This window comes from Callionymus lyra, chromosome 19 (genome assembly GCF_982586985.1).
Source record: "Callionymus lyra chromosome 19, fCalLyr1.hap1.1, whole genome shotgun sequence".
Lineage (NCBI taxonomy): Eukaryota > Metazoa > Chordata > Actinopteri > Syngnathiformes > Callionymidae > Callionymus > Callionymus lyra.
Window position 1 is genome coordinate 13,860,428 of NC_141836.1, and position 137,674 is coordinate 13,998,101.

At 38.7% G+C, this 137,674-nt stretch overlaps 1 long non-coding RNA gene across 1 annotated transcript; it reads left to right on the forward strand.

Annotated features, from left to right (window-relative positions):
* Positions 1 to 18,420: 18,420 nt before the first annotated feature.
* Positions 18,421 to 93,428, forward strand: LOC148059618 (uncharacterized). The gene is made up of 3 exons (XR_015709437.1): positions 18,421 to 18,835; positions 19,418 to 19,529; positions 93,405 to 93,428. It is a non-coding gene; the product is annotated as an uncharacterized LOC148059618 (long non-coding RNA).
* Positions 93,429 to 137,674: the final 44,246 nt, after the last annotated feature.

Genomic DNA, 137,674 nt, shown 5'->3' on the forward strand with positions numbered 1-137,674 from the left:
CATTCATTGTAGCGCTTAATCCCTTTATGGGAGTCACAGGGTGGCTGGGCGAGAGGCGGGGGACACCCTGGACAGGACGCCAGTCAGTCTGAGTGCACACTAAGACACTTATATTTTGGACTGTGGGAGGAAACTGGAGTAAACCCAGACGACACAGGTAGAACATGCAAACAAGCGAACCAGCAACCTTCTAACTCTGTGTATTAAATTGAGAAAAGCTGGATGAGGGAAACCCTCTGATAAAAGCTTGTTTTAATGATTAAAGAAAAACTCGCTGGATCCCCTCGAGCAGGTTTTTTTTTTCCAGAGATTTGGCGCCGGCGTTGCAAAGGCCCATTCACCTTTTGTTTTTGTTTGAGTTTCCGAAATAGTCGAAAGGACCTTAGCCCGGGGATCTTCAAGTACGTGCTGGTGAATTGGGTGTTAAGAGCTTGGAAATAAAAACTTGGAGGAAGTCTGTGCCGAAGATAAAAAATAGTAACATGACTTGAAATAAATCCAAACGGTGGACCATGTGGGGATGAAACGGTGTGAGGCTCTGAAGTGGAAAAAAAAGGAAGTTGGACCAAAAGTATGTATCAACACAGGTTGATCCAAAGTCTTTAAAGGGTTAGTTTCAAATTTTACCCTCACCCTCATGTAGAGTTATAGACAAAAAAATGTTAGTTCATTTTAATGAATCGACTGGAGCTCAGTTGTCTTCATATTCATCTTCGTCCAGTAAGACAAATTTAAAAAACAATCCAAATACCTCCAAAACGTCCAATAGCTACATCTGTAACGTCCCTCTTGTATTGAAGACTCCACAAGAGGAATTTTTCTGGAAAAAAAAACACATTTTTGTTAATTTTTTCTATATTTTAAGCTTGTTTTTACTGGGCTATCAGCTAAATCTTGCGCATGCGCACATTTGCAATGTGTTTCAATGAGGACACTGCTTAATATATAGTCTTATTTTATTTTTTCAGATCAATTCATAGATGGACGATACAGATGAGCAGTATGGAGGTATTTGGATGTTTTTAAGTTTGTCTTCATGGATGAAAACAAGTGAGCTGCAGTCGCTACGTTAAAAAGAACAAACATTTTTGTCTATAACTCTTAAAAGGAACAGATTACTCTGAAAATAACCCCAACTCTTGACATGAGGGTGAGTAGAAAATGAGTCAAATTTCGGCGGAACTATCACTGGATCAGCTTCCATGAGACTAAAAGCCAAAATACTTCCACCCTCTTCTTGTCTAGGACATGAAAAAATGAACTTTTTCGATTTTGTGTTAGTTAAAATGGGTGTCAGTTTTCAAATTACTAGTCAAGTTGTATTCATCTTCGTTGAAAAAGACAAATTTAAAAAACGTCCAAATACCTCCATAATGCTCGTTTGTAACGTCCAAAAAAACCCAACATTTTTATAGTTTTTCCTATATTTAAAGCTTGTCTTTAGCAGAAGATCCAGGGATATCAGCGTAAATCTTGCGCATGCACACATTGCAATGTGTTTCAATGAGGAAACTGCTTAATATGTAGTTTTATTTTATTTTTTCAGATCAATTCCTCATGTCGAGGCTTCAATAGAAGAAGGATATTACAGACGAGCAGTATGGAGGTATTTGGATGTTTTTAAGTTTGTCTTTTTGGACGAAAACAACTGAGCTCCAGTCGCTACGTTTAAAAGAACATACATTTTTGTCTATAACTCTAAAAAGGAACAGATTACTCTGAAAATAACCCCAACTCTTGACATAAGGGTTAGTAGAAAATGAGTCAAATTTCGGCGGAACTATCACTGGATCAGCTTCCATGAGACTAAAAGCCAAAATACTTCCACCCTCTTCTTGTCTAGGCCACGAAAAAATAAACTTTTTCGATTTTGTGTTAGTTAAAACGGGTGTCAGTTTTCAAATTACTAGTCAAGTTCATCTTTTCTTGATGCTATATGACCATCAGACGCATGCAAACATAGATAATCGTACATATCTCCAGCCCACTGGTGTTGTGACTCCCCATGAGGTCAGTGACAAAAGACTCAAATCATGAGTCACGTTGTGAAAATACATACTGGTAACATCTGGTCATCGCAGAACAACATCGGGTGACTCAGTGCAATGCACATTTTGTACACGGCCTCATCGGAAACATGGAAGAACGTGGAATATCAAATCTGTTCATGAATAAATATGACACTCCATTCTTCAATCTCCTTATCAAAGTTGCCCAGAGCGAGGTGAAAACGGAACGGCGCCGATTATTGGAACTTGTGCCCACTCTCTTGCGGCAGATGTCTGGATGATGATAGAGCAACTAGGGAAGGGACGGCGTACCTGTTTGGAGACGATAAATATGGAACTTGTTCTCCCTCATTACTATGCTTCGAAAACCTTTTGTTTTGATGAACTAATGCAACAGTAAGAGACGACAATTGAGATACTGTGTTACAATTATAAACATGTATTTTTAAGACACTATCACTTTGTTACACTGTGACCTACTTTCCTCTAAGCAACACAACCTGCATCATCTTGTCGTGATGTAAGTAAGTGATTATTATTTGTAGAACGCCTTTTTTTGGACCAGGATCACAAAGTGCATTTTAAATACATACTTTAAAAGGTCAAGACCAATGGAGATAAACGCAACATCCCTAAGAATGTTAAGAACAAAAACCTGCACAAATGAAAAGGTCTTAGGATGTCGCAACACTACACCAATTCCAGAAAACAATGGCAGGAATGTCAGCGAAAGACTTCTACAGTAGCTTCCAAATAAAACATTAGATTGTTACCAGTAAAAAAAAAAAGCCCTTTAATGATCATTAATTTATTCTACCACATAAACACTTATCGGGGCCAACGGAGGGCTGATCCCAGCTACTCGGGGCAAGAGGTTTTGACTCCCTGAACAGGTCGCCAGCCTGTTACAGGACATACAAGTAGTAACAACTGCAGTAAATATCGAGCCCTCCCAAGGTAAACTAAAATAACCACTACGTTATATATAATATATATATTTAACCTATCACCATAGTAACACAAATTAACTAACCAAAACTTTGGGCATGAACATGTTGACAAAATCTTCAAACATTACCTCGTGTGAAGCTTTTTGCTCACATAGTAAAAACACAAACTTGGAAACACTTTAAAATAACTATCCGTTTATAGATGACTAGTTTATAGATCATGAGTTATCTGTTAATTGTTGAGTTATTAATGACTTGACAGTGTGTATTTTTCATTATAAATCATATACAGATAGTGTACAGATCATTAATAAACTGTTAGTTAATATGTGACTTGTTAACTGTATGTTAAAGATTTATAACTATGATAAATAAACTAGTAATAGATCATGGACGAGCTATCAGTAATTTACTTACTAATGGCTTCTTCTTACTAATGATTATCTTATTGTAATTGTAAAGTTGCAATTATAACTTATTTTCTATCATTTAATAAATAAGGAACTTACACTTTACAGATCAGTAGTAAACAGTTTGTTAACCATCTACTAATACCAATTATAAAAAGGATAGTCATATTAATTTGAGAGAACATACCAGATTGTTATATTCTAAAGTGTTATAATAAATGTTTATGTAGAAAACAAGGACATTTTAAGGTACTATAATACTCTATATTTTACTGTGACAATGTTTCTTTCACTCTTACTGTCAAGAGACCGTGTCAGTGGATCTGCATTCACCGCGAGTACTTAACTACTTTGTTCGACCAGCAGCAGCAGATGGTCTTGACGCAGAAAAGCGAAGAAAGTCCCCAGATATCTACGACAAGCCGCAGTATTGATTGTGGGAGGAGGAATGTTTCTTCCCAGTTGTGCTTGAATATCTTTTAGTTTTTAAACGGTGGAAACTGGAAAAGCTTTAAACGGTTTCATCCTTTCTGTTTAAACTGAGCAGCCGACTTTGCTGCTCTCCTGTTTCTTTCGTCTTTAAACTAATAAACGTGGGATTCATTAAAGCGAGCCAGCACTTCCACAGAGAGAGAGAGAGAGACATCCTCTCTTATTGCGGGAGTGGGATTAAATGCTGGTTTAGTTTCTGTTCCTTTCATTTACCAGGGGATTGCTCGGTGTGTTTACTTGAATTCCCACGTATTACCGCTAACTAAACATCTTCCCGTTGTTCCGTGACGTGGTGTTCGCAAGTGGAATTCTGAAACGAATGTTTATGTGCCAGGAAACCTTCCCTGGGATGATGACAAAGAGCACAAGCGTTGGCACATGTGGATGGACTCCAGCGAGACACGCACTTAAGTGTGTAAATTTATGTTAATTCAAACAGGGATTTAAATCATGAACACTGAGGTGACAAATGCTCTGTTATGGATGTGCTTCATGAAGCCAGCTTTGATCTGAAAAGCATATCGTAAAAGTTGACGGGAACATCAAATAATTAAACTTTTGTCAAGTAAAAAAGGGTGAAGAGGAGAATGCGGGCAGGGTACAGTGAAGTGACTGTAATAGAAATAAGTACATAATAAAGACAAAGGTGACGCAAAATATTTACTCCTTCCACTTTGACCTTCAGGTACATTCATCTACTCGCACCTAGAAACTTCGTTCAACTTTAAAAACACTTTTGTCTTCTTACTACCTCTAATACTACTACTTTACTACTTATTCTACTACTATTGATTCTACTTCTAGTACTACTTCTACTTATTCTACTACTATTGATTCTACTTCTAGTACTACTTCTACTACTTATTCTACTACTATTGATTCTACTTCTAGTACTACTTCTACTTCTACTACTTATTCTACTTCTACTAATGTTTCTACTACTCCTTCAACTCCCATTTCTACTACTTATTCTTCTTCTTCTACTACTACTACTATTTCTACTTCATCGACTACTTCTTCTTCTACTACTAATTATTTTACTACTTCTACTATTTTTACATCCACTATTTCTACTGATACTACTAATTCTTCTACTACTTATTCTCCTTCTAATAATGACTCTACTACTTTTACTACTTATAATACTTCTACTACTACTTATTCTACTTCTACTACTACTTGTACTACTTATTCTACTTCTATTACTACTTCTACTACTTATTCTCCTTCTACTAATAACTCTACTACTTTTACTACTTATAATACTTCTACTACTTCTACTAATAACTCTAACCCATTCACTTGAATGGGAAGAATCTTCAACTCATGTTTGAACTCCTTCCACTTTGACCTTCAGGTACATTCATCTGCTCACACCTGGAAGTCTATTGTTGGAGGATAAAAATTGTAATGTAAATTTAAGGGTCAAAATTGTATTGAATCCAAAGATCCGGATTTTCGGACATAAATACTGGTGTCAATTTTGATTCCAAAAAGCTGGTTTCAAAAAATATATAGTTGTTCTTCCTGTAATGAAAAAAAAATAGGATAATTTAATTTTTAGGAGTTAATTTCTCTTTTCCGTTAAGTTAGCATTGACCCTTTTAGATTGTTGCAAAAATATTCAGACAAAACAAAACAAACAAAAAAGCGAATTTTAAAATAAAACGCAAATAAGTTATTTTGCGTTCAATATAATAAGTACACTCCACTCATATGCACTTATAATCTCAAACGAAGATCACACACACACACATACAATTTAAGTTCAACAGTAACATTCACATTCAGTCCATAGCAAAACATTTTAATTAATAATTCAAAAATGGTTAAACAAAACTTTGCTGTTGATATGGCAACCGATTTTGAAACCAATTGACATTCTTTTTTTTCTGACTTCATTTTTAATAATGCATGTTTTTATATGCAGGCAATCTCTGGTGACATTTAGAGTTACCTTTACCATTAATAAAGTAGTGAAGAATCAAATATTTATCAGCGAAAGCCAGTCAGTGTTGTTGCACGTGAAGCCATTAAACATATTCCAAAAGCTCATGAACGTAAAAGAACCAAAATGAAAATATAACACATTTTCTTTGGTGAAAATAAGAGGAAAAGCTGCTTCCATTTGATGATGAAAGAATATTTAATACACCCAAACGAGAAGTAATAATTAAAGAGGGAAAGAAAAATCTATTCATCAGAATAATTTATTCCCAGGTAAACACGGGTCACAGCGGCAGGAGTATAACAAATGTTTTCTTATTGATTTACCGAATGAATACGAGCTAACCTGCAGCTAAGGTCGGTTTGAACTGTGAAAACTTATTTTCCCCCCAATATCTGATCAGTTTCATTCTCTCAGACTGTCTGCAATGAAGGATTTAACATCAACAATCGGCTACGGATTGATTTAAAAAGCTCTGCTAATTACTTTTAAAGCACTGAATGATTTGGCTCAGAGCTATATCTGATCATTCACCCACGAGGGAGAAGTTCTTTTGGTTCCAAATTGCCGATTGTGCCCTGAATTCGAATCGCTGTGTCAGTTGGTAAAGAAAATACTTCTTATTATTCCTTCCCGTGAGTCAGAGTGGCTTCGCTCACTGACACCAGCTGGGTTAACATCTCCTTCCACTGACACCTCGGACCTGAATTCCGCTTGAGTTCCAGGTTAAGCACACCAGAGTGACACCATTATGACCTTCTCTTCACAGGGTCTGTCTGCTCCGAGGCTAATTTGTGACGAGACAAGGGGGGCTCTTTTTTTTTACTTCATTTTTTATTTAGCATGTAGAGCTATGAATACATGTGATTATTTAATATTACACTTGTTCAAATCTCCAGCAAATGGAGCTGGTGATCTTTATAATTTGCTGATGAAGCTTCATTGGACTCATTTTAAGGTACTTGATGGCTTTTTACAACCATTTTTAATAAAGCACTACAAAAATTTTTAAACACAAGAGCACCTTCTCGTGAGCTTTGAAAACGAAGACGCTGCTTTCAAGGGCAACTAATGGGTTCATTTAAGTGTCTCTTAAATAGATGTTGGACTCTATTGTATCATCGGTATGTGAGTTTGTACAAAACTCTCTTTTCATTGAAATATTTACATTGGAAAATGTTCCAATTTTCTTTTTCTTTCGTTTCTCTGGAGATGAAAAACGTGTATAACCACAACCACTCTGCTGTGATTGGGTTTGTCACCGTGCGTCATCAATCCAGGAAGTCTCCAGCTCCAAGTGACTCATTGTATAAACAAAGCGGGGTGTGATTACAGCTGATTGGAGTAGGAGTGGAGACCATTATGTCCTAATGTGCTCTCGTAACCTCTCGTTTGCTGAGATTTCAGACGGGGGAGAACTTTATAAAGTAATAAGTTCAAAACTTGTTCTTGATGAAGGACTTACTCCATCTTTGAGAGGAAGATTTCAACATTTGAAACATGTGAAAAACTCAACTCAACTCTTTAAAAACAACAGCAGTTGATACAAAGTGCTATACAAGAACATAGAAGTGTCACTAAAATAGAACAGTTAAAAACACTAAGATAATACCATCACCAAATAAAACGAGGAAAAAGGCACCAAAAACAGATACTGGGTGTCATGCTGTGTTAAAAGCCAGGGAGTAAAAGTGTATTTTAAGACAAGATTTTAAAAAATCAGGAGAATTCTCTTTCAAGGAGCTTTAACAGCCAATTTCTACTAATCGCACCAATTTTTCGGGAGCCTTCCACAGTTATTTAAAAGACAATGATCTGGGCACGTTAAGTTTAACTTAGCAATATGTTTGAAAATATGAATAAATAATAAATCTTATCAAAAAGAGCAAATAAATGCAATCAAATTTTGAGTGAATCTTCATTGGCTCTTCAGCAATGTCATCTCAATGTGGTCATTTTCACACAATAAATGATAACACAACAAAATGACAGCTAAGAGTAATACAATCATTTCAATGATCATGGGTATCATTTTTGAAAATAAATGATCTCATGAAAATGTGGTTCAAATGAGAAATGTGAGTGAATGTTCATGCTTAGGGTCGTATCTCAAGGAGACTAAAAATTGCTCTCACCAGGGGAGTCGTCTCCTGGCAAGGTGACAATTCGCACGGAAGTCGAAAACTACAAAGACGACATCTAAGTGAAGTCGCAGCGACTTCTCTGCGAATTGGTTGTCACCTTGCCAGGAGACGTCTCCAAGCGTCTCACAAAATTCAAACATTGCTTGACAAGCAATGTTTGAATTTTTCTTGGTCTCAAGAAGGTCAATCTCAGATATGAACCTCTGGTCAAGGACTAAGTAAGTATCCTTGACGACTGAATTGAGACTGAAGACTGAATTCTGTCCGAGACTTAAAAACATCTCCAACTAGTCTCCAAAAAAATGGAACATGTTTGAATTCCCTGAAACTCCCTGGCATTAATGGAAACGATGGGTCTGGCTTTATTTATATGTACAACATCATTGAAAAATCTTATTGTTATTTTAATGTTATTTACAGTACTTAAAAACAAGTTTTAAAAAATCAGTTTGAAATAGACAAAATGGGAAAAGGTTTATGGAAGTTTTTGTTGGAGAGCTGAGAAAGAAGATTTGAAATATGACTAGAGACAAATAGAAACTTCAACACAAGTTTAGGATTTTTTTCAAGTTGTGTATATAATGGACAAAAGAAGTGATGACTCATATTGCCAAAGGTTGCAAATAAAAAATGAGCTTTACCTGAGAAGTAATGTGGCCTTGCTCTGACTCTCTAACCGACCTCCGTCAGGTCTGCAAAGTTCTCCCTTAATTTTAAGGGTGAACGGAGGGCAGAGACATATTTGAACTTTTATTATCCTTTAGTTTGTTTGTACTCTATTATATTTCTGTGAATTTCAAACCAACATCTTTCATTTACTCGCAGATAAAACGGATTCGGTGCGACTGTATCGGCTGAAAACACACTAGGGTTGTTTTTAAAAATGACCTAGTTCAAGGTCAGGGACGTAAAGATGGACAGAAGAAAGTGGTGCCGCGATTAAGACACCCAGAAGAGATTCCAGCCTGAAAGTCTTCCAGATGAGATCTGCTACTACAAGGCAGCAGGAAGATACAATCTCCGAGGAGAAATGACTGAAGTTAGGAGAGTCGGGCTCCCCTGTAAGGCTGGAAGAAATATGAAACTGAGAACTGACGCAAAGATCAAGTGGACGGGGGTGGGGGGGGAACTAAAAGTGCAAATTATAGGTTTTTAAAGATGAATTCTGGAACACTTAGACAGGTACTTGATGTGTTAATAAGACATGCATGTAAGATGTTAATTACTATGTTTCTGAAACGCTTACTGTTATGCATTGGTAAGCAGGAATCCAAAACAAAATGTATTTTAAAGAATATATTTCTGTTTATCGTAGTCAGAGAAATATATGGTGGTCTTTTAGAGACACTCAAATTGCAAAAACAAAAGCATAAGAGCGTGAAGCAGAAACAGGGCATGAAAAGGCTTGTTGCTGAGTGGACGAATTACAAGATGATGTTTTGACAGGTGGAAAATGATGATGCAAACGTTATTTTAAACATCGCCGAGTCAGACTGCAAAGCACTTCCAAAGCAGGGATAAGGAATTTGATGCAAATATAGTTTGTCAAATTGACCAAATCTTAAACTTTATTCATACCATCATCCAAGAAATGTGTGAATCAAGTTGTTTTTATTGCTGCTGGAAGGTTTAACTCTATCGTCAATTCTTTAAATTAATGTTTGATTCTATTTTTTGTTGCGATATCTTCTAAGGTGTTCCTCATCCTATGTAGTTCCTCATCCTATGTAGTATCTTCAGTGTCCAGTAGTGGCTGCTGGTCTTTAAAGGAAGGGAAGTTCGTTTTTGGCTTGCATCATAAAATGTTGACGTATACTTCAATTCTTTCAAAAGCAGTATTGGACTTGAAGAAGAAATATATTTTAGTAACAACCTAATGTTTTATTTAAATCCAATATTTCCTTTCAGCTAATATATTCTTTTTCGTTGCCAATGTAAACTGGCACTATTTCTAAACACATAAAGTTCAGACCTCAGTCTCCTCAAGAACACCAGCAGCTACAATCTCCTAAAACACCAGCGAAAAATGCAAGATTTGTAGCTATTTGTTGCAAGAAAAACTTGAAAAATGTTTCCCTGATTCACTCATGTTGCTTTCAATCAAAAGGCGATTCTACCTTAGACAGATTATCCAATCGGGGCCAATGTTAGGGCCAGCCAAGGAATTCGCTATTCTCCATAGACCCTGGAGACGCTCGGCCCAAATTTAGTCAATAAAATGTACATTTGACCACTTATTTATTCACATTTTACGGCAGTCTTAGGGAAGACACCACTGTCCCACTTGATGGTAAAGGGTGACTTAGAAATAATCTTTCATCTAACCTTTAAAAGCATGATCTTAATCTGACAATACAATGACAGGAAGTTTATTTTCCTCTTTTCAATATCGTCTTAAACATGGTTTGAAGGACTTTCGCCAGCTTAAAATCCTCTGCTTGCTGTTGCAATTGTACCTTTTTTTTTTTCCATCTTTAATTTCGCCACCAATTTCTTGACACCATTCCAGTGAGATAGTGCCTCGGCAGCCGAAGAAGCACTGTCCATATAATTAACTCCAGATTCATTATTCACGAGGTAACAAGGCTTCTTATCTGTGTGGAGTTAAAACAATTGTTCCACTTACATTGCGCACACAAGCTTACCTTTAAAGATGATTCCAATTAAAACAATGTTCTGTCCAAGAGGATGTTCCAGAGATGGTTGTGTATCGGTGCTTACACGCAAACAGGATGCGGCGTAATGCAACAATCATGCTGATTCATTCCGATTCTATCCATGGGTGAAATTGCTTTTTCATATACGTGGTTTTTGAAAAATGACTTGTGACGGTGGAAGTCATTTGACTTTGAAAGTGTATTTTTTTTTTTTGATAATGTGCTGCTTGATGGAGTGTCTCCAAGCCCAAATTCTGGTGAAATGTATTTCTTTTATATTTTTCATTAGTGTGCGACATCAATGTGATGAGTCAAGATCTTTCCCCCCGAAGTGCACTCGGTCAGAGACACCTGCGCCCCACTATATGGAATAGAAGTGCAATGAAGCCTTTCTTCCACTGCCCGTCAAGTAAGTACAATACCTAAATGCTCTCCCCCGTGAGGGCTTGGATTGGAAACCATATGTGGGGAAACTTGAACAAAAATGGATTACATTTCTATTTCTTCAGCTGGAATGAAGGATAACTGTAGTATACATTTTTTTTAAGCTGATCAATCCTTCTTGGTTGGCGGAAAGCTGGAAGCAATGGGCGAGGGACCCCCGTGACACCGGCACAGAGACTGCCAATCAAGCAAAAATAAACCATTAACCTCTCCTTCTGGGCTGTGGGAGGAAAGTGGAAAGCCATGCCATTCCAGGGTTGCCTCGAGCCGGGCTTGACCCGAGAATCCTCTCGCCATGAACTCAAGGGAAGAAAGTTTGAATTTGACACGGGTGGGGAAAACAACTTGGACCTTTTTTTTGTTCCACACAAACACATGAAAATACAACAAAACAACACCTTAAATATTTTCTTGTATTCAACATTGTTATTGTTCAGCCTCTATAGCTATAAACCCCCCGAAGTAGTAGTGGCTGGTCCATAGAGGGCGCTTGGGTGCTGCCCCCCCCACCAACCTACATGTGTTTTTTTATTTATCTAACTATTTTATTATTAGTTATTTGTTTTAAATTTGAAAATAATAACATGTGTATCTCTGGTCGCTTCTTTAAAGAGCCCATCAGTGACATTTACATTTCTGTAAATCTGACATTCTCTGGATATAATTTTGGGGCGCCTGAAAAAGTGACCCTGATAGTTGAAATACATACTAGCTTGGAAAGTGCAACATTTAGGTGGATGCGAAGTTTCGACGATTCCATACCGCTTTTAACATTTTAACATTCATTTTCTTTTTCATTTTTCTTTTTCTTTAAGATTTGTATTATTCTTTTTTTTTTTAATGGTGTAGGAAGTATCTCTGATGTTCGGGGTACAGAGGAGATGTTGTTAATAGTTTCCTTTAGTGTTGTTTGGGTTTAATCTGTATGATGTAAGTCACAGTATAATTTATTTATATTTGTATCTGATAAAGGAGTATAATTAACATAATTATTCATCATTAGCTTTAAAAGTGTTGATTTCAACATAAAGTTAAGTTTAGATTACTACTTTTGACTGATCTTTTAAGGGTACAGAGGCAAGGAAATTCACTGGAAAAGAGCCCACCTTGAAGTATCCTCCACCTCAACTTGTCTCTTTCCTTTTTAAGATCCTTACTATTTTAATTCCGAAGCTCTTAAACTGACAATCATGTTGATTTCCTGAAATATGTTTTTTGTACGCCCTCCCTATTAACATTGATGGTTGTACATGCGTACACTACCTCATGCATTGTCCGTCTAGGTCAGGGGTCACCAACGTGGTACCCACACTACCAAAGGATTACCCCTTGTGCCCGTTCAAAAATAAGTTGGATTATGTTTGATTTTGTGTTTCCTTTCTTGTTGATTAGTCTATTAGAGTAACGTAAACACATCAGCCATATAGTGTAAATGCATATTAAGTGTGTACAAAACTGATGGTGTAGCTTGCAGTAGAAAAAACGTTGGTGACCCCTGATCTACAGTACTAGCCCTGGTGTCCCAACGCAACACTAAACCCCTGGTTGAACTTGCAGTATTAACTAATTAACTACTAAACACTTCGTAGTATATCTGGAATGAGCATTCTCTTGGTGAGTCGTAGGTATAAACACCCTAGACACACCGTGGGGTCATTTTTAACTATGTTTTTGTAAGAGGTTACTGAATCACCCACCGGCAGACCACACAAGCGTGATGGAGACATACAGCGAAAAGATACAGAGTAGGTGTACTTGGCTAGTAGAGCCAGGCCTGTTAATTTAGGACGTAAAAGGTCAAGCTGGGAATCCCATTTTTAGAACCTGCTGGGATTTCTGTCAAGGCGATCTGGACAGATTCAATTTAACTCCTGAGTGCTTCTGACGACCAGAGGCCCACATTCAGCCCCATAAGTCTGCCTTATTTAAAGGAGATTGGGGACTTGTTCACAAGGAATAGTTTAATAATTTAGTCCGGCCTTAAACTAATCTAATTTCGGGCGAGCAGATGGTATTTATACTGAGAAAATGCTTGGATAATTTAATGGAATACTTTACTCACTACTCTGCGGGAGCTTAACTGTTGACTGAAAGAGACATGGAGGAAATCACTTAACCAAATCACATGGATTTAGGTTTCAACGAGTCTTTCAGATGATGTCATGCAGCAGGAGTAATAGCCCGTGTGCAACAGCTGGGATATCTATCAGAACACTCACCAAAGCCCATTTTGTGTCACTCAAAAAAACATTTTGGAGGAAAATGAATTAATAAAACAACATCTTTGTCGTCATCTCAAGATGGACTTTAGATGTAGAATTCAAGCACCTCATAGTCTCAGGGGTGTGTCCCAAATTGTGCACTCACACTTAATATTTTGAGTGTGTCCCAATTATCAGTGTGCGAAAATGTATTGCGCAATGATCTCTCAAATGGCCAGAAAATTGAGTGTGGATCGATGGACACTTTCCACTCTTAACGGCCGCCATCTCAGTGACATAGATGACGCTAAATGGAAGCTTCGTCACTGGCGACGCGTCTTCGGAGCAGATACCGGCGTAAATGTCTCCAGAAAACACTAATTTTACCACAAAACAACACAACAACAGTAATAACACATTTAAACGCAACTTAATAATTTGTTTCAATTGGCAAAAAGTACTGTCAAGTGTCGGCGATAGGGTTCCAACATCTGGTTGCAATCCGCGTTAAAAATGAGTAGAAGAAGAAGCTGTCAGGTCATTTCCAGTAAGTGTGTAGCGGTGTAGGTACAATTTCGGTCCCCCTTACAATAATGGTCCCCCCACTTCCTACGTGATGATGTCACATGCTGCATATGCGAACGTCTCTTAAAAATAGTTTTTATGGGTTAGAGAAACGTCAACAGAACGTTAACATGATACTTTTTACCACACATAAATCATTTATATTGACAAAAAGACGATCTTCGTCAAACTAATCACTTTCCGTTCTTTCATTTCGGAAGTGGGGGGACCGATATTGTTGGGGGGACCGATATTGTACCTACAGCGGCAGTGTTTGATTTGTGACAGTTCTACCATTTGAAGATTTGCACACCTGGACAAGTACGTACACTGTCTTAAAGTGCACTTTAAACAAGTGCACTTGAAGATGTGCGCAATTTCAGACGTAGTTTTTATCTTTTGTTTTCAACAGTGACCCCCTTTCGTTAAATAATGATAATAAATATATGTACATATTCTTTCTTATGGTAATAAATACAGATGAGACGACTCTTTAAGCAATGCAAATAGTGGATCAGATTTCTGGTCATTCAAGTGGTGAGACTGGAAAACATGCCACAGAACTGTTTTTCTAACAACAGAGCGAGCATGGGAGAAGAGAAGTGATGGCAGGGAGGCAGTTGGCTTGTGATTTTAAACAGGCATGTCCCTCCATCTCTGATCAAAGCATCCCATCAGCCTTGGGGGCATCTCTACCCTGCACTAGCTAATACAAATTTAAAATTCCTTGGAATATTTTCTCCGTGTCGAGTCTCATAGCTCTCACGTATGGGCTTTTTATAGGGCAAAGCATACGGATCTTATTTGCTGCGAATGAAAGCGTTGGTTCATGTACACTCTTGCAAAAAATAAATGCATATTCCAGTGAGCTGGATGTTTCGGTTTAGATTTATGAGTAATAATTAGAAATAAATCATTCTTTATTAAAAAAATACTTTTGCCAGTTTGAAAACAATGCTTTAGTGAATCAGAATAACAAGTTATATTGGATCTTCTCGTAGACAAGAGCCATATGGATGTCGGATCAAAATGAATGCTCAACAAAAATAATTAAATTGATAAACTGTTGATTTAGCTAGGATTTTTAAATGAAATTAAGTAATTTATAGATTGAAATAAATAATAAAAAATATATATTTTTTGGGTAAAATACAATATATATTAAGTCATTACATCCATTTAATATATTTATATTATATTTTATTACATTAAAAGGATTAGTTCACCCAAAATTCTAATTTCGGGTAGGGATTATTTTCAGATTAATCCGTTCCTTTTTGGAGTTGTAGGCAAAAACGTATGTTAATTTTAACGTAGTGAGTGGCTAATCTTCTTATTTGTCCAAAAAGACAAACTTAAAAACATCCAAATACTGATACGAGACTATAGTCTAAGACCATTTTTGGCGGAAGCATAAAGGCTAACATGCTAAACAAACAAGTAGTACTGTGTCCTAGATCGTGCACTTCTGCACTTACACTTAATATTTTGAGTTCACAGGCACGTCCCAATGAGCAGTGTGCGAAAATGTAGTGCGCAATGAGCACTAATGTCTCGAGGAAAAAACTAATTTTTATCAAAAAAGAACACAACAACAATAATAACAAACCTTTGTTGACGACTTGGCGCTGTCGACTACAACTGAGGTCCAGTTGCTACATTAAAATGAACATACATTTTTATCTATAACTCTTCAAAGGAAAAGTTTAGAAAAGTAAGTTTCGCTAGCTACCTGAGGCCAGTCCACTCTTCACCCATTCACTCTTTAAACGCCGTAAATTAACTTCTGCATATTTTTGGACTTTGTGTGTAAGTCCTTGAAGCCAAGCCAATTTTTTAATTACTATAATTGTATTAACCATAAATTCATAAGGTGAAACTTTTACATTCTTACTATACAACTCGTACCTTCAAAAGATTTGAGCTTCACTCATATCAGCCAAAATTAAACATTACATTTACTAATGCAGCTGTCGTTGGACAGGGTTACACATGAACTGAAGGAATAGAGTTGTATATATGTGCAGTTGCATGAATAATGGAAACAAACCCAACGTCACCCTTGATTTCTACACGCCTTCCTTCCTATTGGTCCTCATTTTAATCAGTATGGTTTCATAATAAACTGAATTTATACACTAAAAATCACAAGTATCTCAAGCCCTGGCAGTTGAGCTTTGAGCCAGATCAGAGGCAGAACAAAAAGCAATCACATTCAGAGCGGACTGAGTTTGACATTGGAACCACAAACTCATTCCAACATGGCTCATTACTGGCCAGGACGGTAATACGATCCCTGAGCGGAGCTCTGCATAATCACTTATCCAGAGCTTGGCACATTATGGAAGATCTGTTTCTTCACTTTCATGTATTTATTCAAGAAAGTGCTCATTGCTGGAACCGTACATTCCGGGAGTTAATATTAGTTTCTCCACCGCAATCATAAATATTGCTCACAAATGAATCACATATTTTTTCCATAGACGCCGTCTTTAGATAAGAGGCTACAACATGTAATCACTGCTGCGAATCAGACGTTTTTTAGTTTGTTTAGCTTTGCACAATTCTATTCAGTGGAGTATGAAGTCATGTCTTTTTACAAAGGTCACAATAGTCAACTGAGGTTAAGGTTTACTGAATAAACACAAATATAAACTAGTTGAGGAGGATTAGATGGACTAACGCACAGCATACTGTGATTTATATTTAAGATTTAAGCATAAGTTTTCCTAAAAAAGACAAAAGTAAAAAGGGACCAGGCTGTTTTTTCCATCGAATGATACCCCCAAAAATATTTAACAATACAGTACATCCCTAATTATGGTATCCTTAAGCAAAACCTCATCATTACGCAACAAAGAAAATTGTTCACCTAAGAGATACAACTCTATTAATGTTATCCTTTTTATTTTTATTATTTATTTTCAACACCCTTTAATAGACAAGATGCAATACATTAGTGACAACAGTTTTTATTTAATGTTTTATATTTTGAATTCACAGGGTTTGGATTGTTAATTGGAATTATATTTCCATTAGTGTATTTTTAAACAACTCAATCTCGGCTGTTCATTTGTTTTTTCTATGCATATTTTGAGAGACAAATTTTCTCATTTAACGTTAATGAATTGATTCAAATGATTAACATCACATTACATATTCAAACTTTATTCTGTTTTTTAGCAAACTTTCCAGTGATACCAACTTTTTTAAAATTGTGCTAATATTAAGCAATTATTTTGAACTTTGGATTTAACAAAAAAGGTCATTGAATCCTATTGACTATTGAAGGCGGTTGAACAGAAATTAATTCATTTTCACCAGTTTTAATAATCCATAACTTTCTTAATATTTATCAGAGGAGAATTGTACTTATATCACTGGAATTGTCTTCACAAGACACATAATACTGGTTATATATAAATCAATCAATCTATAATATTCTACGCACATACCTACCGACAGAGTTGCCAAGTGTCATGCCATGAGTGTCACAGTCTTGGCATATATCTTTCATCACAGCAACTGTGTAGACAGTAGACAGGAAGAGCTCGCAATATTAACCAGAAGTACTTCCTGTCAGTGCAGACTGACGGCCTTGCACGTCCGCTAAAAATAATCTTAAAATACAGACAAGATGGAGCTTATAGAAGAGCAGTATGGAGGTATGTGGATGTTTTTAAGTTTGTCTTTTTGGACGAAGGCAACTGAGCTCCAGTTATTACATTAAAATGAACAAACATTGTCTATAACTCTAAAAATGAACAGATTACTCTGAAAATAATCCTTAGTCGACATGAGGTTGAGTAGAAAATGAGTGAATTTCGGGTGAACTAATACTTTATCAACATTTTAACACAACACGCTGACACACATTTTCCCAAAAATCCATTAAGAAGTAAGTAAGTAAGTAAATTATATTTAAAGAGCGCTTTCCCGGACCAGGGTCACAAAGCTCTTAAACAATCAAAACAATACTCCAATAAAATATATACTTAAAAGATCAACATAACATCGAGAACAACAGAGCAGTTCCAGAAAATCAAGAAAAATCCTGCACGAATAAAAATGTCTTGGGAAATAATCTTCCTCCCTTTCAAATTAAAAGCATTGAGAATCGGCTTCCTTGTAATCCTTTAATATCACAGTCAATTCGGTACTGTTTTAAAAAGCACTTTTTTTTTATTTTTATTTTGGTTATTATTCATTATTTTGTTCCATATCTTGCTTCTTTAAAAACAAATTTAAATTTAGATAGTTAAGGTAAGGTAAGGTAAGGTAGAACTTTATTGATCCCTCAGGATCCTTCGGGAACTTGTTTTTTTCCAATAGCCACAGCAAATACAGCAATTTTTCATAAAAAATAAATCAAAATAAAATAAGAACAAGTATGTAAGAATAAAGTTGATAGTTTTTAAATCATTTAAAATGGCAAGTTTAAGGTGTGAAACTTATAGAATATATATATTTAAATATAGATTTATTTTAGAAAAATTGACAAATAAAACATCATATTTTCGCCGTAACTTTAGTTGACGTCTTGTTTCACACCTGTGCTGGCAGGTCAACACAGGTGTGAATCATTAGACATGCAAAAAAAAAAAACTAAAAAAAAAAGAAAAGAAAGAAGGTCGTTCTTGAGACGCGCGGTGACTTAAGGCTAGCGTCAGGAGGAAGGATGGCGCTCGGATCCTCGGCGGGGGCGCACGGTGCCCGGGTTGTTGCTTTAAGCGTGCGCGTGGAGTTTTCCTGCGGGTGACGGGAGGGAGGAGAGAGACTGCGCCGTCGGTGCTGAGCTTGAGAGCTCACCTGCACACGAGAGGGGGAACTCCAAAGCTGCTGCTGCTGCTGCACTCTTGGAGGGACATAACCGTGGACCGCGTGGAAATTTTACACCCGAGAAAAAAAGCAACCCTGCTTCTTTCAACCCGGGCTCTGCGTTTTTCGAGCTTTGCCACCATGAAAACTGACTTCGCTTTGGTCCTGGCGGCAGCCCTCCTTCTGGATACGTTTACGGTAAGATTTCTCCCTTTTAAAGAATCCACGGAATTGTCTCTTAAAATTAAAAATAAACACCGGAAAAAAAAAGGGCTGACTTAACGTTATAGTAGTTTCGTGACGGGATGCGGGGTCCAGTCCGCAGTTGCAGCAGCGCGCTGGATCCGAGCCTAACTCGTCTTTTTTTATATATTATATATTTATTATAAATATATTCATCAAGAGTCTTCCTTAACGGATAAATCCCCTTATGATCTTTTTAAAAAAAGAAAAGAAGATGAATTCTATCCCTGCATCGAGGAGTGCCCGGTGATGTGTCCGTTATTTTACGCAAACATTCCATGGGAATCCAAACGTATTCTCAGATGAATCCACTAGTGACCCCTTAAACTTCACCTCATACGACTTCTTTTCTATCTATATTCCTTTTATAAACTCGCCCTGAGATGCTTTTTTTTGGTTTCAGCCAGGAGCCAGTATTTAACCAACAAAAAAAAAAACATGAGATGCATAGAATGAGCCAAGTTGTGTGCATCATCATCATCATTCAAGAATAATGTTAAAAAATAATGGTGGTTTTTGTACTTGTCTTCGGTCCAGGGGAATAACGGGGAGCAGGCATCTAAAGCTCCCTGTCGACCTGGCTTCACACAAAGTTTCTACTCGGTTCCGGTTTTGAAGGATTTACTGCAAAGTCAAGTCCATCTCAAAGGTAAGATTGCTTCTTGTATTCCAGACTCACTCCCCAAACACAGATTATTTAAGATTACAACTCACCCAAATTGGACTTCTGGATCCTTAAATGTAACTTTTTACTAGATGCCATAATGAGCTGGTTTCATGTCTTCTCTTCAAACTATATTGATTGACCAGAGAATCTAAAATCATTTATATCCTAAAAAATAATATATATATATATATATATATATATATATATGCAGTACATATAGATGTTACACAAGTTTTTTTTTTGTGACGACGTCAAAGGGAAACGCGACAAATTCAAACTAACCTAAACACATAACATTTATTTTCAGTATGTTTGACACTGTAGAAGCTTTTAATTGTAAGTTCTAAAAGAGACAACTGTTGGCTGCTCCCTACATTTGGCATACACTTGCTTTTTAACGGCATCGAATCCTCATAAACATAAAAAAGTTGCACCTCTGGCTTGAATCAACCCATTTAAGAATTTTCTTTACTGCCATCGTCAATGAAGAAATCTGCATTGGTGCAGTTGTGCGACATTCAACAGTTGTGAATAATTAAATCTTAAACATGGACACAAATGCAGAGTACAATTGGAAAAAGTGTGGTCAGTTGCAATAATTTAGTGTAATCCTGTTAATTTCTCCAATTATCCGAGATATTTTTGAACAGGCGACACACATGGAGCCCTCACTCACACGTGTTGCTCCAATTACACAGTGAGCAAACCTAAGTTTTAGGGCCCAATAGTGCAGGAAATGAAATCGACATCCTTTGTCTTGCATTGCGACAATCTTGCACTGCTCGTGCCAAAGTGAGCTAATTGCGATTCTCTATTGATCTAATGCTTTTTTTTTTCCTCACTGCTCAGCTAAACTGTATTGTTTGGCTGCGGGTTCTCTTCTGAGGGTTGACACTGTCTCGAGCAGCTGCATGTTTCTCACTCTCCTCGGCTGTGAGGGGAAAAAAAAGTGGTCTGCCTGGACACATCAGTCTAAAGATCTACGCCCTGCCAGGGTGTGTGTGTGTGTGAGGACATGATCCGCCCTCGACAGATATTTGTCTCCAAAAAGATGAGATGGATTAAGACAAAAAACAATGAGGCGAACAAACCCATCTTTACACACGGCAGTGGACACTTCCGCCCAGTAGGGGGTGTCCATACAATCACAATGAGTTGCAACTGCTGCACAGAACTATTATCCTGACAATGGTAATGATAGTCGAGGTGTGACCACTGGATGCTTATGAATCAGAAAAAATGAGGATTTAATTGGCAATAACTTTATATTAATTAATCCCCTTTAATCATGTGCCATGCTGTAATTCACTTCGCTGTTTGTTTTTTGAAGGATTTAGCCAAAGTCACACTGGATTATCTTGTCTGTGGCACATGTGCGGCATGTGTGTGTGGCGCCGTCATGGAACACACACACATGCGTGTGTCACGCTTGATCAACACGGCTCAGGCAGTTGATTTATGAGGGGAGTGAGTCACTCAAGGGGAGCTTAAATAATCTTGTTGTTTAACCCAAAACCCTCGGATGGAGCGTGGGGGGGCGACTTTGAGTACTATTATGTGTGTGAGATCAGACAGAAGAAAAGTGTGTGTGTGTGCTGATCATCAGGGGAATAAGGCAGATCTAGGACCTTGGCCATGATGGAGAAGGACACCAAAGAAAGACTACATTTCACTGCGTTTTTTTTTTTTTTTTTTGAATAAAACTATTGTGCTTAACACATGCAGACCAAGAAAAAAAGGATTGAATTCAATTATGTGTTTTTATAGCCCACATTGAGATGGAAACAGTTATTGTACACATGAGTTCAGAGCTACTACTTCACTTAATGTATGTATTAAAACTTAAATGCTGTACATTTTTTTCTGATATGTGAACATATTGTTTGGATCTAATAACTTCAAATGAAGTTTCCAACCTGGGATTCACAGTGCAGTGGCTCTGGGTTGTAGTCTAATGCTTCTCCACCGAACCATGCTAGAGGACCATCTGGTAACATCAGTTTTTGGCGTAACACGTGCAGTTTTCCAGTATTATTGTTTTGTATGATGGTTTTGCACATCTATTCCCTCATAGTCTGTTTATCGAGATTATATATGATTGTATGTGGTTGTTTAATAACTTGTATATACACTTTGAATAAGAAGTAATGAAGTAGTGATCAAAGCTTGGCATGTTTATGTACTACTCTTCCAGATACTGCAAATCGTCATTGGGGAAAGTTTACCTACTATTTGATTAGTTCAATTTTCAGTTCACCATTTTCAAAAATAACTAGTTCAGTTCATAGTTCCTTGTTTAAAGAATTAACTAGATTATAGTTCTTTTTTTCTGTATTTTTCTATAAGGTATTTTTTTTTTTTTTCAAAGTAATTGCCACATATATAACATAAGTAAGTAATTTTTATTTGTATAGCGCTTTTCCAGACCAGGGTCACAAAGCACTTAAACAATCGAAACAACATTCAATAAAGTATATACTTTAGAGGTCAAGATAAAACTGATAACACAACAGGTGTTCCAGAAACCAAAGTCGGCAATTATTAGATAAGTTTTTAAGCTAGTTGTATCATTCAATGAAGTTGTAACGTCACATAATTTCTGCAAATAACCTTCATTAAAAATTGTACAATACAATATAATCATCTAGCGTCTAGCCAGTTGGTGATCCATGATATATAAACGCGCATCAAGAGATAAACAATGATCTGTCAATATCAATGCGAGGGTACCAGTAAGAGACTCGGACGTTTCGGATCAACGGCAAGCGTCGATGTCACAAATAATATGTGGATTCACTAACTGTATGCACCATACATCACCCACCTAAAGGAGGCCATCCGTCTGTATTACGTCTCACATCTGTAACATGCGCGGTTCTAGTCATGTCGTCTATCGATTACACATTACCTTCCCCCTCACTCCATAAACGTCCGGCTCATTTGTGAGGCCGGTTGAATCTCACTAGACGTGTCAGCCTGTTGGCGTGCGAGCGTGACCGCTCCGTGGCGGATTACCCTCGACATAACTGGGCGCCTGAAGTTGATTTCATAAGACTTTTAAAAACAATCCTGTTCTTTCGATCCAGTCTCAAAGCAGCAGCAGCAACAACAAAAAAAAAAAAAATCAATGCAGCTATGATGTGACTGAATTATTATTCCTGATGATGCTTCATGCATCCATAAGCAGTTCCTTTAGGTAAAGTGAACAACTACCAAAGTTATTTAATTGGTTTCCTTCTGTCCCTTCGCTCGCTTGCTTGTCTTGTATTCACTTCTCACTTACATTCTTCTAATTAAATGCTGTTTAAATATGTTGCTGCACAGTAAAAAAAAAAAAAAAGTCAAAATCATTACCGCGGACCAAACATGGGTGCATTGCATTTTTTATTTTCCATTCCCTCGAGTAAACCTGGAAGTTAATTAAGAATCTGCAAGGTGCGAGAAGAGAGGTGTATATATATCTCCTCGCATCCCAAGATGAGTTTAATTTATTTCACGGTCAACCGGATAAATTGAATCTTAAACTAGAAGGATCATCGGATTGTGTAATACCTTTTGCGTTTTAAAGGTAAAACTGTGGCACGCTAGCAGCTGCTGAAGAGCTCCAGCTATTACACGTATGAGGTTAGAGCAGATAAAATCATCAGACCTGACAAACCTTTTGGCGGCGTGATAAGAAGAGCACCTGACAAGCATCCAAACATCCTTGTGATGTGTGAATCTGGTGGATACTCTGAAGCAATCTGCCATTTACCGCTACTCCAGCTTCATCTGATTCAATTTTTTAAAAAACATGCTGAAACTCCATTTTTCTAAAATGAGATCATCCATTCAACCCTAATCAATAATTTGAATGTCTATATAAAGTGGCCATTATCTGTCTTTAACCTTCTTAGCCGGGGCTCAGGATTTCTATTGTCCTCATAAATACTTTTTCTGAATCGCATTAAGCTCGTCCTCAGACCGGCTTCTTACACACAAATGCACTCAGTTCTATTGCCGTGTCCTCGTACGCTGCCATTCAGTAGAGTCTTCACGCAAATGATGGCATTTTAAATCAAAGCACACAGTCTGTGACCCACATTACTTGAGCGTACCCTTCCTGCCACCTTGTTTCCTCTCGTTTTCGGCTCACAATTCCTTTCTCTGCCATCGGTAGGAAGCCTATATCACCGGCATTCCTGTAAAGATTTTCATGTTCTCTCGCGACTGGAATCCTCAAGTGTTGCCTTCTTTGACCTTCGTGGGAATAATCTTGCAACTAGTGGTAGATGCAATTGCATAGCTTATTTCTCAGGGTCTCCTTCATGCGTCAAGTACGAGATAACTTCATTTTTAATTCTTAGATTTGAAAGCAAATTGATTCGTTCTTAAATTATTAAGCAGTTTTATCCAGGACCAAATATGCCCCGGAGCTGTCTAACCTTCCTTTTAATTAGTTATATGTTTGGTCTGGTGGCTCGATGCTTAACCTTGCTCATTAACCACCATCACCGAACAAAAACTAGCTGGAATTAAAAACCACCACCTCGCATTCCGTGGATTTCATTCGCCGAAGCTTAAATCCACAAAGATAAAAGGTCTCTGTGCGTCAGACAAGACAGCAAGTATACCACACTCCCTTCCTTTGTTCCCATTTAAAGAGAATTAGATTGTTTTCATTTCCTGTTTACCTTTTGCCTCAAATCTCATAACACAGAGACTACAGTGCTATCTGGGTCGATAGCAGCCAGACGTTCTCATGGATTTTTGATATCGTGCAAATATATAGTCAAATTTGTTTCGTCGTGTTCCCGACTAAATCTCTTTTTATTACTTTACCTTATGCTCTAGTGATGGATCCACATCTTCCCCCGGCAATGTATGTCTTCCTCGAGCTTTTGTTTTTCTCTCATTGATTAATGACATTAAGGTGCTGAAGATAAAATCCCTTTTGTCTTGTATACGCTGCCATCGCTGTATAGATCTGAAGGTCATGAAGTCATATCGATTATTGCCTCTGCCAAGGAGAGTTTTCCGACCGAAATAACCAACGCGTCGTAATGAAACTCTCATACATTGTTAATAATGCCCTTAAACAACTGTCACAACTAACTGACAGACATGACTTCAGAAACCACAATTCGATCGCCTCAAATAAACCGTATCGACAAAATGTTTTAATTGTTCACGTGGTCAAAGTTTAAGACCCAAGATATTTTTTAACAACTCAATGATTCTAAAAAGGCAACGTCATTAGTAGCATAGTGGTGAAGATGTGCGTGACCCTGGTCTAAAAAAAGTGCTCTACAAATATTACTTAAGTGCTACTCCAGAAATGACAAAAATTAAATGATCTATTTTGAAATATCCTCTCCCCCATTAAGTCCAGAGCAGAGGCATTTTTCGGAACGGCGGTTCTCTTTATCTGCTGGAGTTCAATTTGATTGATATAGTTTTGGGAGAGCATGCTGAGGAACAATTATCTGTTTAGACCTGCTCAGTAGGTGGTGTGATGCGCCGTGTGTTTGATGGTTCTCGGTGTCCCACCAGCTTTTTCCTAAACCAAGTAATTTTGATTGGCAAGCGTGAGAGGACGTGGGTTAAAAAAAAAGAAAAAAAAAGAAGAGAAAATAATAATGTAAGCAGGGGGAGGCCATTATTCTTTAATGAGATTTTTGACATCTTCAGATGTGGGACAAAAAAGGGAGGCATTAAAGGCGGCCTGCAGATGGAGTTTCCTGGTGTCGTGTCTGAACTCTGTACCCTTGTCATCTGTTTGCCAACTTAAAGGTATACACAAAAAAACGTCCTGTCTTGATGTGACGGGCTTCTCTGGTACCCGACCACACAGGGGTCACGTCTCATCTGAAAACATGAAACTTAAATGCTTTGTTTGAACTGCAGCACCAGATGGTCTAAAGAGCTATGAAAGCTGCAGGTGTCAAAAGGACACAGCGACGTTGTTCCTGTCAGCATTTTCTCCTCCATTTACCTTCGCTAATTTATATTTAGATTATTATAGACTTGAAGCAGGTGTTTCCGAAGTGCCTTAATAGAAATCGGCACCTTCTTAAGATTTGAGGAACGTTTTCATCTTCAGTTCTTGTTAACGGAAGGATATGAGAATGATCGGTTAATTGCATTAACTAAAGGAATCTCCTGTGGTGGACTTGAGCTGAGTAGGCATCCTGAAAAGGAGAAAAAAGATCCAGGATCCAAATGGTTTTTGGACGTTCCTGGTCACAAAGCCTTTCCAGATCCGTCCAGAAGATCGGGAAGTGCATCAAGAGCTCCAGTTGAAGCTGCCAAATGTGTGAAGTACCTGCCTTTCCATAGGCAGCTACAGTAATGGAGTCAGACAACAAGAAGTAACATAAAAATGTCTTTAATACACACATCTTAATTCAGGTTGGAACAACAGAGATAAGATGAATCTCCCTAACATATCAAACAGTGGCTTGATACGATTGACTTCATCCAACTGTTGATTAACTCTTGACTTCATCTGGTTCTGTCACACCGCGATCACATGATTACACCTAATTAAAAGTCTTCTTCTCATTAAAACCGCTGTAATCAAGCGGCGACGGCAGAAGAAGTAAATGATGTCTCCGAGAAGGAACCGAGGACAAATCCAAGAGAATTACAACCTCATCTGCTATTCCCTTTGCTAAGACATCCACCGTCTTTGTTACGGGAGGATGAAACGAACGTTGGAAGCTCTCTGCAGACTTAGTTGGCTGGTAATCACTAATTGTGTCCTGAACTCCCCGCGAATGTTCCCCATTAAGTTCCTCAGTTCAGCACACAGTCAAATCGTTGCCCTGGAACAGGGAAGTTCTGCCGAAAACACAGGGGATCGAAGGAGAAAAAGGATGAAGGCGTTGGGGGTCGCCAAACGGAGGGCACCAGTGATGTTAATTAATCAGAGGACAATGATGAGTCTCTTGTGTCGAGGTCAATCCTATTCAACCGGGGGAAGCTAATAAGGCTTCGACAATGGTGTGTTCTGTCCGTGCAAACAATGGCTAATGATTCCTGCCAAGATGGATGGCGAGGTCTTGATTGTCATTGTATCACACCATTATTGGGTTTGAGTGTATTCTTGCGTGCTTTGATACAACCATTTCGAGATAAGGGTGTGAGTGAAGAATGCTGTCAAGTTAAAGGGATAGCTCAGCCAAAATTGTAATTTGTCACTTTCTACTCACCCTTATGTCGACTCTGGTTTAGGATTATTACGATCAAAATAATCTAAAACCCGTATCATCAATTTCGTGTGAACTATCTCTTTAATGTCACTGGTGGGCCTTTTCAGCATTTTTGGCCCGGGTTAACCATCTTGTCATTATCTCGTTGATAAATCATGGGAGTCATTTTTTTTAATGTCAATGTCTTAGTGCGTTGACCTTTAACCACAATATAATTTCACATTCAAGTTAAAATGATCTGCTTCTAATTAAACAGATGTTTTACTATTATATTGTAATTTCACTGGATTCACCTTCATTTTACTACTGATTTCCTTCCTGGATGATCTATAGGATTGGAATACTCCCATTGAAAGTACAAATATATATATATATATATATATATAAGTAATATTTGTAAAGCGCTTTTCCAGACCAGGATCACAAAGCGCTTAAATAATCAAAACAAAACTCAATAAAATATATACTAAAAAGATCAAGATAACACTGAGAATAACACAGGAGTCCCAGAAAATCAAGGAAAAGCCTGAACAAATAAAAATGTCTTAAGATCTTTCTTGAAGGAGTCAGTAGATCATCAAGCGCAAAGGGAGAGGAAGATCATTCCAAAGCTTAGGAGCAACAGTCTGGAAGGATTTCTCTCCTCTGGTCCTGAACCGTGTGCGCGGAACCATCAGTAGATTCTGATCCACAGACCTCAGAGCCCGAGCTGGGGTGTAAGGCTGGATCAGATCACTGATGTAAGGAGGAGCCTGACCATGAATAGATCTGAAAGTAAGAACCAGAATTTTCAAATTGGCACTGGCAGCCAGTGAAGAGTTTTACGGATCGTGGGAAATGTGAGTTCTTCTACTAGAGCGGGTCAACATGTATTCGTGGCACAGATTTTCGAGCGAGCCCTTTGATAGTTTTGCGTTGGTTCTGTTTTACAGGCGGCACAAATGGCCTGGTTAAATATAAAGTCATTCACAATTTGTTGGAGAAGAAAACGCTATCAGCGGGGGTCTCCAAGCGGTCCGGCTTTATACCTAAACGAAACCTAGTGGGCCTTCCCGCGTCTAGTGATTAGACCCAACAGGCTTTTAAATTCTCACTGGCCAGAATCTTCAACTTCTTGTTCTCCTTATGGGTCTGTTGTCTTCTCAGCACATCAGAGGGAAGAGCCAAAGAGCGAGGGGAAATAAAAAGGCCCAGCGTTCTCCTCTGGGCCCCTGCAGAATGTAGAGAAGCTGATAAGTTGTCTCGCTCGCAGTCTGAGAATGATCAAAAACAAAGTAAATCCGGTGGCCGCCGAGGGAACGAGCTGCTGTGAGGGAGTGAAGGAGGAGGAGGAGGAGGGCTGGAGGAGCAGTCACACTGGGGAGAGAAAACGATGTTTGCTCTTGTCTGGTGCAGGCAAGGCGCTGCACGCAGGTCTGGAGGATGGAGACCGGCTTCTCCTTTTGTTGCCATAAGCCGGGATTTAGATGGACCGAGTGACGGGTTAAGTCTGCATTGGGTAAGACCGCAGAGTGCAGGTGGTCTCGGGGAAATGATTGACAACCCTGGAATAACGCTTGTTGAAATCGTCTTCCCTGGACGGAATTTATTAGTAGCATAATTTCACAAATGCACGTGGGAGTGCGGACGTTCACTTACTTCTTATTGTCCCGAGGGACGAGAGCCTGGTAGTGATTGTGAGGGGAAGGATAGTCATTATCGTGAACCCAGAAAGGGAAAAAAAAGGATTACAAAGCAATATAGTAATCCAGCTGTCAATCATGCGCCTCATTAGTAATCATATGTAGGGAGGGAGGTGAGGGGCAGGTAGCGCACAATATGGGCAGAGTTCTGCAACGGACAGTGAACAAGTGAGTGGGGCGAGGAAGTGGAAGAGGGATGATGGCGTTAATAAGGGTGTGGGAGAAAGAGGAAACTAAAGGGAAAAAAAAAAAAAAGGGGGGGTGGGGAGGAGCAGTTGAGGTTGCAGCTTGCTATTCTGCTCAGGGGCCTCTGCACAGAGTTTTTATTAAGCTTTCATCTGCATTTCCTTTCCTCCTTTTTCCTCTAACCACTCCGCCACCCCGGCAGCAATAACAAAGGCAGATGCAGCGAGTGCTAGCCATGTCAGTCACGTCTCAAACCCACATATCTGCTTGTAATTCCCTGATTAATTAAGAACAGTGATTTGTTAATTTAATTGTAGGTGTCGGGTGTTTTTTCATGCCCCCCCTCTGCTTTCTTCTGCCGCTTGCTCCCTCTCATCCGCTTGGCAGGCTAATTTGCCCTGCAGCTTTGAGAATGGGAAATGAAAGGAATAGCTGAGGAAGCCTTCAGATGGTTTATTAAGAATCGATTTGCCACAGTGGCAGAGGAGACGGGGCTGTAGGGAGATACATGGTGATGCGCCTCCCAGGCAGACACCTTAGGCGGCATGGAAAAGATGATTGTGATACTGTCATACCCCCCCCCCGCCCCCCCCCAAAAAAAGTTTCCAGTGAGACCAAGATCAGCAAAAAAAAGATTTCGATTGAGCTTCGTTGGCGTGCGCCAAAGAACGTCGCTATTTCAAAACGTGACTAATTGCATTGACGTGCCAATAAAATGCACTGAAATGTGACTCAAGAAACACAGGAGGCGCTGTGACCTGCTGTCACCCCACAGTCGCCTTATTTAAACCTACTTTTTCCTTTTTTAAAAGGAGGGACTAGTCAACACTCAAAAACACAATACAAATGTCCCTTTTTCAACCAAAAGATTAAATATACATTGTTTAACATTGCTTAAAATTAGCCGAATATAAAAGGGTGTTTAGTTTGATATATTTGACATTTTAAAATTGTAGTCTGGCCTGATCCAACTCCCTGGCGAACCAAAACATTGTCAATCTCAACTGAGTAGCCCAATAGTGTCGCTGAAAGCTAAGTAACTTCAAACCTACCATCATATGCAACTAGTTAATTCCGATGTTGTACTCATCCTGTCATTTCTGAGCTGCAATTGCCAAAGTTTCCATGGCTAACACAAAACATAAATGAAATGAAGTTGAGCTGTCTGCTGTTGTGCTGTTGACCTGGCGAAAAATAAGTTCAATCCATCCAAATCCAACACGTTTAAGGACTTCAAACAGGTTTGGCCATTCAACTCTGTCGAACACATTGTCAACATACAATGAAAGAATGGTTTTATCTGACCTCGCCTTGATAAAAAAATATTAAGGTCTCTCCTTACGTAATGCATTGTCAGTTTATGATAAAACCACTTTGTTCACGATGTGTTATTGAAGGTAATGCATCAAATCTTCGATTAAGGACCTTCGCAACTTTCACTCTGTGGGCGGTTTTGAATCGACTTTTATTCAATATTAAGTATGTCTGAGTCACAGTTTACTTGTTTTTTCTTCTTGGTTGTAAAAGTGTTGTCACAGGGGCATTCATTTCTGTATTTAATCATTGATTTTTGCTTGTATTTATTGGTCTTGGAGTTGGTGAAACGTATAATGTGCCCTTGTAAAAAGGCCTCCCACATGTATATTGCAGAAGTCGGATTTGTATTTATTTAAAATAAAAATGGATAAATATCTTTTATTTCACAAAGTCAGTATGTTGTAGCCATTTTGTGTGTAATCCCCATTTATTACAAGATGGGTTAAACTCGCATTACTCTGGGTGAATGTGACAGGGGATTGATCTTAAAGGACACTACTATCAAATTTAACGTTATTTATGATGGTTATAAACTCTCCACGGATCACACAAATATAAATCCTTGCTCAATTGTACCATCTTCTCCTTAATCTTGAGTTTGGGAAGTCACATTTACAGAAGAGTGGTCAAGGTTCTGATCTATAGGGTAATTAAAATCCACTGCTATGATTTATTGACCGGAGCGCGAAGCCACCGTCAGGATTAGATCCTTAAAAGAAATAAAGGACTGTCACTGTTCGGAACAACCACTTAAAAAGATTTATATTTTATTCCTATCTTGAGTTCCCTGAAATGTCGAGTATCTTACCTGCTGCATCTTAAATTACATTAGAAACTTGAAAGGGGATAGATTTGTGAATTAACTTCAAGACTCCTTGTGAACATAAAGCAAAGCATGAAGAATAAACTGGACCCGACCGTCTCCTTTTTATCCTAATTACATCTCCATTCATTAAATGTGGTTCTTTCACTTTTTCAGAAACGTGGTGGATGTGATATGATGAAAATATTCACCTTGTGAGGAAGCTTCAAGTTTATATAAAATATAATATAAATTATTTCAAAACCTGCTCATGAACTAGACTCACTGTAACACACACTCTGACCATTCAAATAAATCTGGGCTTCCTGCCAGTAAGTGTAGATATCATGGAATAAATTGACTAAAGTATATAAAAAAAAACCCTGTTAAATAATGAAATGTATTGTGTCAACTGCATAGAACCTCCTTCATATAATGATGGCTAATCAAAACAAGGCTGTTCTATCAATTCATAGGTATTTATCTTTCACTCTGTGTTGTGGAAATCAGATTAAAAACAAGTTTTTCCGACAAAACATTTTCAGAGTTTTGCTTCGTTGACATGGGGTTAAGCTACCCGTCCTTTTTAGCTTCTGTTCATGAAGAGACCTCATGAGTTCGTCCGTCAATTTGTATCAAAAGCTTTGGAGGGTCAACGATTCTGTAGCGAAGGTTCACTGCCTTCAGATCTCTTCTCACATCTTGGAAGCGTCTGTGTCGTCTGTAAAAGCTCCTGAATCGCCGAACATTACTTATTCTCTGGCTCTCGCTGCCCTTATCCTTGTCCTGAAGATGAAGGAACTTAAAGACGAGGTCCCTCAGGGTCATGTTTAGGCCCGTTAAGAATCGCTAAATGATGGGCGGCGTGAAGAACATGTCATGTCCAACCAACCTTAGGTAGATTTACCAGTTGGATGTTTTGAACGATTCACAAGTTTGTTGATTTTATTTGTTAAACGGAACCTAATGTGCCGATTTAAGTGTCTCTTAAATTGTTCTAGTTGTTCTGTTGTTGCAGTTTGGAAAAAGAAATAAAGAAAAAATATGAGAATTGAAATATTCGCCAGATATTTAAGCTGGTATCAGCACCGAAGACGTGTCATCCTCCTACTGCTGCTGAAAATGCACCTGTAAGTATATGAATATATATGCATTTATATATAACGTAACTTCCGTTGTCCATCGAACCATACTCAGTTTTGTGGGCGTTTTAGTACGGCAATTTAGTTTGCATGACGCACTAAATTTCGCATACTAAGAATTGAGAGGCACTTACGCACTAAAAATACTAACTTTGATTTGAGGCACAGCATAAGTCTCGTCCAAGCAACCACGCCCACTCTTTTTTTGTAGCATGGTCACAAAACACGAGTTGCATTCAAGGACTCTCGTAAATTTCAAACTCACCCCTAAACCTCCCGTTTTGTACATAATAAACGAATAATAAAAATAAGGTTTGCTTAATGTACACATAACAAAAACACCTAAAGGCAGAAGTAACTCTCTTCATGTTTACATAAATATTTATTTTGTTTCACGATTAACATGTAGGTACTTGATTTAGGGCTTCTAGGGAAGGACGCCTCCACCAGACTGTTTAATTTAAGCCTTAGTTTTATTTGGCGAGATTTCAGATTAGACTGTTGGCTGCCCAATCTTCGCTCTCAGCGGTTGAATCACTGTCTTTTTACACTTTCCCTTCTTCGACGCCATTATAGTGACAAACTGCCTCGATAACTTAATGTAATTTACCAACAATATCGTGGTCTGTAGAAGTTTTTACCAGGATTGAACTGACCTACTACCAGGAGCTCAGAAAAATATCTGGCGCCTAATTCTCTGACAACCCTTGTTGGTGGACACAGCAGAGGCTTTACTCTTATAGCTGGTGATGTGTTGACAGGATCTCTAAAGGTTACTTCCTCCCAACATGGTCGAAGGTATTGCACAGCTAAGTCTCACCATAGTGCTCATGAGCCGACAGGGTCACACCGGGGACATACGAAGAATGACAGTGCGGAAGCAGCGATGGTTAAATCTCTGTCTAAATCTAGAGCCAAGGTAGTAGCTGCCACGTGTTTTTACTGCTTTTCTTTTAGAGAATAAGATGTGGGTCGATAAGATCTTTCACTTTATGCGAGTTGATTGGCCGGTGCTGTTTTCTTTAATCAGGAAAGCATTTCCCATTATCCGTTTCCTTAAAACACGCACAAATTATTCATAGCTCGGCGAAGTAAAGCGACAACAATTTGACAGCCCCTGTTGTTCCGAGGAAATTGATCTAAAAACTAAGTAATGTTTGCTGTAGTCTTCGCTTTGCATGTGATCAAACTGTGTGCGAGTAAAATTGGTCCTGCCGGTTGATAGGTTGAAGTTTTTTTTTCTCCCGGTAATAAGATGATCACAGAGGAATACAATGGGAAAACTAGTGAGTTTATGGGTCGGATCGTGCTTATTTTATTTTTATTTCTTTTTAAATGACGTCGACAAATGAAGCTCTTCAAAATTCTTAAGGGTTTTGCTACATCTGTTTTCTCATCAAATATTCTTTTACAACAAACAAACGCAAAATTCACAGAAGAGTATTCTTCGGATATAAGTAACATTTAATTAAAACCACACATCTCTGATCTCCGGCTCTATGGGATGCATATATTCATATATATTCTATTGAAAAATGGAAGGAAAGAATGTATGAATGGAACAACTCGACCCAGAATCCATTTGCATGATTGCCGGAGCGTGAATTACCATTTCCTGGTTCGCACTTTAGGGTACTGTATGTAAATGTCTGCAAGTCCAGATGTAGTGTCGCATGATATTTTATTAATTGTACGTCTTTTTTTGTGTGTGTGTTGTAAGTCTGAATCACATCTGTGTGTCGACGAGGCAGGAGCTCGGCGGAGTGTGTTGCCTTTTGTATGTCAGCAAAGAAGTGATTTGTCCCGCAGATGCAGACTAATGAATGAGGTGTCCTGCTCGTGGGCCTGATATTAGCCCGAGTAGCAGTTCCTTTGATGCGATTAGCTCGATGCTCTCTCTTGACAAATTAGGCTGTCCCATCCTGGCAGCCCAAACACTCACTCTCTGACAAGAACAAAGAAGGAATATTTCCTCATAATTCATCATATAAGGATGCATGTGCATGTACTGCAGCCGTGTGTGTTGTCCAACAGATCGCACTAAGTGATGATGGTGCCGACCATTTAGTTAATTTCAATAGATAATTAATTTAGTTTTTTTTTCCTTTTGTAAACGTCCAGTGATAAACGACGAGGCCCGGTTGCTCCAGCAACAGTTTGAACCAGAGAGCCCATTATATTGTTCGGCGACGGCACGTGACGCACTAAGCCGAAACTTGGAAGATTAAAATTAATGTGAGAAACAAAATAGGCTGTTAGTAGTAACACAAAATAACCAGAGCTCAACAATTTCACATTTTTTAATCGGATGATTTGCATGGTTTGCTGCAGATACGTTTTGATTAATAAAGATTGAATATGATTAATTTTTAATGTGTTTTATTTTGTATGCACAAGCAAAAGAAGGGAGTAAACCGATGCACTTAATTTAACAGCATGTCGACAATAACTATTTCTTCACATTACCTTTTTTAACAGCCACCGAGACGACATAACTTGTTGTCCTTGTCCATGGAGACCACTTATAAACCAGATAAACCATTTACTATAGTGGGCACTTGCCCGGGGACTCCACCCCAGAGGCGATTGAGAGATTGAAAGACTTTAGAAAAGTTTCATTAGTGTTATTAGAAAATTAAACCACTTCACTAGGTTCTATCTTAGACTAGTGGACTTTCCACGGATGTTTACAGTCCATCTCTACATGTGGTCCGTGCTCTACATCCTCCTATAAAAGTAGCAAGAAAAGCCAGAAGTTGTACATGCTATAGACAGTTAAAACAATTGATCTACTCTAATAAATAAATCTGTGCTAATACCTTTACTTTTGAAGGCTCTATAACAATCCTTATGCAAAATCAATTAATATTGATATTTTCATTTTTAAGAAATGTTGAAAATTTTGCCGTGGAAGGCACAATTGTGGTTAAGAAGGACTACCATCAATTTGTCACACACTCCTGATATTACTTATGTAATATATTAATATTAACTTATGAATGATATTCATCTAAAATCACACTATTGATTCTTCAATAACTACCAATATGGCAACATAAAATCAAACTTTATAGAATGTTTTTTATATGAGAAATAAGGGCACCACATTGGTGACCCTAGGAGTAGAGGTCCCCAACTTCTTTTTGTGCAATGGACCGGTTAAATAATGGTATTCTTTCGGTGACCAACCCTTAAAAAAAAAAAAAAAAAACGTATTTTTTGGCCGGGTATGCCATTTTTTTTTTATAATGAAGTCCATGAAGTGTACAACTTGCAAAAACGCTGAATCGGGAGAAGCCGTGGGCTGATGCTATCGGTTTGTGTTCGACTCAATTTTGCTAGTTTACAGGCTTATTATCAAGAGTCTCAGGCTGATGCTATTTCTAAGAAAATCCTACCTTTTTCAAAATAAGAAAACTTTCAGACAGTTCTAAACAATGCAACAGAAGTGAACAATTAATTGCCTCATAGACTTGGTACCAAGATCCTGCTAAGTAGTCAACACAACGTATCCTGTCTTTAGCAGCTCATACATCATCACAAGTCGCACGATGAACTCCTCCGTCATGACGGTAAATGTCGGGGTAATGGGTACATTCATGATCATGGGTCTCTTCCAGCTCATCAATGGAAAAGGTCTTCCTCATCACCGTCACTTCATCACAAGAAACGGGCGATCGCATGTGGCAGATTCCCAGGAAAGCTGCTCGTTCAATCACACGCGTCAGTCGGCAAAAGTAGACTTTGTGATTGATAGAATCGAAAAGTTCCCGTGTTGTATTCCTCATGCATGTTGAGTACTGTTTTATAAAACGTTCCACTCTAACACGCAGGGAGAGATTGCATTTTCATCGTTGTGTTTTCGCTGAGGTCAGCGGATTAGAGACAAAAAGAGATGGTTGTAAAAATTGCCTTTTGATAGTTATTGATCTGCTCAGGAAGTAATTTCTGCAATGGCTACGAAAAGCATGTAAATCTTGACCAAACATCCAGTTTCATCATGATCACATATTCAGGGATTTGTTTTCTCTAGACATACCATATCTAGGAGCACCCTTCCTGAAGCTCTTAGGATATTATCTATATACTTTTTTATTTCCAGCACCAGGCAATAATTTCACACGATGACTCATGAAACTTTTATGAATAATAAACCAAGTCATTTCCACTACTTAAGATGGCGTTTAATGAATTAAACAGTCTCTGGATGGGTGACCTGGAGCGGAAGACAAAGAGGTTGCATATATTACAGTTATCTGATAGTCTGTCCTTAATTTGGGCAGTCACAAGTAACAAGAGAAAAACAATGGGTTAATTCATCACGGAATAAGAAACTGGATTTTCATACGATGACTTTTCGTCTTCCGGAAAAAAACGGCTTTTGCTGTTACAAGTGGACGCTCATTGATTTTTCTCTTCTATGGTCACTCGCACAAAGCTTCCCAACTTATCTTGCCTTGGCAGGACAATGCTGCAGACGAAGGTCGTTCAAGGACAGATTAGATTATCGTTCCTTTTTTTTTTTTTTTTTTTTCCTCCATACTTCCTCAACTCCCGTGCAGATTCCACTTCCTGTGATTTGTTGATACAGCTTGTGATTGCAACGGCCTCTCGGACATATTATTCCCCGGCTTGTTTCTGTCTGTTTTCATTGCGCGGATTACTTGAAAATGTACTTAAGTTGTGTCTCTAAGTATCTGTGTGTATGCGTGTGTGTGTGTGTGCAGACTGGAAGTCTGTGGTGTTAGCGCCGCCACTGTCTGAGCCGTGGTAATTACCGCGGTTCAGTGCCTCTGTTGAAGTCAATGAAGCTGAACTCATTGTCTCTCCGTACGCCGAAGAAGACGATTGTTGAAGATGCTGGCATTGTTGCCTCGTTTCCTCTCACTCCGTGTGTGTAACTTCCTTCTGCAGTTGTTTACTTGCAGGTGTAATTAAACGCACGATTCCTGCTTTTCTAATATCCATGTATGCTCTATTTAAATTCAATACTGCTGTGTGTTGAAGGTTGCTAACAGCAGGCTAATCAAATTCTCTAACTCCGGCTTGAAGGCATCTTCATGCAATTTTAATGCATTTTAGTTAGAAAATGAATTAGTCTCCGTTCTTCTTCTCTTTTTATTAAATGGCACGGAGCACGTGGATCCCCTGTAGCTGTGTGTACAGTCGCTCAGTTACAGTAATTCCAAGAAGAAAAGGGAAGTGGAACTCTGAATAAATGGTCAAAGAGTTGGTTTTCTATTTAAACTGCAGTAAATTTAAAACCACAACATGCTCAGTATGATTGGGATCATTTTAAATGTTATGAAATGCCTGAAAATGCGATTGAATATCACAAAACAAACCTAAAACCAAATGTATAGGTTCATTTTAAACTGATTGTTTTGAAGGGCAACAATAATTTAAATCAGCATAGCAGCTAATTTATCTCCCCGTTTATGATTTCTATCTAAAATTGTTGCCTAGCTTGTATTTCATCAAGATGATAAGATACTTTTTTAGCATTTGAAATATCAATATCATCAATAGAAAACCTTTCTAAATCACTCACATGTTTCAAATGTTGAAGTCTTCCTCTCCAAGATGCAGTAAGTCTCTTATCACGATCAAGTTTTGAGGTTATTACTTTATAAAGTTCTCCCCCATCTCAAATCTCAGCGAACAAGAGGTTACAAGAGCAAAGTCCATTATGATGTAACAATTGCTTCACTCCTCTGTCAGCCAGCTGAAATCACACCCTGCTTTGTTTATAAAACCAGTCCCTTGGAGGTGGAGACTTTGGAGATTGATAATGCGCGGTGACTTACCTGGATGCTTGACCAATCACAACATACTGAGTACATAGAGGTCCAAGATCTATTTAAGGCAAACTTAAATCAACACATTAGTTTAACTTTCAAAAAAGGGGTAACGTTTATTAAAATAAATAATAGATTATACGATAGTGACCTTTTTATACATCGTTTACTTTTGGGGAAACCATACAGAGATAAATTTCAAAGGGCTCTTTGAAAAACATTTACCTGGATGTATAATAGAGGCAGGCAAAGGGCCAGCAAATGGACCCGGGGCCGCACAAGTGCAGCTGGACATTTTGAATTCTCTTGCCAAATGGTTTAACATTTTTTTCGTTTAGGAATGCCTCCGGGCGTCCAAACAGTATTTTATGTCTAAGTGTATATTTTGACAAAACATTTGTCTTTGTTCCCCATTTTCCCTCGATCTCCTGGGACGCGGCAGTCGTAGCCTTCCAAAACCAGGCCAGCAGAAACACAGACGTTCACACTCAAAGGCTAATGGAATGCATGATTCTGCCGAGAGTTCGCCGGGTTTCAGATCAAGAATGTTTCTTTTTCCAGATCCTTTCAAGCAATCAGCATCACCCCCCCCCCCCCGCCCCGCCCCCCTCCAGATATAGCATTGTTGCACTGCTTCTTTATCCATTCCCCAGCGAGGTGGTTTTAGAAATCGTTATTTGCCTCCGTGTGTCTGTCGGGTGGCTGCGGCGACTGAAATGGAGAAAGGCTGCAGGGAGGCCACGAAGCACAATCACATTGTCATCCTTTAATGGAGGCCAGGGACTCATCATGTCTCATGTGCTTCTTTACAATAGTCATTACTGTCCGTCTTAGCTCTCATTTATTGTTTCCCAAGGCTGTGTTGTTAAAAACAACTCTAATGATTAGAGTATTACCCAGTGGGTTTTTACAGACTGCAAAATATATTTTACCTCCTCTGGGACATCTTTACATAACTTCCTTCATGACCTCAGATCAAGTGCCTGTTGAAGATAAAAGCCCTTTTAAATATTGTTTTTGAAAGAACACCATTTGATTCATCCACAAGAAAGTGCAGATCTACAAGAAGAATTTTTTTTTTGAAGAATGAACATGTTCTTCTCCATTAGTACAGCTGAATTATTACTGTGTACCATGTGTTTATTTTTAACTCCGACTCTACAAAACAGCTATTTTATTTTTTAACATTTAAGTGGATCTTTCACCTTCAGGTTATGCACTTCTTTTCTTACCTATTAACCTTCATAAATCAAGACACAATGGGATAAAACATCTTGGAGCTGAGATAAATTCTGCCTATTTGATTGAGAAATGTTGATTTGCGCTCGTAAATACCACTATAATTAGCAGTAGTATGTCATTTGCTTATTTTATTTGACATTTAAGAGGTTTGCTGGAAGTGTTGAGAGCGCCATCATATTGGTGTTTCATCGCAAGTTCAAAATAAATGACTCCACTCACTTTTTATTTTCTGGCAAGCCTTGTTACTGTAAAGGGGGAGTTGTAAAATGAAAAGGCTTGTTGACTCGACTGAGAGCATTTTATGTGAAATTCTACAATGTAAACCATATAATATATATTCTCTTTTTGTTCAACTGTTCTTTTATGGCAACCGAGAATTGTGTTTCCAGTTCAAAAGAACACTTTCTAACAAGTGACAAATCAATCTGATGTTCATCGCCTTTGCCACTTATGTTTTTTTCCAGAGAAATCCATACTCTTGGGTATTTAAACTTGGCAACAAAAGACCAACCATGTTTACAAACTACTACTTCTACCAAAGCATTTTGGTCGTTGCCGCCAGAAAAACACATTTCTATACCCAGCCCTACCTAGTTTAATTCAGTCATTGTTTTAAATGAACTGATCATTCATTAATTATACGTAACTAAACTGATATGAATGGTTTATTTTATTAAAGTTTTAGAAACCATGTGAAACGAGTGCTCTAAGATTGCCACACTATATGAAGAAGAATAGCAAAGAAAGTACATCGACGTTTTAGCTGCGACTGTGCTCTCACAATCAAAGTCTTTGATATGAGGCTGACTGAACCAATATTTTAGAAGTTTGGCAAAGCTCAGAGGAACTCGTACACTCTGACAGCCGAGAGTAAACAGTAGGTGCTAACCGTTCCTGGTCGACTCCAGCATTTCCGCGAATCCAATAATCTCTGCAGTTGAAAGCGGATCAAAACGAAAGTAAAGCGCCGACAGCGTTTATCTATCCATCCCTCTATTCATCTGGCCTCGACTGTCTCTCGATCAATCTTTGTATTTCCTACATACACGTCCCTATATTTGTCTTCTCCTATACAAACACTATTTATTCATTCACTTGCTTCTTTCACTTGTCATTTCTGCACAATGGCTTCTTCTCTCTACAAGCTTGGCTTAATAGACTCCCCTGCTTTTTCCCCATCATGATATGACTGAGGGTAGTTTCTTTACCTCTCCACTCTTGACCCAGTCAGCAGTTTTTTAAATTATATACATGTTTGTTTATTTTGTCATATCACAGTCACAACTCGACTTCCATAAATGCCTTGTAGGTGTGTGGGCCGCATAACTTTACAAATGTAGAGACCCAAAGTATCACTGCCGGGTCTGACATCTGTTTAATGTGATCAAGATTATCACATTTACACTTGTACAAATCAGGTCAAGAGAATGTAAGATTTTTTTTTATATTATTCAAACCTCTCTAATGAGCAAGCAATTGCAGGAGGACGATATTAAACGTAGAGTTCTGTTATGGGCGGACAAGGCTGTGATGTGGAGCAGAAATGGAAACGCTGGTTGCTTGGTTACTTATCCTTTGACTGGATAATATAAGGATATACACGTTTGACAAGAGACTTATGAGGCATTTAAGATTTGAGGATCTCACTCGCTTCATGGATGCGTAAATTGATGCGAGTACTAATGCTGCCGTGACCAGACGGGGCGACAAAGAAATGCTTCTCTTAAAATATATTCAAAATATACATATAATGCATATTTATATCTGCAATCTTATTTTGAGCCAATGAATGTTTAAAAAAAGTACTTGTGGAAAATTACTTCACTCGCAATTTAGTGTCTTATAGACTCTTAAACTGCTCGAAAGTTGCTTGAAAATTAAAATGTACATTTTTTTTTTAAGCAAAACGAGCATTAGAAATTTGATAATTTGTACAGCGCCTTTTCTCAGACAAGGGTCACAAAGCGCTTAAACAGTCAAAAACAATACAAAGTTAAAATGCATACTTTAAAATGCCAAGATATTACAGAGACAAACACAGCAGCCCCAAGAAAATTAAGAAAAATCCTGCACAAATAAAAATGTATTAAGATTTTTCTTGAAGGAGTCAGTGGATCATCAAACACAGAGAGAGAAGAAGATTGTTCCAAAGCTTAGGAGCAACAGTCTGGAAGGATTTCTCTCCTCTGGTCCTGAAGTGTGTTCAGGAACCATCAGTAGATTCTGATCCACAGACCTCAGAGCCTGAGCTGGGGTGTAAGGCTGGATCAGATCACTGATGTAAGGAGGAGTCTGACCATGAATAGATCTGAAAGTAAGAACCATAATGAAAAAAAATAGATCTTGAAAGAAACTGGCAGCCAGTGCAGAGTTTTAAGGATCGGGGAAATGTGAGTTCTCCTACTAGAGCAGCTCAGAATTCTCACTGCATACATACATACATAGATACATGGGTTTATATAAAATGTATTTTGCCAACTGTATAATTTTAATAAAATGTAAATGATACTGAACTCACTCTCTTCTCACTCTCCCCTTGTTTTTGGTCGAATTGGTTTTCGATTTCTTTTTTTTAATCTTGGTATCGATTTTTTTTTTTTTTATGTTGCTCTTCTATATCATTCGAATGAAAAGTGTGGTCTTGCTTAATGAACTCAAAGCTCAGGTTTTACTCCATCCCATTTCTAATATCATCCTTAACCTTTGTGGAACATTGACAGGAGACAAAAGTATACGCAGCGACTATTTATACCGAGGGAATTGAGCTGCTCAGGTCTCTCCATGAGTTTCATGTTTGCCAGCATTTGTAGTGAGCTCATTATCCGTCTCTTCACCAGGTAATTACCGCCTTGTTTTGATTGGAAAGCCTTTAATTAGTTGCTCATTAGCATTGTTTAATTAAACTCACCCCATGCCTTTTTAAAAACACGCCGGTGCTGTTTGTCCATTTTATTAGATGTGGGAAGAAGAGCGCTGGAGGCGAGCTTCAACCACATCACTGTCAGTACATTGTTCTTGGAGCCAAGATATTGTTGTGACGATAAAGGACTGTGCAGTGGTAAATTGCCAAGCTATCCCACACTTCCCCGGAATGAGCTGACTCCATATTCTTGAATCTCAGGGGGGGTTGAAAAAAAAGAGGTAGCGACCTAGCAATAGGATGAATAAAACAAAGTTCTGAAACAGATTTAAGCAAAGTGCAGGAAACAAGTGCGGATCTGTTTCGAAAGAAAAGCTTTCAGAACTTCACAGTTGAGTAGCTCGGATCGACAGACGGCAGAGAATGCCAAATGTTTTAGCAAAGACCGATGCATTACTTTTTTGTCTGTTGAGCTCTTTCTTCTGTCATTCTGCATCTGTCTGTTGCCTGGTTATTTCTCTATTCTCCATCTCTCCGTCTCCTGCTATCTGTTATGCTGCCTTCCACATGAATTCTCCCCCATGTTCCCACAATTCTTTATCTTGGCTTGTTTTCCGTTTCCGTCCCGGACCATCTCTTTTGTCCCGTCGACTGATGGCAGCGTTGTCGATCAGACAAGGAAGTTTTACGGCTGGATTTGTCCGCGTGATAGAAAGTACGCGGAAGTACATATGGATCTGTTGCCACGCAGCGTAAGCCGAACAGTCAAGGTTTTGTTTTCTTCTCACGTTCTGCTGGAGTGTGGCCGAGAACAAAGTGTCAGTGTCTGAGGCGGGAAAGAAAGCCTTACACAAAGTGACACGTCAGGGATCTGGAATTCTGGAGTTCATAGTTCTGGCCAGTGGCTACAGGATGTTGTTGGAATAAAGGTCGGTGCATAAAGCACGATTGAGGATATTAAAGAGGCCACAAAACTTGATATTGCTTCCAAACTATTTTGTTTTAGTTAGTTATATCGTGAGAAAACTAGTCTTTCATGAGGTCTAACATGTTAAAATGGATCTAGATGGATAATTAAAGTGTTGTGAATTACATAATGTTTTTTTCATTGTCACAATCTACATCTTTTTAATAATTTCTCCCTCATTAAATTATCATCTTAACTGATAAATGAAGCAAAAAAAAAAGGGCTCAAGGTTTAATGTAGGCATCATTTTTTTCATTTATTTTCACCAACCAGCTTGATGTTTCTGAATAAAAAATATACAAATGAATTAGTCATTATCAAAAGAAAACACCGTCAAATGTATGAAAAATACAGCTCATCATAAGCGGGAGCCGTGGGCTATTCTCTCTGCAACAAGATTTTAATCAGATTTGCTTGGTTTACTTCTATTCTTACTTAACTTGAGGGAAACATGTGACTGTTGGGAGTCACGGAATAACATTACTGAGAAGAGAATCGTATAAATAAATAAAAACGCTTAATAGGCAGTTTTAATTGAACTGTGTGGCCTATTAACAAATGCCTTACTTAAATGTACTATCATTTGAATAGATATACATGTATTTTACAGTCTATCTCGTGTAATTATTGGTGTATTATTAATGTATAGAGTGACTAGGTAGTCATTTCTTTATTTAATGTCATGCATTGTGATTCCATATCCGTCTGCAAAAAAAGGTCCATGCTTGCCAAGGCTTTGAAACTAGTTTTATTTTCTTTTTCTCTCACTGGAAATTGCGAGTATTATCTCAGAAACGGCAGCTTGCCCACCGGTTGGGAAGCACGTTTAAGCCGCGGTATTCCTCTATTGAGTTATCTCATCAAGTGTCCAAACTCCTTATCCCTCACACACTCCTAATTCCCCGGGCAGAATCCTCTTCCTTTAATTCCATCCCTATATTGCACTTTCCCCATACATTAACCTGCCATTTTCTCCAAAGTGAATTTAATCTGTGCACGTTCATCGCTCATCACCTTTTCCCCTCCACCCTGCAGCTCAGGAGCAAGTGGTGATGCACTCGCCTGCACTTCAATCTCAACGTTGGAATAAGTGGAATGCAATTGTTCCCTGTTATAGCTTGAAAAACACCGATGGATTCTTTATTCATAGCACGCAGGTTTAGAAATCTCTAGTAAAGCTTTTTGTTACATAGATGGCTTGCAGAAATTGCACGTCTGATAAAAGTGAATTTCTGTTTAAAAGGAGCACTACGCAAAAGTATATACACACTACCTTTGACAAGAATTCTCCAGCAACCCTGATGAGCTTTTGTTTCCGGGCGTAGTGATGCATCACCCTCATTTAATGTAACATTTAAAAAAACGGTCTTCAAGAGTTGCCATCAGCACAATGAAGGCTCAGAGGGGGAGGCGGGGGTACAGGAAAAGGGGAGGAGAATATCTGCAACTTGGCGTCGTCAGCAGTTTCTGTTGACGCGACGGCGAGTGAGGAAAAAGGGAGATAAGCCAGAAGCCATCAATTCATTACTTACTCATTTTCTGCTCTTCCCATGCAGCTCCGTAACACCAGCTCTCCCTTGATCTCTCCCTTGCTGAACATGAACTTGATTCTGAGGGGTGTTGCGAATCATGGCCGGCGAACGCTTCCCGGCACTTATTGACATTTCAGACTTCACGAGTGCACGTGTGTGTTGCGAGTTCAAAAAGGGGACGGGTGTGGAGCAGGTTCAGGGTTTTCCTGCACCATCAGCAGGGCTATATTGACTCTGGCAGAGATGCTTCTCAGCGATTTCTGCCATATAAAGAGTTAAGATGGCTCCGCTCTTGACTTCTGCTAATCCTATTACTTGTGAGTGCTGCTCTTAGTGGGCTCCAACCTTACTTTTTATTGGAAACCCTGCTGGCGTTATAAAGCCTTTTAGCCTTTGGCGGGCTATTGCCCTCGTAAATCTAGTTCCAGATCCTGGGGCTATTCCCTCAAATTTGTAGCGTCACTGTGTTGCTAAAACTATAAACTCTGTTTATAAACTTGTAACGGACATTATTATGTGACACGTCAGACGGGCCATAAAGGTTGAGATTATAATAATATGATAGAAAGTAAAGTGGTTATAGATGTATTTACAGATCTCAACATGGCTCGATCGACCTACTGCGACTTCAACCGTCTTGATTCTTGGTTTTATGAAACCTGTGATAAACATCTAAGTCCAAAAAATATAAGTTATTTTGCTTAAGGCTTCACTTGCTATCATGTTGCTCTCATATTTTTTTGTTACATAACAAGCTCAAGTTACATGCTAATCATACTATGTTTTTATAGTACATTACCACCCAGGGCCGGGTCTGTATGTATGAGGGGGCAGCCACAAATCTTGAGGGGGCATTGTGCTGTTACTTACTTCTTACATGTAAGTTTGAGGGGGCACAACATTTATTTGAGGGGGCCAGGCCCCCTCTTGCCCCTGCCTAGACCCGGCCCTGTTACCACATGTTATTTTACCTAGTATACCTTTTTAATATTTTTTATTTTTACTGGAAACCTTTTTTAATGCAGATAATTGTCTATATATGTAATGTAAAGTACACGTACAAGTACACAGTATGACCTTGAATAAAATTCAATGAAATGAAAAGAAATTATGAAATAAAAATAAACCTATAGATCAACTAAGGAGCATACAAGAGTCTAAATACACTTGTACAGGGAAAGTAAAACATCTCTCTTCAGCTGAAATAGTTTCTAATAGGTTTGATATACTCAGTCCTTTTGGTCCAACCGTCCTGTAGATCTCGTAAACAATGTTTTGGCCTTTAAAGGGAATATTTACACCCAAAGTGTTATTTATATGGGTCTGGATCTCTGTCCAAAAGCCTTTGAGTCCACTGCAAATCCTAAAGATATGCCAGTGGTTTGCTTCATGATACCCACAAAGTCTTCAACACGCCTCACCTGGGCCAAGGTTATTTATTTGGGGGTGGGTTTAACAAAAAACTCATGGCATTCTTTTAACAAAAATTATAATTTTTGATTAATTTAATACTCAAATAATTTAGAAAGGAAATAAGCGAATGGCACGAGCTTTAGTTTCGATTTATTTAAACGCTTGATGGGAATCTTGAGTTGGTAAACTCTACTGTATTGATGTTAGTTTCCTGACAAACAGGTAATAAAAGGACCGGAGTGAGATCCGCGATGGTGCTCCGGGTCTTAATGCTTCTAATTTCCTGTTAAGCTGATCTAAGTGCTTGTACTTTGTCACTGCCACGATACCAAAGAATAAACTCACTGTTTCACCTTCCCCTGCCTCCCTCCTCACATTCGCTAATTCATCTCATTTCCGTCTCGAGGTTACTTTTATCTCCCTCTTTTCCATGTTAGCCTCTGCGGTGTCAAACAAGCGCCGCCGCCTGCTCCGTATTCAGGGGATGTTGTGCCTCTGGTGGAGAGTGATTGTGCCAGTGGCAAGGAGGTCAATTGGAAGAAATTGTGTTGCACCCACTGTGGAGCTGCAGCGAGGGGGAACAAACTGGATATTAGCCTGATCCATGTAGGCTGGCATGTTTACACCATCTATCCCCCCCATCCCTTCCCACCACTCCCACCACCCTCGCACACAAAGGCTCTTGCACATCTCTGCAGTTTGGCCAGCAGCTGACAGTGGAGACAGTGCTATCCAGGGTCTTATGAAATCTTGCCTTGCATTTGTGTAAATCCTGTGGTTGAGATTCCACCCAAAAAAATGAGACACTGGTGTTCGGATACCAGTGTGACTACTCTGTTACTATTATTATACATGTAGAAAACCATTTTTCATCATACCATAAATGCATAGTGTTGTCGAGATCTTGACCGATCTTCAAAGAATTTATGTTGGTCTTTGTTCTCTCTTTGCCTCGATGGTCTATTGTCCTCGATTTTGTTTTGGCTTTAGGTACTCTTTATCTTGAGTTGTCTCAGGCGATAGTTCACCCAAAATACAAATGTCACAAATTTTTCTACTCACTCTCATGTTGACTAAGGGTTTGGATTATTTTCAGAGTAATCTGTTCCTTTGTAAAGTTATAGACAAAGATCTTTGTTCATTTTAATGAAGCGACTGGAGCTTAGTTGTCTTCGTCTTTATCTTTGTCCAAAAAAACACTAAAAAACCTCCAAATACCTCCATACTGCTCGTCTGTAATGTCCATCTTGTATTTAAAATTAAACAAAACTATATTTTAAGCTAGTTTTTAGCGGACGCTACTAGGCTATCAGCTCAAATCTTGAATGAATGAGTATAAATGTGTAGCAGGAACTGAGAGACCTGCAGCTTTGGCTACAAACAAACTTAAAATATAGACAAATATTAAAAAACTATAATTAGTCTATCCGCTACTTAATGTAACCGAAGAGACTGCGGCGCTACCACCCACCCTTCTGAAAAAAACAAAACAATGAAAATATGACCCTAAGTCTCCTGAAGCTGGGACAATACATTTGTGTGGCATCTAGTTCCTAATTGATTTAGTATTTCCAACTTGATATAGTAATCAATTGTTAAAATCGTATCCCTTTTATTTCTCTGACAGGGGTTTTAAGCATTTTAAAGTATTTCCAATGTATTTATTCAGGTATCCTGCATGGGATATCCTTTTGCATATTGATATTAATTTGGCAAATTTCATATTGTCACAACCATAATCCTCTGTACCAAATTGAAATATAGCCTAAAGGGCAAATTGACTGTCATGACAGCAGCCTCTATAACTTCCACTCAAACAGAGATCAGATTCAAGCATGTCAGACTGATACTGAAAGTCCTGGAAGAACCCTAATTGCAAGAAAAATTCACAACATGCTTTCACTGAGAGGATGAAAACTTGTGAATTCAAGGTCAGGAGTGAAAGTTTGCTATACAGCCTTGGATTGGTTCTTGAAGGTCTGCTCTTCCTGTTCTCACTTGATCGCGTCTGAATTTCAACTCTAGTAAGGGGTGACCATTAAATGTTTTTTCTAATTTTCTTCACAACAATCATCTGGTCCACGATGCTACACATCAACCCTTGAGATCACGTGACTGGATAGAACCAGAGATGGTTTCTTTTTTCCAATGTAGTCCAGCATTTCTGGATCTTTGTGCTCGTGGGTGTTTGGCATGTTGGATCGTGTGTCCGGAACAAACTTCCCTCAGAGAAGGAAGTTCAACAAGAAAACATGTTCCTCATAATGAATCACTCGAGCACTATCTGTAGGCGTACACATACTAATGAAGTTTGACACGCCGAATTTCCAGATGAGGCCTTTTGTTGCCGTGATGAGTAATTAACATCAGCCTCCAAAGATGTTGGTGTGAATATTTAATCATTACAAACCCGGAGTGTGAGCAGGCAGTGTTAAAACTACAGCTCATGTATAATTCATGGTAAGTGACAGTGATTGGAACATCTCTCCTCCATTTCTATTTCTGTAATTTGCTGCCCCGTCTTTCCCGTCGCATCCCTCGGTGAATTACGGTGTGAAGAGCCCATTGAGCGGGTGCTCCTCGCATCACGTGAGGCCTTTATTCAAGGTAATGAAAGGTTTTGATGTTGTGTACCACATTATGTATTGATGGAACATGCATAGCGATGAGCCCTTTTTTCCAGAAATGGGATTCCTTTTAATTGAATTACAGGCTCGAGTGTTGTGTAAAATACACCTCGACTCATTGTGCGTCTCAAGTCTTTGGGTAACTCCTTCCTACTGTGTCACTTATACCTTTTCAGCACATTTGTTTTTCATTCTTATTTAATTAAATAACTCAGCCTCTCTCTCACTCACACAACGATTTATCAGTCCTCCCACCGTTTTCGCTACCGAACGTCGCTGAATTTCTTTAAACAAAAGGCTCATATCCAGATATGAGGTGAAGCCTGATTGGTCAGTTTGCAAACACGGGGAGAAGGAAAGATGGATGGTGTGATTATCAAAGAACACATTTTTTTTGACACCTGTTCTTTTTAGAAATTATTTTCCAATTTCCTTTCTTGTTTTTTTTTATTTTCCTGCAGATCAAAGTGATTGCTTTTATCCACGCAGCTTCTCGTTCTTTCTCAAACGCGCCTCCTCGCTCAACATTTTTGTTGTTTTGCTTGAATTGATCGATAATGGCAGAGCTTCACTACGTTTTTCCACATTCACAACCACTTCTCTCGTCTTTATATCATCATGGTTTTACAAGATTTTGGACATTTTAATTTGTCAATCCAATAATTGTGTCCTAAAGTTGGTGTTTCTTGAGTAAGTAGTGTTTCTTGTAATACTTGTTGACGGGACAGACATCCATATGGAAAAGCTTTTGGCATTTGCTTTGTGTAGATATTTCTCTTTCAGTAGTTGTGAAATCTTGTGTTTTATGTCAACTTTAAGTCGCTTGTATAGGGGTCGTATGAACCGCAGTTTATTATATGTATTTATTGGAGGATCAGCAATGTAATTTGTGTATTATCATTTATCAACGATAATAAATTGGTTATTTCAGAAGTGTGTACCAAAACAATGGTAGCGCTTAGGGTCACATGGTGCCCTTGCAAATATCAGTTATATAACACAATCATGTCAGAAAGACGCAAGAAGAAAAGGGAAAATGTCTTAAATGAATTCCTAAAACAACCCCCTAAGTATGTTATTTTAGAATGCAAATGATGATCTTGAATAAAAAAATCAACAACAACTAGAAATCATCAAAGTAGTTTGTTTAGTTTTATAAAAACAGATCACATGAAGGCAAGGTTAATACGTGGCAGGGTTGTAGCGAGTGCTGAATCTTTGCTTTATTTCAAGAGTTAATCAATGAGTCTCGATGTCCAACAAATGCCACAAGCTCACAGAACGTTTATTAATTTTGACTCGGATTGTCCACAACAATCTAGATAACCTGGCTCAGAGTCAAGGGGAACCTGTGAACAAAACAACAGCAAGACCTTTTTCTTTTTCCTTTTTTTTTCTTTTTTCTCCCACTGCCCGTCAAAGCAAATCAACCTCGAGCCGCGAATGCTAATGCCTGCTGTTTTAAAATCTTAAGTCAAGAGAACGCAACAGCCTAGTTAAGGTGTCGCTCCTGTCACCCTCGCTTTAGCCTGACGCAAGACGAATCCACGGGTGCATGAGTCAGAGCTGTGACTGAGAAAGGAGTTGAACCAACAGTTATCATCTCAAACTTTCAGAAAAAAACCCCATTATTTTCTCATAAAATGATCTGTGTTTTTGTGTTCTATTCTCCCTAAATTGACACTATCTGCTGAGGTTTCTCAGCGTTTTCCAAAACGGTGATGGCTCCTTCGTGGGTTTAAAGTAGGTTTGCAGAGTCCAAGTGTAGGTGGGAGATTAATTCTTTCAAGCGTCTTTCCTTCCTTCACCAAACAAACACCAGCGGATTTAACAAGCAAACACTGGCTAAGGTCGGCACCCTCCGAGCCACCTCGGATCAACAATATTAATTCACTCCAAATATTAGTTTTCTCCCTCATTACCAAGCTTGGCGGCCCATGCTTGAACCCTAAGCTGTCCTCAAGGATGCAGACAGAAGCTCGAGTGCGAATTAAAGCCAACGGCACCATCTTGCTCTCCTTTTCCCTCTCAAGGCCATTCATGTTTATTCCTATTGACACTGGTAATCACATGTTGTTACTGGGATCGCGCACTAAATTGCATTACACTCGTTGATCGTGTTTAAACAAGAGATATGGCCGTCTCCATGAAAGTAGCGAAAGTGGAAGAGCAGTAAACGGGGAGCCCTGTGTGTCGTGAAATCCCCATCTGCTGTGAAGTGGGGTGTCGACTCTTTCCATCTTTTTGACTGCGATTTCATCTCCCTGATAATGATCCAACTATTGATGTTGCTGATCGTTGATCTTCACATCTGTGGATGCTTTTGTTTCTCCTGTGGGCAACGACACTCGTCCTTCCATTAATGAGATTTATTGATGTCTTTATGTTGCCTTGACCCCTATAGGGTCGTACAAAACTAACCAAAAATGTAATTTATTTAAAAGCAAGTTGTCTAAATTGTACAGCATGTATCGACTAGGGGCTTTGTAGGAACTGAGCTTCAATTTGAAGGACAGATATGGATTTAGGTTGATCAATTATTTATATTTTCAAATATCAGAAGTTTATTAAAGTTACGGCATCCTGTTGGTTATTCGAGGACTTGCTCTTAAATATCACATTCATGAAAAATATATGATTTAGATGTTTGTATTCATCAAGTAATATTTAGTTAAAGTTCACAAATATGGCACCCTCACACATAAACCCTGTTAAAATGCCTAAGGTAACAGGGAACAAGTTAGATGACGATGTGTGTTCCAAACCATAGAACAAAAGTTTGCAAATCAATTCTGAAGCATTGGATAACCCTGGAAAAAGCAATTATTAAATCAGTATTCGTCTTGAGTTAAATATATTGTGACGTCTATGCAAAGATGAAAACATGGTTAAGTCCGTTCATTTTCTTTGGTCACTTTTAAAAAAGCAAGAGTAACTTTTTTTTCTTTTGCACATTTGGCGACAGTTCGACCCTGCAAGCCGCTCCGCTCCAATAAAAGCTCTTTTTTTTTTTTTGCCCTTTAACATTTAGACTCCTTAACTGTCGCAGGTCAACATCATATCATAGTCGTTCTACCGTATAACTAGAGGTACTTTTCAGCGAAACCTGCTCGCGTAAGTAAGAGATGGATTAAATGGTAAAAATGTTTACGCCTACATTTTTACTGTACTTCTGCAGGTTTGACAAAAATTAAAAAGAATAATTTCTTATGAATAAGTTCATTATCAAATATACAATATATTGTTAATTCATATTGCAAATATGCTGTGTAATAGTATATTGATTAAGTTGTAGGTTTCCCGTAATCTTCACCTCAGATTGTGTTCCATGAAAAGCAGTGCATATTGTTGAAAGGCATGAAGATCGATCAAAGAAAAAAGACCTGATCCACCAACTCCAGAGCCGATAAATGAATTAAATTCGTCGGACTCATTACAGACTCAACACTGTATGCAGCACTTACACATTTTTTTTTTTACTTCCTGGACATCCCTGAGGGAGCGCTGGTTCCACATGAGACCATAGCGATAAATGAGGTCAGGATGGCGGTTTGGATTGTAGGGAGCAAACACAAGACACTAATGAAGTATGAAGGGCTGAGCATGGCCGTATGGTTTCTGCCAAGTACCCATTCCCTCCCCTGCAGGGAACCGAGGAAGATGTAGGACTTTCGCAACAGGACAGACCGCAAAGCTGATTGAAAAAGATGCCTATATCAGATTGTAGAGATAATTGTCAAGGAACGCACTTAGGTGTCGCTTAATTTTGACTCCAAACTGTGTGATGTTTTTTTTTTTTTTTTTTTTTTCAACAATGAAATGGTTTCTCACATCGCTGCATATCTCATCTCGGTAGGAATACCTTTCTTCCTTGAGACACAAGCATCTTTATCTTTGCATATTTATTTGATTCCACCACATGACACCAAGGACGCATATATGGTTACGAAGCAAGCATCTCGGTGAATAGCTTTGAGCAGAGATAAGAAATGCTGTTGAGGTATACCACGAGAAAACATCAATGGTAAAGGATATTGCTTGTATTTTAATTAATGTGCACACACTCGTAATGTTGGCTTACCAGACCAAGGCCAGAATTCCATTCTCAATTCTCCGGCGAAGACTGTTTCTCTTTATATCACCGAGAAAAATGTGTTTTATTTCTATCCATCTCTCCGTGACCTTAATGACACGGGGGCGCCTCTAGACCTGGATTCCTGTTCATACTCTCAGCAGGCAGAAAACACAGCTCTATTGCAACTACATTTAAGGCTCAACCCCTTCTTTACCCATCGTCCCCTCTGCAATCTGATAGTTTTCTGGCTATTTGCTGCCAGCTTGCACCTCTCGCCCCATTTCTCAATCACTCTAGCCATCCCTAGAATAACCTGGGGGGGCTGGTGAATGAATACCTGTCAAGAACTATTTATTGTGTTCTTGTTATACAGCCCAAAACGGCCCTGGCTCTGTTCAGAGGACAATGGTAATCCTGGTTTTTGGGGTGTCCTCTTCTTCTACTGTAACTGTGCTCACAAAAGTCAGCCATTTTATTGGTGGGCAGCTGCCATCAGCTATGATGATGTGGTTCAATACGATCAGCCGCTTCACACGACATTCTTATCTTGAAACCTGTCAGGTTTATCAGTTTACCACTCCCGCGCCTGACTCCGCCTGACTTGATCTGCTCTGTGCAGCTTGACACGGCTTCCATCAAAAACAGATTATTCACAATTTTACCCTTCCTCGGAGCCGTCTCTCCAAACCCGGTCGGCAGACTCGCAGGTATGTCACGATGGCCATCAAGCGCCTCTGGCAGACTCATCGCAAAACTGACACAGCTGTTCCTGGACGGATGAAGACGCTGCTTTCAATATGCATCAGTGCGCTCGCATCTGTTGTCAGGCCTTTGCTTTGACATGCCCGGAGCATGTCGGGAGCGTGGCCTTTCGCTGTCACCAGCTTCTCAGCGCGAGGTGAGCGGAATTGTTTGGATGTGTCCCTACGATGACCCCCCCCCCCCCCCCACCTTCCTCTTCTCTGAGTAAACATATGCGGTTGTCACAGAACGTTTCAAAGCCCAAATAGCAAAGGGATTTTGGATTTGATTCGGGGAAAACAATCTTGCAGTAAATATACAGACTCAGATAAGAAGTAGTGGTTCAGTACACATAACACATGCTGTAGAGAACTGTCATTCCTACCCAACCCCAAAACCCAAAACATTCTGCTGTAATTTAGTTTGTTTTATTATAGCTGACCAAAATTGGGAATTCAAAAGTGTGACCTTGAAATGAGATTTAAACCAACTTACCCATCAAGTGGTGAATCTTGACTTATAAGGTGTGCAGTGTAAGACGTCTTGTTTTATGTGTACCTCCTTCAAGACTGAAGATATTAACTGTATTTTATTTTAAAAAAGATTTTTGTTGTACAATACTGTGATGGTTTCCAAATTTTCCAGCAATTAATGTGGCATGAAACTGTCTCTCCAGCTGATAACCGCTCCATAGGCTTTCTTTCATCGCTGTCAATAAAACTTCAATCTGCATTGGCTCCACCCTCCATCCCCCCCATAGATGTGTGTTTTTGCCAGCTCAAGACTCGACTCAGGCGGCGATAATAATATAATAACTCTTATCAAACCGCTGCAGATAGAGTGGAGCCTCCTCTTTTCCTCCCTCCGCTGCTTCCTCGACTTTAGTTTTTGCTCGTCCGTGTTCCCGACTCTCTCCTTCTTCAGACTTGATTCCTGGACTGAATCTTGTTGCCAATTCGGGTGAAACAGCCAGTGCCGTAGCTGTTGCTGCAGAAGAATCCAGCAATAATCGATCAGCGGTGAACCACGTGGCAGACACTGCTTATGCTGACTTCACTCGGGGGAAGGTATTTGAATTAAATGGTGAAGGGTGTGAGTTTTGCACTCCATAAAATGGCACAAGTTTCCTATGCTCGGGGTTCTGAAGCTCTATAAAAAGCGCTATCTGAACATAAATGGGTTTCCCTAGCAGCCCAGCACAAGTATCTCCAGTACCTGTTCTTCTGATTATGCTTTTTAGGCATTCAGCAATTGCACAAGGACTGCCGAGCAAATATTTGAGTTTTTTTCAAGTTATCTTCAATTTAATTTTAAATAAATTCAGACCATATTTGATTTAATAAAAATGAAAATGGTTTCCATAATTTCAGCTGCTTTAAGCAACTGTAAGACCCACAATGCATCTGGCTCTCTTCTCCCTGCTCTTCATTGTTTTCTGGCTTGTCTTGTTTTCAAATGTATTTTCTAGTTTTTGTTATAACACCAACTTAAGTTAACAAAATGGCTAAATTTTAATTGCGATTGTTAAGTGGTGCCGTTGTGCGCTGTTGATGTTATACGTTGGTTTAATAAGGGACTAAATTCTTCTTTTTTTTTTCCAACATGCCTAACAAACATATGCTATCGCTCCATCACAATTGAAACGCACAACGTGCCGAGTTGAAATAACTATTGTTTTTCAAGTTGGCTTCCCATAGCCAGACACAAAATATACCTTTTAAAATGTCATTAAAATAAATGTGGGGGAAAAGCTGGAGGAAGAGGGAATTGGATGAAAGCGTGATTGTAAAAAAAAAGGAAGCGTATGAAGGTGTGAGGAAGCGAGCAGCCGGGACCCTAAGTGATGCTGACGGGGACAAATTTGCTCCAGAGATGTGGAATTGTATTGTGTGTAATTGAAACTGCAGAGCAGTGGAGGAAAAAGTTATTTGCTATGAAATCCAGCGGCTTCAACGCTTTGACTGTGCCCTCAAAAATACACTTGCTACTTTAAATTCCCTTTGGCAATTTGACTGTCTTTTCCTCCCGTCTTTTGATTAAATGGTTTTGTGTTTCCTTAAACGTTATTATTTTGACTTGCTTCCTTTTTTTTTCTGAAAGCAGCAGTTGCCACCCTGAGCCTTGGATGTGTACACTGTGCGGTAACAAATTGAAAAGTGCTTCTGTCATCTCCACTGGGTAGCTAGTAGAGATGTGTTGGGCAAGAATCTGGCCATACGATGCGTATCACAATAAAAGCCTGAAAAAAAAACATAAAATGCGATACTCTAGGAACAAGGATATATTTGTAGTACTTGACTCTGGTGTTGCAAATTTAGACCACATGACTCTTGACAAAGTTACTGCTTTCATTTGTTTTGAAACCAAAATATTTAAAATCATCAGCTTTAAAAGCTGCTGGAGTCGACTGTATCCTCTCGAGTCATCTCGCAGGACTTCAATGTTCCTTTGGCTGTGGAGGACGTTATGCCTGCTGCCAGCCAGCGGTGGGAATTTCAACTATAAAATGAAGACGTTGAAAGTTTTAAGTAAATTAAAAAATATATACATTTATTTTACACAAAAATAAATATGGTAACACATATGATTTACAAGCTACAAATGAAAACATTTTTCCAAAAAAATCCATACAGTATTTTGAAAAAGAAAACCACGACCTATCACCATATCCATATTTTCTAACACCTAGTAGCTAGCATGTGTCTTCATCTTAACGCTTATCCATATCTAAGGTGTTCCCAGGCTAGTTGAAATACTTTGTCTTTCCACTGTGTCTTTGGACAAACTCTTGGTCGCCTGTGTTCTTTTGGTCACGATCCATATCTAGGGGCCCCAGGTGAGGTTAGGAACGTAGATTAACTGACACCTGGTGCAGTCTACTCTCACTCGTGAACAAGACTCAAGATACTTGAAATTCCATCAGGACCCTCAGCTTGGCTTAGTACCATCCTCTTACATTTGGAGATGCCTCCTTGGGTTAGTGAATTGAGAACCGTTTCTATGCTTCCCAGCCACACTAACTATTGTGTCCAGTCTGGACTCTCCCCGCCCACTGAAAAGGGAAATCCCAACTTCCTTCTGTTGCCATATTCCTACTAAATAGTAGCAGCAGGCAGCGACGGAGGGAGCCAACAAATGAGCAGCAATAATTCAATTTCATACCTTTTCATTTAGCCACAAACGAGCCAACATGCAGATTGTTAATGCCTTCGGTGAATTTTACACGGTCTCTTTTTGTGGCGTTAGAGAATCAAAGGGAGGTAAAAGACGACATTTGGCATCTATGGATTTGATAGTCCAGGTTAGGTGAAGGTTTACTTGGTTTGGCAACCCCTGAAGACAAAGAGGACGAATACCGACAGAGGTTTTTTTTAATTCGCGGATGATTATTGACACAGAAATTGTGAAATATGATGATGAATAATATGGAGGTTGTTTATTCAGCGTTTAATTATGTGTTGATGTTTTTTTTCTCCATTAGACCATAGGGCAATTGCAAGCTTTGCTGCAAGCTGTTATAATTTGATACAGGCCTGACATTGGTCTTGCCTCGTATAGACCAATCCAATCTCGAGGAAGTAAATGGTATGCCAAGCTCTTTTCCGTTCACTGTTTCACAATACTCTAGGAAATAAATGTGAAATTGAGTTTGCATGAGGAAGCTCTGCTCTTACAATAATCAAATCATTTCAACATGGTCCACATAACAACATCTTCTACTCTGCATTAGCTCTTATCTTTTGATCTCGGCAAATGTTGGTGTCCATTTGAGTTTTATAACGATGATCCTTTCTGCCATGAATCCAATTCATTTTCCCCCCAGTATCCATCATTGTATTCTCCATTCATTCACTGCGGTACCTTTGGAAAAAAGGATATCCTCGTTGAGATGCTAGTAAAAGAGAACCTGAATAAGACACTCAATCGGTTGCATAAATAATAAGCATCTTTTATACTCCTTCCTTCTATGTTTTCTCTTTGGGTTTATTGCATTCAATATTTTTAATATATTTCACAATACAAACACACACTCACACATTCAAGCGGGAGAAACCAGGACGCACAGGTAGCAATAATGAAGATGAGACAGATGTTCAATACCGAAATCCTCGGCTCTCCGAGTCAACGTCGCCCCTGAGAGCTGTTTTGAAAGCAACAGCTCCGAGCCCAGACCACATTACAGCTCTGCTCTCCAAATGGGCACGATGGCGTATTTGAATAAAATCGTCATAAATGGCATCTACATTTGCTCGGGGGATTCCCTCTCGTGAGACGCTGGAACATTTTCAACTGTGAGAAAGTTTCCTTTTCTCCGGTCAATTTCATAATATCACTTTCTTAGACTCGAATAAACCAACATTTGGATTCCTAACTAGCCAAGTAGGAATTTTCTACTGCCTGTGGGTAGAAGGCAGAGATCCCCAAGATTTTTTTGTTCATAATATTGGGCTCATAGTATTTTATACTTGAGTAGCAGGAGGATAAAAGGGAGATATCACAATATTCCATAGACATGATGTTTGCGTGTGAATTAAAGTTTATTTAATTTGACTCATTCGAGCTTAAATGTAATTGAATCATACGCAATTTAAACAGATATTTTCTAGTTATTACAGCAAAGCTCAAAACTACTTGCATCAGCAGACATTTAAGCAGAGTTGATTTTCTTTGTGCTGCAATATTGATGTTGTAGTAAAAGAAACAACCCTCTGATTATTAAGCCAGCGACTCGTTCGCTGAAAGGCTGCATGGATTTGGCTAAAACGCGTGAAACATAAAGGCGACATGAAAAGCTTGACGATAAATATGTCACTAGTATTTGCACGTGTGGTTATCAATCCAAAAAGGATAATGAAGTTTACATTGTACATTCTGCTACATCCTTAAGGGAAATATTTACCTTTTACTTGCCTTGCAGTTTCACCGAATTCTCACATTTCCATCTAAATAACTTTTATTTTACTCAGATATCTGTTTATGTTATTTTAAACAGAAGCTAGTTTGTGCCGAGAAAATCTCCTTTGACTCCTCCGCTGGTCCGTGAAGTGTGTCCTTTAGCAATCCAACATCCCAGCAGGGAGAGTGAGGTGAATAGAGTCGTACTTCAGTTCACGAGCAGGAGAAACGGTTATGCCAGGGATCGCTGGTTTATAAGTAAGAGCCCCATATCAGCCACATCTCTGTTTAAAAGAAAATTCACTCAAAGATTCTAACATCAGGACATGTCTTGCTGGTCATGACTGCTGTTCACACTTCACATTGATCTTTTACTGTTCCATTCGTTTCACTTTCTATTTCTGACCGTAGACACTAAAAGTAGTAGTTCCTCTCTCTTAAAAAAACAATCTTCATGTTTTTAAGTGTGTTTGACATTTTTGCTACATTGGGGATCAGCATGTTATCAATATTATTTCTAGGCTTTTTTTCTTGTGATCTGAGACGAAATGCAGGACGACATAACATTGACATCATTTTTTTTGCCACTTTTTGTAATGATTGACTTTATTTTAAAAGATCGTGACTCGTGTAGTCGAACTCTCTAGTTATTGTTCTGACGATTCTCTTGACTATGTCACTTTGAGAGTGTCATGAGCCCACATGAGTTATTGTTGTGGCGTAAAGAGTTATTGGTCCAAGATCAATTGGCATCATCCTAATAACTTTTCCAGCTACTGGAGAAACCAGAAATACACACACACACATTTGAGAGACAAACATCTTATATAATGAGGTTGGGAAACATCTTGTGAAATCACCTTGGCCGAGTGTCCAGGCATCGTCATGCCGAGGAGGTCCGGAAGGCGGACCTCACTGTGCCCTGTATAAAGTCAATGTGAATGTTGTAAGACTTTGATGATTTCTGGATTCTAAGCTTGTACGGATTGCTTGTGAATTATCTGCTGGGCTTCGACCCACAGTTAATAAAATCCATCATCCCGTTGACCAGGTCTGGGTTCACTCATTTCCATTCGACAACCTCAGGTTCCTTCTTCAATATTACCAGTAAGGTAAAACTACAAACTGAAACAACAACCTTTGTCTCACTGGAAATTGTCTCGCAGAGAGTTTATGACCCTGTAGTTACACTAGGGGGAGCCAGAAACACTATTTAAAATCATCAGATTGAGCCTTTAGGAAAAAAATTTATATCCCCCCCCCCCCCATGTAAAACTGGAATGTCAAATTAATGTCACGGCCGACTGTTATTCCCACTAGGGCTGCACGATATTTGGAAATTAGTGCGATATTTGATATTGGTGTCTAGGATTGCGATATTGATATTAATGCAATATTTATTTTCTTTTACCTTTTAAAATGCCAGTCAAAGTCAAACTAATACACAAATCAACGTGAAAATATTTACATGGCTTGTCCAAAAGTGGCCTTTTTCATTATTCGGCAAATAAAATGACTCAAGATTTTCAAATATTGCATTTATTTGCATTGTATACATTAACATGATGAACATTTAGGTTATGTACCTGCACAAACCTTTTTTTGCAGTGCAATAGCAAATCTGCATTTACAGTCATTCTGCATTTACACAAGTTTCATAAGTCTCTGGAATTGCAATTTGGGGGAAATTTTTTTCAGTCTAACGCTTTTCAAAGTTTCAAAAAGCCATCGTTGTATACTTAATTGACTGAGATGCATATCACACGTACCAATATCGCGATATCGATATATTTTCGATATATCGTGCAGCCCTAATTCCCACCCTTTTTTTTTTTTTTTACTAGTATCCAATTTCTTTTCTTCTCTAAATTTTAGCTGCTCATGTCAACAAGAGTTCAGCAACACTGTGTGTTTGTAGTGGTTTATTAAATATTTGTTGTAAAATCCGTGCTTGATCGAGTCCGTGCTGGTTTTGTCGAGATCAGCATAAGTCATAAAAAATGAAATCACCCCCAAACATGTTGCTTTGGGATCAACTCTGCGTCCATTATTCTCCTTCTGTTGGAAGACTTTTGGATTCAAGATGATCGAGTTTTCTTTAAAGGCCGGAAGACTTTCTATTAAAGTAGTTTTTTTTCTAAGGTGGATGTTTATTGATTCTTGCCAGAAACCATAGTTATGTGTGAAGAGTGCACAGGCAGAGCCTCACTCTTGACTGCATGATCCTGAACTTCGGAGTACAACCCCCCGTCTCTCGTCACCCAAGAAATGAGTGATGAGGGTCAGTGCCCGGGTTAAGTGACAAGACTCCAAATCCATTGTCCTGAAAAAACAGGGCCGCGTTTCCAGCCGAGCTCTTTCACACAGATTGCACATCGATATGCACACAGGTGAGGAGAAGGCAAACAATATGGGACACAAATAGAAAGGTAGCCGCACAGAGCATTACACATTGGGGCTAGGTAAGTGAGCTTATCCCCCCGAGGCGGGAGCTGAGTGGCTGCTCAGCGATCAGTGAAATAGAGTGTTGCTCGGTTAAGAGTGAGCTTTATTTTCCGGTGTCTCTCTCTCGCCGAGAAGTTCTAGTATCAACACACCAGAGATTCTTATCCTCATGGGTGAGCAAGTCCAGTGGCCTTCAGACCCTCTGCAGTAATTCCAGGGAGTGAAGCTTTTATTGTGTTCCCCGAGTATCAGTGGGATATGAATAACTCCCATGAAATATATTCGGATATTTCTCTTTCAGTTTGTCTTCTGTTTGACCTATTATGATAAATCTAACTTTCTTTACAAATATCGTCAAAGATTTCTATAATTTTTCCAGTTTTGATTGTCAAAATAAATCAAATTATGCTGCTATTGTGAAATCAAGCAATACAGAGAGTGTAACTTACTATACATCTTTAGATTTTAGACTTACAATTTAAAAAATTAGATTTGTCAAACCATTATTACATTTAAAATGTACAATATTTAGTGTTATTATTGTCTTTTTAACTAATACATCTTAAATATCCTAACTTGTAGTATTTTCAGTTGGTACAGGCAAAAAATATATTGTGTATATGTTCTTTTTTAGGGTACACTTATAAAAATGAGATTCTTCAAACTGTTAGCAAATTTAAATCGAATTAAAAATGTACGGTATTTAGTGTTATTATTCCCTATAATTACCTTTTTCTAAATGTAAATGTATTTAATTTTTTTTAATCGTGCATCTTGAATATTCTTCCCTTCTGTTTTCTACACTTGTTACAGGCAAACAAATATATTCTCTCTTTCGTTGTCTTTTTTTTAGATGTTTTAAACAATAATCAAATTTAAAATGTACACAATTTGTGGGTTTTTTTTTTTGTAAATAATTGCCTTTTTATGTACATTTTCTTTTTTTAAATGATCCTCACTTTTTTCTCACATGCGAAAAAAAAAACATTTGGAATCAGAAACTTTCATGGCCATGTTTCTATACATACATTCTTTTTATTTCACTTATTTTTTTGGTGGTTTTTGGCACGATAGGCAAAGCTATATGCTTGAACACGCCTGATTCCAACTTTGAAAGATACAAATGTACAAATATATGAAGCAATATCCACATAAATAATAAAAAATTTCAATGGGATGACTAGATCATTGCTCATGTATAATAGCAACCATGTATATATTGCTGACCTTGTTATTTGAGAACCCACCTGTTCAGGGATTTCCACATCCATGAGTGTTCATCCTTGGATGTGTGTTTGATTTGCGTGTGTGTGTGTTACCTGCAACTCGGTTTGTGTCGGGTCAGTGTGTAGCAGAGGGTGGTGTCAGTTCTAATCTGGGACATAGGAGGGATGGAAAGGTCAACTCTGCACCAAAACACCGACAGACCGACGCGAGCGCACACCGGGATCAGCTCACGTATAGACACACCGGAGCGCACACACACACCAAGGATATTTAGAAAAGAGCTGGACTCGTGCGTAAAGGTCAAGATTCACACAGGGAATTTTGTGTACGACACTGATCGCAACCGTGTGTGTGTGTGTGCGAGGTGGAGTCGATTGAGTTCCCGTCTCTGGTATTTGCGGGCCTTCGGACGTTCCTCAAGGGACGCGAAGACTACGTGACGGTGGATCCTGGAGTGAGCCGGAGAAAAGGAGTGAGCCAAGACAGCTGAGTGTGAATTTCCTTTAAGTGCCCCTTTTAGTGAGTCATTATTTTCACTAAACCACAAAGAGCATGTTGCTCCCTAAAGGAGTCGCCCCCCCCCACCCCCCCCGATCATCCGGTCCAACACCAGAGTCCACCATTCACATACTCATTGGCACCTGCCGCGTCGGGAATACTGATAATTTAAGGGGTTTACCCTGCACCCCAGATACGTTTGTTCCTCATCAATAATGCATCACAAAAGAACGTATTTTCCCGTCGTATCTGTTACCGGATGTTCTGCCTCAGATGACTTTTCCAGTGCTGATCTGAGCTGAAGGATGATCTGGAGATCACTCGCTCATGCATGTCCGGGTTAAGGTGAATACAATCAGCTCAGTGTGATTAATAGGATGACGCCGAGAACGAGCCTTCCTGTCCGTGCAGATGAACATCTGTGAGGCGCTTCGAGGCTCTTCCTTCATCTAACATGGACTCAACACACTTGGACACACAGACTTTTTTTTTCATCATCACACTCTTTTATTCAGGGGTCGACAATTAGATTTCCAAAAGTGTAGAGAAATATAATTCTTGAATTGAGTTGGAGATTTCATGGATTCAAATACACAAAAAATGGGGTAGAAAGTAAATTAAAATCACATAAAATACAAAAATACAAATGGGGAATAATATATATAAAAAGAGGCACTTATTTTTTGTTATTATATTCAATACGATTGTACATACAAGTTAATACATACTGTATATGGGGAGGCAAGAGACACCTTATAATCCAAAAGAAAATGGACATTTTGTATATTATTTAAGTGTAAAGCTTTTAGATAAACTCACTATGTATGTAAAATTGTATTACTTGTTAAAAGTTGAATTTCTATTAACCAATTGAAATATGTGTGTATATATATATGTATGTATGTATATATGTGTATATATATATATGTATATATGAAAGAGACGGGTACACAAATCAGGAAAGAAAATGAAAGAAAAATGGAGAAAATTGTGTCCAAAGAAGATGTTTAACATATTTTATCCATAAGTAAAATGAGAATGTATTATTGAATAAACGACAATTTAAATGAAATTATCACCTAACATCAATCTTGATTCCTTTCTTTCTTCTGTTAAAAGAGTGTTTGATTCCAGATGCTCCAGTTTTCTTTTAAAGCCAAAAGACTCTATTAAAAAAAAAATTTAAGATGGAGGTTTATTATTTTTGTGAAAAATATTCATTTCTTTCTATTAAAGTAAAGGGTAAATTGATCATTCATTAGTCATTTGTTTTTAGCATATGTTAAAGGCCCAATCCTTAGGATTTAAAATACTATCTGGCGCCCCCATCTGTCCAAATGGTATAAATGCCATTATGGGAATGATTTTTCCTTACTTTAAATCTTTTTTGATAACTTCAAGAGTCTCTCTTTCTTAGTCTTAGTCTCAGTATTATCTGGTTTATGGACCTGATGAAACACAAGAACGTCCTGTTTGGGGCTGAATTGTTGTTGTTGTTGTTATGTAAGAATTTTTTTCCACTCACCTGGAAAAGAAAAGCATTTGCTCCCTCTGCTTTCAGAGATAAGCCGATTTTTTTTTTTTTTTTTTGTTTGTTTTTTCCTCTAGTTGTAGACGAAGGGAGGCTCAATTTTTACAAAGGTTTATTTTTAACTGGCACCGATGCGTTGATGGAGCTCACCTGAGACAGATCTCACCGACCAAGTCATGCCTTGATCACAACTCACTTAAAAGGTAGCTGTTGATTTAAAAAAAAAAACAACAACATCATCCCTCGTAGCCAAACCTTTAGTTGCATATCAAAACTGAAACAAAACGTCGACTCACTTTTCAAATTTGATGGCAAATATTTCACTTCTGGTTTATCTCGATTTCCTCTCTGCCTTTTCCTCGCCCCCTTCTGTCTCTCTTCATCTGGCAGAACAATGAGTAGTTCAGCAGACTCTGTGGCTCCACTAAGCGCTTGAAATGCTAATCTAAATTGATCTGGATGGGGATATTAAAAAAAAAAGAAAAAAAAGGGGGGGGGGGTTAAAAAAAGGGGGTGATTGCTGTCACGGTACACAGTGTGTGGCTGATTCGGAGCAGCATTAATATTAATGGCCGATGCCCATCACCGACAGCAAGTCACTGACGGTCCCATGATTGCTCACTGAATACTAAGCAAATGAATCTCTATGAGTGATTAGTTCAGACACACACAAACACACCCAAAGCAGGGGGTGATTGAGAAATCTAATTGGAAATGTAAACAGAGGCATTGATGTGTGTAGTTACAGGGTAGATTAGGCAGGACACTTTTACCTGGCTGAGCTTTATTAAAGATCTAATGGAAGATGTCTGCGCACGCAAAAACACTGACATTGACAAGGTAATATAAAGAGCCGGGAAATTAAACAGTCAGAGGCTCTTTACCTCACATTTAACAGGTCCAATGTCACCTGCACGTACACACTTGTTTGTCTTGAGCTGGGAACAAGATTCAGGCGCGGAGAACATGGAGTTCAAGATTTTGTTTATCCTTAAAACAATAATAGTTAAAGTGTGGCTGTGCATGTGTATAAGGTAAGGTAAGGTAAAACTTTATTGATCCCTCAGGAGGTCTCCTTCGGGGAAATTGTTTTTTTTCCAATAGCCAGCAATTTTTCATAAACAATAAAAAATAATACATCAAAAATAAAATAATAAGAACATAATGAGAAAGAACAAGATGACACAATCTAAGTCTAAAGATAAAGATAAAGAACATAGGTCAAAGAAAAACAACAAAGACAAAGGATACAAAGACTAACATAGAACAGAACATCCAGATACTCTCACTCCACTCCTGCCCCCGAACTCAGAATTGTACAATTTAATAGCCCGAGGAATGAATGAGTCCCTGAGTCTATTTGTTTTGCACCTTGACAGGAGCATTCGTGCACTCATTCTGCTTCTCTGCTCACTGATGACAGTGTTAATGTTATGGTATGTTGACAGGACGTCAGGTGTAGCCATGTCCGGTTAATGTTTTTAAATTTCAGTTTGTGATAAGTTTGGTTTGCTTTCTATGCTTGAAAACCCCCAAAACATTTGGCGACTCATGTTAACCAACCCTTAAAACATGACACAATATATATACGGTTAATTAAAGTATTGTTTTTAATATTTTCAATTCCTAGTTAAAGTCATAGTTCATCCAAAATTCAATATTTTCTACTCATGACGACTAAGGGTTTGGATTATTTTCACAGTAATCTGTTCCTTTTTAGAGTTATAAACAAAGATGTATGTTCATTTTAAGGTAGCGTAATCTTCGTATTTGTCCAAAAAGACTAACTTAAAATCATCCAAATACCTCCATACTGCTCGTCTGTAATGTCCATCTTGAATTGAAGCCTCGACATGAGGAAGCGTTCCAGAAAAACGTTAACAATGATATATTTTAGCTTGTTTGTAGTTTAAAGAATAACATGCTACAAACAGGAAGTATTCACAAGCACTTCTAGTCTACTGTCTCTGGGGATATTTACCCAGAGTACTTCCTTTTTGTAACAGGTTAGCATTTAAGCTTCTGCTACAAACGAGCATAGAATATAGACTTGTTACATTTTTCCAGTAAAGTTTCCTCATGTCGAGGCTTCAATTCAAGATGGATGTTAGGGACGAGCAGTATGGAGGTATTTGGATGTTTTTAAGTCTGTATTTTTGGATAGCAATTTGACTATAATTACCCAAAAAAGGGATTACTGTAAAATAAATCCAAACCCTTATTACATCCAATATATATATTTTTAAATCAAGAACTCTTAAACTAAACTGTGCAGATAAATGTTCTTACAATGGATCCGTTTTCATTCAAAACAAAGTGTCCATGAAAATCGCATCTTACTCCACCACATTTTTGAAGCAAAGAGATCATGAAAAGATTTGTCCTTATCAACTCTGAAACAGGGTTTCTGATCGAACCCCGGCAAGTAACATCTTACAAACTGACCCCTGGGCACAAACACCCTGCCTCCCCCCTCCTCCCCCAGCCTTTTGAAGGGTGTGATCGGCGAAGCAGAGCACGTATGTATTGATGCACAGAGTTGGCAGTCTGCAGACAAGATCCACGGAACATCCAGGGCCGTGACGAAAATCAATGGTTCCCATCGTTGCTCGCTCTAACTGATCTGAGGGCAGAGGACACATCCTGTTTATCATTTCATTATCAGCACCATCCAACTTTTTCTTTGACAAACACTGATAATCCAGTTTGGCTTGGTCCAGCTGCACACTGTTCTCTTGAGGAAGTAGCTTTTATGCATTGAAAAAAGGATTAGAAGGTACAATTTTATACAAACACCCTCACCCCCATCATTGAAAATGTGGTAGTTTATGACGGTATTATATTATATTATTTATTTAAATTAAACTGAATATAATATTATAAACTTAAAAAATGGATGTTTCATAAAAAAACAAGAATAAAGCTCAAGGGATGACCAAGTGCAACTACAAAGAACACAGATCAAATGAAATAACGCAAAGAAAAGGATACAAACATAAAATATCATCCTTTCAATCCACTCCTGCACCAAATTCAGAATTAAAAAGCCTAATAGTGTGAGGAATAAATGAGTCCCTGAGTCTATTAGTGTTGCATCTGGGGAGGAGCATTTGAAGAAATAAAAAAAAAAGTTTATGCAGCATGTTTCTAAAAACTCGATTAAAGCGGTTAAAGTGTTGACGTAGCTATTACCCATTTTCCAACTCATATTGAGGTCTTTATGCAATTACAGTCCTATTTAAGTATCTTTTTTTTGTTTTATTGTTTTTAATAACCTATATTTCTACACTTACAAATGCGGTTTTACATAAACTATATCCAAAGACGTGACTCTTAAATATGTATTTTCTTTGTTTTTATTTACATTATGTATTTATTAACATTAAAATTTAATAATGTTTTCCACCAAAACAAATGAAGTAATGTCTTTGCTCTACGTTATAAATTATTGGTTTCTTTACCATCTCATTGGTTTCTTATATTAAAGCCGATAATCTGCATTTAATTGGACAAATTTTTTGAAGCTCACGTATACTTTCGGTGTATTTATCATCATTGTTGACTCATCTGGTGTCAAGGTATACATAAGATGTATATTCTACTCCACCACTCTGATGCTCAGTAATAACAAATATCACTTTGTTGTTGAACTGAATTGATCAACAGCTCGTGGCTTTAGTCGTGCGCCGCTCCAGTGGAGAAGTAATGTACGACGCTGTCGGCCAAACCTGCCTCGCTCATCGCTCGTCAGCCCTGATCTGGTCTAACAAGAGACGGCAGAGCTAATTCAATCACCAATTCCTGCTGCTCATCAATGTCTTTCTGTTGTTTTTACCCCTTAATCTCCTAATGCGGGATTGTGTTTTAATCCAACGTGTAGCTCATCCTCACTTTAGTTACTGCAGTTACTGTTTTAACACGGTTTCTTTCATCATGCTCTGCAGGCACCGAGTGACTTCATTAAAGACTGAAACGTTTTCAAAGGGACAACAGATGTTGTCCAGCTCCCATTTTTTTTTTTACTGTTTTTCTCTTACTCATACACAACTAAGTGGGCTGTCAGTGATTTGCTCCGGAGCTGCTGGAGGTTGCTCTATCAATCTGGTAACAGCTTGTTGAAGTTTATTGGGCTTAAAGGCCAAAGCGCTTACTGAAGTTTGGAAAAAAAAAGAAAAGTAGAAAGATAAAACGGCGCCACCATAGAAGTTTTCCATCACATTAAAGTATGGATAGATGTTTATAGCCACTTTGATTCTGACTCGGCAAATTAAAATTCTGTTTATCTTGAAAGATGAGACGCCCTGTGATTGACGTCCACACTGACTGGCCACGTTTATTTCATAGTTTCCGAGCTCATCTTTTGAGCGTCTGACAACGAAAAAACCGCGGAGAAACCGGAAAACGTTGCAGGTGTAAGAAACTCCGATTTTACATTTCTACATTTGGAAACACGCACGCATTGACTATTAATCCATTCTAATCCTTCTTAGGCGATAATCGGAATGAGACTGCTACATAAACAGCATGCTAATCCAAGTTGAAAAATGTAAATACATGCAGACCTGGATGTTTGGGAGGTGCCGGCTCACTGTCTTCCAGTTGTCATGCCGCTGTAAGTGAGAGAATTTAACCCCTCGCGTGTTTTCACATTCAAAAATCACCTTGTGATGATTGAGAGCAGCAGACTGAAAAATGAATTCTCCGCTAATTAGAAATTGCATTTATTGTCATATTGGCGGAGGTTGAAAGGAGCACAGACTGTTCTCGCTTTCTCATTTGGTTTTGGCTCGGTAATAATTCCACTTTTTTTCTTTTGTCCTCCCCCCCTTAACCTGTCTTAGTCATCCTTCCTGTTCACACCAGACGCGTTCATGCCTTCTCAACACCTCAAATCTTTTTTCTTGGCATCAACACCTTTTTTCCGCCCCGAAATGTCCATCTATGAGTCCAATCCATGGTCTCCTGACATAGACGGTAGACAATGGGAGCTAGTTACCTGTCTGTGTAGCATGTAAGCCTTTTAGCTTCTAGCTTAACTTCAAATATAGACTTGTTTAAAATTTTTATAACAATTAATTTTGTCTAGGTGTACAAGCATTATAGAGGTATTTAGATGTTTTTAAGTTTGTCCTTTTTGGACGAATAAAAGTGAGCATGTTTCAGTAAGTCGTTCGTCATGATCATGCTTTGAACTTGCAATGCTTGAGAATTACTTTATAAAGGTCTACGCCGTCTGAAATCTTGGCGAATGAGTGGTTACGAGAGCAATATAAATATTGGATGTAATAAGGGTTTGAATTTCTTTTAGAGTGATCCCTTTTTTGGGGAATTAGAGTCCATTATGACCTAATAAAGGCTTCGCTCCTCTAGCAAGCTGTAATCACACCCCGCTTTGTTTATACAATTAGTCCCTTGGAGTTGGAGACTTCCCGGGATTGATGACGTGCCGTGACAAACCTTGATGTTTCACCAATCACAGCAGAGCGGGTGTGGTTTTGGTAAACAAGATTTCATCTCCAGAAAGGCGTTTTCAGTGCTGATGAGTACAATAGAGGTCCAGGATCTATTTAAGAGACACTTGAATCAACACAATATAGGGTTGAACTTACTAGTAGAAGAGATGGACAAAGACACGCCCACAAGCGTGTTCAGTTTTGACACGTCACGTCTTCTATGGAATCTATTCTACCCTTTCAACAACCTGTGGTTTATTTATTTCCCTCTGTAAATAAAAAAAACATGCATTTTCTCATTTGCTCATATTCTAAAGAGAAGAAATAACAGTGAATCGTAACCTACAGCCCACAGTTTTCTATAAGTAGTAAGTAGTTATCAGGTATTTTGTTTACTATTATTTGATATTCAGGATTGTCTAAATGATATAAATAATATCCTGCTACAAACGTGGAGAGTAAAAGCAAACGCTCGACAGGCTGGATCGGAAAACAATTTCAGTTTCATACATTATTAACCGACGACATTATGCCTTGTAAATATTTACAATCAGTACGTGACAAATAATCAATAACAAGTGAAACGTACATATTTTGTTTATAAAAAAAATAGTCGTAGATATAGATATACTTGGGTATCTTCTCCCCACACGTTATTTATTTTTCCAGTTCGAGTGGCAATTGAGTGGAACAAGACAAGCAGTGCTCCATAATGAAGTGCTAAATATTTGATGCCATTGGATCTCACAGCTAATAAAAGTAGTGTGAATGCCTCCATTAGCTCTCTGTTCTGGCTGGAGAACGGTTCTGCATGGCCTCACAATCTAACTCATAATCTGTCCTCTGACAGCGAGTGTGGGGGGGGAGAAGAAAAAACACCCACATTCGAGTTCAACAATCACATTTAGGAATGAATGAAAGCCTTATTTTATCCTTTTAATCTCACGTGTAGAGGTGTTGGAGTGTCCTGTTACAGATACCATGCAATTTTAATGTTGTATTTATGGATTTTCATCTTCTAATTGATTTCTTTCTTTCCTCCCATGTATGTTTCCTACTCTTCGCTGCCTCTTCTAAAGCAGGTAAGACACATTTTTTTTGTGTTAATCTGTACTAATATAAGGTTCATAATCGCTCATTTACATTCATGGAAAATGATTTTTCTTCATAATATTGTTAAAGGTGAATTTATTTGGACAGATTTTATTAAATAAAACAACTAATCATCTGATTTAAAAGCAGATATCCAGTCAATTTCCCTTTTATTCTTGACAATAACCAGATAAGCCAATGACAATACTAGCTTTGATGTTGCACAAATTATTAAATTAAAATGAATGTATTTTATCGAATATTCAGCATGCTTCCGATTTTCGCTATATTCAACTTCTGTCCCCTCGGAGGAGGGCAAAGTGATTCTGCTGAATGTTCCCTCCACACTTTTGAGTGAAGCGAAAATCTCCCATCAACGCTATCACAGCGGCGTGAGCCCTGGCTGTAATGGAGATAATATTCCTCAGATCTGCAGCAGGGAGGTTTTAATTTGGAGATAGCTATAAAGGCTCATATTCCCCGCTAAGAAGTGTTTCTCCCCCTCCAATTATATTTAGATTAGAGAGCAAGAACTAGCTGGCGTGAGAGCCATTATTTTGGGAGGTATAAAGGTTAGGAATCCTCTGGAGTAACCACATTTAGTGCCGCCATTAACTGTAAAATGAGGGACTTTATTTTAAATTTTTCGGCTCCCCCACTCTGCCACACTCGTTCATGAAGTCGTACAATCAGACATAAATGCTTATTCTTCCATTCATGGCTGAGAGTAGTCGTTTTTTTTTTCTTTTTAATGGCAGGTGCCCTGTTTCAAACTCAAGGCCTGGGATTCATGTTAACATTTGAAGATTTCAGAGTTTAAAAATAAGACAAATGAACTCTAATTATCAATGTTAACAACTCTACAGAGACTTCCAATAAGAGTATACGTATTAGTGTTTGTTGAAGAAGAACAAATAAAATAAAATTCTATTGAGCCTCAATCATTTAAAGATGGTACACCTTGATATTAACTGAACTCCCATTGCTGTGGTCGATTATTTTGCTTCCATGTCAGTGTGTGACTACTACACCACTGTTGGTCTGGTAACAAAGGAGAAAATAATAATTCCTAAAGTACCACCTGCTGACACAAAAAGGATAATCATCATTTCTTTATTCATAGTTCTTATAAAAAGACCAACTGTTGAGTTGAGTTGTCGAATCCAATACTCTTGAATGTGCTGTTTAAAGTGTTTTCACAGCATTTTTTGATCCAGGTGAAAACATGTTCTTTCTTTTTTTATTTTAAAGCCTTTAATTGGATTAATTACAGGACTTTAAACTGCACTTTTATTCACTCCGTTTGTATCCGCTGGCTTATACAACAATGTGACATATCTGACGAACTCCAGGAGGCATTTGAGCAGGAAAATGTGAGCGGAACAGACGACGATAGTTTGATTTAATTTGATAAAGGGTTAGTTTCTGTATTTTTTAGCCTCATAATTTAGGGGAAAAAATGAAGCAATTATTTTATAATTTTCAAGCTGTTGAAGAACGGAATTAGGGAGAGATTGGAGACGGCAGCGTAAAGAACTGAGACGCTGAAAAAAAGTCCAAATAAAAGCAGATGGCTCAAACTTGACAATGACTAATCTGGTAGGCTGGTTGTTATTTTTTTATCTGGCCGTTTTACTGCTGTGTTACAGGTACTACTCCGCTGTTTTAACCCAAGAAACCAGTGTAGATTAATGCTTAGATTACCGTCTGTGCCTGAGGGATGTTAAGGTTAATGGTGAATATTGTTCCTCCCAACCTGGCGTCTATTTTCAGTCGCGGACCGGAAGTATCGCCATGTCACGACTTCACCGCACTAATAAGTTCAAATAATTTAAAGTGAATATTTTTGGCTCGTTCTCGTCTTTAATGGCATTTCGCCAATTATAACCGGACATACATTAGCGGGGATGAAGCGCAGGACAGCTAATGTTTGGGGAAGGAATCACGGGAGCTCAAATATAATTAGTTGAAAAAGCCAAGGCGGCAGCAGTTAATAATTTAAGATGGCAGTTTGTGCAAACGGTCCAAATCTAGGACATGGTGCAGAAGGTGTGCAATATACCGCAGACGGAGGGAAAAAGAAATGAGCAGCCTACGAGCAGACAAGGTTTGAATTATGAAGATGGCTGTTGGATGAAAAAGGGCTGTTTTTGTCTGGGCGTATGTGATGGACTGGACCGGCAGAAAAACATTGGATCATGTTTTGCAAAAACATAATAATAATTTCACTCATTTTCTACTCGCCCTCATGTCGACTAAAGGTTGGGATTATTTTCAGAGTAATCTGTTCCTTTTAAGAGTTTTAGACAAAAATGTTAGTTCATTTTAATTTAGCGACTGGAGCTCAGTTGTCTTCGTCCAAAAATACCAACTTAAAAACATCCAAATGCCTCCAAACTGCTCGTCTTTAACGTCCATCTTGAAATGAAGCGTCGACATGAGGAATTGCTCAGAAAAAAGATATCTATTTTAGGCTTATTTTGAGTTGAGGATTTCAGGTTATCAGTGTAAATATTAGAGCACTGACACTTGCTAGGTGTCTCAAGAGGAACGACTGAAAATATAAAGATTTATTTCAGTTTTTTTCGGGACAATTCCTAATGTCATGTCTTCAATACAAGATGGACGTTACAGGCGAGCAGTATGGAGGTATTTGGATTTTTCAAGTGTCTTTTTGACACTTTAAAGCGAGCATCATTATAAAGTCTTCTAAAATACAGTACACATGTTGAAATGTACGACCGAAGAAAGAGGTTATGGCTCTAACAATTACCTTTCGCAGTCGGGAAGAGCGGTGAGTTAAGATGCCGCTGACATAAAGAGGCCAATATGGCTCCGACGCTGACGTCAACATTGATTTTCCTGAATCAAGCACATGTCAATAAAGTGGAGGGTGCTTCATGCATGCTTCAGGAACACCTGTACTTTCCCTTCTTCTTAATCCTTTGAGTACATTTTTCTAAAGCAAAAATGTTTAATAAATATAAGTCCCTTGGTTTTTAACGCAGCTAATCTCGGTCATAAATGGTCGGACGAGCATCCATCAAAGCATCTCCACAACCTTTCAGAAGCATTATAAATTCAAAACAATGATCCTTCTGCACAAATTGTAACCAACAGCAAAGGCAAACAGTCCTCCTGTAAACTGTTGATGAATGGATGATGTAAATGAAAGAGGCAGAGAACAAATTGTACCTGGCCCCACAAAAAACACTGCACCTCCTGCTTTGTTTTTTTGTTTTTTTCCTTTTTTTCCCACTCTCAGTAGACCTTTCTTTTCATGGCCACTTCACACTCACGACAGGGGGACTATTTGTTTCTCTGAGTGGATTTACTTCTCTCAGCGGGAATCTGAGGGAAACGGGAACCAGAATGACAGAATGAGAACACAGACTTCCAGGAAGTAGAGGCCAGTAAACACGGTTTAAAAATCAAAACTTGGATATTCACACAATCGTTTTCCACAGTTGATTGTGATTTTTCTTTTTTTGTTGTTGTTGCTCATGTATAAAACCAAACATGAGATTTATGGAGGTTTTCATCCCATTCGTTGCTGAAATCATTTTTTTTTTCTTTTAACCAAATCATACTTTTTACTTATAGTTATTGGTTTTTACTTCCACTGTTGAGGTTTCAATTATCTGCATTCATCCATATCAGTTAATTTGAAATCAGATTTGAAAGAAATGATGATCCATAGACTCTAGCTTGATTAGCTCAGTTCTATTTTTGGAGTTATTCTTTAGTTTTTGTTTTTCAAACAGTTTTCTCTTTTTTTCTAATTTCTTTTTAACTATCCTCTTTAAAAATATTGAAAAGAATTTGACAAATATTCACAAAATTAAGTGCTTTTGCATCACACGTTTCGTCCACAAATCTTTAATTAAGATGTTTTAAAAATGTTTTTTTTAATTAATTCAAATGCAATGAATGAATAAATAAACCAGATAATTTATTTATATAATGTACTTTAAGTGAACTAATGTGAAAAAAACAAACTTTTCTGACTCACTCATGTTTAAAATGTTGAAGTTTCTCTCCAAGATGCAGTAAGTCCCTCATCATGACCATATTTTGAAGTTATTACTTTATAAAGTTCTCACCCGTCTTCAACCTTGGCGAGCGAGAGGTTACGAGAGTGTAATCACGCCCAACTTTGTTTGTACAACAAGTCCCTTTGAGGTGGATACTTCCTGGATTCATAATATGCGGTGACAAACCTCAATGCCTGACCAATCACAGCAGAGTGGCCATGCTTATGGTGAAGGGTGAGTTTTGCAGTCCCCAGTTGCTTTTGTGGTTATGACACTATATATTTAAAAAATATATTTAAAAAGAAAATCACTATAAGAGTAACGTAAACTCATAGAAATATTAATTAAAATAAAAATATGAATTGGCTTTGAAGTCTTACAGCCTAAGAGAAGGAAAAAAAAAACCACATAATATTAATATGTTAAGTAAAGTTTTTAGTCTCTGGCCTGTGAGCGACTCACGATAAATCCTGCTGTAAATGCAAATATTTAAGCCGTAATTTATTACACTTGGGACATTTAATCAGTAATGGCTCCTGTACTATTTGTGTAGGTGTTTGGTGAAGTCAGCAGAATTTATGGTCATTGAATTCACGAAGAAAATGTGCAGCCCAAGTACTCGGATATTCCACATTCACGTGCGCCGCACACACCCTCCCTTGAACTCCACTGTACGCTTTTTAAATACACAGAACCGGGCCTCGGGGCGGGATGAAATGAAACCCAGCATGTGTTCCTTCCTTCATCTGGCGTTGAGAAGTGGAGGCTCCATCAGAGACCGGCGAAACCTGAGCGGACAGGAAAACACGAACGCTGAGTCAGGGATAAAAAAACAAGTTTGGTTTAATCCGCCACAAGAGGCGGAAGCCATCGTTGGTCCATGTTGTCTCCGAGAAATATTCGCTATTATTGATCCGTCGTTATAGCAACAAGCCTCGATTTTTAGTGGGCGTCGTGGATCACAATGGCGAACGTAAAGGTGAGATGAATCAGTGAGGTGGAACTCATAAGCTGTAATTGTATTTCCTCACTAAATTGCCCAGAGGAGTAGAACAGTGGCTGGCGGGGGATTAATTCTGTCTAACCTGATTTAAATCCACTGCTTTTCAGCAGTTGATTAATCATCACCTATGAGCTCTGATTTTATGTATCCATTAGGCTTTTAATTTGATTGCCCTGTTTGAGAGACATAACCTTTACGGAGATTACATTACCTGTCGGGGCGACGTGTCATGATGGCGTCCGTTTAGAGAGGTGGTCAAATATCCGCTGAAAAAGGGGGCGAGGAAAGATGGAGGAGGATGAAAGTGTCTCGAACACACTGTTGTGATTTATTCCGGCTACATCCGAGTCTCTGAGGACTCATTTACAAATTGAAATGTATTTTCTAATGAATCCTCTGACCCCTCAGTCCAGTTACTTAACACCCATTAAGGGTTCACTTAAGACCTGAACTCGCACCGACATTAATATTCCAATACTTCTCAGAATTCCTAACCCCACTGAACCTTGTTTTTTTCCCTCTTTTTAAATTTTGCATTGCTTTAAACATGTGTAGAAATGTGGAAGAGAGATGACCATCTTCCTTTTAAACACTTTTGTATGTCAGCTCCCTGATTTGTGCTAATGAATCTGATATTTAATTATTTTCTTGGGGGACATGATAGTTTTTTAAAAGTCATTGAAAAATTCACAAAAACACAACAATCTCTTATGTTCTTTTTCAGTCTCACTGCAATATTTATCCTATTCCATTATAGCTATTGAGCTGTGGCTCTTAGAGAGCTTTAGTCAAATAGTTCAATCCCCTTTCTTCTAGCTCTCCCTGAGATCCCACCTTAGACATGTGGCTTAGTCACCAGCCGTGACCCCCTACATGACAACAAGGGCCCCAGAAAAGAAACGAGTATTACTTTAACCCTATGTTATATCCGGGTCAAGATGACCCAAAGGTGAACAACCTCCCTGGCTTCCATAAATACATATGCAGTGGTGGAGGCTGTTCACCTCGACCCAGAGACGTCACAAGGGATACTAAAAACACATTTGTTTTCGAACTTTCGGTCACCTTGACGCTGAGATGACATACGGGTTGAAGAAATATCTGATGTGTGAATCATGGAAATTAAAACAAATTACATGTACATGGTAGTTTTTATCCCGACATCACAAGCTGTGCCAAATTAAATTTAACATTTCTAGATTTTTATATATATATTTTTTATTTTTATATTTTTACAGTTTTATAAAGATTTATTTGACTGTCAGAATATAACTTTGTTCCTGCTGACATCAGAATCCAAAGTTTGAAGATCTTTGAAATTGAATTCAAGCTTTTTAAGGACCTAGACAAAAACAAAGTTCACACATTGTCCAGTTAATACCTGAAGTGATATTCTTTCACCGTTATACCATTTATATTGAATTTTAAAGGCTTCACATTTTAAAATATTGAATTTAAAAGGCTACAAATTCAAGAATGTTGAATTCAATTTTTATTATTGTAATGAGAATATAAAAATATAATAGAAAAAACTTTGAAAATATAATTTTTTCAAAACTAAGTTATTCAAAGGACATTTTTATGAAATAATTAAATAAAAATAAATTCAACCTTTTCATAACAAAGTACTGAAAATTGTATAATTATTGAATGCTTAACATTTAATAAAAACAAATAAGTGACAACATTCGCAACAATTTATTCAACCATTCAATATTCTGATGGCCTTGATTTACTAAAATCTGCGACTGTGAAGTTCGATTTTCTACTAAAATATTTATCTCTTTATCGCTCCAATTATGTTTTTATGTATTTATTTGATGGCACATCGGTCGTTGCTTTACAGCCTCATGCTTGGATTTTACTGCCGCTTTATGAGACCTGCTGTACGACAACGGACAATTGAATTCGTCCTACATATAAGACGTGATGATGCTTTACATCTTCACGAGTGAGTTCATTGCCGGAAAATCCAACACCTATTTGTTACATTCCAACAACCGTCGTTCAAAACGCGAGACATTACTGTAAGGCCAGGCCCACAGATGCACATCATGGAGAGGCTCCCAGGAGCCAAAACAAAAAAAGGCATGAAACGAGAACTCAACACCGAGGCAAATATGGAGCCAAGCTCCAGGGAAATGTGTACTCATCTTGTTTATGACTTTGCAAATTATGCATTACAGGCAAGAGCCAAGAGGAGGCTTGAAATATAATTGCATTGATTCCTCACTGATGACAATTTATGGTATTTTGCTTGATCCTCCGGGACAGCATGTGGCCGAAGGGCGAAGATCCAGGATATTGTATGTGCTCCGGCGTCGCTTTAAAAGGAAAAAGGAAGACATTTTTCGACAAAGGCGATGCGTTTGTCCACACACACACATTCAGGTCATCATTTCCTTCTATCTATCGTCAAAAAGAGGAAACACACATTGGCACGCCTGCATAACAACAGACCCACACATGGAAGGTTATTGCCTCATCTCTACCTCTGGCTCTTGTTTTCCTGAAGGGCTTCAGCTCGGCTGAAATGTCTGTATTAATGGAATTGTGAATGGGGGGAAAACAAAAGGCAAATGTTGCATCCATTCGACCCGGGCAAAGATAATCTGCCAGAATCCTAAATCATAAGCAATTTTCATCAGGAATTACTCTCTGCCTCGAGCAAAGATGCTCTTTTTTTGTTTTTTTTAAGCTCTCAATTCTGACTGGATGCCTATTTAAGGTTGCTTCAAATGGGAAAAAAAAAGCGATACAACAACCTATTTTTTTCTGTTCCCCAATTTCACGTCTACTCTTAACTCTGGTTCATGACAAAAAATAGCAGAGAGCCAAAATCAATTTCCCGTTTGTCAGCTGCCCCCCTATTGATACAGTTTGGCACCTAATCATCCAGGCCTCTCAGGGGGATGTAGCCATAAAAAGAAAAAAACACATCTACTCTTTGGCTGTAACAAAGGAGACCATGAAATGTTTTTTAAAAACTTTCAACAAGACGTTTAGTAGTTAAAAAAAAAAAGACATAAATTGGCAGTTATTTCTACCATGACTGCCAGAATCAACAACATCTTGAATAGGTTGGTCACTTCATGGGAGCTGACAAAAGTAGAAAGTACTTTGGCCATGCATTTAAATGGAGCATACAAAGGAACCTCTGCAGGGCATTCTTCCTCTCGATAAGCCCCGACGCACCCTATTCCTCTCGCCGCAAAGACAACATGGAACACAACAGAGACTCTCGGGAGTGTCTGATCAAGACTGCCGGGAACATCACGCTACATCTGCGGTGTCATTCTTCACAGATGCAATTGAGCCGATAGGTCTCGTCACGGAGACAACGGCTTTCATCCCTCACTCATCTGGAACATGATAACGGGGGGGGATCTCCTGTGTACCTGCTTTATTTATCTCCATTCTCGTATCTCAACTCTGCGGTGTGTAGCTCTGCATCTTCACAAACACCTTCCTCCTAAAGAGGATATCTCGGGGGGGGCAACATTTCATTTAATCTGTCACCCCTACAGCTTCAGTTGAGACCTTCAGAACGGCATACATACTTTAATGGTGAGTAACGTCTCCTAAAGACTGCCTAGAAATAGAAATCCGGTGCCTTAAATTAGAAACCAAGATATAAATTTATATACTGTAAAGTAGCCCGTTTTGTTTGCTCTTAGGTTTCCATTTTGCAACACGGTTGAAGTTATTTTTAGGATGGAGCTCACTCCTCTGTTTTTCTTAATGCCTGACTGGCTGCCTTTTCTTCAACCTTGGTCTCGGCCCGTCCTCCATCATTCTTCAGACCCAAAGCAACAATTAGGCGTCACTCCAAGTGGCAGTTGCTTGTGTTTGTCCTGGCCTTTCGATGTATGCTCCATTAACTCAATTTCTAGCTCTTAGCTTTGGTGGGATTGGTGTCATGGCCCAAATCCCCTTTAGCACACTCACTCACGCACACCCCCTCTAAACGCCCCCCACCATCCCACCTCCCTGTATTCACGAGTCAACTTCTGCTCCTTGATGCTTTTAGCTTCGCTTGTTTTTAAAACGTCACCTCCTGCCTGGATCCTTAACACGAGAATCTTGTGTGGAGTCGCCGGTGAGTCAGAGGTCAAAACAAGACGAGGTGACTGCGTCTAAATCTATATAATTAAAGATGATAAATGGTTAAATAAAATGTTTTAATTGTATGACAAATGGGCGTTTTTAACAGGGCCAAAGGGCAACTCCTTTACTTTCTGGGAACTACCTTGAATCTGATCTGGAACAATTCTCTGGAAGCAGAACCAGATACCAAAGCCTAATCCAGACCTTTTTAAAAAGACTCATGCTCGATGCTATCAAAGAACAGATTCTGGTTAAAGACTTCTTGTGGCTGCACATTGATTGAAATGTACCTTTATAAAGTCCCCCTGGACCCCCGGCTTGATGTGATATCGGATCATTATTGGGTCTGAGGGTTGGCAGACGGCGCTCAGCAGGTGGCCTCCAGGAATAATCAATTTATCAGCAGCATTAATCGACAGGGACCTCTGCAATATAGACAGCATGTCCTCAGGTATAATCCGATAGATGTCTCGGTTTGCTTTCCAAGTCGGCATGCAAATACAAAGTGCTTAGAGAGCTTGTGTATGTCTGTGCCTCTGCATCCACCTCAGCACTACCCCGCCCTCCCTCCGACTCCTTATTGCGCAGGTGAAGATGAGTTATAGTGGTCGCAGTCAAGCCGGGGCTGATAGATGAAGGTGAACTTGGCATTGGCCTAGTAGAGGCTTTAGAGGACACAGAGGCGACCATCCATCCTGCAAGCCACCTACTTAAACCCAAGCCTTCACTGGAAATTGTGCTTTCTGCTGGATTTTGTTCTGCCCGAGTGTTGCCAATTGGAGAGATAAATTATCCTTTTAACAACCTGTAACACGACGCTGGACGGTAATTGTTATTCAGCTGCATGGCCTTTTGGAATGTAGTTCTTGGGATTTCATCTGGAATGCCACATAAATGATTTAAAATGAGTATTACTCATAATTAGTTGAACAATCAGTGAGTCACATGTTTTCTTTATATGGATAAAGAGTATTGATCTCATGGTACAAACTTCACTTTTCTACTCATTCCTTTAGGGATAGCCACAGCAGAACCTAATTCACACTGATACAGATAATTACCTTATTTTGATCTCACTATTACTGTTAAGAAATACAGATTATTACCACCGGCTGGTGCAAGTGCATCATGGCCTTAGAACTTGGAACTGACCCAGTGTTGAGTGCGAGCTTAGCATCCAGTATTGTCTCGATATGCGACCTTGTCTCTTACAATTCCAGATATTTACTCTAGGTCTCGGATTGCAAGCATTCCGTGGACCTGATCTTGCCAGTGTGTGTTCATGATTATCGTGGCATCTCTGTTGCGGTTGAAATGATAAAAGGAAGATCAAAACCTGACGTAGATGCGAACAAACAGTCAAACATCTAAAGGCGAGATGATTGCATGGTTCTTTGTCCTTGGAACAAATACTAAGACAAACTATGATAGAAAACAGATTTACTGACATGGACTATCTATCTATGTACAAATGGCCAACCATTGAACAATCCATATTAACTCTTCCGTCTCTTTATGGTTCTGCTCTTGGAAGCTGCACTGACTCTCAAGAAGTTTGCACTTCCTATCACATAACTGGAGTCTCCAACCTCCCATGGAGTCCTAACGGTACACACTCCAGTTATACCATAAGAGTTTATCTTGTAACGCTTAAGCAGATGTCCCTTTGCAAGAATTATCAGTATCCCGCTTGGGTTCCACACCTGCTGCTCTGTCAGCCACAGAGATAGGATGATGAGCTGTGCCGATGGCAGGAAAAAAAAATCCAGTTCCACTTCCCTATCCTGCGCACCAAGGTGTTGCCGTCCCCGGCACGGAAAATTACATGCACATTAAGACCATTAGCACTTCAAAGGAGACGGTAGAGTGGCGTCTTTGCATTTACACTCAAAGCACACGGAATTCTGGAGCTGTCTCAATTATAGATTGGCTTATATTAGCCTAGCAGCCAATATTACAATATAACAAATACATTCTATAACGGGTTCCAAATTAATCTGAACAGAGCAGGTAAATGCATTTGTAAAAAAAAAAAAAGTGTTGACTCAGTCATTCTAAGTATCGGGAACCATTTATAACTTTGAGATGTTTTAAGACATTCAGAATCAGAATTGTATATTTTCATTTGATTTTTTTATTAATGCAATTTCCAGTGCCAAACCACCAAATAGGAATTTATTTTGGTATTCAACATGACGGTTACATTATTTAAATGGTGCAGATCAAGAAATGTTATAAAATATTCATGTTATAAGCCTCAGTGTTTTTATTGTGACCCAGGATTTATTTTCATAAGGCAGGTTAACTATATATTCAATACACACTACATATTACCATATTTCTTTCAATGTATTATTTAAAAAAAAATAATAATAAAGTCTGTCCTAAAGATAAATCCAAAATAATATAGGACATTATAAGTTACTTATTTAATTGGAGATGAATTTTAAAAAAAATCTAAATTGCTAGCTTTAGTTCTATAGCTAAGCTACCGTTCAGACAAAGTTTACTTCACTTTGCATTAAGGCTGAATGTAATGTGTTACTAGGTCACGATTGAATTTAATTACCATCTTATCCTTATGATTACATTTTCCCACTTTTGACATTGTAGAACCTATAAAAATACATGACAGAAAGGACACTCGTTTCATGGAAGTCGAGTATTTCCATGTACAAAACTGCTGTTAATTGTATTACACAAGTAAACGTCATTAACAGAAATGTTGACATGTAAATGCAAATGGTGTACCAGCAGTAGGAGAAGGAGTTCAAGGCTCAAGAGGAGAAAGTTATCACTGCTGTCACCAGAGTTGATCCGGGTGTCATCATAGCCGCTATGTTCGTTTAGAATCCATCACTGCAGAGGAAACGTTCCGTCACAGTCACTATGGAAACAGAATCAGGAAGTACACACACACACAGCGCTGCCCAAACAGAGAGGTAGCGAATGCTCCCGAAAATTGAAATTCCTTCCATGTGAAGTGGAGATGTGCGAGATATGCTTGGTTGGACCCGATTGCTCTGCCTGGCTGAAATTATTAACTGTGTGTCTGTTGGTGTCTTCACTTGAGTGTGTGGGTGGCTGTGTGTTTCCCTGCGCGCACATGTTGCCGCGCTCATCGCACGAGTGTAATTTGTGTGAGTCAGTGCGGTTGGAGATGAAAGCATCCTTGGATGTCATGAAATATTAAGGTGCTTGTACTTATCTGGCTCCCCCATCTCGCTCTGTTCCAGCTAAATTGTCATGCCCCAGGGAGGGTCCTAGTCCAACTCGTCCTGGCTTCTATTTTCATCAATATTCGCTTTGGCTACTTTGGACTGTGTCCATGTTGTCGTAACAAGTGTATAACTATAGACAATGACTAAAAGACCGACTTAATAAGTAAACATTAGGATTTAGAGCATCTTCCTCTGGTAACCAAGAATATGGGGGTCACCAAATATCTTCCTCCGAGACATTAACGTGAGTCCTTGTTAGACTTGTTTGTCCAGCATGTTTGCTTGGTGGATCGTGTCCGTAAATGTATTCCAAGCATTTTTCGACCACATTTCGTGGCAGGGCTGTGTCCGGCTGAAAGTGGCGGCCATCTGTTGCAACATTTTCTTTTTTATTAAACCCCATTGGATGGTGTGGATGGAGGCTCTTGGCTAGTTTTACTTTTCGGTGTCTACAAAACGACAAACATTTAGAGATTGTACTCCTCTCTGTCAGAGGGGTTACGAAATTGTGCCTATTTTTTTTTCTAGAACCTCCCTTATTATACAATTCTATGGGAATATAGTGAAAAGGGAAGTGTTAAAGTTTTACCACACAAAGAGATTGTTGTAATAGAGAAATGAGTGACTTGTTTAACCAGGCTGTAAATGCGTTTTTTAATTCGCTTAAAGTATTTATTCTTAACTTGTTGTTTACGTGACTTCCTTCTTTCTGATGCCTGCCCGAGTTGACACTTGTTGAACTGCAGATCTTTGCGGTTACTTGCTCACTTCACTGTCCATTTTTAAAACTTGTCCTAAAACCCACTTTTATTTCAATGCTTTCAACTCGTCATGATACTCTGTAGCTGTTTTAAGTATTTTTTTATTTGTTTAACTTCCTTTTATTGTATTATCTTAGTGTTTTTTAAAGTTAATTTGTGCAATATTTATATTGTTACAGCACGTTGTGTATACTACTTTCGTTTTAAAGTGCTATTTAAATAAGGTTGAGTTCAGTTACACATTTGCTTTACTTTTTAAAGAACACATGTTGCCCCTTCGTTTTAAGCTATGAGTGATTATACTATTTAATTTAATATGATAGAAATCCTTTTTTTTAGTCCAATTATATTTATTCTCCGATAATAGTTTTAGTCCCACCCACTTATTAGCTTGGACTGGTGATTTTCTTCCCCACCAAAAATGCGAGTTAATTCTATTGAAGTTGACAATACTGCCTATTGTCTTTACTTTAGTCCTTCTTTTTTTTTTCTTGGCCCACTTTAAATACCTCACCTCACTGCTCTTCACACTTCCTTAATCTGTCAGAGGAACGAGGAGGCTGATATGAAGGTGTAATTAAGCTTCACCGTCCCTGGAACAAACCATTTCCCCGCTCCCTGACAGCCAACTGTCATCGGGACAATTGTTTTAATTCTATCTTGTCATCGCGTCCCTCAAGTCACCAACCCGTTTCCTATTCACGCCTCCCACTATTGGATTTTGATGGATTGACTTAAGGTGTGTACTATAATTTGGATAACCTCTAACAAGAGAGTTTCTAGGCATTTTTTTTTATAGTTTGATGGAGTTGTCACCAAGTCTTTTTTTCCTTCTTTCCACTCAGTGGGAACTAAGAAGTGTGATGGATTAGAGACGAGGAGCTTCCACGTGTTTATAGGCAGGTCCAAGACAGCCTGAGGAGACGGTTTTTAATCATGTTTGCCTCCTCATTACCCTCCGTCTGCTGCCTTTGTGCTGCACTGGGACGTCGATGGCAGCCAACCTTCCCTCACAGACTTTCGACACCAGTCGTATCGAGAGACCAAGTTAAAGATGATGTTCCCGAAGTATTTTCTTCAGTTCGCTGCCGCATAAACCTGCAAGTATGATGGGGAAACATTGTTCACTGTTTAGAAAAGGAACGTAGCGACCTTGACAACAGCATGTTGGGTACAGACAGATGTGCCTCATCTCACAGGAGACCCGCTGGACGTCTGCCGTCATCCTCGCGACCTCGTCCTCCGTCGCCTGAAATTGTCATTCGTGGCGTCTTCAAGACTCTTAGGTGTCGCATTATGATAACGACATTCACGCGTGACCCCCCTTCATCCGGCGTCAGGGAATTCCTTCCCCGTCACCTCCTGATTAAGTGATCCAGGAGACATTTTTTCCTTCGTATAATTAATGTCCGGCGAGCGCCAATATTTGCACATCAGATTGTGTTACGGTCCAAACCAAATTGTGTGGCTGATTCCCTTTAATCTCTCCTGCCTTTTTATTAACATTCTAAAATAGTGCTGCTTACAGCTGTGAGCGACGAGAGCCGAGGCTAATTGCATTTCAAAGAAGCCTGTTAATGACAATGTTTCTCCGGCTTTCTGCAATTACTGAGCCGACTGTCCACAATTTAGTTTACTCAAACTGTCATTTGCTTAAAAGCTCTCGCTGTACTTCTGGACGCGCCGGCACAGGCTAGCACGCATGAGGAAGCTGGAAGTTCAAAGCTGTGAATAAAATTACCCAGCATGCTTTAAAGGGGCAGGGACAACATGCGGATGTAAGTAAGTAAGTAATATTTATTTATATAGCGCTTTTCTAGACCAGGGTCACAAAGCGCTTAAACAATCAAAACAATACTCAAAAAAGTATATACTTTAAAGATCAAGATAATACTGAGAACAACACAGGAGTTCCAGAAAATCAAGGAAAAGCCTGAACAAATAGAAACGTCTTAAGATGTTTCTTAAAGGAGTCAGTAGACTCCATCAAGCGCAAAGAGAGAGGAAGATCGTTCCAAAGCTTAGGAGCAACAGCCTGTTTGGATGTTTGGATGTGCTTTGAAAGAGAATGTAAAGACAAATATAGCGTCTTTAGCTTCTATCATGAGGAGATTCCCGGATATGGACAAATTGTGACGTTGGAAAAACAATAAAAACCTCGGGGGGCCAAATTAGGCCTGCCAAATCCTGTTGCGAGGCCCACCGGATAATATAATATATAATAATATATAATATAAACTGATAACTGTGAAAATAAAATGTGCAGTTCAAGAGAAGAAGAAAAGATGGGACAAAAAAATGGTGTCTTTTTTAAAGTCAGAATGAGTGAAATTGATTTGATATCCTCACAGTAGAATAAGTTATATTTAGCATTTCCATGCTATGTTGTTAACAGGTCACATGAAGGTCAATCTTAATTTGAACACATGCAAACCAATAAGCTTATTGCTCTGACTTCGTAGCCGAGATCGTTGATACATTATTCATCTCTGCAAATGTGTTTGCATGAATCATCTTAAAATCACAAACACGTTGTCATTATTAATCTCTCTCCTACTGCATGCATTTGTTACCATTTAATCACAGGATAACTGTAGTTATGGAGGATTGTATCAAGTATGATGGAACATGCAAAGGAACAAACTTGTCAAGTCGACACATTCAGTTCAATCTTCTCATAATAATGTCATAAACAAACAATGTAATGGCCTTTTTGTTAAAACAACATCACGTTCGCGTAGGCTTGTCTCATAAAACAGGCATCAATGCACCACGGCTGGTCGAGTGAATCTGTATTGCTCTTCTTCAGGTGCTGCAGTGGCCATTTTCTTCCACTTATCGCTGCTTCTTGAACAATAGTGTATTTTTATTTATATTGTCACATTTTCAACAAGAAAATACTTGTTTTAAAGCAGCAATACGTAGCAGTTTGCTATTTATTTGCTTCTATGACTCTGCACCAATTGTACTTTTGCCGGGGAATCTGTGACTGTCATGTGACCACCGGCATCTGAGTTTGAACAAAATAAAACTCAGTTTTGGTCATTAAAACAGATAAGGTTTAAAGGAATTGCAGGTGCACATTTCTGACTCCTGGGGTCTCCAGAAAACATATTTTCAATCTTGCATTTTGCCCCTTCAAAGCAAAAAAAACATGAAAAGAAAGTTTATCTAGTAAAATGCACTGCAACCTTTGTGTCCTGGAAACATAACATATTTATTTATATATATATATATATATATATATATATATATATATATATAGGTGTATATATATATATATAGGTGTGTATATATATATATAGGTATATATACACAGTATATGATAATCTAAATATGTTGGTATAATCAGTAACTATTTAGAGTAGGAAGTGAGTAAAATATTTTAATTTAAAAGATAATTTTAAATCAAAGTTAACGCTAAACCCTCATAAAGCATTAATTAATATGAGTTTAATATAGTTACGATGTGTTAGAATGAAACAAACACTTCAGATATTGAAAACATTTTTACCTGAATTACTTTTTCCTTCAAGAAGTCGCTTCCGTCATAACATTTTTTTTTTTTTAACAGGCTCATTTCAATAGAAATTAAAATGGCAAGGTTGAAAATCATTGTAAGGGGAGCAGAATCAGCAGAGAGGGATTGGGGGATTGGTGGATGGATGAAGGGTAAGGCACCTACTTTTCATCCAGTGTCTGATACGTGGGTGGCAGTGGCGGCTGATGAATAGCCACTTCAACCGAAGGTTATATGTGAAGCTGCCATGTGAGACTTCAAATGTCCCCAAGAAACGGATAAATAAAACTCAGACTGGAGTGTCAATTTATATCAGCAGCATGAGAGAGACAAATACACGCTCGGCAGAAGTGATGGCGGCGTGTGCAAGTGTACTGTAAAGGCCTCTTTGGATTTAGATTTGTAGTTGTCATTGAACTCATGGTCATGATCCGGAGAAAAAGGATGCAAGTTAATGATATATTTCACCTGCATGGTTAAGTTTTGAAAGGTTTTATAGGCATTCATAGCTACATTCAGTGGTTGAATAGTATATGTCATGGCTGCCTTGGTTCTTTTGCAAGTTTGTGTGTTGTATAGATTTATTTATTTTATTGTGTACTGACACCACAATAAAACCTATATTGTGTTTACAACACTGACACTAAAGGTTCCGATTTTGATAGAGAGCCGCCATTAACACCATAAAACCTAAACCTATTAATGACATCCCCGATCATCCCCTCAACAGTGAGAGATGATGCTTTTTGTGGTCGTTAACTGAGGAACCTGAAGGCCATTAGCAAGAGTCCTGGTAAACGTCCGCGCAGTCTGGCTCAGACTCTATTAGTCTCGCCCAGCTGGAAGCAGAGCTGAAGGTTCAGATGGGTTTTGTTATCCCCGGGCAGTTGCACGACGCTCTTGGCCAGATGACCCTTTTCGCCCAGCCTCTAATATCTGATCAAGAACCATCTGCCGAGCTTGCCAGAGCAACTACACTAACCTCCCCCATTGGTGCTGACCTCTTCAAGGAGAACCCGATGGGACCCCGAGCCTTTTTTTTTTTTTTTTTACCATGATCAGCGTTTGTAAAGCAACCAAATGATGCCTCGACGATTATTTTTGCCAGATTATTTTTAAAAGGGGATTTGGTTTTGCTCAGGTTTTTGTTCTTCTTCCAGTTTCTTGGGATATTTCTGATACCCTGACAATACATTTAAAATTGGAGGGGAAATGTATTTTTTATTTACTCGAGTTGGGCAAATAATTGTCTTTTCCCAAAATATACTAAGACCAAATAAAGTACCTTGACTGCATTGTCAGGACCGAGACAAGACCAACACCTAAAAAAAGTGTATTTTGGATTTTTCAGTCGCATACATAATCTTTTGAGTCTCGTCCAATTTCAGACAAAATGTTTAATGCACCAAAGCTATTAAATGCACTGCACCAACCTGTGTCAATCTGTTGCAGTGGAAAGTATTTGACTTGTTTTAAAATGATTTACCAATATCTTATCTATTTTTTTATGTAAATAGTTGTAATTTGTGTTTCATGAACCACAGTTTATCTTGTTTTATTAGTCATTAATAATGCATTATATAGTCAATAATAGGTGTTGCATCTTGTCTCATTTTCTATTGATTTATAAAAGTCTGTTGATAATAAAATTGATATTTATTGCAGCCTCTTACCAGGCAAGATAAGTGACTAATACAAGACTAAGAAAATGAACAATTGGTCTTGAGAACTACATCTCTAGTCGCAATTAGAAAAGACAAGCTTGTGTTAGTCAGGGTAACTACAAAAACATACTTGAGCTTCATAAAACATAACAGAAAACGGCAAATAAAGAGTCACATAAACAGAAGTAAAGAAAGGATTAAGTTTAGAATAAACACGAGTCGGTGCAAGTTTTGTTTGTGCCATGGCGAACAGTGCGTACTCCTACTGTGTCACTGCACCATTGGCCAGGCCTTGATAACTGTTGGTTAATGGCTAATGTGCCACACAAGAGTGATGCTGCACTTACCGCTTTCATTTTGTTGCTGTAGTGCAGTAATTAATCCAGCTGAACCCTTTGTGCTCACAAAATAAATGCTTTCCATTTTCATTAATAGACAACTCATTAGTACGTAATGAGCAAGAAGGCAGTACTCCCTGTGCAGTAGGTACCAGAAGAGCAAGCGCTACTCTCAACTAATTAAAACATAGCATTCGGTTTTGTCTTTGGTCCTTCATCTCTGAAAGGAAACGTCTTTGTTTTAGCTTCGCCTTGCTCTTAATCCCACTCTATAGCACGTACACGAGTACTTCAAAAACATATCCATGTCAGTCACTCTTGGCTAATGAGTCTTTGTCGCTTAGCAAATGATTTTACAACAGCATCGACTGGTGTTTCCCTCTTTTCAAATGGCCTGATGAAATATCTAGTCACAATTTTACCGGATTTAAGTCTTGTCTTGCAAACTAGGAATCTTCACGAAGGAGGAATTCCTCCACGATGCCTTCCCAGGAATTTAGAGTGTGAAGGGATTATGTTCCGAGGCAGACGGCGACGAAGGGTCACCGAGTCATTCAAAGGATTGCATTGAAGTCCAGGATCTCCTTCAGGCTGAATACCTTGAATACAATAACATGAACGGCAAAAACTCCTCATGTGGGAAGGAGCTCTTTGAAGCTGATCGATTTTTAAAGATTGAAGGATAAAAGGAACCTTTGTGTCCAAAGGGGTTACTGGATGGCGTGACACAACCTACAGTATGTCTTGTTGGTTACTAGGGATATTAGATTTTTAATTCATGTGTACTTACTTTATTACTTACCATGGGAGAAAAAAAATAAAAAAAATTGTTAGATATATTGCAGCTTAAAACCGGATTAATACAGTGCATTTAACAACTAGCTTAAAGAGAAGGAGAAACATCCGATATAATTATAATGTTAAGTGAAATATTTGTATTTAAGGGGTATTTAGGGGTTTTGTACCGACAAAAGAAAACCTTATCAGATACGTTTTTAAAGCTTTTGGAAAAATATCCCCTAAAAAAACAGAAATTAAGTACCTGTAAGGAAACAGGTTTTTAGGGTTACAAAAGAGTAACCTGATATTATTATCAACACCATTGACTCCCATTCTTTTTTTTAATACATTTTCAAACACAAGATGACTTTTTTAACAACCAACTACTATGATAGGCTTAATGCTTCTTTCACTACCTCCCTTTCTTTTTTTTGTCACCCTCTTTAAAACTCATCATCATACTTTCTTCATTTGTCCTTTGATAAGCTTCCCGATTCCTTCTGCTTTCATGACGGGACTTTTGTTGAACCCAATATCTACCGGTAATTAAAAAAAAGGCGAGCTGAAGAGGTTGGCGGCGAGGTCTCAACTTCACAAGGTCAACTTTCTAATGGCTGCATGATTTAATCGTTCTGGGGTGTGCGGAAAAAAGTGAAGGATCAACAGGTAATTTTGAAGGAGAGAGAAAAGTTTCTCAGAGGGACCAGATGTAAATAATGTGATATTTAATCTAATATCCTACATAATGAGTGTGTAGGTGATCCACACTGTACCTTGTGATCGAAAAAACAAAAGCAGATCTCGACAAAAAGGAGAGAAAAATCTGTCTAGATGCACGCAAAAGGCGTTGTGTTCTGATGCGAACATCCGACAGATGGTTCACAATGTGCCAAACTGAGTAAGGAATGCTGACAAAATACATGCTGACAGACACTTATTGTACATTTTCTTTCTGGCAACGCAGCAGTTTTGGGAGTTTGACAACAACCCTGGATTTGTCATCTTATACATAAAAGTTCATCTTGATTCCCTCGTCTCTCAAAAAGACAAGCGGGGGATGCTCACGGAATATCGGATGGCGGCGCGAGATGAGAAAGACAACCGATGGAAGAAACACTTCATTCGCTATTGTTGAAGTTAATGTTTTTTCTACTGCTGCATCAGGACATTGTCTGGGCAGCAAATTAAAAGAGAACAAAATGTCGACATGATTCCTGGAAAAGGATTTTTTTTTTTGGACTCGCAAGCTGTTCTCGAACTTGGATGAAAAATCGTTTTCCTCTGTAGCTTCATTATAGACTTGTTTGAAACTTTGACTAATCGGGGATTTCAATCCATGCCCTTATTCTAAGCTAATATCTTAAGGCTCAAATATGACCTTTTGTATCGACATATCGACCCCTAAGAGTAATACTCCGATCCCTCCTGGTGCTTGTGTCGTTTACATATTTACTGCAACTTTGTCTACAAATCCACATAATCCACTGATCGTTGAAGCGCATTAATCAACCAGAAGTGTTTTGTGTTTTTCTTTCACCCCCAAGCAGCTTTCAAGCTAACTGACATCACTTAGCCCTTCTTCTTCAAGCCTTCCTTGAGAGAATGAAGAGCGTGGACACATTATTGGGCGATCATTCCAGATTCACTTCCGAGTCTTCAATTGTTTTCGCTTGTTAAATAACATTAGAAAAATCAATTCCATCCACACCTTCACGTCCGCAGCTGAGACTCCACTGGCTTTGTGTTTTTCCTGGGAGAACGTTATGAGAGTTGAAGTTTAAGTTTGTAGCTAAAGGGTCTTAATCCAGCAATTTATTTAGAGTTCATTTTAATTGACTCTTGTTGACAGATGTGAAGATATTTTTGGACTACAAGTTTGTTACCTAGGATGCCGACCTTTCTCAGTAAACCTCGCCTCTCGTGTTGGGTTTTTAAGGCGAAAATAAGGGTCTCATTAATGTGTAGCTGCAGTTTTGTGGTGGTTTATCTTCCTTAAAAACTCCCTCAGTACTTCATAGGCAAACACTGTACCTGACCCACCGCTGTAAAACAGTTTGATGGTCACATGACACTCAAAGAATCTCCGGGAGAATCGCCAAGATAAAGCTACTTTGTGAAGGGAGCAGGGGTCCCTTAAACTTTTTCCCCCTTCTCTGATGGGGGGGAGGGGACAGAGTCAGTTTGTAACCGAAAAAGCGTGTAGATCACAAGAATTAAGGTTAAAAATGTGTTGTTTTGAAACCTCTCCTTCACACATTATCAACAATTTATTTGACTCCGCATCCTTTCACAAAAGACACAAAGAAGTTTTCTACTAAATCGGACCAATTAAAAAGTGTGTTTGAGTCAGTACACATTTCATTTAAAAAATAAAAAGTGATGGAAGACTTAAAATACTTTCAGTCCAGTCGGAAACGGACCAAGGCTCTTCTTCTCTGTGTGATAAGGTTGACGGCACAAGGCCTCCGAGCTGCTCCACTAACTCATTATTCAAAGCCGCTCAGATTAGACCGGACCTGCAAAAAAGCACACAATCGGACTGTAGGGGCAACGTCAATATTTCCCCAAATCCACTCTTAACACCGAGCAAAGTCCTAAACACTCTCTGTCCGACGCCTCGCTGTCGCGATACGATAAAATACGTACGACACATTCACGCTGACAATTAGGCAAAGCTTAGGATTAACACGTTCTCGGGCGAGCGTGCCACAAATCCACCCGGATTCAATCATTACTCTTCAGCGTCGTCGCTGTTTGGGCTTTTCGGGCTCATAGCCAGCCGAACAATGTGCTCAAGACTTTGGACAGCAGAATATAAAGCTGTCAAAAAGTGCTTTTATTAATCAAAGCGATGGCCCAAAAGTCATATATATAATACTGAATCATGGGCTGCTCCAAACACTCCTCTGTAAGCACATCGAAGTGTATCAAGGGAGAAGATTTTCCCTGTCAATGAAGGGAACTTAAGTTGAAATTTGGGTGCTTGACATTTACTTAGAGTAGACTGTTCAGGAGATCAGGCTCTTTAGGGGACTGACACAACGTGAATAGGATTTTTCTCGATCTCTCTTTTGTTAAAAACTGAAAATACAACATATTCCTAATACTCACAGCATTTCTATAACATTTTCCTTTTGAATATATTCCCGTCATTATCAGTTTTGAGCGTGTATAAGTCACCGTAGCCTCGAATAAACCAGAAAACTGCATTTTCAAGATGGCCGTTACCACGGCTTTGCTTCAGACCCGTGAGGGACGACATCACAGAAGCTTCGTCCACATTTTAAACAGTCTATATCTGCTCAGCATTAGCATTTGATTCCAAATTTACTCCCATTATTGTTTGTCTGTTCTGTGTGCTGTTCAACCTAGTCCCAGAATTCTGTATTCTATATTTCAAAATGCTAAAAAAGCTACTAGTTCAGTACAAATTTAGGTGTAGAATGTCTTCACTGCATATTTATCGATCTCCAGAGGGGTCTTTTGACAACATTATATTGAATTTAATGTCTAATGAAGATAATATGGAATGGCATGGTACTAATATTTTAATATTGATGCATATATCGTGTGTTGGAGCAGTTTTCAAAAGTACTTTTTTTTTAATTCACACTTCCGCTCGAAGCCTTTGCTCTTGTATATTTCACTGTGAACAAAATGTTTTGCTGTTAAATCCATTCCCCTGACTTTCTTCTCTCTTTCATCTCCAGATACCACGGTGTCGTCAGAAAAAGGTGAGAGAACACTTTTGTATTTTTTTTTTACGATCATAGAGAAAAAAAAATGCCGCTGGTGATCATTTGATCATCAACATCATCTTTTTGTTTTGCTTTCAAAAAAAAGGAAGTTTGATTGCAACGTCAATCACTTCCACCCACTGACATTAAAAGTGAGTTTATGCAGAGAACAAGATCACGGTCTACATTGATGTGCTCATGTTATCTCTCCTGACTCCTTCGTGGTTTCTGCAGTTTTTTAAATGTGAGACGAGGAGAGGTTGGTGTTCGGCTTTGCCGCAAATTGGTGTAAAGGGAGAGCGGTAGTTAGGGTTATATCTAGAATTACATTTGATTACACCTTCACTAAGAACAGCTTTCTTTCCTAAACAATCAATCCTCACGGTAACACTTTATTTCTTGTACGTTTGCTGCACTATTATTGAGTTAGGTTAGAATATTAAAGTACTTCTGGATATAACAACGGTCTGGCCTTCTACACTAGCATTTCTGACATTGAGCCAGAGGGCTTAATTAGATTTCAAGCACACCTAGTTATGGAAAAATCTGATTTTAAAACCTTGGGATTAACAAAAAAAAAGGAATGATTTATGATTTAAAAATGACGCAAATAATTTTAAGAGAAACCCATTTAGATTAAAGGTTTTCCTTGGGAGAATGCAACCCATTGAAGTTTCCCAACCCGCGCTGATATCGGTTTCAGGACCACGGACAGCACCTCTGGATAAACAGGATTATTTAGGGTCACATGTGTCACAATAAACAATGAATCGATGGCAGAAAACCTCAATGAAATGTAATACTTGTTCGTAATCAATGTATTTGTTGCATATTTACACTAATAAAGTGGTCACTCCAGCATTTGCAATACGCTACATTGAAATTAAATTAAATTATTTTGCACTGGAAGTTTAAAATTGAGACAAACGCCTCAAATTCTCTTTTTGAACAGTTGAAAAACACATTTTTGGTGTTTTTTTAAGCCCAGTTAAACTTAACATTTTTCATAACACACTCCGTGTGTGATTTTTTTTTTTTTAATCACCAGTGTGATAAATGCGCAGTAAAAGTCAGTAAAGTTCACCAAACTAAGGGGTGAAAACTTTGAACAAGATTTGTTTATTGGTATGAAAATACACAAATACAAAGAATAGATTTAAATGCACCAGACTATTGCATAAAAATAGAAGTTAAAAAAAAAATTAAAGCAATGGGATGCTCAAGGTCTTAAATGAATGACTTTGATGAATAGTCTATCTTTTTATTTTCTAAAATCTTTTCAATCTCTTTCCATCAAAATCCACTTGTCAGTGATGCATAACTCACAAACACAAGTCCAGGTTTCTACCTACAGTATCTGATGACTATGCAGTGTACAATGCCGTCAGCAGTGCCTATAAAGGTAAGTGATGTGCCTTGCCAAAGCCTTGCTCTCTGATGAATGGGGGAGGGGGCAGCGGCTTGTTTGGTGTATATCATCCCCTCCACAGCCGCACTCACATATGCTCCTGAATGTGCCAAAGATAAATATGTTCCCATCATCCCCGGCGTGAGTTAAGGCTCCCCAGCGTTGGCTAGCTGGTGTCAGTCCTGCAGTCTGACTGTTGTGTGTTCATAAATGTCCAATGCATCTTATTTCAATTTGTTTATTTGGTGGAGATCAACCAATCATTACAAGTATCAGGGCAGAGAAAGCCCAACTAAACGCACTGTTATAAATGATCTCACTGTCGTGGTGGAGCCATCGGTACCAAAGCGCTATTAATCCTCAAGCAAACAATCTTTAAACGACTTTGGTATTAATCCTTGTGGATGAATTTGTCACATATTTTGTTTTTTATTGTCCCTCGGTGTTCATGCATAAATACAAAACCTTTTTTTATAGGGCAAGTCTCATATTGTACTGCAACAGCCAAACTAGTTGGTTTGAGTTATTTTTAAGAAAGTTGCGATTACTGTGAAGTCCATCCTCCTCGGTTTTGTGGCCAAATTTAAGAAATTGTGAGCCGTGTCAGAAAGAGTTTTACTCTGACAGCTATTCCAGATACTTCCCTAAAAGAGGAATAGCTGACTGTTGAATGTGACCAGAAATACCTCAAATTTGTGCTCAGTATCAGACTTTCCGGTTGCAGCGATTTCTTACCAGAAATCCACATCTGTTTTCCTTCTTTTGGTTGTTGTTGGAAGATAGATTCGAGCTAGAAAGCGTGGGCTACATCAAACGTATGTCTCTTGTCACACAAATATTTACTTCCCCTCTTTGATATGATCATCTTTGTAGCAAAGCTAGTCAATATCTTTTAACATGGTAGTAGACATGTGACTTCCGTTTGCAGGTAGAGAATGTGTTGAAGATTGTCATCACTTTCTTTCGTAAATTGTATAATATAATGTGTTTGCCCTTTGGATGACCTTCAGCTAGACACGTAGCTAACAGGGTTGGTGCTCTTTAGTTTCATCTGGGCAATGAGCATTTTGAAGGATTTGTCATTCACTTCTATGGAGGGGTTAACACCAAACGCAAAAAGTAAAGTTTTTTAATTCAAATTAAGTAAGTGAAGAAAGAAGAGAGACAGGCGTAAATTTTGGACGGGTGTGTCAGAAACGGTGGGTGAGTTTTGACATCTATTTATCATTTCCTGCTATGTTAGCATTAGTGTTGGCTTCATTAAAACGAGCAGATCTCTCCTAATAAAGTATATTAATTATGTGATATAGTTAAAAACTGGGTGAAATCATAAACAAATCTTTTGTTTTTATGGCTTGTGAACAATTCCAGAAATAAATGTAAGATTTTTTTATTAAAACAAGTCTGGAAATGTGGTCCATGGCAGAGGTATTCACTGTCCAGGTGCTTTTTGACTAAACAGGTCCTCCTGGCGTTGCTTAAAAAATCCTCTGAGAATAAGATGCAGGAAAAGGGAAAGAGACTAAATAAAGCCAATTGTCAGATGCTAGGCTTCATAAATATCCTCTCTTCCTGTCCTCTGAAGATTCTCTGCTTTGCTGTACAATACTGACGGATTTTCGCTCACTGCCTTTCAATCTCTTCCCCAACACTTGAATGCACTCTACCAAATGAAGAATATTTATGGCACCTGCACAAGAACCAGTCTTGAAGACATCCTTCTTATTTCATTTTCGGAATGCCAGCGATAAATTTATCAAACGACGTGAACTGAAACAGAGTCACTTGTCAAGGGCTGTCCCTGAGGGATGTGTGGTTGTAGTTAAGCCAGCTGAGAGCCCGCGCTGGTCAGAGGGAAGAAAACAGCCTTGAAATGTTTCATTGCGAAAAATAAATCTGTTGGATTTTGTTTGTGTTCCGGCATGTGGGACGCTGAGAGAGGTTGATGTCAATGCTCCGGCGTGCCACCGCCACAGGGAGTAACTCGGTCCGACACCTGGGGCACTTGTTGGCCGACGTCTGGACTGTTTTTTGCAACAGTAAATTGATTTTGTTTTTTTTCTTCAGTTAAACCCATTCAAAATGATCACTCAGTTAAATTTATTTATTTATCTTATCAGCCCTTGACACATTCTTACACTTATAAAATACTTTTTTGCAACAGGAAATATAGTAAATATATGTTGTTTCTCTAGCAGTAAATGGATGGTTCCATACTTTCTAAGCATTGTGAGACGTGGCTGGTTGCCTTGACTAAAGTTGTTGAGCGGTTTAACGTATCGGAGTAACGATATCGTGGGTAATTGGCATGAAGAAAGCCAATTAAAACTTCCCTCAGCAACCGTTGTCCCTGAAAGACCCTCATTTGGTTCCACTCAGACATACCATAATAGTCTCACTCCTCTCAGCACTATAACTTTTTTGAACGACAGTGAAGCTGGTCTTTTGCCGCGTTCCCTAAATTAATATTTGACTTTTATTTTCCCATTTGAATTAATGAATGAGCGCTCAGTTAGACTGTCAATGCCAACTTATTATCTGATGCAATGATTGGTGCCAGGTTTTTTTTCAGCTGGTGCTGAACTTTTCCAGAATTTCTCTGTTTTCCTTAGTTATTTTAACATACTTCAAATTGTATACGTATATATTGCTCTTGATGTCAGTACTATATTGCTCTATTACTCATTTAACCATCTCCAAATATGTTATTATCTTTCCTAAGCTCGTTTTCTATCAATGTTATTTCTTCAATTACTATTTTTTAAAAACATTTTTAGTAATGATGGGCTGATGAAGCTTTGTGAAACGGTGTCATGTTGTTAAGAGGTCAGTAGGTGGCGCCATCAGTTTAAAAATGATGTATCATTAGAACAGTTGTTCAAAACAAAGGAAAATAGTGCAGAGTAGCCATCTAGTGGACTCTGAAAAATACTGACACTGCTTCATCAGACCATCACTACTTTTTAGCATTTGAAATATCATTGGTAACAATGAGTTTACTTGACCAGCAGGTGGCAGCACACTTTCGTGATGATAAATCCTTCAAAATCAATTGTGATTCCTGATGGAACACCAACACAATTTAGCTATTTTTTGCGCGTACTGATATCATTTTTTTAATCTGGTCCCCCTTTTAAGTCATATAATTGTAGAAAAGCACATAACCTCATTGTTGGGGGTTAATATTATCTTAAAAACATGTACGCTTAAAAAAATGAATAAGAAAAAGTAATGTAGCGACAGTAACTCGATCTGTTTCTCATCATTTCCTGGATCATCGCGAGGAGACCAGTGACTACTTTGGCCTTTAATTATCTGTTTTAAAACCAACCAGGAGGGGCCGGAATGACACGGAACTCATTATTCATTATTAGGACGTGATCTCTCGCTCCTCACCTTCTCTGCTAACAACTGCAAATTTAAATGTCAACGGTTGTTGGTTGGACCAGGACATGACTCCGAAGAGCATGTTTAAAAATATTTGTTAAAGCTTAAACCACCTGTTAATTTAACTCGTATACATGAAGCATCATTTTTGGACCGATCGACATTGAAAGTAGAAAAGCAAGTTTTTTTGTTTTTGTTTTAGCCATTCATATATACAAGTATTCCTGTAAATCTATAGAAGTTACTGGCTCAAAAAGTTAATTAAATCAAGCTTTTTTTGTTCCTTAGTTGTAATTGAAGTGAGGCATCGTTGATAATCTCAGCCTGAGCAGGTTGCTAAACACTGTCTTGAAGCCACGGAAGCACATTCAGCCACAATGGCCATTTTATGGTCGCCGGGATCTCTGTTCCAAGTCTTTTATACGAACGCTACACCTTTGTTTGTGTACTGACAAGACACCACAGTTGGGCTACAGGCTCTACAAGGCGGGCACTGCCAGAGAAACGGGTGGCATATTGCACCCAGCAGGACAACATCCATGTTGGACGGTGAGGAACAGGGATTTGGCCGGCTTGAATTGGCCCAGCAGGCTAAAACAGAGGGACACTGACAGGGATTGGAAGACAAGAGTAAATAAATCTTCCTCGGTACATTGAAGTCTCAGGGAAATGGCGTCCAGGTGGAGGAGAACCCTTTATGTTCGCTGTATATCCAGCGTCTATTCAGTGATCATATGAGTCATTCTCGGAAGGACTGAAGGAAACGACATGGGTCGACCCTTCACTTGTCTGCACACACTTACGATGCTCATCGAAAGAAAAGTTATTTATCTTCCACCGTTAATACAGTAAGAGCACGAACTAAGTGAGAGCTGTGAAGCCGGGTCAGCAGGTTCACGGCAGAGAGTGATCGTCGCCCTCATCTGGCATTGTGTTTGGATTCTCGAAAAGGACAAAAAACGTTGTCCTTAAGCGAGGACGTCAGCGGTCATGGACCAGAGGTGCAAGAGCAAAGCAGCAACTTCTCTAAGCCTGATTTAAGGTAGCTTGCGAGCCGGGCTCCATGACACTTTTATGAAACCTGTCCAAGTTATTATGGGGATAAAGGACTATAAAACAAGTGGCGCTGGGTTGTGGATGGAACACATAGCTCATGATATGGAGCCCTTCGGCGCTGCTGCGACGAAGGAGCTGGTTCGTGCCCCGTCTATGGCACCAGCAAAGTCTCCTTTTGACAAGTACCAGGACTTCCAACAGCCTCCGGGGAGCTCCCGGAACTCTTTTATTTGTAGTCTGTACACCCATTCGACATGTCGCCCGCAGCAATGATTTTGTGTTCATAATGTATTTTTTTTTAACGGTGGCTGAGAAAGCTCACAACAAACACAGAAGCCGCTACACAGCAACATTAAGCCGCAAAGAAGCAAACCAGAATCAGCGTCCGGGAACTCATAAAACTGACGGACCGGGTGTCGAAGCGAAAATCACGATAAAAGTTATGAAAAGCAGGAAAAGTTCAAACGGAATCTTCCGAAAAATACTGTGTGCAGTAACAAATGGAGGATTCCAGGTTGTAATTCTGGTGCAGAACCAGCAGGTTGTGTAACAGCTTTTTCCCCACAGGCCATCAGACAATTAAACTGATACCAAATCTAGTCTTGGATACATGATGCACATTGTGACCGTATTGTATCACTTTTAATTGTGATTTTATCTATTTATTTTGAGTTTGTTATGGAGCCCTCAGACATGACATGGTTAAAAAAAAGAAAGAAATTGTGGGTAAAATAATTTTTTACCCTGTTTACATCTTTAGCTCATGGCTAGAGCACAGGGTTCCAGACTCAAATCGATGGGTTCGAGCCCTGACTTGCTATTGTTGTTTTTATGTGATTATTTTTTAAATCTTATTGTACTATATTTTGGTATTAGCCATATTAAAAGACGAACTTAACCATGACAATTAGGCTAACTCATTTATCTTTTTGTTAAGATACATATATATTTGTATTCTTGCATAATTCACCAGTTTATTCTGAATATTTATAATAAACTATTCCCAAACCAACAGTTGTAAGGCTTTGGTTGCAATTTCTAGTGAAGGAGCGCTCGGTTTGCTTACCCAGCTGTCAAGGAAAAGCATCACGTGCACACATAATACCCACGTTTAAAGTGACCGTATTCTGAATCTCCAAAAAGAGACCACTGCTGTATAAATATTCTGATTCAAGTCGTGGTAGTGACTTATTCATCGTGGCCATTAATTATAATTTTTTTCGTACCATGTCATGTCTAGGGCTCCGTAGTTTGTTATTTCTAGCGTGAATTTTAAATGTGAAATTGCTCTCAGTACTATATGAATGCACATGTATGCACATGTATCCTTAAATCTTTACACTTTTCTACCTAACTTGGTCCTGAAAAAAATGCAACAAAAGTTGTTCTAGTTGCTCTGGTTGGATACTTGGATGTTTAAAGAATGTCTAAAAAAAGTAATTGAGGCATTCCATCAGCAAAATTCATCTTGTGCTGTGGCTGGTTTTAATAAGCCTTATCGGTCACAGTGGTATGTCTTTGGTCCAGTATTAAAAGTAGCAACCTTGCGTTTGTTTTTATGTCTGATAAGAGCGACTTTCTTCCCTCCCTTGATCAGCGCACTCGTAGTTGCAATTAAAACGGGAAGAAAAATTCACAGATCTTCCACCATTAAAAATCCGAAATGGCTTTTTTACAAAAGCTGACTGACATGCTTCTATGATGGGAGACATTTTCTTCATATACTCCCGTCTTTCAAGGAGTAAAAATACCAACCTTGAAATGAAAGAAAGTAAAAAAAAAGGCTGTCCGTTTCTTTATGAAGAAAACACACTCAGCAAGTTTGAAAGACACGCTGAGGCTACTGATTCCTTTTTATTTTGATCTGTAATGTTTAGCTGCTCCAGTCGTGGTTGGAGTCCGGCATATGAAGTGGTTTTGACCGAAAAACACGTTGATAACCGCTCATTGATTCCACCTATGCGAGCTCTGAGGAAGCATGTTTGGACCCATTCTGAGTGTTTGCACATCAATAATTCATGTGGAAATCTATGAAATCAAACAGTGTTTAGCAGGAGCAGGATGCTATACCTGCCGTGTTTGAGCTCCATATGGAGATGAGGCTCTAATTAGGAGGTTCTTCTGCGGAGCCGCAACCGACGGTACATGATACCTCCAGCATCACAGCTGATGGTAAACATGACAGCAGTGTGCAGCAATTAGAGTGTCAGCTGGTAGCAATTCGTTTTGTCGACGGATCCCATCATTCAGTCACTTTGCACTTCACACAGGCACAGTTTAGGAATTTAGCTTGAAAATAGTTTGAAAAGTTGTCTTGCTTGTGCAAGCGCAACTTTATAGTCAGTATGGCTACTCCTCAAGATCTGATCGGGGGAAAAAAACAAACAGATTTTTGAATGTTTTCAACTTCGGACATGAATCTCTATTATATTTACAATGATTGAAAATACATGTCAAAAATGTTCGAAGCCCCAGACACAACCTGGTAAAAACAAATATTGATGCAAGTCGTGGCCACCAAGTACTAGGTTGTGGCCACCAAACACTAGATTGTGGCCGCCAAAAACTAAGTCTTGGCCACTGAATACTAAGTCTTGGCCAATAAATACTATGTCTTGGCCACTAAATACTAAGTCATGGCCACTAAATACTATGTCATGGCCACTAAATACTAAGGCGTGGCCACCAAATACCAAGTCGTGGCCACTTAATACTAAGTCATGGCCACTAAATACTATGTCATGGCCACTAAATACTAAGGCGTGGCCATGAAATACTAAGTTGGGCCACTAAATACTAAGGCGTGGCCACCAAATACCAAGTCGTGGCCACTAAATACTAAGTCATGGCCACTAAATACTATGTCATGGCCACTAAATACTATGTCATGGCCACTAAATACTAAGGCGTGGCCACCAAATACCAAGTCGTGGCCACTTAATACTAACTCCTGATCACTTAATACTAACTCGTGGTCACTAGAAACAAAGTCGTAGCCATCAAATACTAGGTCATGGTCACTAAATACTAAGTTGTGGTCACCAAATACTAAGCGGTCGCCACTAAATACTAAGTCATGGCAACTAAATACTAAGTCGTGGCCACCGAATACTAAGTCATGGCCACCGAATACTAAGTCATGGCCACCGAATACTAAGTCATGGCCACCGAATACTAAGTCATGGCCACCTAATACTAAGTCATGGCCACCTAATACTAAGTCATGGCAACTAAATACTAAGTCTTGGCCATGAAATACTAAGTCCTAGCCATGAAATACTAAGTTGGGCCACTAAATACTAAGCCTTTGCCACCAAATACCAAGTCGTAGCCACAAAATACCAAGTCGTGGTCACTAAATACTAAGTTGTGGCCACCAAATACTTAGTCGTGGTCACTAAATACTAAGTTGTGGCCACCAAATACTTAGTCGTGGTCACTAAATACTAAGTTGTGGCCACCAAATACTTAGTCGTGGTCACTAAATACTAAGTTGTGGCCACCAAATACTTAGTCGTGGTCACTAAATACAAAGTTGTGGCCACCAAAAGGAAATGGAATGATCAGATTTAACGTTAAATTCTTAGTATTTTTAGACGGTAATAATCAAATCACAGTAACATCTATTTGATCTATCTTTCTCTAGGGCCAGAAGGTCAAGCTCACTATGACCAGCACCAGATTTTATTGAATTTAACTACATGCCATTTATTCCAGCTTAATATACATAAACTAAATGAGATATTGATCAGACACGTATACACTCCAGCAGGTCTCTACATTACATGTATGTCTCTAACGCCCTAGTTATTGATTCTATTAAGGTGTTAAATTAACATTGTGTATTTGTGTGGAAGGGCAGTGGAAGAAGAAATAGGTGCTACAGTTGTTACGATCCTTAAGTAAAGTAAGTAGCATTTGAATGCTTTGATTATCGTCCGATTGAAACTGGGAGAAGACGAACGATCGCTCTGGGCTGAAGCATGTTTCCTCCCCTGGTGTAGGAGTTACTTACAGTATACATGCAGGATCCTTCGCTCCACGTCTACAAGGCTCCTGCCTCAGGTTGGAGCTCAGTTTATTAGTAAGGAGGGATTCTAGTAGTACGCTGCGAGCCAGAGGAGACCAATTAAAGCCATCAGGCAGCGTCGGGGGAGCTTAGCTGCTCTCAGAGCCTGCTGAGTTGAGGAACAGAGCGTCGAGACCGGCTCCAGTTCTGCACCGCCTGCAGAACGGCAGCAGCAAGGGAAGGTTGCTGGAACAATTACAGGAACAGATTCTAATAATGTCATCACTTAGGCATGTTTTTTTTTTTTATATATATCTGCATTGTACACATGGGTTTTGAAAAGTAATTTGGAGCTTTAATATGCTCTTGAAAACGCTTTTTTTGTCCAGTTTATAGGATAACGATGGATCTCTTTTTGTCAGATACTGTTGTCAAACCTTTACTTGAACTGGTAAATAGAAGGGAAACATGGAACTTTGTCCGAATCATTGTTATTGTCATTCTTTTATTTTTAGCTTTGTCAAAATATAGAATATACAACATGATTATTTTTGTCTGAATAGTATTTTATATATATAAAAAAAATTATACAGGAACCGTGTGACTATCACGGTGCTTGCTTCTGTTTTTTATTGCTTATTTTGTGTTGTTATTTAATTCTATTAGACTGTACTGACAACACAAAAAAATCCCTTGTTGTGTTTACAACTGGCCATAAATGTTTCTGATTCTGATATGCTCTACAAAGTAACACTAGCCCTTTGTCTCTTGACAAGTCAAGACACTTGACCGAGTGAAATATACTTTAATTTACTTAAAATAATCCCGTAAACTAGCGAAAACAAACTATAGATGAGACTATCTTGTTGCAGAGAAACCAGCCCAGGGTTTCTGCTGACTCATCATTATGGTGATATGTATTTTTCACGCACCAAATGTATTTTTATTTTAGATTTGCTTTCCTTATCTTTTGATCAGTCGGTGAAAATAATGTCAACATTAATAGTCCATAATGCAAAAAAGTTTAGGGAAGACCTTTCATATTTGTTTACCCAAAACCCATTTGTGTTGGTTTTTAGTTTTTAAACTTGACTTTTAAACCCCGGAATCTGAGTATAGTTTTGTTCACTGTACAGAGTATTCACTGCGGCTTCATAAGCATTTCCTATTGTTCTCAGAACCTCCCAGAATTTCTACTCTGAGCCTCTTATCGATGACTGCGACCTCCACCGAATCATTTCAATTATTGACTATTGAATGGATTTTAGGAGATAACGATGTGTTCTGAGACTTGGTGACTCCATCAACACTTGCATAAGTTAGTAGTTAAGATCTATAGCAACACATTTGGACACATTTGTGAGAGCTCTTGCCATGGACTGGACACAAAAGTCTTGTCGACTCAGCTACTAAAGTCTATCTGTACTTGTGAACTCTGCCAACAGTCAGGTCAGCTGGGATCGGCTCAAGGCGAAGTGTCTCCACTTGTAATCTGTGATATCGCATCTAATGGTCCAATTCCCCAAATAAAAGTCCCATTTCAGTCCCATAATCGACACATAAAAACGGAGTGGAGTTGCACTGGCTTGATGCTTCCCAGCGGATGTTGTTATTGTGAGGTTTTACTGCTTCCTTCCACTCAAATGCTCCTGCTGTCCGTGGTGTTTAGGACTTCCTTCGAGCACAGGAGAACGTCAAGTATGAGCTTTTCTCTTTGTTCCACGAGTCCCTCGGCCTCCTCTCTGAGCCCCCCGGGATCACCTTTTGTTGAAGTAGCATTCAGTGTCTACACTCGTGGGTCATAACACGAGGTAAAGGCTCACCTAAAGAACTCCATTCATTAAAATTGCTCTTTTTCTCCGTCTCAAGTGACACCTTTCCCAGCGGAGATCAGTGAGGAGCGACGCTCCAAAGTCCTTATTGCCTCTCTTAAGCCTCACACCTCTGCTTTCTTCATCCTCCTTTTCTGGGCATACCTTCATCGTTTCTTAGACTACGTCCAAAAAAAAAGATCCACCCGTGTTGTGGGCTCAGATCCCCACTTCCGGCTCCCTTTTGTCCATCTCTGTCTTCTCCGCCGTGAGCCTGTTTAGTCCCTGATCACTGGAAGTTGCTGATGCGTGGAGCGGTCAGTGGTGCTCATGGGTAATGTGTAGATCATTCATTCTCCGGACAGGTATGTAATAGAGGCAGGACGAGGAAGGATAAGAGGAACAGTGGTGATCTCCTGAGGAATAGGAATCAATTTCAATGCTCGGGGATCGCCAGAGCGTAGAGGAGAAACCTCTGAAATGAAGGAGCTTCTTTTTATCGCCCTTTTTCTTTTTGTACTTCCTGTTTTCACACTATATATCTGGTTTTCCTTGTCATTTCTTGTTTTTCTTGCCATAGTTCTTGGAGGAAGCAGAACTTTTTGAAAACGTAGAAACACTTCTCACTTTAATCTTGTTATTTACTTTGAACTCAGAATTCTCAATCTAATCCCAGTATTCTCGATTTAATAATCTCACTTTAATCTCTGTATTCTTACTTTAAATACAGAATTCTCACTTAAACCTTAATATTCTCACTTTATACTAAAAAATCTCGCTTCCCAGTATTCTCACTTTAATCCCAGTTTTCTCACTTTAAACTAAGAATTCACATTTTATCCCAGTATTTTCACTTCAATAATTCTCACTTTAATCTCTGTATTCTAACTTTAATAATTCTCACTGTAATCCCAGTATTCTCACTTTTATCTCTCTATTATTACTTTAATAGTTCTCACTTTAATTTTAACAGTCTCACTTCATACTCAGGATTCTCACTTTAATCTTTATATTCTCACTTTATACTAAACATTCTCATTTTAATCCCAGTATTCTCACTTTAATCATTCTCACTTTAAATCCCAGTATTCCCACTTTAATCATTCTCACTTTAATCCCAGTATTCTCACTTTAATTATTCTCACTTTAATCCCAGTATTCTCACTTGAATAATTCTCACTTAAATCCCAATATTCCCACTTTAATAATTCTCACTTTAATCTCTCTATTCTTACTTTAAAGTTAGAATTATCCCTTTAATATTCTTGCTTTAAACTCACCATACTGTACTAGTTTTAGTTTCTCAGTTTATTTTTTTTCAATATGAATTTGTATTTAAAATCCTCACTTTAATCTTCTAATTATCAGTTTAAATACTGGGTTTAATCACTTGAATTAATCCAAAAAATATTGGATTAGATTATTATTAGTGAGTAAATTCGAAATTCAGATTTAAAAGGGAAACTTCAGGGATTAAAGTGAGAGTAATTGTAATCCCCCTCCGTACACTGTTAACAGTGATGCAGGTAAATGTCTCATCAATCAAGGTAAGGAATATGTGAGATGATGGATCACGTTCATACAATGACTTAAATCATAGCCACTTTGTTTCAGTGGCATTTACATGTACGGTTCATTTTATACGTGTCTCATTATATACTCTGTGTCCTCTCACTAAATGTAGAAAGACTCTCTGCTTGCACTTCCCCGTGAGTGATCAGCTCAGGTGACACTTGCCGTGTTTTAAGACGACTATCATTCAGTGGCACATTATTGCGTTACGATTTTTTACTGACATCTATTAGACCTTCAAGCTTTTGTCTGGATGTGACTCATATTATACATCTCTTGGGAGACGAACTATAAAAAGGTTCTTTAATAAATTGTTAATGTCTCGGCGATTCATCCGGAAGATTCCCTGCGATTTATAAAAAATGGAATGGACCAAATGGGATGATGTTGCGATTCATTCTTGCTAATCCTTCCCTCATTTCCGTGTCGCTTCATCAGCTACTTTGGTGTTTCATTTCTTTTTTTTATATTCATGGGTCATAATGTCCGTAAAAACAGTGCATATAATGGAGATAATTATTATTTATAAACATGATTTTAAGTGACTTGATGCATGCCACAGTTATATTGCATAAAAAATCTAAACGGTACATATAATACAGATTAATAATTTATTTTTATGGGTTTTAATTCATATATTAACAGTACATATATTGCAGATAAATCGTTTTTCTTCACAGGTTATGATTCATATCTTAACTGTAGATATAATTCAGATAATATATATATATATATATATATATATATATATTACATCTTATAATTTATATATAAACAGCACATATAATACAGACGAATCATTTTCCTTTACCGTTATAATTGAGACATTATATTCATTGTATTCATAAGGCTTTTTTTTTCTAATAATTACATTTGTTATGATGCACATGTTAATGATGTATATAATGACACAAATACTTACAGTTATTGCCCATGGATTATAGTGCACATAAAAATACAATGTACTTTTTCCCCCACAACCCATTATTATGAGTAACTCGCCAGTCTGAGTTTATCTTTTTTTTCACATGTTATAAGACATATTTAAGTAGAGCATAGAATGTATGTTATGTCAGATTTTTTTATTTTCTGTTTCCCAACAAGTGATAATATACATTAAAACAGTGCATTTAAAGCAGTTTTTTATTGTTTATACCAAAATCATGATTTTCAGCAATTTCACGTTTTTTTTAAAAGATCTTCCCCTCCTTCGTCCACTGGACCCCGGAACCCTCTGCCTCTAACTCAAAGTTTGAGCTCGCCGGTGTGAGAGGAAGGTTGTGTAATTAAATATTAACGGGCTGCTGATGAGCAGATTGAGGGCGACGATTGGGGAAGTGTGGCACTCCACCGAATCCTCTGCCCTACTTCTGACTGCTAATGTCCGCGGGGAATTATTCATGTATCAGCTCGTTGTAGTCGGCCGTGCCAAAGTGGCACAGAGTCAGCATAGGTCAATCTACTTTAATAGAAATCCTATTTAGGGGTGAGAGAATTCCAGGTTGCAGGCAGTCTTTTATTATTAATGAGTCTGTCAGATGCTATTTGAGTAATTAAAAAGTGTCTCTACAGCAGCCCGACTGAGGTGCAATTTACTTTAAAAAGATGGAATAACCATTTATAAACTTTCAGATAAAGAAACATTTGGCTATTACCCCAAAGCTTGAAGATTAAACTTAATACGTGATACACATGAACAGGTAATTCTGTTTTCAATTCTGTGTGCAGCCGAGTGGTTTTCCTTTGTTTGATACAGGACCGCAGTGTCGTTGAAGCATATCACAGATAAAAGTGTTAATATTATTGTTTTTTTTAAACACTTTCAAGTAATTGCGTCTTCAGTGCTGTGTGCAGCTGAGTAGTTTTTCTGTTTGTTTTCTACAGGCTCACAGTGTCATCGAAGCGTGTTTTAAGATAAAATGGTTAATTTTTTATTTTTTTAAACACTTTCAAGTAATTGTTTCTTCAGTGCTGTGTGCAGCTGAGTAGTTTTTCTGTTTGTTTACTACAGGCTCACAGTGTCGCTGAAGCGTATTTCAGATAAAAATGTAAATCCTCCTCACGGACAATGTTTGCTCCAGAGTTACACACAAAAGCTTCGTAATCTCAACAATTACAGTTGGTTAAATCTGAGTTTAAGCAAATCTTTATCAGGTCGGATCACTCAGATCTGTTTGTCTATTGTTTGATGTTCTGTCTTTTGCCAAACGCTCGACTCCTCAGTCACAGAAAAAAAAGCTTTTTTTAATTGACGCGTCAAAGCTTTTGTTTGTCTGCTGACGTCCAGCAGCAGCGCTTACATGTGGACGCCGAACAAGAAAACCTTCTTAAAATCTGCCTCAGTGAGGGATCCATGTTCAGAATGAATATATCACATGAAGGCCGTGAAGCAATTAGGGCTCGCTGCTGCTTCTGGCGTGTCAGCTCCAGTAAGAAAAGGCTCCCTGCCGCCCTGGGCGAGCTATGATGAGAGAGAGAGGAAGAAGAAGAAGAACTAGAAGAAGAAAAAAAACCTTCAAATCTATCCGCTCGTGGAATTCCAATGCTAAGAGGTCCACAAACTTTACTGCTCCCATCTCTTCCTGCTTGGCTGATTCACCAAACCCAGTGAAGGGAGTGGGAGTCGGGCAGTGGCCTTGTGTGTTTGTTTATCTGGAGTGTGTGATGCTTCATCGCGAAGTGACCACCCAGTGAGACTAATCATCCTTGCTGTTGAAGCGAGGTTAACCAACACACGTACTGCACGGCCGACTCTTTCTCCTACTCCTTTTACTCCCTCTGTCTTTTTATACCTGCCCACCACCGCGCTCCCGCGAAAGCCGTTGCACTGACAAAAGCAATTCAGAGTCTTTCTTTTTCCCGTTGTTTTTTCCTTCTTTATCTCCAGAACCTTCTCCATCTTGTGTTGCACTACCATAGGCAGAGTGTTGCCCTTTGACTGCATACATCTTTGACTTTTCTTCTTTATGTTGTGCTTGAGTTGTCGGGTGAAAATTGTGGTCATTTCAAAATTGGTCTGGTGAAGGGGTCACCAACCATTTGTGGGCCCGAGTGATCTGAAGGGTTAATAAAAGTTGCCTACTCCTTCATAAGGAACAAGGGTTGCTCATGTTTGCTATTTTATAATGAATAAAATAAGAATAAGATGATTAATTGTATAAATAAAATGTAAAAAATGTTTCTTGATCAGGCCTGTGGGCAATATTGAAGACACATGGTCTGGTAAATACTGTGATACTTATATATATATATATACACTAGATCAACTTTAAAATTCTGGTTCTTACTTTCAGAGCTATTCATGGTCAGGCTCCTCCTTACATCACTGATCTGATCCAGCCTTACACCCCAGCTCGGGCTCTGAGGTCTGTGGATCAGAATCTACTTATGGTTCCTCGCACACGGCTCAGGACCAGAGGAGAAAAATCTTTTCAGGCTGTTGCTCCTAAGCTTTGGAACGATCTTCCTCTCCCTCTGTGTTTGATGATCTACTGACTCCTTAAAGAAACATCTTAAGACGTTTCTATTTGTTCAGGCTTTTCCTTGAATTTCTCGAACTCCTGTGTTGTTTTCAGTATTATCTTGATCTTTAAAGTATATACTTTATTGAATATTGTTTTGATTGTTTAAGCGCTTTGTGACTCTGGTCTCGAAAAGCGCTCTATAAATAAATATTACTTACTTACTTACTTACTAATATATTGTGTTTATATGATTGTTTATATAAGCGGTTAAAGCTGATGTTTAATCTTTTTTTTTCAAATTATTTATAAATGTCAATAAATACAAAACCTCGCCCAGTTAAGTCATTGTATGTGGTCCACTTGATGGTTTGACGGATGGTTAAAGTCGATTAATGCTCATGTTGATATGGTTGCTGAAAAAGATAAGCAGTGTTCAAGATGAGAAAAGGAACCGATATGATGGATGTCCACTGTTATGCAGAGACTCCTAATAAAGTTGAAAACCGATGAAGCTGGGAATCAAATACTCAAAAAAAATGAATCAGCTATATAACTCAAATAAGTTAAGATAATATTTATTTCATTAATTAATATTAATCTTTGGGAAGAGGATGGCTGAGGAATTAACATCATGACATCAAATTATATCCTGAAGACGGAACAGATTTCTAAAATAAAATGGATGAAACCGGCCAAAAATCCATGACACATTAACCAACAAAAAAACTAACATACATTTTGTTCAGAAAAACACCCTGAAATCCCTTGTTTGAGACCCCTGCTCTAAACCCAGGATGGAAATCTAATGATAAAAGTCAGCAATTTGTTGTGATCATCACGCCGTTGTCATGGTAATCAACTTATGGTTTAATATGTTGTTCTCTTCATTGATTGTATCTCAAAAGACTCCACACACAATAAGTCATTCCTGTACGGCCACCTACAATGGCTTTGGAAAAATCGTTCACATGTCTCCTGTGTTTTGCACCAATTATAAGTTTTTAGTAGGATTTATGTCGACTATTAGGCCCTGAAAGCAGCTCCACATCTATAATCTAGGGAACAAAGGTAAATGAGGGAGAGCAACACGGGGAATTAAATAAGTTGGCACTGAAGGGGAAAATGAGATGATTTCCCCTGCCACCGCTCTGGCTTTACAGTAAACATAATAATCGTGAGCAGCTATTGTTCTCTGGAGCTTCGTGAAGGACCCAGTCGTGATGGTTTTAGACTTTTCTTTCTGTCCGCTAACTTTAGAATGTAGAGCAATTAAGAAACCCTAACCGGGACAAGAATAAAAACAGATGAGGGGAATCTTGTGGTGAATCATCATTTACTTGAAAAGAATAGATTTCAGGTAGAAAAAATGACTACGTTTTTTTTTCTGTGGCGTAAAAAAAGAAATAAAAAAAAATGGTTCCGCGTCAGACGATAAAACACAGCAGATGGATTGAATGCATATTGAATCACAGGTGCGATGTAGGCGTTGAATTCCGGCTCAGCACATTAGCGCCAATTACCATTTCTCAAGAGTCGACGAATAGATCAAACGCTGTATATGTAAGCAGACCTTGGCTTTCTTTCTATTCCCTGGAAAATCCTAATAAAAGACATCAATGCAAAACTTTTGTTCAACTTTTTCCTCCAAAGAGATTGAACCCTCGTGTCACGCTTCATTGATGTCGCATCTTAACTTGACATATCCCGAATCCATCTGATCATTTTTCTTTCTCTTTAACTGATGCGTTTAATGTTGTACGAAGGTACGTGTTCTTCGACGGATGATTAAAGCTGGAGACGACAAAAGATGCACAGAACTTTTTTGACCTCTGACCCGGAGCGGGTAATTGGGCAGCGATTTATCCGACTTTCTTCTCTTACTCTCCACTCAACCCTCTTCTAACTTTCAATTAAGCGCTTCATTGTTGAGTCTTTCTTCTATTTTCATTCACTTCTCATGCCGTACTTTTTATTCTTTTTTTCCATTATATCTTCCTGAAACTTTTTGATTATCTACTGAAATGTAGCTGGTGTGTCTCCAAGTTCAAACGGTCGTCAGTATTTTTAGTGTTGGTTTTAGCGGTGAAATGGGTAAGATGAAGATTTCTAGACTTGATTTTGGAAAATCCTGATGTATAAAACTACTATTTCTTTAAGGTTTTTCTAGGGGCATGTATTGACCAAAAGTATGATCTCGTCGTCAACTTCCACAAAATTCCCTGATGTTTACCTCCTAAATGAATTCCTTTCTGCTCCAAATTCCTAACATGACCCCCCCCCCCCTCCCACCCTCATCATGCGTCTTCATCCGCCCCAGACGAGCTCACCCTGAAAATGTCATCTCTAATATTGACTCATTTCAGCATGAAACTTTAATAAGCCGCCGCCGAGAGGAACCCGGCCAGACATTTTTTTTTTCCGCACCGAGGGTATATCCGCTCGCAAATGATTGGCTTTCTTCTTATGACCCATTCATGTGCATCTTTTAACTCCATCCCCGGCTTAATGTATGGCTGCGTCGAACACGATTACCTCCTTCTTTCTTCTCCTGGTTATTTTTTTTCTTCTTGAAGCGTTAGAAGGTGTGATGCCTGGCGCCGAGATTGCTGCTTCACTCAACGACTTTCAAATGTCACATAAACCGTTACTCAATGGTGTCAAGTCATGCGATTAATCGAGATCAATTAATTGCAGTAACGATCAGTCCTATGTGTTTCTTTTAATCGCATTAATCTCTTTCTTAATCTCCAACTGTTTCTTTAGTGGTCGCCTCTTTTTTGGTGGAAATTCTCTTTAGTGTTGGTCTTCTTGTGCTTGAGTTGATAAGGTGAAAACTATGTTCTGTCGACTGGTAAAACACGACTCTTTTTATAGACCTGATGCTCTAATTTCGATGTACCTCAGCAGTAACGCTCACTGTCTCTCTCGTCTTCCATCAACTCTATAACCTCAGTGACTCCATATTTCTCAGCAGAGGCTCTGGTCAGTTCTGGTCAGTGAAGTGTTCGTGATGTTATTTCGCTTTTTTATCTGAGGAGTCTTGTGAACGACCAAATTGGAACTAGATCTACACTCATTTTTCAAGTACTGCTACTAAAGTCTTCACTTGCTCCACAGCTTTAGCTTTCCAATAATTTAGAAAGTTCAAAAATATTGAATAAAGGATGGAAGAAATATGTCAACATATGAATTAATTAGAACATTTTTTTCCATTGTTCTGCATCAGATTCTCCCTTTGATTGTTGGAGTTTCTCTGAAGTAAAGCCAATGATCTCCTACAGTCGCTATTTATGAGGATTTTCCATCTTTGTTTAATATTGTAAAGGTTCAAGGGTTGAAGGGAACAAGTAAAGTTCAAGTTAAGGGAAAGGGGCAGAGATTTCAGTCATTTCAGATCCTTAATTGTAATGGGGCCCTGAAGGGAACTGAAGACCCTCTGAGAACGTCAACTTTAAATGAAATGCATAACATATTTAGTACATACAATACAAATACATGTATAATTAATGCATACAAACAAACAATTGTTAGACCCTTAATAAATCCAAACTTACTCAATTTTCTTTCTCATTTTGTCTTAATATTAAAAAATATTTTTATTGTAACGGTTTAGCTAGCAAGGTCACACAGAAGCGGAGGATAATAAGTTACCAGACAGAGGTTCACGAAAGACAGTTTAATAATCACTGAAAACGACAACAAAACACACAATAGTCCACAAGATGGCGTCCAAATCTCAGAACATACGAGTTCACTAAAAAAAACAGAAGTCCAAGAGGACCAAGGCAAGGGTGGCTGCAAGGCGCGATATCCACTACAAAAACATAAAGAGGCAAAAATTAAATCCAGAAGTCACCAAAGGAAGTCAGGAGGTTAGCATCCAAGATGCAAAGTAGGTTCACTAGGCGAAAGTTTACCGATGGTCTGTCAACAGAGCAACGAAAACACAGGGAAACCCAGGAAAACACTCAAAAATAATCAAATCCCCAGGAAGGGTAACGTGACATTTATGGCACTCTTAGTCATTTATTTGTTGAAGAATGTACTTCTTATGGTCCCCCCGGCCTAATATTTTTTAAGAGGATCCAAAACATGCCCATTTTCAATTATTATTCAAGTTTAGAACTAATAACCATGAATCTCAAAACATGTATTCGCTTCTGCCATTTCATTTTCTGCTGAATTACCTCCGGGGCAAACTTGCCAACTTTGTGATTGTCGTGACAAACTGGGAACATAATTGACAAAAAAAAAAAGGTACACGAATGACTTTGGCAGACCGATAGCTGTTAATTGAATCCATGAAAATGGGAATGAGGTTTGTGGTGCCGCGCATCCCAGTTCTCTTCTAGAAGCACTGTCAAACAAATTGCGTGTCAGCTGATAATGTAATAACACGTGAACAAAGCGCTCCCTTCAAAGACATGGCAGAGTTTGGAGAAGAGAATTGTGTTCGCGTAATTTGTCTACACTCTCGTCTGACAGTTAATGTCAACAGCGCCGTTGGAATAATCATCCTCATGTGTTCTCTTCGCTCCCATAGATTTATTTCCGCCTCTATGCGTGAACGTCCTACTGAACTTTCTTTGATTTAAAGCCGTATTAAAATATAAATGTTATACTAATATTCTCGAACAACCAACAGTAGTTTTCCATCTATGATTCAGGGTTATTGATCCGCCAGCGTGAATGCTTGTAATTGCGCGTCCATGAATTTTAAACTTCACAAATAAAGATGATTTCACGCATTTTCGGCTCACAGGATCCGCCTAAGGCACGACACACACTTTGCCAAACTGAATAAATACTATTTAACAATTCACCTTTTTGAAAAAAGTCGACTTTATATCCCGGTTAGCTGACTTTATGCAGCGAGATCTTTTCCCTTCTTCCAAGAAGTCTCTCTCCATCCACAGAGATTGATGCAACAGTGGAGGAGCTTTGTTGATGCAATAGGTAGAGCTGGAGGGAGAAAAAGAAACCATACGTCTCAGTCAAAATTGTAGGGTGAGGGAAAGCGGAAAATTGGAGTCGAAACCTAAATGACATGACATGGAGTGAAGACAGACTAAATATTTATCCCCAGCTTCACCATCTGTTGGTTTGCAGTCATTATATTGGAAAAGGGAAAAAAAAAAATAATTCTGAAGCCTGAAATGATTTTGGAACACAATGTTCCCTATGAAGTAATTATTAAGAACATTGGCAAATCCTCTCCAGCGACCTTTAATGACTGAGAATTACCTGCTATTTATGTGTCATGATTGCAACAATGTCTGAAGTGTCGCAAAGTTTTAGAAGATCCTGTTCTTTTGGAAAAAATGGTTTCATGGGTTTGATTATGAGAAGACAGAATAGAATAAAATTATAAAGCCTCTGATATCTTGGTTACATGCAAAATAATATGTCCTTTCCATTCCCCAAGTTTACAGTATCCACCGTCTCCATTATTATTATGGTTTTCATTAATTTATTAATGCTTTGAAACCTACTTCAAGGTCTAGGTGACCGGTACACCCTATAATAGATTTGTTTGTGGTATCCCTTGTGTCGGCGTTGCGTTGAACGATCAGAAATACTTATGCAGTGGTTGAGGTTTTTCACATTGACCAAGGTACAACACAGAGAAAACTAAAAACACTTTTCGTTTAAGGTGTCCGGGTCATCTTGACCCTGAGATAACAAAGGTTAAAAGAGTGACACATTTTTGGAACAAGAAACGGTTGTTGTGGTTTATTTTTGGTTCATTATTATGCTTCATTTTTTAATTTATATATCTTTTTCACAATCTCAGTAGTAAGTAGCCTGACAAATTCTTCAAAACCCTGTAGGATCCAGATTGTACTCCACCAACAGCTCTTCTTTGTACCCTTATCGATGTTTCCTGAAAGTATAATTCAATTACCTTCTAAAACTTTTCAAGTTGTTAACGGACACATTTCTGAGACACAAATATGAATCCATCAGTCAATTAAATAAAGTAATCCAGTGCTGAACTGTCTCGTCGCTTCTGGTTTCTCGTCCAATTGATGTCCTTTAGTCAGCAGACCATCCACTGATGGACTCCTTAACGTCTCTCTTTAAAAGCAAAAAATCATGACGGGTAATGGAAAATCCAGGAAACATCACAAAGAGGAGGGAAAATGTGACGGTGGGAGAACATAAACATAGCTGGCTGGACACACACAGATTCACACAATTTTCCACTGTCTGATTTAATCCTTAAATTGTGTGTGTATGATTCTTTCACTCTAGGCTCAGAGCCTCATCAGCACTAATCTCTCTATAATTGCATTTCGGTTCAAAACACTCATGCAGATCCAAGGCAGAGTTTTCCACGTACTTTTCCCTTTTTACTCGGAGCACCTGCACAGATAAAGCCCGCTCCCCCGAGTGGTCTGGGAACAGAGCTGGTTGTGTGGATTAAATCGTCCACTAGTAGTCTTGGATAAAGGATTGGACCTAGGAAGATGGAAATCGAAGCCCTGAAGTAAGACATTCTGCCAGGCTGGATTTGCACGCCCATCAAGCCCCTGGAAAGATTTGAGAAGCCTGTGATATCTCCCTCCCCCACCACACACACACACTAATACACACACACTCACACACACATGCATGTCCTTCACAGTCGTCTCATATTTCTGGGCGTCAGCAAATATCTGGCCAGTGGCCAGACGTGGGGGTCCGCAGAGAAATAGACATTGTCCTGTCAACACTCTGAGACGAGTCCGTATTCTCACAAGATCACATCAACAGTTACCTTTGTGCCAGCAGGGGGCGCAGGGGTGTCGCCGGCACCAAGGTTTCAGGAGAGAGGAAGAATTATCAGATTAATTATTTTACAAATTCAATACCTTGATTAGCATGTGACCTAAATCTGCTCTCTCATTGGTCATTGTCTGAACAAGCATATTCACATTAATATTTGATTCACTTGTAATACATTTAAATAATTTCATATAGAATTTAACATATATTATATAAATATTTAAGTCCATTTTTTTCAACAGACAATTGTAAATAAAATTGGGCGATAATACATTAAAAAAACAGTCATATTTTCACGACAGTTTCAAAGACAAAAACCTTCTGTGTGTTTCCCGTGTTACCAAAGTGCTGTTTTTCACAGAGCGCTCCCGGTAGTGTGTTTAGAACTGACAGCACTGGGGAGAAAGCCTGGGAGCCGTGTGTGCTAAAAAGTACATGTCATTTTCAATAAGGTATGACAGAGTTCACAGGTCTACAACTGCATCTTTTTTTCCCCCCGCTAACACCGTGGGGAGCGCTGGTGTGTAACACACAGAGTTGTTTTTCAAAAAACGGCAATGAAACATTAGACTATTCATGAAGGCTTGTCAGACAACGTATCACACACCACAGCTCCTCTCACCGCATACCTGCTGGGATCATTTTGGCTGCTTTGTTTAAACGTCAACCTGCGAGTGTTCAAGATTCTGTGTTTGTTAAATAAAAAGGTTTGACTATTCAACACAAAGATTTATACCCCGAATAAAGATATCTTGTAAAACGTTTACTATACAAGTTTGCATGTACAAAAACCCTTTAAAAAATAAAAAATATTTAATAAAAGCTGATTATTTGAGATGGGGTAATATTTAGGATTTATCCAATATTGTTGCAAAACTGGTGCTTGTGGCGCTGGTGCTTGAACGTTGCTTTATTTCTAAAAGAAACTTGACTGTTATATACTTTTAGTTATGTTCTATCAGTATTATTTTGGGGCTAAAATGTGCAAAAGTGACGGCATGCATGGATTGAGAGTGACGCTGAAATTGCAGTTGTGTCTTATATATTTTAAATATATCTTAAATGTTTGTATTTAGAGGATTTCCTAATCATACAGTCTGGTTCTGTTCAAGGTTTCTGCCTCAAAAGGGTAGTTTTTCCTCACCTATTTTGCTCTAATGATTCACTCAGGCCTGCTTTCCTCTAACTTACTCTAAATGTAATGTTAGTTAAACCATAAATAACTTTGAGTTAAATCTATTATGTTTAAAAATTATTACCATGATTCAGCAAACGTACCACCAGCAGCCTCAAGACCCCATCAGCGGTTCCAACTGCCAAAGTTATTTTAGCAACTCATAATATTAAAACACTTTTTTTTTCAAATTCTAGATACTGAGAGTGGGGGGAAAAATTCTTAGTTGAGTTCTTTCCGTATTTCTTCTAGATTAGATTAGACTAGATAGAATTTATTTATTATTTATGGAGATCTCCTTTGGGAAACTGGGTTTCCAGTACACAGCAGAAAATAGTTGAGAAAAAATATTAATTAAAAGAACAAAGTGCAAGGGATGACAAAGTGCAAATATAAAGAACATCAAAGCAAAAAACTAAAAGAAATGGAAACAAAGATTAACATAGAATTACACAATATTAAATTAAATAATTACATAATACTTTAACTAAATGATCTACTACTACTTGTACTACTGCTGTCTTGAACACTTCGTCCACCCTAAATGCAAAGCTGTAACAAGAAAAGGGGATAAAGTAAACCATTTTTTAATAAATAAGTTAAAATGAAGTGACTATGGATCTTTCAGTGCTCTAGTGGCAGAATTTTCAGTTTCAGAATTAATCTCGATCAACATCATTCAACGTAATGCATCGGCTTTCTTTCCGTCAACTCCCTCCTGCTGCCTTGTGGTTTAACTTTTAAGAGTTTTTTCAGCGACGATTCATTTGATTTTAAGACACCGAGTTTGTTTTCCACTTTTGTAATTAGCAGAGGGAGCCACAGAGGGAGCGTGGACATCAATAAACACGCCCATCTACAAGAAAAATACAATTGCTTAAAGATAGTGCGCCGTCCTCGGCTCCAGTGAGTTATGGCGCTTTTGTGTATCTGTGTTTGGGAACAGAGGAGTGTATCAGACAAGCACTGTGATTCATGTCTGTTCCTGAGGCCAGCCACTATCTCTTCAGTTTATTATGTGCTGCTCAGATATCATCTGCCGCCAGACTTAATTGTTCTGCTGTAGCCTCCCTTCGCTACGATCTGGGACAAGGACAAGTGAGGAGTGAGCGTGATCTCATATCTCGTGTTCAACATATAGATGAAGAGAAACACAAAATCAGTCTTGGTGGGCAGCATTTAACTAGCATCCAGGAAGTAAATGTAGGGATCAAATCATCTGAAAAATGGACACATTGAGACACAGCATGCGTAGCATAAAAAAAACCGATGAGATAAAAAGACTTCACCTTGGATCAGCTGACCTATAGACACTCCTCTGAATCTTTGTGTTCAGGATGAAAAGCTTGAGCACGAAAACCAGCCTGTCTGCCTACAATGAGATCTTTTATAAGCTAAAGGAAACTATGACCTTTGATATAAAGAGGTAAAACTTTCATGAAACGGTGAGTTTCAATGAAAAAATGGTTAATTTTATTCCCTATTTTTTGGGTTGAGATGAGCACAAAGGCTATGTTTACTTCCTCTGTTGTGGTCATCCAAGAGGGGGGTCAGTGTTGAGGTCAGGACGCCTCCCTGGTGAGGTGTTGGGGTCAGAGGAGCTGCTGCTATTGGTCCATGCATTAATAAATCAAATAACCTTTAATTGAAAGTGAGTGTGTTTACTGTTTATTACTGTACTTCATCATTCTTGATCAATTCATGCCGTAATGGTGCTAGTCCAGCGTTCATATCACACAAAAGTGTTTTGTGTTTAGTTTACACATACAATAAAACTTACAAATTTTCTTATGCATCACACACTTTTTTATTTCATAAACAATACAAAATGTATTTTTCCGTCCTTGAAATCATAGAAGCGGATCTATTAAATAGGATAATTAATCAAAAAAGCAAGGAATTCTAAATCTATTTAATGATTTTAGAAAATTACAAGCAAATGATGGTTCAAATTATAATATAATGACCAATAACAGCTGTTAGAAGAGCCATAGAAAAGTATAAATTGAAGAGTTTCTATTGCTCGGTGCATATATGGATGTTTGATTCCAGGATTTCCTGTTTTTCCTCGTCCTGTCGAAGATGCATAAATAAATCAAATTTGCTGAGCGAGGTGGTTCTGGGTAAACTCGCAGTGGTCATCCGTATCACGCCAATGAACGAGTCAGGCATTTTTTGAGGACCGCCGTAGCGTTTCCTCTCTGCCCGTATCAATCAATTTACCATTTCTTCCTGCAGACCCCGGTGGATGTTTATCCGGCGTAGATAACACCCAGATAGAGTCTGACAGGCACCAGTTTTGGCACTCAAATATTTGTCACGTCTGGAGGGTGTGTGAGGCGCAACTCTGTCATACTCTCTGTGCTTCTTGTTCACAAGTGCTGGATTTAGTTTTGAAACTATCGCAATTGATTACGTGTGCTTTACTTTGGAGCATTTATTTCATGTTTATTTAGACATATGTGAGTGTTTTCGGCAGCAGTCGCACTCTTTTTTTCCTCAAAGTATTAAATACGCCCCATAATCTATGTATATGGTTAGATTTGGGTTTCGTTCCCAGAGACGGATAGCTTCTCAATCATCTGATTTGGTTCTCGGTGTCTTCCCACTTGCTCTTATTCAGAATAATGATGCTGCCGCTTCAATCTGATTACGTCTCCTACACAATCGAAGCCCCAGAAAGACCACACATACAGCCTCGTCGCTCCTCCGTCTATATTTCCGCCATAGTTGCATTGAAATGTATGGTATATTGGTTTGAAAAAAAGTGATTCTGTGGATTCAATATGCTTTAACCTTTATTGATTAGTTAACAATCACAGAGAATTAACATTGATTTATATTGATTTACATTAAGTCATGCATGAGGGTAGCAGGGGGTAAAGTCTCCCTGACAACCTCTCCCTCTAAGGGAATACCAAAGTATTCCCAGGAGACAACTCGCTCCAAAGTTTTATAGGTGTTACCCGTGGTCTCCACCCAATCAGGCATGCCTAGAACACCTCCTCAGGAAAAAGCTAAATCTTAGCAACCCACTGGTTTCTCTTGATGTGGACGAGCACCAGTTTGTTTTCTCTCCCTAATGACTGACTTGGATCGGCAAGAAGGTTGCAGGTTCACTTCCCGGTTGTGGCCTTTCTGTTGCATTGGTTTACTCTGAGCCCTCTGGTTTCCTCCCACAGTCCAAAAACCGTTTGACAACTTGGGAAATTGGTATGAGTGTGTGTCTTTGTGTGCTCTGCTGCAGACTTGCGCCCCCCCCCCCCCCCCGATCCCTGTAATAGAAAAAATTATAAATAAATAAATGAATGAGTCAAGGCAACCTTAGGGGAAAAACTGCTTTCAGCAGTTTTTACCTTGAATCCTCTTCTCTGAGTCACTACCCAACCATTGTGACAATACATGACGATCAGAGGACATTGTGAGAACATTCTGCTTCCAGTTTGACACTGAAGCTTGCATCACATGAAGATGACACTCAGAGAAGGAGTAGCACGATGAGAAAGGGAGCCTTCAAAGTAATAAACCATGTTTACGTCAGTCCTCTCTCTGCTTTCAATGAACATATTAACTAACCGTGATGTTGCTTATCACGTGCATATCTAGAGAAAGAGTAGAAACTACTACCTCTTCTCCCTCATTGCCGTATAGATGTGTAACTCTGCTTCCCCTCCATTCGGCACTTGAAAAATACATTTTCAGGTATCGACGCAACCCTCCATCAAACCAGTTGATTGCACACGTTTGAGAACAACAAAACGTGCTGTTTTCATTTTCTCCTCAGCTACGAGGCAGCTGAACGGACAGATCAATGATAGGAAAACGATTTATACTTCCTGCTCCCACTGTTTTCCGCGTGGTTGTGAAGTATTAACCGATGCTTTGTCACTCTCCCATCCAGCAAGTATGGGCCAACAAAGATGCGCTCATTATATTTCTGTCTGCTCAACCTCTTGTGGCTCTTCTTGCGAGGACCCGGGAAGGAAGTTAGAAGGACACACCAAGCAGAAATACGGAGTCTTCTATTGATAATATTGTGCTATTGACATTTGCAACAGTCCAGCACCCACACACATGTAGCTGCCAACACATTGCATTGTTAAGCCCTCGGTCCCTTTCAATAGCGTGTTGCACAATATTTTACACAAGACGGAATCCTTGAGTGTAACAAGGAGGTCGATTTACGTGATCGACCTTAAAGAACTCATGTTGACTTTAAAGCCTCGCTCATCGTTTTCATGGTATTTTTGACAATCTTTCTTCATCGTAAGAGAAGAAGAAGCTTTGAACCTTTGTGTGTAGATTCCCTATTCCACACAAGACTTTGTTTTAGCAGCTGGACTTATGTTGGGATTTCATCATCGTTGTTTGAGATTTAAGCTTCTTTGGCTCCGGAAAAAAAAAACCTTCTGGAATAAATCCGATATCTTTATCTAAAGGGCAACTAACGTTAAACTTCAACTCTCCTGACTCACTCGTATGTTTCAAACGTTGAAATCTTCCTCTCCAAGATGCAGTAAGTCGTTCATCATGACCATGTTCTGAAGTTATCACTTTATAAAGTTCTCCCCCGTCTGAAACTTCAGCAAACAAGAGGTTACGAGAGCCTACTCTATTAAGAGGTAATAATGGCTTAACTCCTCCTCCAGCCAGCTGTAATCCCGCCTGCTTTGTTTATACAATGAGTACTTTGGAGGTGTACACTTCCGGGATTGATTACGTTGAGTGACAAACCTCAATGTTTGAAAAATCCCAGGGCGTGGTTATGGTAAAAAAAAATTGTTAATCTCTAAAGAAGCATTTTCAGTGGACGGGGCTTAAGCACAAACTATTTGTATAAGACACACTTAAATAAACATAATAGTTGAACTTTTAGATCTCGACAAACTCTGCTATTATGTTTAAAATAGAATTTTCTAAGGAGTCTCTTGAATCGAGGAGCTTCAGCACCACGGTCAGCTCAGATCGCTCTTATCTTATAATAGAAGGCTTATGGGATGGACTGCCCTTAATAAATTATTGAACACTCCATTTTGAGCCCAACATGGGAAATTCACGACATAGATTGATCAATTCTGATGTCTCCCGTGTCCCTCACTTGATGTGTTTTCTCAGTTGAAATATTTCCGACATAAGCCTTTTGTGGATCTTGGAGCCCTGAAGGCTCTCAGACATTTCCTTCGTTACTGCAGGGATTGTCTCATAATGAATCTCTGTTGAGTGGATCAACACTTGTATGAACAAGAAAACAGTCAAGGAGAAGTTGATTTTACCTTGAAATTACTTACAGAGCTGCTTTTTTTAATTTAAACATGCGTTTGGTTTCCAAAAATAGAAAATTGACACGGAGTTTGAGCTGATGTTTGTAGTTGTGTGGCTTGAAAATGCAAAAAATATATACAATTACAATTTACAAATAAATATGTAAAACATTTTTTTCATAATAAATATACATTCTAAAAAAAAAAATCAAAGGATTGTGAAATAAATGTTCACTTATTCAATAAATAAACAATGTTTCTATTCCTAATGCATATGCCAAAAAAAAACTAAATTAGAACGAAACTGATTATACAAATTTACGAAACACTTAAAACTAAATTACAAATTTTTAAATCAAATTTTTATACGTTTTCTTTTCAAATTATTGCATGAACTTTGTTAGTATTTTACATTTGTTTTACAACTTTTTGTGAATTTGCTTCAACACTCCACGATCCAACCATATTAAACGGCACTAATACTACAGAAAGTAGAAGTATACGTTGACAATGTATAGCAGGCTACAATAATGGCTTCCACTGGTCATTCTACACAACTCAATTTTATGAGTTTTTTTTTTTATTATTATTTAAAATGATCTAAATAATCTAAAGTGTTAATATAATTTTTCGGAATAATGAAGTTTATGTTTCGATGGCATTGGTTATAATAGAAACACCTTCGAGCTATTATAATAAGCGATGGACATTTTAAAGAGCTGGTCCTATTTTTAAACAAGTGTTTACAAGGAAATTATTGTTTGTCCACTGATTTAAGGTTCGACCACTAAAGAAGGTAATTGTCTGACAGACTCCACTGGCCTCCATTTACATCACAACCCCGACTTCGACCATCAGTGAAACAAGTCTGTAAATCCTCACCTGTGCCACGGTCTTTCTAAGATTGGACTCCGGGATCTACACCTGGCATATTCTCGGCGTGTGGCCACGAGATCACCTCGTTAGAATGTGAAAAGACTCTCCTCCGTGACAAGCGAGACTTCACTGTCCTTCTCTCACGGAATATAATGAGCAAATATAACCTTTCATGTCTAAAAATAGTTGGTCTTCCGGGACTTGTTGCTGTGAAACCCCCCCGCCCCCCCCTCCTGAAAAACCGAAGTTTGATTCCAATGCGGGTGCTAAGAGTCCACAAGGTAAACAAAAGACTTTGGAAGGAGTAAGTGATAGTTGAACAGTGTTTGATGAGAGCTCTTAGCCTGTGGCTATAGTGCATTAGGCACAGATGAGCCACAGCCAGCTCCCACACTGTTAATGTAGAAGCCATTACAACTGCACAATGAGTTATGATTGCCATTAAAGAGCAAATGATTCAGCCTTCACAGCTGGATTCAAGGGCTGCAACTGCTGTGCCCTATTCTGCTCATCCCTGCCCACGCTTGATGCTGCGACACTGTAATGCCAGTCACTTCTCTGCCCTGGCTGCTGCAACATTTTGACAGAACGCTCAGTACGGAAGTGCACTTTGAAATGCTTGTTTAACTCGCTCAGCCTTTTCTTTTTAAATTCATGTCGAGTTCATTTAATCTTTTTTTTTTTTGGCTGTGATGAATAGTTTGCAGGCTAATTCAAATGACTTGTGGCCTATACAGAGTAGGGCTGTGTACGATACGTATCAAGATACATGTGTGTGACGATACGATATATTGCGATACTTACTGTAGGAACAATAATGTATTGTTTCTTTTAAAGAAACAACACTTTTTCTGACTTTTATAGGAAAGAAATTAACAAATACTTTATTTATTCAAATGTGTAAGTGCTTGTAGGAAAGTGTTTCTCAAAATATTAACAAATAATGTAAACTTATATTAACAATGAAGTGCATTAACAACCTGGAGCAACATGCAATATCCAGTATCTGTCAGTGGTTTTTAACTTTAAACTTTGTTTTAAAGCCAAAATGAGTCCAAAAATCAGCTTTAAAAGATCTTAAGACGTTTTTATTTGTTCAGGCTTTTCCTTGATTTTCTGGAACTCCTGTTGTGTTATCAGTTTTATCTTGATCTTTAAAGTATATACTTTATTGAATATTGTTTTGATAGTTTAAGCGCTTTGTGACCCTGGTCTGGAAAAGCGCTATACAAATAAAAATGACTTACTTACTTACTTTATCCATGTACTTTGTCATGGAGGAAACGTGACAAATGTTTCCATCTAGTGGCCAGAAGTTTAATTGCAGCAGACAAATGAATAAACCCTGTGTTAATTGTAAAATAAAATGTATCCGAAAACATAACTTGAATGTCTTTTATACACACACTCTTGAAATATTAAATTTATGTTAAATTTAAGTAAAATGTTATCTATAAACAATTCCTTATATTCTGGAACTCCTGTGTTGTTCTCAATATTATCTTGATCTTTAAAGTATATCATTTTTTGAGTATTGTTTTGATTGTTAAACCGCTTTGTGACCCTGGTCTGGAAAAGCGCTATATAAATAAATATTACTTACTTACTTACTTACTTATGTCGAGGCTTCAATAAAATAGACGTTACAGACGAGCAGTATGGAGGTATTTGGATGTTTTTATGTTTGTCTTTTTGGACGAAGATGAAGACAACTGAGCTCCAGTTGCTAGATTAAAATGAACGAACATTTTTGTCTATAACTCTAAAAACGAACAGATTACTCTGAAAATCATCCAGATCCAGTGAAAAGGAGCTGGGGCCAAACATAGCATAAGACTCACTCAGGAAGTATAAAATACATGAAACATAAACATGAAAGATATTTTCAGATTTTAGGATGGGTGATTTTAAAAAAGGCCACAAGGCTGGACTCTGGACATGCCTGGTCTTAAGTAAAGCCTGGACCTTAGCAGCAGGTTGAGAGAAAAAAACAAAACAAAAAAGGGTCATATCTCTGATCTTCTTCCTCCATGCTCGCTCTCTTCCTCGCCAACATGATCCATCTCTTCTCTACCTCGGGGCCAGGAGGCTCGCTGTGAAGCGAATGAGAGGGAACGCGTGGGCAGTTGCAAACGCTAAAATAATGGGGCCATTTTCGCCAGCCCGGGCCTAAAGCCCCCATCCTTTAACACATTAAGGGAGAGAGAGGTGCAGGACAATAGGACCCGGGACTACGAGGTAGCGAGCTAACAGGGGGCGGGCGAGCATTCTTCTAGGCTGAAGTCATCTGACCGGGAGAACAAAAAAACGGGCTTTTGATTCGGCTGTTTGATCCTTTCACACACAGATAATAGGCCGTGAGAGCTTTCACACTGTGTCCCGAGTGTCGGCGGTCAGAATCCTCAATTGCCTCTCTCCATCACAGCTGGGGCAAGCTGTGTGTAATCGCAGCAGACGGAAAAGTTTTCCAGGAAGAGCATGTGACGTGATGTTTTTTTTTTTTTGCTGAAGATTGATATCATTCTAGCAGAGCGTTAAAACTCAAGAACCGTGTGAACCGCGGGGGGTATAAAGAAGACAGCTTTGTGCAATCAGGATGTCAAAGCAAACACCAAAACGGTTGTGGCTAATTATCACCGCTGTTATACAAGAGAAAAACAAGAAGCAAATATTGAAATTTATTCTCCATGGGTTTTCGCTTGAGCCTCATTTATTTTAGGTCCTGCTGGAAAGTGATTTGTGGCAATAAACGGCCATGCTGTGCATCAGATATCAGGCAGATGCTAAGTTATTACTGAACCAATAAAGCACAAACACAGCATCATTTTTTGAGCAGAGAAACTTCTAAATGGATAATTAGATCCGAAGCATCAAGTGGCATCTCCCGTGACTGGGTTTGAACGTCTTAACTGCAGGACAAACAACCGCGAGTGGCGATAAATACAACACAGTGAGAAAGTAACCCTTGGGAGAATGAGGCTTAATCGATCATTTTGTTTTCTTTCCTAACAGCTTAAACAATAAGTTCCCAGCTGAGAACAAGAAGACACATCCGTGCTTTTGTCCCATAATGCATTGCCAGAGTCAGTGACTCAAATCTCAATCCAACTATTTACATAGTTGAAATTAATGTTAGTTAACTTGAGTATTAAATCCAATGCATTTGGCCAAAAAAATGTCGTAAAAATTATTTTATTAAACCCTCACGAAATTGCATTACTACGCCGTTAAAGTGATATTTCAATCTTTTTCTGCTAATCACTGGGATTCTCTTTTTGGAGTTACAGGCATAAATGTATGTGCATTTAACATCGCTAATGTCGCAATCCTCGCTCCCCTTTCTTCATCCAAAAAGAAAAATTTAAATCCATCCAAATACCACCATACTTCTCGTCTGGAAACTCCATCTTGTATTGAAGCCCGGACAAGAGAAATTGTTCTGAATACAATTAAAAATATATATATTTTAAGCTTGTTTGTAGCAGGAGCTAAAAGGCTAACATGCTACACAGGCACTGGGTAAATATTGCGTCTACACTTGATGATTTACTACTAAAAAAACAATCCCAACGTTTGTTCGTCATAAGGGTGAGTAGGAAATTAAATTTGAATTTCATCACTTTAAGCTTTAAATGGCTGTATCATGTGAGAGGAGGGGAAATAACAGGGACTTTCAAAGGAAACGTGGCAACATGACCAGGATTATATTTTAAATAATTAAAATATCTTAGAAACAAAAGATACACAAATGTCCTTTTCAGTCGATGTAAAACATCCAACCACAAAATATAGGAAAAATTATGTATTTTTAAGTGATCTAGATTAAAAGTCAAAGAAATAAAAAACTGTTGCCCCCACATCATCCCACAGTTCACAGTTGTGCGTTAAAGAACCGCCCCGTCACTCTCGTCGCGCTTGTTTGCCTGAAGCGTCTGCGGATTAGCTAAAGCGATTATCACAAGCTTTCGCAGTTTTGTGGAGATGAATCATGGTAATGCTACACAGCAAAGCCACTCGCCCAATTTTCAAACCCCGACATCTCTGAGTCGTCACCAAGAGACAGCAGGTGCGGGCGAGTCGACGGCTGCCAGTTCTTCTTATTTCATCCAAATGAATTGAACGATTCCCCTCAAATGCACGCTTGACGACCAGGAGTTTTAAATACGCTGGAAAGTGAGTGAAACACGAGCACTTTCAACCACTGAATTAGCAGAAAGTTAATTGCAAAAGATTTCATTAAGGCTGTTGAATTCATTTTTAGTTCAAATTTGTTTTCTTTTTTCCAGCTTGAGCAGCCAGTGCAATATTCAATGTTGTTGAACTGTTGATGAAGTTATGAACGTCTGCTGGTCTATTTGGCGGTTTCTCCCGGTGCCTCAGCTAATAGTTTAGCTCCAAATTGTCTTCTATTTCCATGTTTTATTATGTTTACTTCATCACGATTGGAGGAACGGATGTCAAACTCATGGCTTAGGGGGTCAATGAAGTCATTGTTTTTGGCCTCATGAGCTTATAGAAGTAAATAGTGTGTCTTTAAAAGTCAATATTATTGCTCTCAAAGAAAAGTGTTTGAGCTTAAACATCCAGAAAACTGGATTTATGTTTGTTTAAATTTCAACTAATGTGTTGATTTAAGTGCGTCTTAAATAGATGTTGGACTCTATTGTATCATCAGTATGTGTCTGTTTGTACAAAACTCTCTTTTCACTGAAATAGTTTGTGCTTAAGCCCCGCCCACTTCATTTTTCTGGAGATGAGATTTTGTTAACCATAACCACACCCACACTGCTGTGATTGGTCAAGCATCACAGCAGTGTCAACAGACATCATCAATACCGGAAGTGGTGAAGGGACTATAACGTCATAATGGACTCTGATCTCGTAACCTCTCGTTCGCCGAGATTTCAGACCTTCAGAGAACTTTATAACAAAATTACTGCATCTTGGAGAGGAAGACTTCAACATTTGAAACATGTGAGTCGGGAAAGGTGGGTTTTCACATGAGTTGCCCTTTAAGCGAAGAGTGTCATGCTTGCCCAAATGAGTTTGGCAAATCTGATTTAAGGGAATTGTACTCGGAGTTAGGGGCCAGCATCCTAAATAACAATTATGAAATGTCACTCTTTCTAGAACTTATTTCCCTAAGGTAACTTGATGCACAGATACGGTTGTTTTCCCGGAAATTTAAAATAATATGTTTATCCCGAACTATATATAATCGCTTCGGTTTAACTTTTATTTCAACTAAATGCCAGGTTTTCTTTTCCCCACTCCCCTCCCTCGCTACACAAACCACCAGTTTCTCTGCAGATGGTTTGGCCTAATTGTGCAACTTCGTTCTATTCTCCTGCGTCCACGCCGACATGTCATCTTCCAGCCGGAGCAGATGATCGCAGGGCCTGCTCTCGCTCTCTCCCGCTTCCTCTCCTCGGCCCAGCAAGCCTCAGCAGTAGGATGTTCTCATTAACAGGACTTGTCAGAACAACCTGCTAGCAGTGCAAATTTATCTTGCTCCTACACACAAAAGCTACTCTAAGCGATTTAAATGCTCACATTTAACTCCCACTAATGTGCAGGTGCATATTTATGCCCGCGACCACATGCTTCTCCTGCAGAGCTCTGCGTCCGTCTCCTGCTGGAGCGAACATCAATTAGATACAATCATGGTAAGCACCGCGCTCCTAGGTGTCTGACAAAAGATATATATACGCGCACTTGTTTGCAGAGCACGTCTTGGAGCCTCTTTTAGGGATTTCACCGCTGTCTGTGTTTGTACCTCTGGGAGCTTTTCTATGCTCGCCTCCTCCAGCCCAGTGCTTGCTCTGCACTGTGTGTGTGTGTGTGTGTTTTCAAAGCAGTAGTTTAAGGGTATCTGCCCGTGTGCGGTTGTTACCTGACAGACGTGTCATATCAGTGTGGACCTTATCAAACGCATGCAGCAAAGCATCCTTGTACTTCGCAGCCCTCGGGGGGGGGGGATTTTTTTTTTAGCTGAGCAGAAACTTATTTTGGATGTTAAAAGTAACTCAACTTTCTTTATCCAAAGTAGTATGACTACTCAAAATCTATTTATACTTTTGAGGAGCTGCTTGTTTGGCAATGTTTGACCCATTAAATATGTAATATTTCGATTTTGAAGAACTTCAAATTCACCTTGTTTACGTCAGAAATGACATTGTACTGTGCATCATAAGCTAGTAATAATACTGCTGTTCTTATTATACTGTACATGTTCTTACTCTATTTATATGTCATGATTTTAAGCAACGTGTGGGCCACATAAATACATCTCGCAGGTATGATTTTGACCCCCAAACATTGTTGGACATGTAAGGAATCCATATGAGATTTAGAACAACATTTGTTAGAAAACACTAGAGCTTATTTCATGTCATAATATGTCGACTTCTTGTTGCAGTCTGTTCAACAGTCATTTTCAGGATAGTATTTACGTTTCAAACAATTGTTATTTTCCATCGAGACCATGATTTTTTTCTTTTTATACAGTAGAGATGTGTATTGGCAAGAATCTTGCGATACTACACACATCTTTGTCAAAGTCGTAACTATTTCATTTGTTTTGAAACCAAATATGTCCCAGCTTTAAAATCTGCTAAAGTCAACTGTATCCTCTAATCCTCAGTCATTGCCAGGATTTCAAAGTTAATTTAGCTGCAGAGGAAAAAAATAGAATTATTCTAATTTACACACCTATTATTGAACTGTAAACCATAAAACACTATGGTAACAAATAAAATATGATATATAATCGATACTGGGCTGTCAAATATCGATACAGTGTCGCCAAAAAGAATATTGCGATTGATTGCCATGATCAATATTATCCAAAAACCCAAATATACAGTAGATAATACATCTCATGGTGTACCTGTAGAGAAATTATTTCTCGTTTGAGTAGAACATTACATTTATTTTCACCTAAGAAAACTCTTCTTGCTCATAAATGTTTGCTCTTATCATTCTTTTTTAGTAGGTGATAAAAAAGATCGTTGTGTTCATTATATCTATAACTTAAAGAACATTTTCTTAGTCTTAACTATTTCAATTTGGATCATATTTCTCTAACAAGTCACCGACTTGGAAGTGTTATGAAGTTGGTCCAGCCACGTTTAAACACTTCTTTCCGCCATGGCTTGATGATAGTAATTACCGTTCAATTTCTTTGATTTTCGGTTTATTTTTGACTTATTTGTGGAACTCCTACGACACGTTTCTTGAACTATAAGCTCAGACTTTTTATCCGTGTGAAACTTCACAGACACTAATTGCACAGTTCAACCGTCAGGGTGCAGAACCAGCCCTCAGATTTCAGGGATCACAAACTAACCACTATGTTTCAAGGGAGAAAAGCACAGATTGAGCTTCTCTCTCTCTCTCTCCACTGAAAAGCCTTGGATTTTTATCCTCCGTTCTGATTCTGAAATGTATGTTTCTCCTCACCTTAAAGCCTGGAGGGGGTTCTTCTGGCTTCTATTCCGACCCCTGCAATTGGAAAACCAGAAAATCTCACTGAAGTTTTGATGGAGAGATGTTGATTAGATTTGAGGAAGAAAACGCTTTTATTTCCTTCTAGCGATTGAGGAATGCAATTTTATGCTGTTTGCTTCCTTAGGGAAGCTTAGGAATAATATGAAAATAATGTATTTTTCTTTACAACAAGCGCATCTGATGCTCTCGGGCAAACAATATAATGAAGGCTAAGTTTAATCCTTTGATTTTATGGCCTTACGCTTGCTTTATTGTTGTGTATTTGCATGTTTCATTCTTCTCCCCAGTGTGAGAGTCGCTGGAAGGATAAGTGAGCTTCCAGTTAGACCTTGAGCTTTTGATGTTGAGTCACAATAACCATGCGTGGCTTCCTGTAGACGTCATGAGGGTCATTTTGTCACCTCAGGCTCCATTGTGTTACAGCGAGCTGGTGATGGAAAAAGACTTCTTATTATTCATGTGATGCACAGAGAGAGAGATGAAAAGGTGGAACATGTAGATTTTATAACATTATGATTCTGGCATCTCAGTGTCACTGAGACCACCAGGGTCTTCCATAATGGCTGGAAGATCGTTGATGACGTCAGCGTGAACGCTCTTATCGCAAATGACGACAAAACATGTGGAAAAAAATACCTCATTTGGCGCTTTTTGGATTAATAAAGTTGTGGTCTTAGTTTATGTTGTGATGAACTGAGTAGGAGTGGTGAAAAAAGGCATGCAACCCAATGAAAATCCTTCAAAAAACGTCCTAAATCCAGATAGAAATTCCAGAATATCATTAGAACAACATGTCCTAAATCTTTTTACACTTTTTTTCTCTTGATGTGGGCCAAACATTTGGGGTGGCGTTTAGAACTTTAGAATGTGGTTTACCAGATTCAATAGTTTCTAAAGACCTAAGAAGGCTCTTAAGAAGGGTTTAGCTAAGACGGAGCGCTAATTAGATCAAGCCAAAAGTGCTTCTTAAGAAGCTCTTAGTGGGCTTTGGCGATGCGTTAATAAGGTGGACCCTCTGGAGTGAAATTCCATTATTTTCCTTAATTTCTATGAAAACCTAAGGGGTTATTGATGTTTTTAAATTGGATGTCAAGAAAACTGAATGTTTTATATGTTTTACTTGGATTACCAGACTAGGAACAGTTAAATTATATAATTGTTTTCAATTTGTAATGAAATTTCTATGCTCCTGAATGCACAGTTCAAAGATGGGTGTAGCAAAAGTTTGTTTATTCCAGTCTTGAATGCATATATGTTGATTTATTTTAGTGAAAAATGCAAAAGGCAGAGTTTAACCTTCTTTCACGGATTAATAAGAATCACAAAGATTATTTAATGTTGGATTATTGGTCATAGTAGGACTATAAACTCATATATGAAGGTGGAAAATGTAAACGTGTAATTAAAAAACTTTTTTGGGGGGGGGGGGATGTAAGTCTACCTAATGAGGTTTGATCCCAGAGCATTTTTTCGCTAAGAAGGTTGTAAGAAGTGTTCCAGATCGATCTTACTTTTTCTTCTTAGTGAAGGTCCTCTTGATCTTAGAGCATTCTTAAGAGCGCTCCAAAGAATATTGTGGCACTTAAGAACGTCTTAACAAATCTTGCAAACCCAGCAAGACGTATTTTATCTCATTATTTCTTTTTTTTTTTTTGAAAGTCTGCAGTCAATCAAAAGGGTGGAAACATCACCAGGTGTCTCAACTAGCAACTTTACTTTTCAGCATCTGCCTCGCCAGCTTAAAAAGACCACGGCCTTGTAATTTGTAAAGGCTGAACCAAACGATTATGATAGAGACCATCTGCCTTGGAAGCGATTAGCAGCTCCGCACCTGCCAGCATCTCTGCTCACCTTCGCACAACTGCCAATCTCCATCCACTGCTCAGGACTCCTGTTGACAGCTCTAACTTCTCTCCGTCACCAGAAGACTTTTCGGTACTTTCAGTCCAACGCGACATTGTTTTAAAAAATAACCATATTTTTGTCATGGGTTGTGTGCGTAGAAGTATATATGTTTCCTTCTAACCTTTCGGCCATTGATTGAATCCAGCTTGAAATGGTTTCTTGAAGTCACAAAACTAAAGGATACAAATAAAAAAAACAAAAAAAAACATGACATTGTGAGTGTCTGCAGCTTAATAAGTAACACCCACAGCAGCGTTTCCTTCCATTTATTCGCCCAAGCTGTTCCAAAAACAAGGCTGCATGTTGTGCTAGGGGACAGATTGTGACCCTTAAAAGCCAAACAAAACATCATCACATCTAGAACTCAAAGGATACGCCGGAGTCTCTGTTTGGTGGAGACCACAGCGAGTGGTCAAGAGAAGAAAGAGAGAAAGCTACGCAACAACCACAACTTTTGACGGAGTTGTGTGTGGAATGTTGAATGATGTCCCAGAGGAACTGATTTAAAGTTACTTCTCTCTCAAAAATATAAGAAGTTTGGCTAAATTAACCTTGTTTTTGGACTTGATTCCTCCGAATCGACTCGTCCTTCTCACGCATGTTGATAAACTTTGGTGTCGATCAATGAGAGTCATTTGTGTGGCTTTATTTTTTTTTCGTGCTCCCTCTGGCTGAGTTAATTTGTGGAACATGTATCTTAGTTGAACCACTCATTGTATGAGACCCTGCCAGAACGATTATTTCTTATCCTTCAAGAGACTCATGTCGTTTATCTTGGATAGTTTTGTCAGCATGTGGGTGTTGGTTGAATTTCAGAAAGAGGAAAAAAAAGAAGATTTTTATAACTTGATTCTGGGCTGCGGCCCGAGCAGACTGCTTCACGCTGTGTGTGTTTGGGCTTCTGATACTAGTTAGTGCATCAAGCCAGTTCTTCGCACTGCAAGAGCTGGCAGAGATTTGAGGAGGGCCAATCCTGGACGTTCTGGTTATTCAAGCGTTAATGAGATGTTGAATTGTCGGACAAGTAGCTGTTAATGTTAGCTACCAGGACGCCGCTCAACATGGATGGGGTTAAAAAGAAAGGAGGAGAGCTTCCTCCCTGGAAACTGTGAACACTTTAAGTATGTACTTTAAGTAAGTGTTTCCAGACCAGGGTCACAAAGCGCTTAACCAATCAAAACAATACTCAATAGAATTTATGCTAAGACGTCAAGAAAACACAGAGAGAAACAAAGGAGTCTCAGAAAATCAGGTAAAAGCCTACATGGATAAAAGTGTCTTAAGATGTTTCTTGAAGGAGTCAGTAGATCATCAAACGCAGAGGGAGAGAAAGATCGTTCCAAAGCTTAGGAGCAACAGCCTGGAAGGATTTCTCTCCTCTGGTCCTGAACCGTGTGCGTGGAACCATCAGTAGATTCTGATCCACAGACCTCAGAGCCCGAGCTGGGGTGTAAGGCTGGATCAGATCACTGATTTAAGGAGGAGCCTGACCATGAATAGCTCCGAAAGTAACAACCAGAATTTCAAAATCCAGAAAGAGTAGTGTTTTAAGGATTGGAAAGATGTGAGTTCTTCTACTAGAGCGGGTCAGAATTCTCGCTGCAGAGTTCTGAATCTGCAGGCGAGACAGCTCCATCTTGTTAAGACATGAAAACAAACTGTTGCTCCAGATCATGCTGTGGCAACATTTTCCTAAGTTTTGGGATCTTTCTCAGTTGAAGGAAACAGTTTCTGGTCAGTTTTCTGCAGTGTTGAACTAGAGACTTTGTCAAATACAACACCCAGGTTTCTCAGGCTCAGTTTGACAGACTGACCTAAGTCACCCAAGTACTGACTCAACCCTGGAACCTTATCATCAGGAGCAATAACCAGACTTTCAGTTTTGTCCGCATTTATCTGCAAAGTGTTTTCACTCAGCCATTGTTTGATTTCTAGCAAGCAATAGACTAAGCTGTTCAGCCTCTTGGGCTCAGTTGGATCAAGAGAGCAGTAGAGCTGGATGTCATCCGCAAAAATGATATAGTAAGAAACATCAGGAAATCTCTGAATGATTTTACCGAGGGGAATCAAGGACAGCAAAACAATCAAACTCATCAGCATTATCATTATCATCATCATCATATACGAGATACTTATCAATATACAATAACTACTATCATTAACACTATCGTTGTTATCATCATCATCAACGTCGTAAATAATATCATCATGATTAACGCCACCATTAATGACATCATGCTCATCATCAAAATGAGTTTTATAGTCGTGACTATTTTAGTTGACTCTTGTTGATTAAGGCCATCATGAACATTTGCTTTGAAAAATAAATGAAAAATGAAAGATTTGTTTTTAGTCTTTGATAATTTCAACAAGACTGTGGGTGGTTACTTCAATAACAACAGTACGTGCAGCTAATTACCTACTTCTCATCCCTCAAGTACGAGTTTATTTGTGTCTTCTATTCTGCCATTGACCACGAAAGTGTGTTTTCCAGAAGCTTCAGTTCATCCTTGAAGCCGCCATGCTTGAGAAGGATGACACATTAGCTTATTAACAATACTTATTTTGGTGATATTTGTCTGCCTGTGATCCACCAGCAGTACAAGCCCCCCTCTGTTACAAGTCGGTGTGATTTAGAAAGAAAAAAAGAGCCAAACAGTGAGTGCCAGTTTACCCGGATTTGACCACGCGCTCCTCGCCAATAGCACGTGGGATCAGTGGCCACGCTCGCCTTCTACCACCCATCTCTTGATACCCCCACGAGTTCCTTTGAGCTCCCGCGCTCTCCCTTTGTTCGCCGCTTTCTCTCGCTCAATCCCTCCATCCATCTGTCGTGATCTCTCGGGAGTCCAGCCCAATTAACCTGTTTAAACAGCCATCTGAGCGGCCCATCCATTCCAATGTAGCCGTGTGAGCAAATGCCAGTTCAGCGATGCCAGTATTCCAGTGCCAGGGCCTGTCCACTCCACCACCCAGACTCCATTTCACCTCCCATGTATCTCTCATCCTGCTGTCTCCCCTCGTCTGCCCAACTAATCCCACTGTAAAAGAGCTCGCTCTAATTGAGCTCTGATGCGTTTCATTGAGCATATTCATATTTGATGTTGCAGAGTATCACTTTCATCAGCCTGTGTGTCTCTTTAAGAGTTTTCCGGCACTGGTCATGAAGATCTACTTCCTTGTTAGCACCTCAAATCTCATGGGAAGACTTGTTTGTGTATCTAGATTGATTGATAGATGGATGGATAGATAGATGGACTGTGTGCAGAATTATTAAGCAAGTTGTATTTTTGGGGATTCATTTAATTATTAAACAACAAAAGTGATCAATCCAAGATGTTAATAAATCTCAAACTTAGATATTTAAAGAAGTAAAAGTCTAAACTCCCTTATTCATTTTCATCTGTTTAGCAACTCAAACTGTACAAATACATTTGACATTTTAACAAAAGAACATCAGTGACCAATAAAGCCACCCTTCTTTTCAATAACACTCAAGCCCGTGGAGTCAGTTTCTAGATCTGTTGACGATGTTCAGAGTGACTGCTTTCCTTCGATGTAAAGGTCTCGTTTACTAAGGGACCACAGGTTCTCAATCGGGTTTAGGTCGGGTGAAGAAGGAGACCATGTCATTATTTTTTTTTTATCTTTCAGGCCTTCACTGGCTAGCCAAACAGTGGATATTGGATGCATGAGATTGTCCTGCTCAAAAATCCTGTTTTTTTTTTTTAATGATGCAGGTTTTCTCCTGGACCACTGCTTGAAGAAAGTTTCTTCTAGAAACTGAAAGTATGTTTGGGAGTTGAGTTCTAGTCCATCTTCAACCCTAAAGGGTCCAACCAGCTCATCTTTAATAATACCAGCCCACACCAGTACTCCAACTCCAGTATATACTTTATTGAATATTGTTTTAATGGTTAAAGTGCTTTGTGACCCTGGTCTGGAAAAGCGCTATACAAATAAAAAGGACTTACTTACTTACCTTGCTGGCCCCTGAGTCAGAGTGGAGCTCTCTGCCCATTACTGATGCAACCACGGGCCCA